The sequence below is a fragment of the Pangasianodon hypophthalmus genome, chromosome 29 (assembly GCF_027358585.1).
Source record: "Pangasianodon hypophthalmus isolate fPanHyp1 chromosome 29, fPanHyp1.pri, whole genome shotgun sequence".
NCBI lineage: Eukaryota > Metazoa > Chordata > Actinopteri > Siluriformes > Pangasiidae > Pangasianodon > Pangasianodon hypophthalmus.
The window spans coordinates 5,129,313-5,268,942 of record NC_069738.1 but is presented as its reverse complement, the minus strand read 5'-3'; the positions used below and the strand labels follow the sequence as shown (position 1 = coordinate 5,268,942).

At 38.3% G+C, this 139,630-nt stretch overlaps 8 protein-coding genes across 16 annotated transcripts; 2 read left to right on the top strand and 6 right to left on the bottom strand.

Moving 5' to 3' along the window:
- Positions 1 to 21,546: 21,546 nt before the first annotated feature.
- Positions 21,547 to 24,261, bottom strand: zgc:64022. The gene is made up of 4 exons (XM_026942113.3): positions 24,120 to 24,261; positions 23,882 to 23,935; positions 23,697 to 23,773; positions 21,547 to 22,984 (listed from the first exon to the last, which is right to left on the bottom strand). The coding sequence occupies exons 1-4, from the start codon at positions 24,232 to 24,234 to the stop codon at positions 22,568 to 22,570; spliced, it is 663 nt and encodes a 220-aa protein (XP_026797914.1). The 5' UTR covers positions 24,235 to 24,261; the 3' UTR covers positions 21,547 to 22,567.
- A 3,608-nt stretch (positions 24,262 to 27,869) lies between these two features.
- LOC113543751 (transcription intermediary factor 1-beta) lies at positions 27,870 to 39,549 on the bottom strand. Of its 3 annotated transcripts, none has more exons than XM_053231215.1 (16): positions 39,434 to 39,549; positions 38,318 to 38,487; positions 38,062 to 38,156; positions 37,620 to 37,746; positions 36,641 to 36,755; positions 36,112 to 36,228; positions 34,965 to 35,079; positions 34,548 to 34,694; positions 34,318 to 34,432; positions 32,297 to 33,516; positions 31,554 to 31,608; positions 30,275 to 30,305; positions 30,024 to 30,159; positions 28,804 to 28,938; positions 27,997 to 28,105; positions 27,870 to 27,901 (listed from the first exon to the last, which is right to left on the bottom strand). In XM_053231215.1, exons 2-15 carry the CDS (start codon positions 38,472 to 38,474, stop codon positions 28,100 to 28,102), a joined length of 2,571 nt encoding a protein of 856 aa, XP_053087190.1. In that variant the 5' UTR covers positions 38,475 to 38,487; positions 39,434 to 39,549; the 3' UTR covers positions 27,870 to 27,901; positions 27,997 to 28,099. The 3 variants fall into 3 exon arrangements, with proteins under 3 accessions (XP_053087190.1, XP_053087189.1, XP_053087191.1); XM_053231214.1 differs by having other exon boundaries at positions 38,318 to 38,585; positions 39,434 to 39,530; XM_053231216.1 differs by having other exon boundaries at positions 31,554 to 31,605; positions 38,318 to 38,585; positions 39,434 to 39,530.
- Positions 39,550 to 40,573: 1,024 nt separating this feature from the next.
- On the bottom strand, positions 40,574 to 47,235 carry thap7 (THAP domain containing 7). The gene is made up of 5 exons (XM_026942365.3): positions 47,177 to 47,235; positions 45,999 to 46,078; positions 44,970 to 45,125; positions 43,953 to 44,069; positions 40,574 to 43,141 (listed from the first exon to the last, which is right to left on the bottom strand). Exons 2-5 carry the CDS (start codon positions 46,076 to 46,078, stop codon positions 41,764 to 41,766), a joined length of 1,731 nt encoding a protein of 576 aa, XP_026798166.3. The 5' UTR covers positions 47,177 to 47,235; the 3' UTR covers positions 40,574 to 41,763.
- Positions 47,236 to 48,210: 975 nt separating this feature from the next.
- On the bottom strand, positions 48,211 to 54,372 carry s100v2 (S100 calcium binding protein V2). Its single transcript, XM_026942366.3, has 3 exons — positions 54,216 to 54,372; positions 51,709 to 51,840; positions 48,211 to 49,400 (listed from the first exon to the last, which is right to left on the bottom strand). Exons 1-3 carry the CDS (start codon positions 54,225 to 54,227, stop codon positions 49,230 to 49,232), a joined length of 315 nt encoding a protein of 104 aa, XP_026798167.1. The 5' UTR covers positions 54,228 to 54,372; the 3' UTR covers positions 48,211 to 49,229.
- An 8,533-nt stretch (positions 54,373 to 62,905) lies between these two features.
- Positions 62,906 to 69,692, bottom strand: LOC113543844 (immunoglobulin lambda-1 light chain). Of its 2 annotated transcripts, none has more exons than XM_053231238.1 (8): positions 69,541 to 69,692; positions 67,832 to 68,143; positions 65,932 to 66,237; positions 64,716 to 64,817; positions 63,668 to 63,695; positions 63,465 to 63,508; positions 63,318 to 63,367; positions 62,906 to 63,226 (listed from the first exon to the last, which is right to left on the bottom strand). In XM_053231238.1, the coding sequence occupies exons 1-8, from the start codon at positions 69,617 to 69,619 to the stop codon at positions 63,152 to 63,154; spliced, it is 996 nt and encodes a 331-aa protein (XP_053087213.1). In that variant the 5' UTR covers positions 69,620 to 69,692; the 3' UTR covers positions 62,906 to 63,151. The 2 variants fall into 2 exon arrangements, with proteins under 2 accessions (XP_053087213.1, XP_053087214.1); XM_053231239.1 differs by having other exon boundaries at positions 62,907 to 63,226; positions 67,832 to 68,117; positions 69,541 to 69,611.
- Positions 69,693 to 73,401: 3,709 nt separating this feature from the next.
- Positions 73,402 to 78,573, bottom strand: LOC113543863 (uncharacterized). Its single transcript, XM_026942367.3, has 8 exons — positions 78,449 to 78,573; positions 77,654 to 77,956; positions 76,598 to 76,894; positions 76,405 to 76,503; positions 76,270 to 76,294; positions 76,121 to 76,152; positions 74,597 to 74,640; positions 73,402 to 74,501 (listed from the first exon to the last, which is right to left on the bottom strand). The coding sequence occupies exons 1-8, from the start codon at positions 78,519 to 78,521 to the stop codon at positions 74,415 to 74,417; spliced, it is 960 nt and encodes a 319-aa protein (XP_026798168.2). The 5' UTR covers positions 78,522 to 78,573; the 3' UTR covers positions 73,402 to 74,414.
- Positions 78,574 to 85,684: 7,111 nt separating this feature from the next.
- On the top strand, positions 85,685 to 125,647 carry sema4ab (sema domain, immunoglobulin domain (Ig), transmembrane domain (TM) and short cytoplasmic domain, (semaphorin) 4Ab). 4 transcript variants are annotated; one of them, XM_034301661.2, is made up of 15 exons: positions 85,685 to 85,947; positions 100,266 to 100,524; positions 117,020 to 117,180; positions 118,020 to 118,079; positions 118,234 to 118,332; positions 118,487 to 118,592; positions 118,916 to 119,038; positions 119,174 to 119,301; positions 119,422 to 119,603; positions 119,753 to 119,897; positions 120,002 to 120,191; positions 120,364 to 120,479; positions 120,770 to 120,933; positions 121,559 to 121,659; positions 121,988 to 125,647. In XM_034301661.2, exons 2-15 carry the CDS (start codon positions 100,419 to 100,421, stop codon positions 122,752 to 122,754), a joined length of 2,448 nt encoding a protein of 815 aa, XP_034157552.2. In that variant the 5' UTR covers positions 85,685 to 85,947; positions 100,266 to 100,418; the 3' UTR covers positions 122,755 to 125,647. The 4 variants fall into 4 exon arrangements, with proteins under 4 accessions (XP_034157552.2, XP_034157553.2, XP_034157555.2 ...); XM_034301662.2 differs by having other exon boundaries at positions 85,685 to 86,017; XM_034301664.2 differs by lacking the exon at positions 85,685 to 85,947 and adding an exon at positions 87,179 to 88,065.
- Positions 125,648 to 126,128: 481 nt separating this feature from the next.
- Positions 126,129 to 139,314, top strand: si:dkey-81h8.1 (uncharacterized protein LOC100034657 homolog). Of its 3 annotated transcripts, XM_026942150.3 has the most exons (9): positions 126,129 to 126,768; positions 128,649 to 128,793; positions 129,355 to 129,471; positions 131,092 to 131,148; positions 131,367 to 131,504; positions 135,499 to 135,549; positions 136,047 to 136,160; positions 136,598 to 136,675; positions 137,829 to 139,314. In XM_026942150.3, the coding sequence occupies exons 2-9, from the start codon at positions 128,698 to 128,700 to the stop codon at positions 137,955 to 137,957; spliced, it is 780 nt and encodes a 259-aa protein (XP_026797951.1). In that variant the 5' UTR covers positions 126,129 to 126,768; positions 128,649 to 128,697; the 3' UTR covers positions 137,958 to 139,314. The 3 variants fall into 3 exon arrangements, with proteins under 3 accessions (XP_026797951.1, XP_026797953.1, XP_026797954.1); XM_026942152.3 differs by lacking the exon at positions 135,499 to 135,549 and having other exon boundaries at positions 126,132 to 126,768; XM_026942153.3 differs by lacking the exons at positions 135,499 to 135,549; positions 136,047 to 136,160 and having other exon boundaries at positions 126,132 to 126,768.
- The last annotated feature ends 316 nt before the right edge of the window (positions 139,315 to 139,630 follow it).

The following is a 139,630-nucleotide window of genomic DNA, read 5'->3' as shown; positions in this document are numbered from 1 at the left end:
CAGAATCCTGAATGTTGTGAATGATCCACCATGTGAGTCATTTACTTATGCTGTGTGTGTGTGTGTGCGTGTGTGTGTGTGTGTGTGTGTGTGTGTGAGAGAGTGTGGGCTTGTTTGTTAACACCTGGAGGGTCTCCCTCATCATTGTTATGCATCAGGAGCTCCTAATTAGTCTCTCTCTCTCTCTCACATATTCATCCCTGTATCAAGTGTGGACAATGTGCCAGATTTCAAGTACATCTGTTTAACCGGAAGATGTTTCCTTTCACACTGCCCACACTCCTCTCTCTCTCTCTCTCTCTCTCTCTCTCTCTCAGTCCTTCACTTAACCTTTCTCTATCTCTCTAACACTTTCTGTCTTTATCTCTCTGTCTCTCTCTCTATCTGTCTCTCTCCCACTTTATCTATCTGATTTTCTCACCCTCTGTTTATCTATCTCCCTCTTTATCTGTCTATCTCCCACTTTATTTCTCTGTCTCTCTTTCTCTTTCTAGTCAGGATAGATCATTGATTGCTGTTCTTCTTTCCTTCCTGTGCTGTGCTTTCTCCTTTCCTGGATATTTGTGATGTTTTAGGTCATTCTGAGAAATGTGCTTGTCAACCAGAAGGACACACACACAGCATGATCTCTCTCTCTCTCTCTCTCTCTCTCTCTCTCTCTCTCTGTGTGTGTGTGTAAGAGACATTAGTATAGTTGACGCTGGGCTTTATTGGCTTTAGTCACTGAATGAAACAGCACCAAATTCGACTGGATCCTCATTCACAAAAATCTATTGTGTGTTTTGAGCTTAAAAACAACATCGATTCCATTTTCTCACATGAGCAGGAAGCCTTCAAATACTCACTCTACTGTACCTTCTTTAAGTTTTGGTTCCTGTCATCAGAAGGTTATGAGTCCCTGAACAAGACCTTTAACCCTTAACCGCTCAGTTCTGTACTTGGATTGGATCTTGGCTCATCTGCAAGTGGCTTTAGATAAATGCATCTGCTAAATGAATACATTTAAATAAAATGTAGCCTGTCTGTTCAGGTCTGTTAGTGGTGTAGATGCCAGTGTCTACAATCTGACTATTGTGCAAAAATAGCTTTCGTATAAAGAAAATAGTGATGATATCAACAACAGCTGCATGTTACCTTTTAAAGTAAAATAAAATCAATGGTCATATCTTAGTTTATTTAGTAAAATTAATCATTTTAAAACCATGATCTATAATGGTACATGTCTGTCCTTTCATTTAAGTGAGTAGTCATTTGTGTGCAGTGCTTACATTTAGGGACAGTAAGACTTAAATAGAATTAGTAAAAAACAACAGGAAATTAGCATATTTTGCCCTTTAAATGAACAGGTCAAATGCTAGCACTTGTTTCCAGTCCATAAACCAGAGAAAGAAAAAATGCTACACTGACTCACAAAAAGCAATTTTTTTGTTGATAATATGTTTAACCATAACATGTTCCAGTTGCCTCATACGTTTCACAGTGGAGAGATACCCCACTAGCGTGCTACACTGCCTGCTGCACTACACACATCATCCAAGCATGCATTCTGCTCATCTGTAGGAACTGTTTTTACTAGTTGTATAAATGAAAACATACCTTTTCAAACAAACCCAAGCAACACACAGAACAGTGCAAAACTGTCATGCAAAACTGTCTGTTAACAGCATGTGAAAATAAAGACACGGCCCTCACAGACATGATCAGGATCGGATGAGGACTACGGCTACACACAATCTTACCCTAACCAGGAATTTGAGGGTTCTCATGTTTTCGTTGCTCTGCATTTATGACAACTAGCTCATTATAGTTTGGGGTTAATTTACGTTAAAGCTTCAGGTTTCTGAGCAATGAAAAAAATGAGGCTGAGCACCACACTGAAGCTTTCACCTGTCTGATGGGCTAGTTAGATTTTTATTTACTCCTTCGGCAGATCTGAAAAGTGGCTGGCACGTGAAGCAGAATCCGATTGAAACACAGAGCTGAGCAGTTGAAGTTTTGCTTTTGTTGAAGAACCTAACCGTGGCTCTCAGGCGCTCTTGTGATTCAACCTCATAACCTTCTGATCACTAACACAGAACCTCAGTCACTCTGGTATGACTGCCTCCGTCACCTAGAGCCACTAAATGAGTCAGTGTATGCAAGTGTGTTCATGTAGGAGTCATCATTTACACCGGAGGGTCTCCTTCATCACTCTTCTGCATCAATACCCCTGATTACTTTGTGACTAACTACTCATTATGAATCATTTTTACACTCCTTTGTGTTTGCGTGAGGTTTACAATATTGAGTAGACAGGATCATGAAATGACAATACATTTGAGAGTGAAACCTCAAAAAAAAAAAAAAAAAAATCACATGCTTTAACACACATTTTAGCAGCAATTGAAGTTTTATAAGCTGTTAAATAGGGCACATGATTGGAGAACGTGTAGCACTTCATATTTAGTTTGCTCATCCTAATCCTCAGGTTGATGCTTTCGCTTATCACCGTGAGATTGATTCCTTACTGCCTGCAGTCTCCATGGTGATACGTTACCAGAAGTATGATCAGGAGAAAGTGTTCAGTAATGACACACCGTGTTAAAGACTCCTTCATTTCATATATATATATATATATGTGTGTGTGTGTGTGTTTGTGTGTGTTTGTGTGTGTGTAAAAACAAGGGTGGGGGTGGGGGAGTGTCAGAGATGGAGGCACTACCATTGCCTTTGTTATACCTTACGGCTGTCCATGTCAAACTGACCTCAACATCATCTCTGTAACATGCATACAAGATTTAAAAATAATGTTTCATTAGAGAAACTGAACCAAGCAGATAAAGTTGCAAGTTGGAGAAATCCTTCACAATGTTGTTCCACTTAAGGCCAAAATTTAATGAGGTCATTGTCTGTGTCTTGACTCCTTCCCGGTTCTTTTGGGTCATATTTGTGGGTGCTAATCATTTTGAAAGCATTACTTTTTCGACTAATCCATTGGTAGATTTTCCACATTTAAGTGCTACTGTGTGTTTATTTCAGTAAACAGAGCCAAATGTTCCCCTCAGGCCGCGAGTCTTATAATACAGCTAGAGTTAAACATTTGCTTCAATGCAGCATTTTATTCTATTGAAATTTTAAAATATATCAAAAACACGTTGTCATACAGTACATTAGAACTTATAAACAAACAAGTACGAACATATTATGAAGATGGAAATCCTTCATCAGGCTTAATATTCAGGTGATTATTAATGGATAAGCCCAGAGAAATTAACAGTAATAGCAGTAATGATTCTTTTTCGAAAGCTAAAAACCTGTAACTATCCAAAGAACCATTAAGGAACCACTTTCTGTAGGAGTGTATGTTCTGTCATTAACATTTTGTAGAAAACTATTGTATGTTCCCAGAGCTCTATGTTCCCTGTTTGGAATATTCTAGAAAAATATGATTTTAATATTAAAATTATTATTTAAATGCTGATTTTTTCTAGTTTTTTTTTTGTTCCTGAACTTTCTTAGTTTTTGAGGTACTGAGGGATTTGGATTAAACCCATTGAATTTAAATGACCGGTCAAATCAGTTAATAACTAAAGGAACTCAGTAATAAATATAACTTTAATAATGGTGGGTTGTGATTTCCACCAATGTAACCAAAAAAACGAAAGAGAGACCACCTTGCTGTTCTTCATGGACCACCCCATGATTTCAGTGAATCCCATTTTCACACAAGAGCTCACATACAAACGTTTCTAATGATATTATACAGTTATAATGGAGAATGGTTTCTAATAAAAGCTAATTTTGTGCCATGGATGGATGATGTGTAATAGCAGCTTTTATTTAAATGTAGATTCCTCACGCCATCCTTTTTTTTCCTCCCTCTTCTTAAATCTGGTGTACTTTGCCAAGCCTGACTCCACTTGATTAAATCAGATATGCAATATCAGCTGACCTAAACCCGGAAAATAAGACCTACAGCAAAGACCATGACCTGCACTGTGCCGTAATTACACAATTACTGCAGCACATTGCACCTCTCCTCCCATCTGAGACTTAAGGTCACGGCTGCCAGGTTCAGGTTTAATAATCATTTTTGATATAGTCCTTTCACAGATCACTTGTGTAAGGTAGAAACTGCAGTGCGCACATATACAGGGGTTATGGTAACCACCAAGCACTTGGGGGGGAAAAGCTGCCACTTGTCAGTTTTAGTTAAGATGTAGACATGTAATCTGGATTTCTAATGATAATGAGACTTGGAACAGTATGTCCATCAGTGGTTTCATTACTATACCATACAACGTGCCAAGAACTGACCACAAGGCGGGTGCTATTTGCAAGAAGGTGCTTGGACCCTGCAGGTATATTACAGTAATCATTTTATATACAGAGTTTTATATATAGCACGTACCTCTGTATTACCACAAACACAACCGACCCTGGGCTGTAAAATAAATAAACTAAATTATTCTTATTGCAGTGTTACTGGATCATTACTCTGTCCTCAAAGAAAACTATCCAAGGATAATTATGTTACAGTTTGATCAGATTGTAGATTAACAAAACAGCAGAATCACATTTACAGATAATATTTAAAAAGAAGCATTACTTTAAGGTCTTCTTGTTTTTTTTTCTAACAATGCTGTTTTTCTCTCAAAAAGACAAAGACATCATCTCCGCAGAGACACAGATGACTCAGATGACTCAGAGGGAGAAACGTGTGTCCTTATTCCAGGGTGAGGTCTGGTTTATAATCAGCAACTAAACTACTACAGCCAGTTCATTTGCACCTCTAGTCTAATGGGTTTGCTGGATTATTGGTGCTGCTCTGTTGGAAAAAAATGAAATGTCATGATAAACTTTTTCTCATTTTAAAGAACCTCGTCACTCCCCAAAGATTGAAATAGCAGACTTGAGACAGCAAAAAATTCAGAAGAATATACATTGAATTCTTGATTCTGGTTGATCAGAAGCTGTTGATTAATTTTCTTTATCAGCAGCTCTGACAGTAGTGCCAGCTGCACGAACAACTTACATAGGGACTTGTATAAAATTGCTGATATAATGAAGTTTTCTATAAAGAGATGGTCTTTTCAACATTTTTGGAAGGAGTCTCTAGTGTTAGTGCTTTGTAACAGTCAGACTTAAACTGTAAGTTTTCCGAGAGTCTTTGGGACTCTTCGCTTCCTGGTTTCTTGGTAACATGGTACATTTACATGTCTTTTTTTGTCTTTGTGTTTTTTGTCCTCTAGAGTGACAAAAGCAAGTGTTTGTAGCTGCTATGACATAAGCGATAAGTACTTGTTTCGCATAAAAATATGTCGTTCCTTAATACATAAACAAATATAATTTTTGGCAATCTGCTGTGGTATAAGAAGAATAAAACTTTCCGAGAGCATGCTGTTATAGGAAAATAATCCACTTTGGTTTGGTAACAGTAACTCTTCTTTGCACTGGGTTGCATCGCATGACCCCCTCATTGATTATTTTCTTATAACAGCATGCCTCAAGTGAACATTCTACCTATTAATAGTAGTAATTAATGATCAAGTAATCAGGTATACATATGAATGAATGAATAAATAGACTGGATTTCATCCTCATGCAGATAAAAAGTATAAAAAGTAAGAAAATGATATGTGAAAAGGATATTCTGCTTTTCACAGAGCTCTTGTCAGCTTCATCAAGAAGCTGAAAAATCGATTTGGATTTGAAAATCAAGTACTTTTTTTTTTTATTAGTTTTTGGTAAAATATAATAATCTGGGGTTCTTAAAAAGTTTCTCCCACTGGACTCTTGAGATATTCACTATAAAACTCTGCTCAAGATGCCAACAAACTTATGTTATGTCGGTAAACATCTGGCTGGTTCTCCATGGTCTTGGGTGGTCCGGTCTATTAAACACGGATCATTCAACAGAGTCCACGACCCTGTTAATCTGACTTAGCACTTAGTGCACGAGGGAGTACTTAATTTATTCCAGATGATGTTCTGAGCAACTCTGCTGCAATATTTATTTAACATCTAATTCTGAGTAAAGGCACTTTTGCGTCTTCAAGGTGTTTCTTCACTCATGCAAGAAGCTTCACCACTTGTACTGAATGATGGTAATTTCAACGTTTATATCTCTGAACGGTTAAGGTCAGATGACAATCTCTGACATCTGGAGGTGGGATTGGGTGTGGACGCCAGGGTATAGAGCCAATCTCCAACCATGGTGGTCCTCAAAACTATACATCCAAAAAAAAAGAGAAAAGCCTTTTCAGAAGCTACTGTGTGAAAAGTCAACTTTTTTTCTCAGATCTTTGGACAGCCATCTTTATTCGTTTAGGAGGTACTACAAACCCAGCTAACAAAATCTGAATGCTCTCTAAAGGTAAAAGGGTGTCATTTTATAGTGTTCAGTAAATGTTGTGAAGGACATCCTTTCTGAAATTGCAAAAATGTCTTCCAGCCAGAGGGCTGGTGATGATGTTAGCAATACATTGTATCACGAGGAAAAAGGGGTTTCCTGTTCAGCAGTGAGGTGGATGGCCTTGAATGAGACTTTCAGATCAGAGTCACATTTTTCTCTCCTTGGCATGCTGAGATTTTTAATGTCTGAAACAGTTAAACACTTAAGCGGATTGATGAAAAAATGCTGGCTTATCCCTTCTTTTTGCTGTTCAAAAAATTACTACTATGGCAGGAATGTTGCTAATCCTGATGTTTCTGATTGCACCTAAAGATTGAGCGTGGCAATAGTAGTCACTTCTGTAAATGGGAATCTCAAGATCTTTCTGTTTTTCAACTGGATTAAAGGCTTTATCCCAAATGCTAGTGTCTTAGATTGCATTCTACCAAGTAATGGTGGTCAAGAAAACTTCAAAGAGCATGGTTTGGGACCAGGTACATACACTATATGACCAAAGGTTTGGACACCTGACCATCACACACATGCTATGTACTTTTTGAAAATCCCATTCCTGATCTACTCCCCCTTTGCTGTTATAATAAGCTCCACTCTTCCACAAAAGGTTTTCCACTAGATTTTGGAGGATTTGGGGATTTGTATTCATTCAGCTACAAGAGCATTAGCGAGATCAGGCGCTGATGTTGGTGAGGAGGTCTGGGGTTCAGTCAGTGTTCCAGTTCATCCCAAAGGTGTTCAGTGGGGTTGAGGTCAGGGCTCTGTGCAGGACACTCGAGTTCTTCCACTCCAACCTTCACACACCATGTCTTCATGGAGCTCGCTTTGTGCACAGGGGCATTGTCATGCTGGAACAGGTTTGAGCCTCTTAGTTCCAGTGAAGGGAAATTGTAATTCTACAGCATACAAAGACATCCTATACAATCGAGTGCTTCTAACTTTGTGGCATCAGTTTTGGGGAAAAATTCATATATGGGTGTGATGGTCAGGTGTCCACATACTTTTGGCTGTATTGTGTAGATCACAGGCACTAAAAAAGAGAATATCATGGTTTTACATTGTTGCTGCATTTTTAGTATTTATCTAAAAGCATAATAGCTAATTGGTATTAGTACAGTGGTTTTAACAATAGACTGATGAATGTTGCACTAGCCATCCACAGCAATTTCATGTTAAAATCATGAACTCTATCTACAGTATGCTTAACACTGACATACTTTCATGGTGCTTTATGGGTAATACCCACAGTGCCTCAGCTGCTGTATTCACCATATGAATACTATAGTTAGGTTTTTCACAAGACATTTAGTAATTTCCAAGCTAGTCAGGCTAACTGAATGAGACAAAGTACTGGATCTTGAGGTATAATTAAATGAACAGTAATATCAAGTTTGTAACTCAGGTTAGTTGAGGTAATGGGATTAGTTACTTAGACTTTCACTAGGCAGACTATTTATGCTTTTGACAGCTCTTGACAGCCCTAGGCAACACCTAGGAGACTTTGCCAGCCCTTGACAGCCCTTATCATCCTTAGGCAGCCCTTGACAGTCTACAACAGACCTTACCAGCTGTAGGCAGTCCTATGTATCCCTGCACAACCCTAGGTATCCATTGACAGCTTTAGACAGCTCTTGAAAGCCAGAGGTAGCCCTTGACAGCTGTAGGCAGCCCCTAACAGCCTTTAAGAGCTCTTGACAGCCCTAAAGAGCCCTTGACCACCCATGACCACCCCTTGACGGCCCTTGACCGATTTTGACAGCCCTATTCAGGCCATGACAGTCCTTGTCCACTTTTTTCCACCTTTGTCTGTCCTTCTCCACCCTTATCCACCTTTGTCCACCCTTGTCTCCCCTTGTCCCCTTTTTTCCTGTTACTTCACCCTTTGTTTACATTTTTCTGCCTTTGTCCACACTTCTCCACCCTTGTCCACCTCTGTCTGCTTTTTTCTGCCCTTGTCTGCAGCTCTTGATAGACCAAGACAGCCCTTGACCACCCTGGACCACTCTTGGATGCCTTATGCTTTTTAATCTTTTCGCCTCTTTGCACCATTTTCTGCCTTTGTATGCTTTTTTCTGCCTTGGTTCATACCTGTCCACCTTTGTCTGCCTTGTCCCCTTATCTTGTCTGTTTTTTCTGACTTTGTCCATTTTTTCCGCCTTTGTTCATTTTTTTTCTGCTTTTGTCCATTTTTTTTTCTGCCTTTTTCTGCCCTTGTCCACTGTCTTCCCCGTTACATTCCCACTTTGTCTGTCCTTATCAGTCCTTGTTCGCCTTTGTGTGCGCTTGTCCACTTTTTTCCACTCTTGTCCCCCATTTTTCCACCTTTGTCAGCACTTGTCCGCCCTTTTCCACCTTTGTCTGCATCTGTCTGCCTTTGTCCGCTTTTGTCCACACTTCTCACCCTTTTCCACTTTTGTTTGCGTTTGTCTGCCTTTGTCTCCTTTTTTCCACCTATGTCCACATTTTTATGCCTTTGTCTGCCTTTGTCCACCTTTGTCCACCATTGTCTGTCCTTATCTGCCATTGTCTTCTCTTCCTCCTTTTTCCACCCTTGTCCGCCCTTGTTCGCATCTTTGCACCCTTTTCCATGTTTGCCGTTTGTCCTGGTTCGTCTGCCATGTTCATGGTTTGCCTGCCCCTTATTCTGTCTTTTGTCTGTTGTATTTGCATCTTTGTCCTCAGTTTCGCTGCATTTGTTGTTTTTCTGCCTTTGTCTGCCACCTTTCTTTGTCCACCACTTTTGTCTGCACTGGTCTCCCTTTTCTGCCTTTTGTCTACCCTTGTCTGATAGTCTGCCTTTGTCCACTTTTCTGCTTTCACCTGCTTTTTTCTACCTGTCTGTTTTATCTAACCTTGTCTGCCTGTGTCTGCTTTGTCTGCCTTTCTCAACCCTTGTCTCCACTTGTCCTCCCTTGTCCCTTTTTTCACCTTTGTCCACTTTTTTCTGCCTTTTTTCTGACAATTCAAGAAGCCCTTGACTGTCCTTGAAAGCCCTGACCATTCAAAGCCCTGACCATCACTCTCATATGTGCTTGTTGAATATCCCATTCCAGATTTATTCCCCCTTTCCTGTTATAATAATCTCCACTCTCCTGGGAAGGCTTTTCACTAGATTTTGGAGCGTGGCTGTGGGGATTTGTGTTCATTCAGCCACAAAAGCATTAGTGAGATCAGGCACTGATGTCTGGAAAGGAAGGCTGGGGTTCAGTCGGTGTTCCAGGTCAGATTGGATAGACAGCTAGTTAAAGTGCAGCCTAGTGCACAATTTTTCCATTAAAACCAGTAGAAGAAATTGTCTGACCAATAAAAACCATGGCACTCAAACATGCAAGATGTTCAACAAGCAGATTTGTTAACAGGGCTACTACAATCTCATGCCCTTAAAGATTGTATGATAAGAATGATGTCTCCTTTCCAGTGCTGTGACTTCAACATCAATGGACAGTACATTAATAACAGATCTGTCAGCATGGCGAGTTGTTGCTATGGCAGCAATGAAGCAAGGAAGCTTAAGGAAAGAACTCATTTCCACTCTGTGAACTTTGTTACCCCAGGGGATGAATCATGTGGGAACTGCTTCGCTAGAACAGCTGATGAAGGAGGTCCGGATTCTCTGAAAAATATGTTTATTACCCTGGAATATTTACAATATATGCAAATAAGTGAATATATAATACACTGAATTTACATTCCATACCACATTCTCATCTGGATTATTAATATAAGGTTAAAAACAACCTGCCAGGTTTGTTATTATATATAGTTTTGCGTGAGCATAAAAATTAGCATAAATAGAAAACATAAAACAAACAAAAAAAAAAAAAACATAGAATTTAAGATATATGTTGTATTATGTTGTATTCTATAGCACTGTTTTGTAATAGACATAGAGTTTTGACAAAAAAACAAACTTATTCGCCATATATCCAGTGGAAATCCTGAAAAGTATTATTTGATCCAGATGTCATAGCTAGATGTATGAGCTATGCATCATCATCAAACCAGAAAAAGTGAAGGTCAACATGTAAGGAATAAAACATGACATGGCATGATGTTATAGAAAAAAATAATCAATGGTGTTGTAATGAGGCCCGGCACAAGGAGTTACTGCTACCACCCTGAAGTTAATTATTTTCCAATTACAGCACATCCCGAAGTTTTTTTTTTTTTTAATCCCTCTTATTCCCCAGCAATCTGCCAACACTAACAATGTTTTATTACTTAATGAAAGTCATACATTTTTTAACCATTTATAGTTACTTTTAACATTGTGGAATGTCCACAAAACTAGTTAGTTCCTGTTATCACTTGTGCTATAGCAGCTATAAATGCTCTCTCTCTTTCTCTCTCTCTCTTGAAGTTAATAAGACAATAAAAAACACATGGCTTGTCATGTTACAGAGAAACCACAAAGCATAATTTCCTCTGTCCTGAAGACATTCCTTACAAAGCTTTAAAAATGGAGATATCCTTACATCGCACATATCCTTACAAACAAGCAAGTTCTTTTAACATTATCACACTGGAACAATAAGTGTGTGTGTCTGTGTTAATGAGGTCCAATGTTAATTACATGTCCCGGGTTCTGGACTTTAGATTATGATGGCAGGTTTGGATCTTTTTGAAAAGGTCTCATTAATGCATTGGTGAACCCAGTAACACTGCGGTTGCCAGGGTCTCCCCTATAATCCCCCTCACACTGATTAGGAAGTCCGAACATTTTTATCACGTCTAACAAGCACAGCGTGTTTGGACACTCAGAACCCCGGAGAGCCATGTCCAGTGATTAAAACATTTTCCTGTGCGCTGTTCTGCAGTGACACGTTAATATTACTCTCATGCTGTGCTCACCGTAGGAGTTTTATCACAGCAGCATCCAGGTTTCTCTGCAGATTTTCTTTTAATATACTTTAAATGTCAAGTATCCTTTTACGGAAAAAAAACCACACAGCAAAGTAAAATCCACAAACAGTTATTATGCAAAATCATTTCTGATTATCAGGCTTCCTACAGCTTTTTTTTTTTTTTTTTTTTTAAGTAAAATGTTACATTTTATTACATTTTTTAGAAGTGGATAATTAGCCTTTTACCAGTGTAATGCAGATGAACTCAATATGCAACTTGGCAATATGCAAAGTAACTAGCTTGGAAAAACAAACAAACAAAAAAACACACCACTACCAGTAACTTTCATTTTCTAGCCAGTTTAGGTTGAGCTGACATGTTAGTAGTGTAATTTTAGCATTTCATACTTACAGAATACACCTGCATCTGTATTTTACACTTAATGCTAACTGTTAATGAATACACATGGAAAACTTCAAGTTACAAATTATTATGAAACTATACTATAAATGCTGTTGTTTCCTACTGGATATTATTTACTCTCCTCGGTGGATTTTCGAAACTTTTTTTTTTTTTTTTTTTTTTTAAATTAAGCACATTGCAAAACTTGAAAGCAGAAATATAAACCAGTGATTATTAGCATAATAACCCAAAGGCAACAAGTTATTCACGAACCAGCTATCTTTATCTTTAAGCCTAAAAAGGCTTTGCAACTGGCTAATGATACAAATTCCACAACAAGGATAACTGATCATTCACTAGTTTCCCAACAAATTAGAGTACAAATAAATGCTTTACTTGTTTAGCAAGATAAAATGTTAAAACTTCATCAGTCCCGAATCCTTTTTCCTTGTGTTGATTATACTGGAATCTCTATCGCTGTCCTGATTGGCTGCTTGCAACCATGTAGTCGAAATTCTTTAAATCTACTGCCACTTTTAACCCAACATCGCTGACTATGACTATTACAGGATTGTCGGTGGGACTCAGAGCACCTCAGGAACATTATATGATAGAAGATGCTTGTTCTTTTCTTTTTTTTTAAAAAATATCCTATGCACTGTATCTTTAAAAAGCGTAATTGTCTGTATCAGTCTCCTGATAATTAAACAGATTTGCTAAATACAATTACCTGACTAATCTTATTTGTACATCAGACAAGCTTTAATGGCTGAATTAAGGCTGTGGCTGAATTGAAAGCTCAGTAAAATAGTGTTTCCTCTAGATGGCACCCTAGGCAACTTGCAATGACGATATCACGTGCAGGCTAGACTTCGGCTCCTTGTTTGCGATGCAGGGGATCTCGCTCTTTTGACTTTGAGATTAATGACCAACCTGAACAGACCTCCAAGTGATTTGCAAAGGAAGTGTACGTTATAGGTACACAGTGAGAGCAAAGTCTAATGCGAGGCTGAACCTCCTCAAAGCCCCCTGCAGAGCTAGAGGAGTGAACATTAACCAAACAACAATGTTAATGAACTTCACAGTGACTCAGCCATTCCACGTCACTTTAGTGCACAACCAGTAAGATGTAAATAAATTGAGAGAGAGTGAAAGACAGGCATTTCTGACATTCCAGTCCCTTACCTTGCAAAATTCCTGGCATGATTTCAGCCATGATGCTATCCCGGACAAGGTTTTTTCCACAGAGGCGTCCTCTCAGTGGCGCTGCACCTGCACCTGCACTGCTTATCAGCATCACACAGATTAGACCCACGTGCGAGGTATCCTGTGCTGAATTTGACAGGTAGTGACCTCTCACTGCTCATTTAAAAGCTCATAATATAGGTGAACGACAAGCTAATCAGAGTGCTAGCCAGAGCTTTAATTCAGGCTGTCACACACCAAACTGGGCCAAAGTTCACACAGACATCAGTGTTTTTCCATTGAAGACTACTATTTCCTCATAAGAAGTAACTCTATTAATGTTATACATGTGACACAATTTTCTCTCTTACCCTTTGTTCAAAATAGCAGTGATTGCACCTTGCTAGTGTGGCATGGCGTCATAAACTACATAGATAGACATAGAATATATGTAGAATCACCTATTTACTCACAAATTGCAAGTCTTCCATTTAAAAAATGACATATCTTGCACATTTTGACCACTAAACAGGTGTCTTCTTGCTAAAAAGAACTGCTAGTTCAACCAACTTTGCTTTGCTAACACTCACTTGCCCTGTGTGACTGGAAATCAAGAGCTCATTGAAGCTTAGTGTGTCATTGCTAGTTTCAAAATGTTCACACTTTTGTATCAGTGTGTTTTTATCTAACTAATACATTATACAGCCATTATGAATGCGCATTAAATCAGCTAATCCTGACTGCTAGCTGCTAATAATATGCTAACAATACTTAAGTGCTGCTAGCTAGCTTCAGTGATTTAGCACTCAGAACAAAATAATCACCTTGTTTTTCTCAATGGCACATTTCTTCTTTCCCTTAATCTAACTCAAACATTACAAACAGTCAGCTCAAGAATTATTGGCACCCTTGGTAAAGATAACGGAAAATTGTCTTTGTGGTTAATTAGTGTAATCTCACACTGTTAGGTTTTAATTAAAACCATTCTCACACTACCAGAAGTTTGGATCTGCCGGTGAGCGTCACATTATGTGTTTGTCATGTCAACTCCAGAATCATCAACAACCTCCAACTCCTGAGTTGCACCATGGCCTACAAACATGGCCACCCAGGACTACAATCTCCAGCACACAGCTTCACCGCCATGTTAAAGGTCACCTGATTTCTGATTATGCACACCTGGACTCAATCACACACACATACACACCCCTATACACATACTAAACACTCACTGCGTGTGAAGTTGAGCTCAGTGTGATGTATTAAGCCTTGTTTCTAGTGCATGTTTGTCTGGATCTTGTCTGGATCTTGTCCTGTTAAGTCTGTTTGCTAATTGACTGACCTTTTGCCTGTTTTTTGTGTTTTTTGGACTTCATCATTGCTGGTCTGCTTTAATAAAAGCATATTACTGCATCTACCATGTGACAACATTCTAAGACTGCTGATCTCACCTCATGGTGAAAAAAAATTGTTTCATGATGCGTGAGACATATTGTCTGAGACTGGACTGAAAATCGCACAGTGTAAAGCCAGGTTAAGAGGTGACACAGTGGCTAATATTACTTTATACTGGACATATTATTTTAGTCATTTATCATATTACTATGCAACAGCAAATTTGGAAAAGTCCTCATTCAGGGAGTCATGCCTGTCATTGGAGTAAGCCATGCTCTCATCGTAATGAGGATTCAAAGCTGTTTCAGTATTCAAACTGGGAATTTTACAAAATGGCTACAGATCTATCAGTGACTTAATTTCTTAATTTGGCCCAAGTATGCTTATGTTAAACTCTTTATTAATATCTACTGTTTAGTAACACATTGTCTTTTTGATTCTATATGTTTGTCATAAAAACAGACAAGTTGTTATTCATTAACTGTATATGGTGATGGAAATATGTAAAAATAAAGAAAAAGGCTTGTGAATGAACAGCTTCGTTAGATAGATTTAAGTTTGATCTGAGTAAACACACACATGAGCCCTCAGGATGTCCACAAGATGCAACGTGTCATAAGTGTCTCTATATTGAGGATGCCATTTTCCCCTCTCAAATATATTTCTTCTTAATATCCTTATGTAATAGCAGTGCGAGTATTTTTTCCTCCTTGATGATGTTGGTTGGTTGCCATAGTTATCAGTTTCTAGTAAATATAAATAGCAAGATGAAATTGAAATTCCTCGTATTTAAGGTTGAAAGGACCATATGAGGACTAAATGAAATAGATTACTGTCTTCGTTTTGTGTCTTCATTTTGTATGCATTTAGTGGCATATTGCTCTATTTCTGAGATAAAAAAAACACTCAATCAACACACAATTATTCTCCTGCGTGCTCTCTTTTTCATTTTATAAATAGCACAGTAAAGTGAGAATCCATATTTACTTTAAACTCAGTGAATTAAAAAAATCCTACAGTATGATTAAGCACAAAATATAAAGCCAAAAATTCAATTTTAAGGATTCACATTTAATTTGTGGGGTAAAAATAAACATACAGGTAAATATAAAAAATAACAGTGTGTGTGTGAGTTTAAACAGCCATTAGTGTTTGTGTATTTAGCTCCAGTGGTAAAACCTGCATTCTTGAGAGTTTACTATTATGTTTGATGATTAAACACACTGCATGGGGTCGTGTACACACTGAAACTGACCCCACATCAACACAGTGAGCTTCAGCTTTACATTTTTTTACACTGAATTCTCGAACCCACACACCTACAGGGAAAACAGACACTACTAATGTAGTAAAAACTCGAGATAGGACAGTTATAACCAGGTTTATGTAGTGGTAAACAGGAGTTGCTTTTATTCCCTTTGAATTATAAAATTGGAATTATAAAGCACTTGTTATTAAATGGCCTGTATTGTGAAAATCATTTTCATGTATGTTGGTTTTTAGGAGCTGAAGTAATACTGCAGAACTGAAAAATCTGTACCTAGTGCTCTTTCAGCTGTAACAAAAAGTCTCCTCATTTTTTACAAGCCATTCAAAATCACTGACTTTATCTATGTCAGGAAAGAGCCATTTAATTACACTCACTGGCCACTTTATTAGGAACACCTGTACACCTGCTCATTCATGCAGTTATCCAATCAGCCAATCATGTGGCAGCAGGGCCATGCAAAAAATCACGCAGATACAGCTATTCCAGAAAGTGCTGATGTCCTGGGATTTTCACACACAACAGACCCTAGAGTTTACAGAGAATGGTGCAAAAAACAAAAAACATCCAGTGAGCAGCAGTTCTACAGGCAGAAGCGCAGTGTTGATGAGACGTCTGTAAGTTGGAGCTGACAGAAAGGCTATGGTAACTCAAATAACCACTCGTTACAACCATGGTGAGCAGAAACGTGCACACACACACACACACACTCACACACACACAAAAGACTAATAAGACTATTAAACCTTGTTCAAAAAAAAAAGTTATCAAAACTTTATTTCGCTTCAGTTAATGTTGCCGTGTGTTTGCATAAGGATATAAACTTGTGTGTGTATGTGTGTGTGTGTATATGCATGTGCATGTGACTGGGCTGATTTAATTTCCTTTAATGTACACACGCCTCCTCTTTCCACCTCCTCTTTACTGCATAATATTTACTGAGTTCTTACTCAGGATAATACTTTGGGTTGTGTTTTTCACTTTTTCCACAAACTTCATAAAATTTGTAAAAAGGTGACATTTTTGTGTTTTAACCCTCTTGCTGTTTGCACGATGCAACAATAACGTTGTTTTAACTGCAAAAATTGTTTTTACTTCTAAACACCTTCTCAGTGATCATTAAAATAAAAAGCAGTATAAACAGTACTGATGAACATGAAGCCGCCAAACCATTCGAGGGAAATTCGGACACCACTAACCTCTTTGGCTCAATTTTTTTTTTTTCATTTTTATTTACTCAAAATGACCTTAACATCATCTCCGTAATGTAAATGTGGTTAAAAAAATTCTTTTCTTGTCCATAAAGGATTTCTTCTTATAAAGGGACGTGCAAATATAATACTAATTACCAGGATCATTATTTCAATTGGATTCAGTTGATTTTTTTTAATGTGCTATGAATGTGTGTGACTTGACTGATAATTTTCTTCTTTTCATGCACGTTTATGTAGCTCAGTCTGGATTGACCTTATATACCCTATATTCAGGATTGCTGTATATCTAATTTGGATTTCCAGTTGTAATAAGAAATGCTATAAATGTAAATGAAATATATATTTACAGAATATATACAGTAAATGTAAAAGTAATATATATTTACAGCATAATGTTGAAGAACAGAAGGGTTATAAATGTTCACTGACTGAATTTAAATCAAGACAAGCAGGAGGAAGTGTAAAATGTTCATTAGTTGATGGAAATTTCCTGTTCCTATGTTTAGCAGTGCAGTAGTGCAGGACGCCCTTCCTTATCTTTGCCCTGATGTTGAGAAATAGTGCGAGACAGGTGAGAGTCGAATGGTTTGTTGTAAGGTGACAGTGGGTCAAGACGTCTCTCTGTTCTCTCTCAGCCGTCTCTTCAGCTCTGATTAGATCTGCTCCTTTAATCCAATTTCCACCTTCCTATCTGTACAATAAGGCCTCATTTCTCCTAATTCGTGTGTGTGTGTGTGTGTGTGTGCCTGTGTGTGTGCGTTATAGATTTTATGCATTTTATACATACATCTTTACCTGTCCAAACTAGAGAATGGTTTTTGTAACCGATTTAATAACCCTTAAATTATTACAAATAATTCATGTTGAATAATAATTTTTAATGCTCAGAGGTATACTAAAAATATCATAGGAACATCTCTACAGCTTTACACAAGGATCGATGAATATGCATGGTATGCAAATTCTGGACCACAAATACTTGTGGCATTTTGAACCCTGCCTCTTTTCCTCATACAATGCTGTTATTGCTATACCAGTATAAATCTGATCATGCATCCCTGAACCTCAGAGTGAGTCCAAAAAGAAGACATTGGTTCAAAATCAGACATTTGTTCTCCGTCTATAGGGTGCCATTAATTTCCTCATTGAATGATTAATCTTACTTGTCTTCATTAATGGATTTGGTTTGGAGCGCTTTCTTTAGTTGTTAATATGAAACAAAACCTGTTTGCGGTGAGCAAGAGGTATTATCAAGGACACCTCTCATCCCCATCATGGACTGTGTGTTCGTCTCCCATCAGGAAAACGTCTGCGTTGTCGCACAAAAAGACTCATGAGCAGCTTTTTCCCTTCAGCTGTACTAATGCTAAAACTCAGCTTCTAAGCGTTAACTGCCAGCCTCTGCCTAATAACTAAACAGTAGCATTACACACCATACTATACTGTATTGTACATTAATGCTATTATCTGCAATTATTTGCAAGTACTTGCACTTTAATGCAATTGTCACAAATGTCATTATTATACCTATTTATATCAGACTGCTATTTGCACATCTTTTATCCGCTGTTTATATCTACTGTATCACAGTGCATACATCATGCTGTTTACCTCTACCTGTATACTATTTAGCTCAACTTATTGCACCATAATTCTTATTTATTTTATTTAACTTAATTGCTATTTGCATTACTGGTATGCATCATACTGTTTACCTTTACCTCTACGCTGTTATCTTAACCTGTTGCACCATAACCTTATTTATTTCATTTAACTTGTTTGCTATTTGCCCTACTGGTTGTCTGCTAACTGCATTTTGTTGTCTCTGTACTTGTACTCTGACAATGACAATAAAGTTGAACCTAACCTAACCTAATAACTGTACTCAATGTAACATTAGCATGGAGCTAACCGGCTAGTTAACTGCTAGTAAACCAGCTCGCATTTAGCACAGGTCGACTCAAGTCTGGATTTACATGGTTATATTCTCAGTAACTTAACAGCAGCTGCACCTATGAATACAAAAATCTAAAAATTATTAATTATTTATTAACTACCAACATTAGCCAAATTATCTAGCTAAAATTAGCTAGCTAGCTTTTTTTGGCCCCCCCAAAAAAAGTGCATCCATGGAGCTGATCTGTGAAGAATAATACAGAGTGTGCATAAAACATGGTGGACACAATGTCTCTCTGTTACAATACCGTGATAAAAAAACCATGATAAAAATTTATATATGTGTGTGTAGACTGTGCCATTTTAGTACACACTCACTATCTCATCATGTGTTTGCTATCTAAGTTTCCTTTATCACGTTTTCTCTTTATCCATACAGCAACTTTATCACCTCAGACAAGATAGCAAGGTATTTAGATGGGTTTTTTAAAGTATTTCTGGCGTCAATTCAGGCTTTTTGTGTTAAATCAGGTGAAAGTGAATGGAAGGCTACAGCAGAGCTTCTGCTCTTCATAATGAAGTGAAGGGCTCTTGACATTCAGCAGATCTTGTACGTGAGAGTTCACACAGGTACACAGGGTGCACTCACTCTGCGTCTCTGTAACATCCTTCTGTTCACTAATCGGATTATTCAGGGACTAATTCATGGGGTCTGCACTACTCTTTCGCTTTCAGCTTCAGCTGCAACCTTTGGGGTTTTTCCAATCACTGACTTTTATGTAAATGTCGCAATTTTGCCATTTTAATGATTGATTTTTAAAAATAAATATTGATCACAAGTGTGTTTCAATCCATCCATAGCCTTATGTATAATAAACCCTATGACTGATGTGCTTTAATATTACCACCCTTCTTGTTTTTGTTTTTTTAAGTTAACAAGACGGAAAAAGGAATCGTGTTGATTCTACCTGAGGGGAGGAGGGTGAACAGTTCATGGGCTGGGTGGGTGGCTGGCGGCCATCATGATGTTCGCTGCTCTGGTTCTACATCTGCTGATATAGATGTCCTCTAAAGAAGCGAGGCTGCTATTGGTCATTTTTTGAGCAGATTTAACCACTCTTTGCAGAGCCTTCTTATCAGCCACAGAGCAGTTGCCGTACCAGACAGTTGTAGAGGATGTCAGGACGCTCTCCACCACACACCGGTAAAAGGAAGTCAGCACAGCAGCACTGAGGCCGGCCTGCTTCAGCCTCCTCATAAAATACAGGCGTTGGTGTATTTTACGCAATGTGCATATTGTGTATTACATATTTACATACTGTGCATATTTTACATATAATACATATTGTGTATCAAGAAAAACATCTTTAACATCACGACAGCAGCATCATGATTTATACATATCGCCCACCTCCAGTTCAAACCATCTGCTGTTAAATTAACAAACAAAACACACACACACACATAACAAAAGTCTCATATTCATTGTCTATCTCTATCTTTGTATTGTTGCTTCTGCAACTGACTTTTGTGTGTGTGTGTGTGTGTGTGTGTGTGTGTGTGTGTGTGTCTAAAAGCACATGTAGGAGGACTGGGGCCGGAATCTGGACGTGAGTGTCCCTGAGGTTTGTGTTTGGATGTAGGCTCCCGTGATGTCAGAAGATGACGAACAGCATTCAGCGACGAGGGTTTCCGTGGCCATCGCCATGCCAACCGTTTCTACTGTGAACGCCTACACAGTGGAGGGTTCTACCCAGAGGACCCTGCTCTTTATCTCTCTTGTTCACGCACAGTGTGTGTGGGTGTAATGTAAGGTTTCGCTCTCGGTTGTTGATTTACAGTGAGGGCATTTATTTTAATAAAAGGCTTATTTATGCACACAAATACAAATATGGGGCTTCTGGAACATTGCACTGCACGTGTGTCCATGCTGCTAGGAAGATTGTTTAAAAATCCTTAGCATTGACAAGATGCTTTGGTATAAGAGGAATAAAACACTTTGAGATATGCTGTTTATAGGAAAATATCAACTTCAACTTCAGCATGGTAACAGTGACTCCACTTCATCACACCTGCGACTGTTGATTATTTTCTATTACAATGTTTTATTGCTCTTATACAATGATTAAAACAGTGCAAAATTTTATAAAATATGTCACGTTTATCACTTGTCAGTCAGTCATTTTCATCCATACCGCAAAACTACCAAAAAGTCATTTGGGCATTTTATTCTGTCATTATAGTCATTATAGTCTTCTTTGTAATCTTTGTTACTTCTATCTCATTTTGTAATAAAAACAAATTCCCACCTTGTTTCTCATTTATTGTGGGGAATTTTTGATATTTCCATCTCTTAGGGCTAAAACAGTGACAAAAATGATCCATGGCAAAAATGAGCTCTTTGTATGTCTGGGTTTAATTGGGATTGTGTGTGAAATAGTGAAGTGTCAGCAAATATGTGGAAAAGAAGTGCAAGGCTTTGTGGAAACTCAACACTGCTCATCACCCAGTGAATACCATCCCACAATGAAGCATGGTGGTGGTAACATCATGCTGTGAGTTATCCTTGGCCTCCTAGATGCTCCTTTGACTTGATTTTTGCTGGACATCTGGGTCTAGACAGAGTCACAGTTGTGTCATTTTCTTTCCATGACACCACATCACCCTTTTTATTTCTAATAGCCTTAATAATATATTCCCTATATTTTCGCTGTTTTTCTTGCTGTTTTTGCAATAATATAAATAGGTCTATAGATTATTAATGCGGGAAAAAAGTGTTTTGCAGAAATTTCCATTCAGGTTTTATTTCACTTCTTTTTAATTATTTGCCTTGAAAAAAGAAGGTCTTCAAATTGCCTTACTAATAATATTGCTTTATTATAGTCTCTGTATTCAAGATATACTTATCCAAGTGTCTGGATTATTTGTGAGAAAAAAAGACTTACACAGATTACTTCAATTCAATTCATGTTTTATTATAAAAAATCTTTAGCATAGACTTCTCTGTACTATTAACAATATATACACACACCACAACACCCTGCGGCTGGCAGCCATAAAAGGAAACATTTGTGCCAGAAAAAAAAAAAAAGGTTCATTTAAGGACGTTATGAATCATCAGGGTGCAAGGTAACGTAACGTTTCTCCAGTCAGTGTGAAACGAGTGCAACAGTTTATCTGAGTCCATCTGACACAAGGCAAGTCCTGAGCTTGTAATAATGACACATTGGTGTGGGCAGATTATGATTCACATTACAACACAATTCGGTCAGTGTATTCCAAGAAAATAAATTGAAATTTGTGTGCGTCTGTGTGTGCCTTTGGAATTGTGGTTTTTGCCTCATGCTGAATATATCTAGTGCTATCAGGGGAGGATTGTCAGCTAAACGATGTGGTTTAACATCTAAGACTCGGTTTGTTCACAGATAAGAAATCTCGTTATGCAGTGACGACACACACAAACACAGGTATCCGTTTTGCATAGAAATAGCCCCCTAATGACTGCATGCGTGTTTCAGATAGATGCTCACAATAAAGGGCTTTCTTATACAATATGTAAGGAATTAACACTTGGTGTGCTGTAATTGGAAACAATGACTGTTACTAACCTGAAGCTGATTCTTTTCCTATAACAGCATGTCCCAAAGAGGTTTATTCCTCTTATACTACAGCAATTTGCCAACTATTACAATTTTTCTTTTATTAATGAACATAGTGTTTCTGTTAATGGTTATATCTAATGTGGAGCGTCTGTGAGACATGTTATAGAAAATGAACACCTTCAGACCAATCAGATTTGAGAATTCAGAAGCACTGTGGTGTAAGACAGTTTTCATCCTTATGACATCTTTAAGACCCCACAAGAGTCTCTGAATTCGAACATTCACAGAGCATTCAAATCCAAATACAATAATCAATGATCGTAGTCCAATGTGGACGCAATATTCCTTCCTCTTCCCGGAGAAACATTTCAGTCTATTCAGTCCTCTTCCTTCCGAAAACTGCAGACATACTCCTGACGATGCCCCTGAAGCCGGCCGGGCCCTTTTTGAGCGCCCTCGCCTCACGGATCAGGTCGAGCAGTTCGTGGAACACCATGAGCACGCCGTGGTAGGCTTCAGCCGCAGAGATCTCGAAGAAGCCGCAGTCGGCTGAGAGCGCCAGGAGCCGTCCTTCCTCGCTGGACACGGCACGCCGGTGCTGCAGGTCTCGTTTATTCCCCACGATGATGAGCGGAGTGGAGCTGGAGAGTTTCTGCTGCGCTTGGCGGATGTGTTGGACCTGCTGTCGCACCACGTTGAAGCTCGCCCGATCGCAGATGCTGTAGACCAGGATGAAGCCATCGGACCACTGCAGCTGCCTTTCGCTGATGTGGCCCATCTCTTCAGCATTCTGGGAAACATGAGAAAGATTTTGAAATTAGATGCTGTGCCTTTAAGACTTGTGACATCACACTGTACTTCACTTTCAACCTCGGACTCTCAAAGGTTTCTACTGAACTCCAATTGATGTCTGAACCAAATTATTACCTTAATCCTCAGACATTTGTTTATTTTTGTCTTTTTTTTTTTTTTTATACCTTGGTTTAAGAGTCAATAAAAATGCCACCATTCTAAACTGATGTGGGGTTTTAGGTAACTCATCACGGGTCTTGTTTGAGAGCCATCAATCTGCTGTTTTTATTGAAAATATTAATATAGAACAAAAGTACTTCAGATACTGCTCATAGGAAAAGGGCATTTTGGCATTACACTCTCCAATAAAGCCCTTTTAGGGTGTTTTGGTTAGTTAAGGTTTGTTTTCTGTCTAAAATGATTCTACTCGTCACCTTTACTAATAGGGAAATACTCTGTCGTATGGGTCTACATTTAATCCTGGGAGAAATTAATTTTGTTATAAACCTGATCCTTGATTTGACCCGCCTTAGGCTCCTCGATCAAGCATTTATAACTGATTAATCTCTAATTCTGAGATGGAATGAACCATCTGCGTCTCAGAAGGGTGACACGGCATCCAAGGAGGCAAAGTTCAGTCTTTTGGCTTTTTAATCCAGTTAGCTAGAACCATATACACAAAACACACCACACAGAATGAGCTTTCTTACCTGTGGACAAAGTGAGTCCCAGATGTTGAAGCAGATATCCCGGCCGTCAATCTTATCATGATGACTGTATATGGATTCTGGAAGAAGGAAATACATTTCTTAGTGAATTAGATTGGGAAAATCTTGAACTTTATTATATCTATAGGAATTTCCAGAAGGATTACATGGTGTTTTATGCTACTTACCTATAGAGCCATATTCTCCAATAAATCTTCTAGTCAGGAAACGCACTATTAGTGCTGAGAAGAGGAAGAGAGGAACAAAATAACATTTAATGACCTGTGCAAAATGCATGTCATGAAATACTTATGCAAATGAATAATTAATAAATTCCATATTACAGACCAATAGGCTAATGTTATTACAGACTAATGTGAATCCCATATTGATAATTATGGGTTGTTATAAAGCACACAAACTCACCAGACTTCCCCACATTTTCAGCTCCAAGCAGTAAAATATTAGCCTCCACTTTGGGCTGATTTGTGTCCATCCTCTTGCTGCTGTAGCGGATACGAGGCTCTACCTGAACCACCATCTGTAAACTGAACCGAGCTCAAAGACAAACAAGCAACGTGTGAGACTTTCTGCGCTGAGAGCCGCTTTATATAAACTGAGTGGGGTGGATGGGCGTGGCCTCACACTCACGCTGACCAATCAGAACGCCGCGCGCGGGCTGGTAGATTTACATATTTATACTGGCGCAAAGACGATTCTTTTCAGCGATTCGAGTCATTTAACTCAGTGATTCAGCAGATAATCAGGGAAAATGATTTAATAGTGTGCAGTGTGGTGAAGGTCTGCATTATATGAGTGTTTTGTGATTAAGTTTGTCTGTAAAACAGTTAAATGCAGCTTAATTATAAGAAACATGCTCACATTTTCACACTGAATTATAAAGGTTTATTTCTCATGTGTGTCCCTTAAAAATCACAATGTTACTCTTACATACATTTCTACATCAATATACATCACACTGTTGGTTGTGGTAACAAATCAGACTTTGGAATTTTTATGTATTTTTTAAAAATAATTATACTTGATTATAGACATACGGTATATATGATGATATATATGATGTATACTGTATATGATGAATGCACACTCATATTGTAATTCTGTATTAAACACCTTTCATTCAGTCTTATTTTTTATTATTTTTTTCATCATTTTGTTCCTGTCTTTTCCCCAAAGCTTGGTGATTTCATCTGGACATTTTAAGTGCTGAAATATGATCCATTTGAGATAAAACAGAATATGAGGGAGAAGTTAATAAACATGAACATTTGCAAAATTAGATGAACAAATCTTTGAGACTCATGATGCAGTAGAGTCAATTTCCAAATCAAATGATTCAAGGAGGTCGACACAAGTACACACAAGTTACACAAAACTACATACAACTGACACACAACTGACACACAACTACACACAACTGACACGTAATTCTCCAAAAGCACTATGCTGTTATATAATGCGCATTATAATTTAACAAAGTATTCCACTATTTATTTCAAAATGGGGCTCTGATGCTCATTCAGAGCAGCCTGTAATGCATAAACCAACTACAATAGGCACTGAATAGAAAATGCACACAAATGAGATAGGGCCTTTAGCGACTCGTTAAAAGCATTGCCACTTTGGACTCACAGCTGCAAACAACTCAGGACAAGTTGGTACTTGAACACTGAGCCCCAGGTCTGAGCTGCACTCCCTCTGTAGCAGGTCTGATCAGGTTATAGAGACTAACTGCTTATTTGTGCAGAACAAATCACCTCTATTCTCTAATCTCTGAAGATGTAGAAGATTTTTAGAGATTTTGCACCCTCTGGTGGTTTGTGCAACTTGCTGGACTGTGGGATTCAGTTGCATACACACTTCATGACCCAAAAAAAAAAAAAAGACAAGGTCATAGAAAAAAAATGTGCTCCTGAAGCATACAAAGAAAATTAATACTTTGTTCTGCTGGAATGTAAGAACCACTGCTGCATTAGCTGCTCCGGATATGAAGTTCAAGGCAAGTTTTATTCTCTCTCTCGCTCACTTTCAGTTTCCAGAAAGTGTGCAATATGTTTGATGTAGATTCCTCTATTTATAGGTCACATCTAATACCAGTCTCTCTCTCTCTCGCTCTCTCACATATACACACACACACACACACACACACACACACACACACTGATTTTACTAATATAAAATGTATTGTAATATTTTGAAGTAACAGTGTATAATATATTTTCATGTCACAAACAGTTTTCCTAAATAGTTTATAGGCCAAATGATTCTGTACTTATAAATACTATGGAGTTTTCCATCCAAGTCTTTTATACACATTTTAAAAATGTGAATTTCAAAAATGAAAGAAAAAAAACACCTAAATATAGCAAAAAAAAAAAAGGAAAAAAAAGAAAACCATCATCATTATTCAATGATCTTCAGTAAGTGCTTAATCCTGGTCAGGGTCACAGCAGGGAGCCCATGAAAAAAACTAAAATAAATTGTACACTTGGCTGGATGTAGCTTGAATGTAGCATGTCTATATTTTGTTATCGTAGAAGTACCTCCTCACTAATCAGCTGTTTAGGACTCATTACTGATTTAGTGTCTGATCAAAATTTATTTCAGGAAATAAAACAAAAACACACACTAATGACACACTGCTCCCGCATGTGAAAAAAGAATAATTAAAATGTACAAAAAAGTGCAAAACATCAGCAAGAGTGATCAGATTTATTTCTTGTGGCTTCGAGCTCTCTCTCTCCGTTGCTCCGTTCTCTCTCCTCTGTAGGGGTCTGTTAGGAGTGACGGGTGTAAATCAGTACCGAACACACTGTGCAGTTGCTTAGACAAGAATCTCTGAAGATGTTCCACATGCAGCGCTTTCTAGTGGCACAGAGGGACCAAAAACAGAAATTTCACTTCATGAATTCATATGTCATTTATGAACATTCCCGTGTATAGATACAAACTTAGCATGTGCCGATATGACATTTTTATAACCTAATATTCTGCTAATCACTTATTTAAATTCTCTGAGGAGAAGCCACAGAGTTCCTTTAAGTTCATTAAAAAGAAGTTTAATAGTGTGCTCTCTTTATGAAGATTTATGATAATAATATTTCACCTATTTGATAGCACAGGTTGACAATCTAAGCGTTTGCACATTTAGCTTGTTTTTAATTCCGTCTTTTTTTCATAAATGATAAAATGGCTTTGCGTCTTATACTGAGATGAGAATCAAAGGCCAAACTGTATGAATTTACCTTTGAGGAATTGCGCAGTGTGTTGAGGACAAGCCACAGATCAGACACGAACTCTGCAGGCGTGCGATATGGAGGTGTGAGCTTCCTCAGCAGACGTCCTCGAACCAGAGTCACGTCAACATAGTGAGGAGATGACGACTGATGGAGAGAAAAACCCCATGACTGTGATTATACGGCGTGGTCCAAAAATCTGAGACCTTGTTAAAAAGCTGGGATTTTTTTTTTTTTTTTTTTTTTTTTTTTTTTTTCAAACCGAACGCTGTAGATGTTTGAAAATTTTCAAACAAAGAAATGAAATTTTCAATATTTTGAATATTCAAATATTCAGGATTCTGCACTATTTCTAGGGCCCCAAAGTGTTTTATCCCTCTTACACCACAGCAATTTGCCACCTTATAAATAAATTTGTTATTTATTAAAGAACGCCACATCATACCTGAAGTTAACAAAACAAACAAAAAAAAAATGCAGCTTATCATTTACACATTTGTTTATGTAAAGCGTCCAGCATACAATAACACAAAGAATACCATATTAGAATAAGAGCATTAATATATACCTATGATTTGTCCTGCAGCTGGAACCTCTATCAGAGCTGCTGTTGTAGAAAACTAATCAACACCTTCTGACCAATCAGAATCAAGAGTTTAACAGAGCCGTGCTATAAACAGGTGTAGATATTCTGAAGGCTAACAGTGAGTCTCATGAAGCGTCTAGAAGTTTCCCTATAAGCATAACATAATCCTCACACTGATGTAGTGTTATCTAGTGTTTGTTCTCTCTGAAAACAGGAAGTAGATACTTTGTGTGTGTGTGTGTGTGTGTGTGTGTGTGAGAATGCGTATGTGATCCTGTGGGACATCTTGGGCTTACCGTAGCTGACCTGTAGAGGGCTGAGCTGTGTTTACGGCAGCTGAGAGACACCAGAAGGTACTCGCATTTCTGTCATCAAGGATACAAAATCAAGGCAGAAAAATCAGAGCTTTAGCTAAGGCCGAGGTGTCGGCGTGCAGGTGAAGATGGAGTGTGACTCTTACCCTCTGCTCATACACACTGAGACACGGAGAAGCAGCAGGTTCTGCATCCACATCATGATCTCCAGTGTGAGAGAAATCTCGGCACAGCACACACTGCCACTGATCAGCCCTGCGGGAACAATCCTTAGAGTAACTGCAGTGTATTTTAGCAAGGAATCTTTCTTACTTACACTAACTGACCGCTTTATTAGGAACACCTGCACATTCATGCAATTATCCAATCAGCCAATCATGTGGCAGCAGCGCAATGCATAAAATCATGCAGAAAGAGCTTCAGGTAATGTTCACGTCAAACATCAGAATGAGGAGAAACTGTGACCTCAGTGACGTGGACCGTCTGAGTATTTCAGAAACTGCTGACTCTAGCGTTTATACAGAATGGTGCGAAAAACAAAAAACATCCAGTGAGCAGCAGTTCTGCGGGTGGAGATGCCTCGTTGATGAGAGAGGTCAGAAGAGAATGCTGAGACTGGTTTGTGCTGAAAGTAAGGCTACGGTAGCACAAATAACCACTCTTTACAACCGTGGTGAACAGAAAAGCATCTCAGAAAGCACAACACATCGAACCTTGAGGCGGATGAGCTACAACAGCAGAAGCCCACATCGGGTTCAACTCCTGTCAGACATGAAGAGGAATCCGATGCTATAGTGTAACAGTATAATCTAAAGAATAGCCTAGAAAATCGACTTAAGCGGGTGCATAGACAAAGTCTGAGGAAGAAGAATTTTCCCTGCATAAATATTGATATATTAAGTGTGCATGTGTGTGTGTGTGTGTGTGTGTGTGTGAGAGAGAGAGAGACCTACTTGGTTAAGGAGATCAGTGGTAAGTGACACCCTCTGTGGAAAGCCCGGCGACACACACAGCACTGGACGAGATTCCCCGAGATCCTGCAGGCAGCGCAGTGCCGCTTTTTGACCAACAGGGGGTGAGACAGACATCTGGGAACAAGAGGAAATTAGGTTAAATAGAAATTAGAATAGATTATGACCTTAATCTAGAATAGATTATGTTTGACAAGCTAGAACAAAATACAGATTACTTTTAGAGAGAGAGCGACGGAGACAGAGAGAGAGAGTGAGAGAGTGAGTGAGAGAGAGAGAGAGAGGCAGACAGACAACTAGACAGACATGATCAAGGTGCAAAAGAGGTAAAGTGAAACAGGTAGTGATAAAAGTGGACAGAGAAAAGGAGAGAAATAGAGAGACGGGCAGACAGTGATACACGTAGACAGAAATACACTAAAATAGGTAGCTAGCATGCTAGCTGTAAAATAAATAAGCATAAAATACAAATATTATTAAAAAAATTACTATAAAAAGATATTAAACTGTAATAAAATGAATGTAGATTATTATCTGATTCCCACCCACTTTCTCAGTTTCTATTTCACCAATCTTTGTGTGAGAGCTAACAGTTGTAAGCTAGCTAGCTAACAAACATGACTACTGGTTTTAACTACACAAAATAATAGCTACTTTTTTAAGGTAACTTGCTAACAAAAGAGTCTATGGTTTTAAATACTTAATGGTTGACCTACTTTTGACTAACAACCTTGACTACTACTTTACATCATATGCTAGTTAGTCTAATGTTAGCTAGATTGCTAGTTCATGGTTTAATTACATGGTTTAATATACACAGTATATTACTTACTTGGACTTTAGCTAGCGTGATGCTAGTTAAGTTAAATACCTACAGGAGAGGCCATATTTGCTAAGCTAACTATTTAGCTGGCAATGTTAGCACAGTCCTGTGTTTATGTAGCTATCTTAGCTAATGATAAATAACATTTTTCTTGTTACACATGTACACTTTGTTGGTTTGTATGTTTTTTCCTTTAAAGGTGGGAATGGCTGTATTGTGTCCAAATGTGGCTTTGGTAAATGGCTTGGTAATGGATTTAAATTTATTTATTTCCTCTGGATTTTAGGGAAGCATGTCTAACTCGTTGTTGTTGATTGTTTCAGAGGACACAGCAGACAGCTTACACTTTTGTTTCAGAGACAGGGACCATGCTGATTACCTGTCCATCCTCCTGGATCACGCCGAAGTGAAATCCATCACTATGTTCTCTCCGAACAACACGGAAAGCAGGAGGACAAAAAGACGGATAATCACGGATGGATAAACGGCAGAGTGAGACATGAGGCAGCCAGTCTCTGCAGGAAATGGTGTCAAATACATTTTTCGCTTCATAAATATGTACAAAGCAAACATGAATAAACACATTGTATCAAACACCAAACCACGGACCATAATCAGATGATCACTCACCTTCCCAGGGACTCCAGGACAACCAGATTTCCTGTATAACGAGTTATGAAAAATGTCACTGATTAAGTGTTTTCTTAGAAATCCACAGAGATGGATTTTTGTTCTATTTATTTATTATTTTACAATAAGGCGTTATCATGAATCGTAATAAGTGTTGCAGTAATGACGAAAGAAACAAAAAGCCTAGCTGGCTTCTTTATGGTATGCTTCTGTTTACATTTTTCTGGCCCTGAAATAAGCTCCGCCCCAAGCCAAAGCAGACCTATTCAGCCCTCTTCTTATCCTTACAAGATATAAGGAAAGACATACAGTGTGTCAGGCGTTGAGAGGTTTCAAATTTGTATAGTCCTAGAATCTGGATTTTTGAAGAGGGTTTTGCGACTTTTTCCTGTCTACATGCATAGAAAAAAATATATTAAAATACATTAATACAATAATCCTAATTTTGAAGACATCTTAAAAATGGCAGTATTGTGAGGCAATGGATCATGCTAGTTTCTTCAAGATCTTAAGATTCTATAGTGCAATTTCTGGCCCTGAAATTAGCTCCGCCTCCAGACAGACCACAGACACTCAGCTTTGCCCCTTTTCCTTAAAAGGAAACTTACAAGTAATAGTTTCAACAGAGAGTATGAGATCAGTTGGGGAAAATGTTAAGGCTTATCATTGCAGACACCAGATTTCTAAAAATAACAAACTGCTCCTTTAAAATAAGTGGCTTTACCATTCTTTTAAATATATTAAATATAGTTTTTATAAAGCACAACACACACATTGATATTGCCTGTGCTAAGTATGACTACACTGCTGGTTAACCCAATGTGGCTCAGTCTTTGAAATATAGTACACTATAAAGTGGGATAAAACCATTAGCTAAAGCCACATACTGTATAGCCCTATGTATGGTGTAGGGACTCATTTCGTATGCAGTCTTTAACCCACACATTTTCTGAAAATATCATGAACGCGTATTTCTTGATTTTAAACCCAAGCCAACGAGCTAATCCGAAGCATGCTAGATGAACAGTCACTGATTAGTATAGCATCCATGATTAAGTCATCTTATATCACACAGGGGTGTAATAATATACCAGAAGCAGAATGAACAGTGATTAAAATAAGATGTGAAAATGAAAAAAACAATAATCTAGCAATTTCCTCCAACAAATAATGAAACACTTGCAATGTCACTGCAATGTAATTGGGTTGTTTGGTCATCTTCATACGGTTTCAATTCTCATCTAAATGCAGACTAAAATGAGCATTTATTCTACATCACCTTTGTCATCTCTGATCTTTGTTACAGGTGTACCATTCTCATCCTCCTTCTCCTGCTGAGAGAAAAGCAGGACAGATATAACTGTATAGCATCCAGAGATCTGACACAGGGCTCATATTATTGCGATCTAAAAGATGGTGGTATAATGTTTTGCATTTTTTTTTCAAAAATCCATTCAAGCTCATCTCTATCTACCTCATCTTTAGTATGTATGATCACCACAGATGACAACTTCAACAGGTTTCCCTGGACTGACGACAAAAAATTAAAACTTTCAGCAAAACTCAAAAAAAAAAAAAAAAAAAAAAAACAACGACTGTTACAAAGCACTAACACTGGAGACTCCTTCCATAAATGTAAAAAAGACTCCATAGCAATGATTACACATGCTCTTTTAATCTTTTTATGTTGAGCATCTGCCATAAAAGTCCCTGTTTAAGTTGTGTATTAACGTATTAGAATGATATGTTAGTAAAAACCTTGTAGCCGAGCTACTGGCAGAGCAGACTAAGATCTTCTGACCAATCAGAATCAAGAAATCAACACTCCATTGTAATAGCTTTTGGAAGACTTTCTCTCATAACTTTATTGATTATTTTAAATAAGTTTAAAACGTTTCCAGGTTTGCCGTTCTTTATGTTCTGTTCTGGTCCAGGAAAACGTATTGAAATTGTTGTCTGTGTTACAAATGCAATAGAGATTAGATTAGTGGAGGTTTTAAAGAATGCACCTCATTGTGTTACCTTTAGAGGACAGCAGTGGCTGTTCAACAGATCTGTGATCTCTACAGCCTCAGGTTGCTCTTTAACCGAGACTCTTTGGGTCGACTTTTGTGCAGGCTCGATCTGCAAGCCATTCAACTGAACACTGTTACTTAGTGTGATGATGTCTGTTTTTTCTTTCTCACACTCAGGTGGACACTGCGGCGAATTCTCAGACACGGCAATGTTTAAAGCCTCTTCTAGAGATTTCACTTCCTGTAATGTGGTGTTGTCTTTATTTACACTCATTAGTACAGTGGACAGGTTTTGAGGAGTTGATGAGTTTGCTTCATTGGCTATCAGATCACTTCCTGATTGTGAAGGTTTCGAGTTCTCCACATGAAACCGTGCCATATTTGCAGAAATGGGGCTGATATTTTTCACAATCGTGTATAGATTGAGCAAGTCTGCTGATTTTTCTGACTCGTAAAACAAGTTTCCTTTGAGATTTAGCTGTTTAGATGTCTGAAGTCCTGACTGATCTGGATTCAAGTTCAGGGGTTGGACAGAGGGATCAGAAAGCTTCACTTCCTGTTTGTTTCCGTCGCTTCCACTAGGTGGTGCATTGAGACATGAGTCAACTCTTTGGATATAAGAGGTAACAGGTTCAGGAGAAGGATTGAGAGTCTGCACTGACTGATGCCCAACTAAGCCGCCATCTTTATGTAATCTTGTGGAAGGAATGTCGGATGCCACCTTTTCAAACGTAGGAATCACCTGCACTGGGGTTTCATCTGGCCACGTGGCACTAGAACCAGGTTCTGCTTGGCTTGTACCAGTTCCAGATGGTCCACATGGTGAGGTGTGAGCCATGATAACCTGCGATGGCACAACAAGTGACCCTTTATCTGAAAGTGAGATGGGTTTACGGGACGACTGCAGAAGCTGAGGACTGTCTCTACGCTGGTAAGGGTGATAAGACCATGACCGCTTTGATCCAGGCCAGTCAGAGTATTTGTTCTCTTGTGAAGATGACAATGAGAGACGAGCACGGATGGATGATTTTGGAGAAAAAGCCAGGCCTTTAGGATTGCCTTTACTACATTTCGTCGAGCCGATCTGCGGCAGAGCGACAGACGGAGTTGAATCCTGACCTGTAGTAGACGGAGGAGAGATTTTCTGGAAGTTTGGTGTGAGGGTTTGGTTGGGAACATTCCCAATTTCAGAGCAAGCGAATGGAACTTCTCTGGCCTCAATGCACCCTGGGAAAAAATGTAACCAACACATACAGGAAGTGCTATAAGCTCTAAAAAAAAAAAAACATAGCCCAATACAGTGAAGTGACGTTATGATTCAAGAATTCACCTAATTTACACTCTAACCATCCATGAAGTGAAAATATGTCATAAAATTTCACAAAGCCATGAGCAGACATAAACAAATTCTAAAAAAACGAAAATCTTTTCACATATTTTGAACTTTTTCCTTTCCACCAACCAGCAGACCATGTGATAGTAACACAGACGTAACAACAGGTATAAAGCAAATTCAAAGCATCCTGTGTCATGCAAATTGAATGCCTTTTATATAAATAGAGTGAATTTGCTCTTATTGTGTTAGACGGATTTATATATTTAATATACTGTGCATGCTTTTTATGTCTGTGCTTCTGTTTTGCATGTTTCAGTTAGTGTTTTGAATGATGTTCTTTTTTTTTTTTTTTTTTTTTTTGCATGTTTATAATATAATTTAAAAAATTTCAATATTTCAATTGTATATGTTGTTTTTAGGGTGACTCTGTAACATTCTGTCCAGGGACTACAGATGAAAGCCTTTGGCTAACTCTGGTGCATTTACAGTAATGTTTATTAATGTGCACTGTCCCTGTTAAATAAACCAATAAACCAATAAATAAAAAAGCTTTAAAACCACAAACAGGAAATATCTTTATAAGCTAAAACCAAGCAGCTTTTAACTCAAAGCCTTCATTCTACCAGAGTGTGAAATTGCAAAAATTGTAAGTAATTAGATTTTTTTTGTTCAACAGAACACAGAGGTCTTACCAAAGGCTTTGAGAACTTTCTTTACATTGAGCTCATTGCTGTGGAAGTACAGCTCCATCATGGTGGTCATGGGAAATGCTGTTTGCTCCAACAGGGACTGAAGCTGATGGTGAATCTGAGTGGAAGCATATTTATCACTCGTTTATCATTCAGGATCACATTACTAAATGATATCTTTGCCTGCTATAATTTTGTCTTGAAAAGGCATGAGCTGTGTTTTTTTTATCCACCTGTTTCTTGCAGGACAGAAGGACAGTGTGGTCCTGCGAGTCCAGAACTTTCTCTGTGAAGGTCAGCACATGGTCCTGCTTCCCCTTCAGTCTCTGGAGGATCGTCCTTCTCTCTTCGATCTTCTCTTTCTCGCTCCTGCACACGTCCTGCATCAAAGCCAAAATGACTTGAAACTGAGTTTAAGATTATTTTAAAAAAATCACAAGGAACCTATTGGTGTAAACCTCAGCATCTGGATCTCATCACATCTGGATACTTTTATACCTGGATCCTGTGTTGTGTGTGAATAACTGTGCCTGAGAATACAAACAGTTATTAAAAGGTACCTGAGACAGCAAATGATCCAGAAGGCATGCTGGAATGCGAATCTGCATTATGATTAAAAGTGTGTGTGTGTGTGTGTGTGTGTGTTATACCTCTATCTCTTTGAGGAGTTTGCTTGCTTTCTTGAGTACCATGTTGCAGAGTCTGCCTACAGTATTCTTCACGTCCAGACGCAATCGAGCTTGCAGCTCCTCCAGGTCAGACAGTCTGAGAGAGACGAGAAGGAAAAGACTTTATTACTTCTGTTTGCGGGAATTCTCAGGATGCTGAAACACGCAAACTGCATGTGTGCTTATACGCCGGAAAACGTGACATATTGAGAGAGATATTGTCCCCGATATGCTACAGAACACAGACATCTCATAAAGCATCACCTCCAGATGTGGCACATCACTTTCAATCTGCTATGAAACCTTTAAATAGTCATCTCATTTTTAAGGAGGTGAAAATGTATAGTATACATTTTTATCTAGTAATTATTTAAATTTCCTAATATTACTAATAGGCTTGTTTTTTTGGTATAAGGTTGAATTTTTGCCATCCACATCAGCTTATGTGCTGTTAACACGCCACGCTTTGTAAGAAATAAAACACCTCACAGGGGTGTGCTGTTATAGGAAAATAATCAACACTGCGGTAGTGTGATGCGACCTGACGCAAAGCAGAGTTCCTATTACCACCCCAAAGTTGATTATTTTTCCATAACAGCATGTCCTGAAGTGTTTTATTCCTTTTCCACCACAGCAATTTACATTTTTTAGTTATGAAAGAATGATGTCACACTTTTTATCCGTTTATAATTACATTTAATGTTGTAGAACTTTCAGGAAACAAGTTCTCACTTACGTTACAGCAGCTATAAAAAGCCGTTCCATCACCAGCCTGTCTTTTTTTTTTCTCTCTTGAAGTTAATAAGGTGAAAAAAACGGACAAACTTCAAGGCCCTCCATCTTGAAGACTTTTCAGTGTCGTTTAACTTTAAGTTACAGCTTTACCTTCCAAAAATGTTAAATAAACCTCTCCTTAGAGAAAACTTCACCACATCAGCAATTACACACGTATTTTAATCTGTTCATGTGGACCGTCCCTGTGTACGTTGTTACCATAGAAACGATAGCGCATTAGAATGAGCGCATTAATATAAGCCTGTGAGCTGCTGTTAGAGAAAATTATTTAATAGTGCTGTGGTTTAAAATAAAAATGCAGTTAACAGAAATGAAGATTTTCATAGCCACTGACCTTCCCTGCAGGTTATTTAGACTCTTCTGGACACTCGGGCTTTTCTGCTGCACCTTCTGGACCATCTGGCGGATTTGCTTCCTCTGCTTATCCACCTCCTCGTGACTCAGCTGCAGTCTGAAGGAGACAAAGTCAAGTTTAGCAGCAAACTTGAAATCCTATCTGGAATGCACTTTACCAGGCACACCTACAGACTGATGACAAACACTACAATAAATCGTACAGTGTCCTTCCTGACATCCTCAAAATGTCTACCTGCTATTATAGAGATGTTTACAGTCTGTCTGTTCTGTTAAAAACATGTATGGGACCTGTAACTTTCATAAAGTTACCTTAAAATTCAGAGTAATGCTATCCAACATCTCTAACAGTAATGGATAATCATCATCCATCAATATATATATATATATATATATATATATATATATATATATATATATATATATATTAATAATAATAATAATATACACCCTACACAAGCACAATGAGAAAAATAAACCACTATACGTATGCAATAAAAGGTTCCTACAGGTGATTAGGATGAAGCGGTGGACATTTTCTGCAGGTCAGTTGGTCACACGTCAGGCAGAAACTGCTGAGCACTTCCTGCTTATGGATCAGACACATGACCGGCCTCGGACACTCTATAGACAAACACACACACAGTAACATTTATTATAACGCATTACACCACTGCGCTTTCGAATTCTTGATTCTGATTGGTTGGAAGCTGTCGATTCATTTTCTATAACAGCAGCCCAAAGGTTTATATTAATGCGCTCGTATTCGCCTTGTATGGTGGATACACGCATAATCTAAGCTTGATAAATATACAGATTTCAAAAGCATATCATTATTTAAACAAAAACATATAATCATATAACCATTGATATGGTGAAGTATTCTGTAAGGAGACGTTTATTTAGGATTTATGGAGGGCGTCGCCGGGGTCAGCAGTTTCTAATGGTCAGAAGTAAAGTTATATGATTTCAGACATAAGACAGAACATAACAAGCTGCGTGTTTTTTCTTATTAACTTCAAGAGAGTGTAAAACAGAGTCTGGTGAGAGCATGACCATTTACAGCTGCTATAACGCAAGTGATTACAGGAACTAACGTTTCACAGACGTTCCACAATCATAAATGTAGCTTTAATTAGATAATAATTATGATGTGTCATTCTTTAATAACAAAAACTATATAACTGTTGGAAAATTGCTGTGGTGTAAGAGAAATAAAACACATTAGGACATGCTGTTATGGGAAAATAATCAACTTCAGGGTGGAAACGGTAAATCCGCTTCGCACAACCCCATCACTGATTATTTTTCCTTAAAAGGAAAACTTTTTTTCCTTACATATCTATATTAAATGTGTATAAATGTTTCTTAAACAATCTTAAAGATATCTCAAAGATAATACACTGAACTCCATAGAGAATAATACAAGTGAAAACATGAACAGTATCAGCATGTGTGAGTGTGTTATGATGGAGTGTGTGAGCTGACCTGGAGTACGGACATAATGCCCACGTGTGTCTTCAGCTCTCTTATGAGCTGCCACACACATGGCACACAAATTCTCCTGACACTCAACACACCAACCGGATATGGATGGGTCATCACAGCTACTGCACTGTGAGAGAGAGACAGAGAGAGAGAGAGAGAGAAAATGTGAGTGAGACAGACAGAGAATGAGAAAGACAGAGTGAGAGAGACAGTGTGTGAGTGAGAAAGACAGAGAGTGAGAAAGATAGAGAATGAGAGAGAGAGTGAGAGTGTGTGAGTGAGAAAGACAGAGAGTGACAGAGAGTGAGAGAGAGAAAGACAGAGAGAGAGAGAAAATGTGAGTAAGAAAGACAGTGAGAGAGAGAGAGACTGATGGCAAACAGAACTTATTTATGGGTCTCACAGCAATGGGGGTGAATACTTATGCAAAGCTCACACTCACCTTATTACTTTCACAGAGATTTACGTGGTGTTTAGCCAACACAAGGTTACTAATGACCTCATTTGGTTCATATTTCTCCTGACAAACAGGACATTCTGCAAAAGCATGAACAGATATTTTAAAAGATGCGTATAGTTTAACGCACAGTTGCATGGTGTAAGAACATGTGCATGATTACTGAGCCTGTAATGAGAAATGCAGCACGTGTACACCATATACATTCATCTTTAATCCAGCAATCAGATCAGTGACGTACCTGCGATTTTCTCTGACGCAGCGAAGCAGCGGATGCACAGAGTGTGCAGGCAGGGTAACAGCTGGAGACCTGTTTCAGGACTAACCATCGAACTGCACGAAGCGCAGCAGGAGAAATCCTGTGAGTCCATCTGATGAGGAGAAATTGCTTCATTCATCCCTCTATCTGCTCTGCAAAGCACATAACAAGTGGGGCCTCATTCTTCAGGGTGGATTGTGGTTTCTTGGTAACATGACATGCATGAGGTGCATCTATTTTGTCTTCTTAACTTTGAGAAAGAGAAAATAGAGAAGCTGTTGAGGGAAGGACTGTTTATAGCTGCTAAAACGTAAATGATAACAGGAATGAACTTTTCTTGTGGACGTTCCGCAAAAATCAAATGTAACTATAAATGGATAGAAAGTACGACATGCTGTTTGTGAATAAAATAAAATTTGTCACAAATGACTGTGGTGTAAGAAAAGAATAAAAGTATTTCTGCATCATGCCCAGTGTTCCCAAGATAAGCTTCAGCTCCACCATGACCAGGTGGATTTACTGAAGATGAATGAATGAATGAATGAACGAATGAACGAATGGATGAATGGATGAATGAACGAATGAATGGATGGATGAATGAACAAATGAATGAATGAACATTCTGACTTTATCCTTTCCATGTATAAAATGCTGTGATGTAAGAAAACATCTCCATAACTAAAGACATACTGTATGTTTAACTGAAAAGATCATAAATAACACTTTCTGCTCAACTGTAGCAAATCTAGGATCTTTTACTGGTGAATGAACTTGTACAGATAACAGACTAATTATTATTTTTTTTAAACAAAACTCTCATGCAACTCTGCATGTGGGATGAAAATAAAACCATAATGAGCTGAAGATGAAGAATGTGGCTACACAAATCCTTCTCTGCCAGGAATCACTACTCACTGACATGCATTAGTCTGCATTAGTGCATTTAACTAGATAACTAACTCATCCTGGTTTGGGGTTTCATTCGAAAAAATGCTATTTTCCGACATGCATGTTAGATGGAAAGTTAATATGACGTAACAATGAGAAATCTGGGATTTTTTCCCACTTTTTTCTTTGGAATAATATTAAGAAACTTACAGATGTCAGACTCAGGCAATAAGACCCCAGTAAAGCATGGCATTGGGCAGTTTACCTCGACAGCCAATCACAGGCCTTGTTAAGCCCCACGTGATCCACGTGGAAGGGGGGGGGGGGGTGGGGAGAGAAATAGTTCTTCTTCTTCTAAGATTTATTGGCTGTTGGCCAACCAGCTGTGGTGCATTACCGCCACCAACTGGATAGGAGTGTGGTATAAATCCTGTTACACAAGTCTGTTCCATCCATCAATCCATCCATTTTCTGTACTGCTTATCCTACTCCAGAGCCTGGAGCCTATCCCAGAGGACTCGGGGCCCAAGGCAGGGGACACCCTGTGGACACCCTGGACAATCTGGAAATGCTCTTTTGCTGTTGTAAGAATGAAATGTTTATCTCATGGTGAAGTCAATCTCAAGTATAAAAGACAGAAAAATTTGTTGGAAAATCATTTCTTTATTATTCATTCATCATCATCATTCATTCCTCTTCATCTTTACTCTGGGTTCTCTGGTTTCCTCCCACCTCCCAAAAACATGTCACTAAGTGGAATGCTGACTCTAAAGGTGTGAATGTCTGTGTGAATGTGTGTGTGAATGTGTGTGTCCTTGGTGCCCTGCGATGGACCAGAGATCCATCCAGTGTGAATTCTCCTGCCTCATGCCCAGTGTTGCAGGGAAGGACTCCGGATCCACCGCGACCATGAGCAGGATAAAGATCTTACTGAAGATGAATAAATAAATAGGCATAAATCCTTCTTTAAATAGCTATTTGATTAACTGCAGAATTTTTTTACAAATAATTATCTGTAATATTTATTTATACAATAATACTTGTATAAAATAAGAAAACTAGATTTTACAATTAATCTACAAATGAAATACAGAAAATTTCCAAATGAAATGTGGATGTATTCTATGACGCTAATAAAAATCGAAACCTAAAGCAAAATTGGCAGAAAAAAAGAGTTTGAAAAGCTCCTAATGTGTGTGATTTTGGTGTGTAAAGATAAATTACATCTGAATGTTATTTCTTTGGTGAATTGAGAACTGAACAAAAGTGAAAACTTTGCTCATAAAGAATGAATCAAAACTTTTCTTTGTAAAAAAAAAGTTTATTTATGAATGAAACCAAGTGCTTGAAGAGGGAAATTAAATAATTTCTTTAATCCAAAGTCATCAGCAACACACATTTGATCCACATTGACAGAAATTTTTGAGGTGAATCTATGATCTATAATTACACCTTGACTTTAGGTCAAATTACAAAAATAAGTAATAAAAAAAAAAAAAAAACTTGTGTGCAATTAGTAAACTTATATCATTTGAATAAACTAATCAACAGAATCGACAGAACTGGGCTTTGAAACATCTTAAAATACTGCGTTATGAGTATTCTGTCATATTGACAAAAAATAACACCTTGTTCCGATTTAACAAGTTCACGCTACATATTTTTCACTTGTGTTTTTTTTTTTTTTTTTACCACAGCTAAGCTACATAAACTATCAGTTTACTGTTAACGTAACACTGTCAATTTTTTAGGTAATCATCAGTAAACAATGCTTGTGATCTAGTTGCTAGCTTAGATGTTATATACTATGAAGTATTACATAAATTAAGGAGCCAAATATACATGAGATAATAATAATATTAGACTGAGAGGTTATTATTATTGCAATAGCTAAGCATTGTGTTTTCATCCTAGCTAGCTGGCGACAGGTTTCTCAGAGGTGCAAGAGGAGCCGCGTTTTAAACGCGACACAGCCTTTACATTTTGTAAAACACACAGTGAAGGGATGTACACTCACTGGCCACTTTATTAGGAACACCTATAAACCTGCTCATTATGCATTTACTGAAACTTTTTCCAGTTTCAGTTCGAGTGATCCTGTGCCCACTGTAGCCTCGGATTCTTGTTCTTGTCTGACACGAGTGGAACCTGATGTGGTCTTCTGCTGTTGTAGCTCATCCGCCTCAATGTTCAATGTGTTGGAGGTGCTTTTCTGTGCACCACGGTTGTAAAGAGTGCTTATTTGAGTTACTGTAGCCTTCCTGTCAGCTCGAACCAGTCTGGTCATTCTGCTCTGACCTCTCTCATCAACGAGGTGTTTCCTCCGGGAGAACTGCCGCTCACTGGAGGTGAACGTTAAGCTGTGTATCTGCATGATTTTATGCGCTGCTGATTAGATAATTGCACTGAGCAGGTGGACAGGTGGCCCTAATAAAGTATGCAGTAAGTGTATGTAGTAAATATTTCTCCATGGGGACTGAGTAAGTTATAGTACAGGAAGTATTGTAAGTTAATCAATTGGTATAGATAGACATTATTAACTAATCAATAAATTCACTGCTGAGCTGCAGCTGAAAACCTTCCAGATGTTCCTTCAGTCTCTGTGTCACGTCTCCACCCACCAACGTGGCTCTGACATTTGTCTGCTGCTCATTTTGATTATCTCTCAGTCCACTATGACTCAACTCCATGTCGTCACTCTGAATGTTTAGCCCGTCTCCTGGTTCGCTAACCACATGCTGGAAGGTTTCTTCTGCCACCAGTATCGACTGGGTTTTCTGAATCGAGCCTTCTACACCACTCCCGCTCTTCTCTTTGGTTGAAGATGACATAGGAACCAGAAACACATGACACATCCCACCTCCTCCGTCCTCGCTCTGGGAAACGCTAATGTCCGTGGTTGATGCATCCGGATGGAGAAGGCCCAGATCGGGTTGCAGGAGGTGGAGCTGTTGTAGCTGAGGTGAAGAAGTGACTTCCTGGAACGTTGCTGTGGATTGTGTAGGTCCAGAAAGTGCATGCATCTGCAGGAGCATTTCAGGCTCAGAGTGAAGAAGGGTAAGCTGGTCAGGACTGATGGTCTGACGCACGGGAGGTTTCGATTGGCCCTTTGATTCATCCGTGTTCCGCATTGTATCTCTGAACACGTTGTTCCTTCCTCTTCCTCTTCTGCTTTGGAGCGCTGTGCTTCTGTGAGATCCCACTTGATCCCTGCCTTCTTTGGTTTCCTCGTCCTCTCTTCCTCGTCCACAATAAAAACAGCACCCTTCCTCGTCTTCCACGCCATCCCTCAGCTTAGCAGCTCGTTCCTTCCTCCAACTTTCGTCTGTAAGAAGCTCCATTTCTTCACCTGTGCCCTCCATCTCATTCTCTTCCATCCCTTCCAGACCCCTGTCCTGTCCTGATCTGGCCAGCTTCCCAGTCTGACGACCATGACTCGACCTACCTTGGCTTTCGTGACTCTCCTTCCTTCGATCTTGGATTTGAGATAAAGTCTGCTTGAGTCTGCTCTCTTGGAGGCGCAGCAGGGTGAGTCGGAGACGGTTTTCCCGGCGACGGGCAGCCCTGAGCAAACGCAGCGCCTTTTCCAGATTGTCCGTGGCTTTCTCGTAGCGTTTCCGCCACTCCAGCGGGCAGAGCTGAGCGTAGCTGTGCTCTTTGGCAAGGTAAAAGCCGGGAGGTGGAGGGAGGCGCCTCATGTAGCGGGATGGAGAAGGTGGAGTAGAGGGGATTTCTGTGGGTTGATCAGGTGCAGCTTCTTGTAAGGGTAAAGATAATGGAGGAGTCTTTTCATTTTTATGTTCTTCTTTGGCTATCTTGATGGTCTCAGCTTCTTCATCTCCCACAATGTGTACCAGAGCCACTTTAATCTGGGCCTCCTTACTGTCTGAGCTCTCTTTACCAGTTCTGGTTGTGGTGCTGAAGAGAAATTCATATCAAACAATCATGTTCAGACAAAGCAATTCTGTTAGAGATAATGTTTCTTATATATACAGTATATATCAGCAACAGGAACTAACTTATAGAACTGATCCATTGCTACACATACACACAGTCATATGTAAAGATTTCCATTAAATATTAGCAGCTCAACAGGTGATCAACGAGCTGATGCGGGACAAATACATGTAAAAAGCCAATGATTGAATATAATAATGATTCATTGAGATGTTTCACTGAGATATGATGCAACATGATTCAATATTGTGCAAACATTTCGATTCATACGTAAAAAATATTTTGGGTTGTGGGAGAACACGCCTCCTTCACTGAGACTGACAGGCACAGAGGCCACACCTCCTTCACTGAGGCTGACACAGAGGCCACACCTCCTTCACTAAGGCTGACACAGAGGCCACACCTCCTTCACTGGGGATGACACAGAGGCCACACCTCCTTCACTGAGACTGACAGGCACAGAGGCCACACCTCCTTCACTGGGGCTGACACAGAGGCCACACCTCCTTCGCTGGGGCTGACACAGATGCCATGCCTCCTTCACTGGGGCTGACACAGAGGCCACACCTCCTTCACTGGGGCTGACACAGAGGCCATGCCTCCTTCACTGGGGCTGACACAGATGCCATGCCTCCTTCACTGGGGCTGACACAGAGGCCACACCTCCTTCGCTGGGGCTGACACAGAGGCCATGCCTCCTTCACTGAGGCTGACACAGAGGCCACGCCTTGTGCTAAACAGTTTATGTGTGTGTGCGGTAGGTGAGACATACCTCAACTGTCTGTCCTCATTCTGTGTTTTGCCTCTTCCTCTAGAGGATTTGCCTTTTTGCCCAGAAGGGATTTCAACCAGCATGGGCACGGCATCATCTTTCAGTCTGCGATATCCACTGTAAGGAAAAAAAGTCAGATAAAACAATATCAACACCTTCATGCTGAGTATTTTGAATTCATAAGTTCAGCTGCAATAACCTTTTCAGGAGCCTCATGTGCGTTTCTTCAAGAGGAACTTGGATGGAATTTAGTTCCTGATCACCTTTTCGATCTTGCTCTGGCAAAGCTACTGCACATCACTGATCAGTCAAACTGACTAGAATGACTAGCGCTCCTACATGATACTCTTATTAGCACATCACTCAAAACCAACCAGCATTTATAAAGCAACATTAATGTTAACATCATATTTGAGAAACAAAGCAGCACAGTCTCATCCTCCTCACTGATTGATGTAAATTTATCATGCAGTGAAATGATGTGGTTTGTGTCTCTTGTTATTTTCCGTAGTGGCAACAGTCCGAGTTGCTGAGTGTGATGGAAACACTGCACAGGAACTGGGTGGTTCTAGTTCAGGAGATGACCTACCTAAAACTAAACGAGACCTTTGGAACTTTGGAGAAGATGTGTCCTATTTATGATGTTCACTTTTAGATGAAAATCAACCGCATGGAAATGACTCGCTCACTCTCACACTCCCCTTTCCCCTTTCTCCTCTCTCTCTCTCACTCACTGAGCAAACTGATCCTCGCATGAATATTTGGCACCTTTTTATTTCAGCTATTAAAAGCAAAACAACCATCATGTTTGAAAGGTGTAAACATCTACAAATAATTCATTCAGCCTCTTCAGAATTAAACCTAAATCCCAGAACTCAGCTCTGTTTCTGGTTTGGATTCTGCTTCACTTGTAAGCGATGTTTGATCAAACTTTCTGCTAACTAAATGAATGTAAATGTGAATGTACTCAACTGCTACAAGACCTTGTGTCAGTGAAATGGCAGCTGAAATACACACCTGACCCCAGAGAGTTCGAAGCTGTCAGGGGTGAAATGTTTGGAGCAAAAATAGATGTAGTCGCTCTGAGGCTCCCAAAGCCCTTTTCCTCCAGGACCTTTGCGCCGAGCATTGACAATCCAGGTAGTACGGCGAGGGTTTCCCTTCTTTGGCAACCTAAACATCATCAAAAACAAACGAAAAGAAAAAAAAATATTGTTGAAACACATTGGATTATGAATCACCTGTTCAACTTTAAAGGGAAACTGCACCCTGAAGCACATTAAATATGTTTATATTGAAATATTTTCGATGTGTTCAGTGATTCTGGTGCTTATATGCTGGCTGGTGCTGTATTTTTGTTATTTCTGTGAGAAGTTAGCAGTTATGTGCTGCTCTGATGTCACATGGAGACGTTCGTATTGCTAACTCAGGCACAGTGGTGTTTAAAAGGAGAAATCTTTTTTTAACTCATCATCTCAAACAAGGGATAATGGTCAGTTTTTGCTATTAGCTCCTAAACACTCACCATTTCCAGTGATGTTTAATGTCATATTAATGAGAAATCCAAAGCAGAAGTAGTGGAGGCGTTGGTGAAAATGCTGGACTCAAAGTCCCAGAATGCAGTGCACTTGTATGATGAAGTTGTGATGAATTATGGCTCGGTTAGTTGGCGATCTACGAGATGATGAGCACGATGCAACTGACGGTGGTATTAGCATGAAAGTTAAAGCTTTGGAAGCTGATCTGTTTGAGCAGCGCGTGAGAGAGCTGGACAGACTGAAGGACTAAAGCGCCGCTGCATCGCTGTCTTTAGGTGGAGATGAAGCGAGGGCTAAATACCTCTATAAACTCTATAACCAAACTGAAAATAGACCAACATTTCGATGAAAGAAGATTCTATAAACTCGATTCACATGATCACACTTTAATTACAAAAGATCAATATGCACTGGAGTTTTCAGGCTGGGTTTTTTCCTTACAAGAACTAGCACGAATTCCATATCGATTCAGAAATATTGTATAAGTAAAGTAATGGCTCTCACTCACCTGTGAAAGGTGACTCCAGCTAACCGAGCCTCTTTGTTGTCACGTGACTTGCAGCCAGTGGCAGAGCAATGTCTGGGCATCTAGAGAGAACACACTATGACTAAATCTAGTTTAACAGAACAAATACTGAATACTGACACTTTTAGTCACAGTTAAGACACAACAGACAGATATATCAAAATAAATTATAAACATTCATTCATTTGGTATATTCTTTTACACCATGACTGGTATGCTTGTGCTATGGGTGTAATAATCTGCTGATGTAGATCAATGCATCAATGCAGTTTTTTTTTTTCAAAGGAATGAAATGAATTGATGCAACCATCATAAATCAACTATTCTTGATTGCAGTTGATTATAAATCGATTATTATTGGAAAAGGACAAAAACGATTCATATTTTTTTCAACCGATATATAAATTATTTAATAGGTTAACAAGATGATTTGCCTGTAACTGATAGTTTTAAAATAGTCCTTTATGAATTGTGAGTGGTAGGCCACGTATCGATCTGAGGCTACCAAATCATATCATATCGTAGCAGATTCAGTAGTATCGTCAAATATCGAATCGTTTCCCTAAGAATCGAAATTGTGTAGTACCATATGGAAGCCTCATAAATATATTTTGATATGATATTTTAAAATATCGTTTTTAAAATCTCTGGCACATGATTGTGTGTGTGTGTGTTTTAAAATTGGCATAATACCTGATATTTGGCACTTCGCCCTTAAATATCAACTAATTTTTTTTTTTATCTCTACGCATGCGTAGTAACACATGTTGCGCACTACTTGCGCAATTCTTGCGCATTGTTGATGCTCAACAAGGCAGTGTGTAATATTTTCCTCCACGTTTTCCACCAGTTTTTAATCGGTCCCTGGTGTAGGGTGGTAATATGTATTTGCTCATTTCCATGTCACAATGTTTGATACGATCTGTAGCTCTAAATGCTTTCCAAAATAGCTGTGATTATTTTGAAACATAGTGTCATTCGCTGTATATAATCGTGCTAGCTACGCTGCACCAGTGTTGTGCATCTCTGTACACACTTTCATTTTTTCTACTTTCATTTTTTTCTTTGCTTTAATGTCCCGTTACTGCAATATGAGTCTGTGAACCGCAACTGAAATATAAGACTCGCCATTTTGTCTGTAGAAACATATAAAGACTTACCTTTCGACCTCACGAAGATGGCTGTCTTCTTCTTCCTAATACAACCCCTATGCACGCCAGCCAATCACAGAACGAGCTGGGTGTGACGTCACGGGCTGTGTCGCTTTCCCACGCCCCCTGTAGTTATTCGGATTTGTACAACTGTTGAGTTCTGGATTCTGATTGGTCAGAAGGTGTTTATTAATTTTCTATAACAGCAGCTCTGATAATACTGCAGCTGCAAATCACAGGTTTATATTAATGCACTAATATGTTATTGTTTCTATAGTAACAGCTCATTTAAAGAGCATGGCAGACTCTCCATGTAATCAAAGAATAATATAATAAATGGATTGATTAACCAAGAAAACGTGTATTGTGAAGATATAATGAAACTTTCTGTAATTAGATGTTTATTAACACTTCTGGAAGGAGTCTCCAGTGTCAGTAAGTATTCAGAACAGAAGAGTTTATGCTTTGTGGTTTCTCGGAAACATGAAAAACTGAGTTATTATTTCTTATTAACTTCAAGAGAGTGGAAAAAGAGAGACTGAGGCGAATAAACGAGTGTTTATAGCTGCTATAGTGTAAGCGATAACAGGGCCTAGCTCGTCTCGCAGACGTTCCACAACATTAAATGTAACTGTAAATGGTTAAAAAGCATGATGTGTCAATTGTTAATAATAATAATGATAAAAATTGTAATCATTGGCAAATTGCCGTTATAAGAAAATAGTCCACTTTACTGTGGTAACAGTAACTCCGCTTCATAACACCATCACCTTGTTGATTATTTTCCTATAACTACAAGCCCCCAGATGTTTTATTCTTCACGTGTTTAACCTTTGTGTGTGTGTAGTGTAGCGAGAAGTTATTTTCCTCGACCAGCAAGCTTCAGATTGGTGCCTCTGTCGGATGCTGCGTTGATGTGAACAACTTTATTTTCTTTCTTGTTTTAGATTTTTGCGCTGATTTATGTGGGAATATTCCAGTAGAATTTAAACTAAAATGAGGAACATGTTATCATCACAATATTGAAGACAGAAACAAGAAGATAATGATGGTTTCACTTTAATTATAACAGATGTTTCAGGATGCAATTTGAGAATATGAGAGGAGAATTTCAAAATATAAATACGAGAACGTCAGGACAACACGTCTGAGATTTTTAGGGCACTGATATACACTAGTGGTCAAAAGTATGGACTGGAATGAGTAAATATCTTGTATGGCTTTAAAGACATTTTGATAAAGATGGGTAGAATGTGTTGTGAAGTCAATGCCCTAGGATCAATTTATTTCTGAAGCAAAATGTTTTCATGTAAAAGAGAAAATTGTTTCCCCAAACAACACGTTCTTGTTTCCTGGTTATTTGGGAACTTGAAGAAAAGTCTCTTGGCTGAAGCTCCCTCATGATGCCTTTAAAATATAAAATATTTTGGATTTATAACACTTTTCTTGTTTGCTTCATAATTCCATATGTGTTATTTCATAGTGTTAATGTATTCATTATTATTCTAAAAAAAAAAAAAAAAAAAAAAAGTCAAAACCCTTCTATGAGCAGGGGTGCACAAACTTTTGACTGGTAGTGTATTGTAAAAACAGGAAGGTGAGAAGACTTAACAGTGCCATTACACAAACACACTTAACACGACACGATACATTACTAGTGTTACATGTAGAAAAGCATTCAGTATTAATGTACCGATTTCAGTTACAAATATTTTAGAAAACAATAGACAGTTTTTTTTATTTATTTATTTTTTACAAAACTCCAGTTTATGATGATTTAAAATGATTGTACAGTTTTACATTTGTGGTCCCTTTAGACGGAATCTACTTTTGGTAACAGTTGGATGAAATGATTTGAAATTATGTTGCACAGGATCAACAAAAATCATCAGGCAGACTTTTTCACTGGAATAACGCATGATTAGTGTTGAGAGAGAAAAAGCGACTGCTTAAATGAAGAGCAATTAAGAGAGAGAGAGAGAGAGAGAGAGAAAGAGTATGTTTTGATGGCTAGAAAATGTGAAAATCATCCCTCCATCTTGAGCTAACTGAAGAGCGGCGCTCACAGTAGAAGGCAGGTGCATTTGGACACTTTCTCGTGGCTGAGCAGGCCGAATTGGGACGTAGCCAAGCTTTGGATCAGGGTCCAGAAGTGTTTGAAGGTTATTCCCTCTCCATCCTTCACCCCCATCTGCTTCAGCACCTCCCCGAACCCTGCGTCCGACCCTCCAGTCTGAAACAGGAAGACATAAAGTCATGACACGGTTTTACTACAAGGTTACACCCTGTTAGACACAACACGTTTTCGTTTCTATAGTAACAGCTTGCACGGGGACGTGTATGGTGGATTCTGCACATCAAAAAAAAAAAAAACTCAGATTATTGATATGGGATTCTGTTTCCTGTAAGGAGATGTTTAATGAACATTTATGGAAGGAGTCTCCAGTGTCAGCGCTGTGTAACAGTCAGAGATAAAGCTGTAACTTTAAGATTTCTGACACGGAAAAGTCTTAGGAATGTGGTGTTTTCCGGTTTCTTGGTAATTTGCATTATTGTCCTATGCAAGAGAGAGAAAAAATAGAGAGGAACTAACTGTTTATGCGGCTGTTCCACGACATTACATGTAACTATAAACAGAGGAAAGTTATGGCGTGACTTTCTTTAATAAATAAAAAAAAACTCATTGTTGGCAAGTTGCGGATCAGATTTATGTATGTAAATACTAACAGCAGTCAGTTTGTATAACCTGTACTACACACACACACACACACACACACACACACACACACCACACACATTCTGTCCACCACATGCTTTAAATTCAGTGGGTTCATTCCACACAACAGAAATGTTGCACCACTTTACATTTCAGATTTGCATGTGTCGGCTGTTCAGAGACTTTACACTCACAGGACACAATGTAATCAGATAGAATCATTCCGAACAGAAATCTGATACGAAATTTAATATAAAGACATGAATTAGAAGATTTCTCACACTGTAGTGTCTGCGTTTTAAAAAAACGTCTTCATGTAACAGAACTTTCAGTAAAGAAATCCTCAAAAAAGTGCCTGTTTTTTTAGTTTCTTTGCTTTCTTGCTGTCTTGCTTTGTTTAGTTCTTTCTTTCTTTCTTTCTTTCTTTCTTTCTTTACCTTTGTTTGTTTGTTTCTTTCTTTCTTTCTTTCTGTGTTTTTGTTGTTTCCTTTCTTTCTTTCCTTCTTGCTTTCTTTACTTTTGTTTGTTTCTTTCTTTCTTTCTTTCTGTGTTTTTGTTGTTTCCTTTCTTTCTTTCTTTCCTTCTTGCTTTCTTTACTTTTGTTTTTTCTTTTTGTTCCTTTATTTCATTCTTTCCTTCTTTACTGTTTTGTTTGTTCTTCATTCTGCTTCTTTTCCTCAGTTGCTCTGGGTTAATTTTTTTTTTTTACAATCAATTTTTATTTCCGTAAATTCTACAAACTTTAGAAGCCTAAGTGAACTTGTATAGCCACATAGAATGAAATTACACTACATCCCACTAACTTTGTTAAAATAAACATGAAATTTTTTCCTCCAAGAGATGACAGACAGACAGTAAGATTTTTATTAACATACAAAAATGGTTTGACTAAATATCTGAAACAATAGTGTAGCCGTTACTTCAGTTGTTTTTGCATTTTGCATTGTAGATCTAGAGTTTAATAGCAGCCCTGATTATATACATTATTATATAGACATGATTATATACTGATTCTCACATAATCAAGCCTTTAGATTTTCCTAAAGGCTCGATTCTCTGAATTAGGTGTGCCAATTAAGAGTTAATAATGATCAATAATGTGCCAATTAAGAGTTAATAATGATTAATAATCATTAAAAACTAGTTAACGTAAAAGAAAGTTAAAATAATAGTAAACAGTAAAAGTGTTTCACATGTAATACATTAAAGTAAGAGTGTGTCAAAGCAAACTAATGAACATTGTGGAAAACATCTTTAGTAAAGCTAAATGTCAATGAATGTGCTTTTTAAGGTTGACAAAAATCTCGTGCTTGCTTCTTGACTTTGTCTCTGCAGTGCGTCTCCTGATATTAAGCCTGTTTTTCTGTAAGGTTTCCTGTTTCCTGCCTCTGACTATTAACACTCAGTAGTCATTATTAACACTGGTGTATGAAATTGTTGTCTTCTTCTGTTGTTTTATAAACCTGTTGCAAAACTGTACTTTTATTTCAAGCTGTCATCAATTATCATTCAACTTGCTTTGTTTTTTTCCTTTTTTCCCTTTCCAGAAATTCCACGTTAGGCCCGAGGCGGCCTGCCACAACACGAACCGAAATGACAGGCTCTGACTAAAGCACTTTCTCCTCCTAAAGCACCCTGAACGAATTCCTCTCTCGGTTCGAGCCGTCTCCAGTGCCACTCTCTGACAAAGCTTTAACTCACCCGAACCGAAAAAAATATCCTCATAACAAAATGACAGCCAGGCTGGGGTGGTTTAGAGTTTCCTACCAGGGATCTGCGGCCACACCCTGCGAGTGTGTGGCAAGAATCTGGGCGTGTTCTTTACCTTGACGAGGTTGGGCAGCTGCGAGGAAAGGAGGCTCTTGAATTCATCTGCCTTGAGCGTGGAGCCTTTATCAGCCGAAGCAGAGTGGAAGTTTGTGACCAGAGTGTTGATGGCCTTCTCAAGGTCTGAAAACTGAATGAGAGAGAGAGAGAGAATTTAGCTTCGAAGCTGTCATGAAGAAAGCCACAATCTCAAAAAACAAACAAACAAACAAACAGTAGTTGTTTAATAGAAGAGGAGGAAACTTTTCAACCGAGGAAACACAAAGCCACACACATAATACTCTGACTTATCCTCATAGATTAAATACAATCTTAAAACAGTTGACATTCAAAGTCTGGCGCATCATCTACGCAGCCATACCTGTAATACCTGCAAGTCGAGCCGCGACAGCCCTGCCCCCTATACACTATTTACCCACGGACACACCCGAGCCTGAAAACATCTCATCCTGATCTCTCTAGGCCATGGAGGGAAACGACGGCAGTGTTTAAACTAGTCGAGCCTGGTCTCTGAGCCTCCCACACACCAAGGGGTCGAGTCAGTTTAAGACCCACTAAAGCTCATTGTAAGCACAAAACCAGCTCTTTAGGTAAATGGTCGCATTGTTGTGTCTAATGTCAAAGCCCTGGGTTCTAATTACTGACGTGAACACAGCTACTGGGTTTTCCATTCAGCGTGTGGTTTAGAAAAGCTGCAGCTCTGCCATTTGCACCATCATTGTATCCACACACAGGGCACAGAAGTTGCTGTGAGATGCTTATTTTCAGCTCATGCTAAACCTAGTGTGTTAGCACAAAAAAAAATCAAAGGGAAAACAGACTAAACTGGATGTTTAATCATTTATAGTTTGCTGCAAAAACAAAGAAGCCATATTGATCCATAATCTAATGCTTGCCACGCAGCATTTTGCTGGAATATACAACAATCCTACAATTCATCTCAACAAATTACAAACGAGGGCTTTAAAGTTAAAATTAAATTTTTTTGGTATGAAAGGTTGAGATAGTTAAAGTTATAGCGATATTCGTAGGAAATCTAGAACATGGTCTCATAGTTGTAACTAATTTTGTATGACTTGATTAAAGTTAAAGCTTGAGGTTAACAGCTGAAGATTAAAAAACGTCGCCTGGTCTTTTTCCAGTCTTGTCCAGTTTGAGTGAGTCTGTGCCCACTATAGCCTCAGATTCCTGTTCTTGGCTCGCAGGAGTGGAACCCGATGTGGTCTTCTGCTGTTGTAGCCTGTCTGCTTCAAGATTTGATGTTTCGTCCTGTTCTGAGATGCTTTTCTGCTCACCACGGTTGTAAAGAGTGATTATTTGAGTTACTGTAGCCTTCCTGTCAGCTTGAACCAGTCTGGCGATTCTCCTCTGACCTCTCTTATCAACGAGGCATTTATTCCTGCAGAACTGGCTGTTTTTTGCACCATTGTGCAAACTCTAGAGATTGTTGTGTGTGAAAATCCCAGAAGAACAGCAGTTTCTGAAATATTCACAGTCAAAGTCACAGACATCACATCCTTTTTTTTTTTTTTTTTCCTCATTCTCAAGTTTGATGTAAACATTAACTGAAGACCCGTGTTTGATCTGCATGATTTTATGCACGTTGGATAATTGAATGAATAATCAGGTGTACAGGTGTTCCTAATAAAGTGGACGGTGTGTGCACTTATTTCTTACTCAGATTTGACGCGAAATCACATTGGTCCTGTTTGTTCTTTATGAAAACTGACTGAAACACCCCATATTCTCTGTGTTCTATAAAGGAATGCAGATGAACTGATTGATTCCTCATGCTTTCCGTTTCCACAAACACACACACACACACACACACACACACAATGGAGAGACGCCCAGTGGAGCATATGGCCTCAATTAACATGATTGGTATGAATTCAGGAAATGCAGAGGGTCAGATCCACTAAAAGGCTCTGAGACTGTTTCACTGACACTCCTTATAAAACTTCACCTCATCTCACTCCATCTGATCAGCACTTTATTAGACTAAAGCTGCTTTAAAAAAGAGATCAAGACTCGACTGAACTGAACTGGAATGTTGGAATGTTGGAAACAAAAATTGTAGGAACTTTAAAAACATTTCACAACACGCGCTCACAAAGCAGTTACGCAGATGAGAATCCAGACAACACTGTGTGTGTGCAAAGTAACACTGAACACTGAGGTTTTATCTGGTCCAGAGAGAATTCCTGACATGCCTACAGTAGTTGACACGTAGCTATGTTGACGGAAAATGATTTTCTTTCAGGATCTATGGGGTACTTCGTAGTTTTCCGAAGAAGATCCTCATAAATAAAGTGTATAATAGTTCTAGAAAGCTTGAGCTGGCATTAATGTCCGAAAAAAAAATCTGACATGACAACTGTGTCTTGTTTCTCTGATCTCTTAAACAACTTTCATTTTAGCAAAGCAAGTTGAAGACTTGTTTATCTCTAGGTAGACTCTCATGGTTTTCCTCTAAATGTACGGAAAAAAAGTAAAAGCCATTACCTGTTCCGCCATTTCAGCCGCTCCTTTCTCCTTCTCTTCAGCAATTTGGTGCTCGACCTTCCTCCGTTGCTGTCACATCTTGGCTGAGATCCTGAATCCTCCCACTCAAAGTGAAAAAAAAGTACAACCCACCACCTACAGTGTCAGTATGCTATGGAGGAGGGAAAAAAACACACTCCTGTAATTCGATGCTTTGGGACTCTGAAGTGGACAGGGCGGAGATGAGAGCATAGCCTACTATTTTCCCTTCACTATAGTGTTCCAGAGCAGAGCAGAGGATACACACACACACACACACACACACACACATGCACACACGCATACAGAGTTCCTCACATCTGGAAACTCTCAGCACAAAGTTGGAACACATCTCTCTCTTTTTTTTTTTTTTCTTCCTGCAGCAACAGAAGCTTGCATGACAAGTACAGACTGACTGGAGCTGTGAATCTTTTGTGTGCTTTCACATCAAGATGCAGAAAATGACTGCCAATTTGAGTTGATGCAAACATTGTTTATTAGATTGCACAAGTTAATTAGATAAAAGTGTTATTAATGATGATAAATGAGACTCCATTTCCGTAGGCCACACTGTATCTGTATATCTGTTTTAACTGAAACAGGAAAGACGCAGGCTGACCACATGAATGAAATAAACTACAAACAGTTCTGAGCAAACTCATCAAGAGGATTGTCAGTGTTGAATTTACACAAATTAGGCGTGGTGGAAAGGAGAATGGTGTCCAAACTGATGACAACGTTCTCACACCCACTCCATCGCATTCTTGATAATCCGAGGAGATCCTTTAGCAATATGAAAAAACAACCACCACTGTACGCTGTCAGAGAAAAGGCTGAACATTTTTAGTTAAAGTTCAAGAAATTGACTCACGTTAAATCCTCAAGAATTAGAAAATATAAGTAAGAAATAACAAATCAGAGCCGAGCAGATTGTTTGCTATGTTAGTTTTTGATTCGTAATTGCCCGGACAAGTGCATTTAGTTATTTATTTGGCATGTGATTTTATCCAAAGTGAATTACAACTGAGCTGAATAGATCTAAGGGTTTTGCTCAAAGACACAACATTCAAAACCACAACCTTCTGACCATAGTCTAGAGCCAGCTAGATGCTAGTCTACATCTGCTGAGTCACCACTGCTTAACGTAGGATTAGTAAGTGTAACTAATAGTTAGTCTTCCAAGAGAAGAAAAAAAGAGAAAGAAAAAATATCCTACTGACTTTCAAAGAGCAGGTTGTACCTTCATGCAGTGTGTATGTTTAAACGTAACACTTTCCACTTGCTTCAAATGTCTAATGGCACAGTGACACACTACTAGCGCATGCTACACCGCCTGCTGCGCTACACACATCAACCAAGGATGCATTTTGTTGACCGGTAGGAACTCTAGTTAAATAAATTAACTTTTACACACAGGGGCTTTGGATATGGTGACAAACCCAAACATAATACAGTGCAAATCTGTCATAAACCTCTGCTAATAGCATGTCAAGTGAAAATAAAGCAGCAGTCATCAAAAACACCTCGGAAATGAAGAGGACAAGGCTACACACAATCTTCCCCTGTCAGTTTCAGCATTGACTGACTCTCATTCTTGTCATTAATGAATTGATGTAGGTAACTAGCTCGGGTTAAATTACGTTAGCTTGTGCACTTTCCAACATGGGCTCATGAAAACAGGGCAGTTTCTGAACGTTTGGTGGCTCTAAGCGACAATTTACTCAGGGGTCACACCAATCATATTATTTCTATGTAAAAATTAAAGAAAATGATTGGTGTGACCCCTGAGTAAACTGTCGAGTAAGGCCATACCAATCATTTTATTTAATATGTAAAAATGAACCAAATTAATACTTCATTATCTTTAACAAGCTAGAAGGTTAATATGTATATATAGTGTAGCACTTCTTACTCTAGATACCAGCTAGCTAGCTAGCTAGTTAGCCACTAACTTTATTTTGTTTCAATTACATGAACAAGTGGACACAAGAAAGCAGAAAAAAATGGTTAAATACCAATAAATCAGCATTAATTTCTTGCCCGTATCATGTGTCCATTTTTTCCTCATCTGCTTTTTTTCTTTCTTCCATTTTTCCACCCTAGTTGGTTTTGGCTAGTCGGTGGAACATTGCTAGTCATGGCAGTTAAACGAGATTTTGGTGTCTTTTTCTAGTGACTATTTGTTTTTCAGGTCGCACATAAAGCTTAAAAAAACAGTTAGGGTTTGTTTTTTCCATCTTGTGGATTTTAGATCATAGTTCCTGCATGACTACTGGAGTAAACAAATTGAAAATGGCGCCATCACCTAATTAGCATTGTTAGCACATCATGTTTTATCATTTCTAGTGTGGCAAGTCATACGGTATTTGCGAATAAGCAACTTGAATTACAATACCTCTACGAATGTAAGATGTCATTGCTCACTTCGTCATGGTCAGTGATCCAGTAAGCAAATCCCATTTAATAAATAAAGGCTAATGCTTACAACTCTCCAGTTCTTATTACACATCCATGGTGTGGCTCTGGAGGAGTCGTAAAGTGTTTTGAGTCATAAAACAGCTAGCTTTAACGAAGGTCCACCAAAATCACAGACAATACTTTTAACATCTGTCACAAATACTAGAATTTATTAACTGCAAGTTTAAAAACTTTACTGCTCATGTTTAATATGAATAAATGTTTTCTGGTCTTTCAGAACAACATATTGTACTTTTTAACCATTTCTAGTTGCATTTAATGTTATGGAATGTCCACTTTAAGGTTTAACAGGCCATGTCACACCACCCTATCATTGATTATTTTCCTATAACAGCACACCCCAAGGTGTTTTATTTCTTACTCCACCTCTTGTTATAAATATGAAAAACAAAGTTCTCGTCATGTTTAATTAGAATGGAAGTGTAAAATTGGGGAGAGTTCAACATAATTATGCAAGTAACATTGCAAATGAAGAAACAATAGAATGAGCCAGGTGGCATTAGTGGCATTAGTTTAAACAACCAGCATATGGGATCAGAATATGAAGAAATAATCTTGTAACAACAAGGTGTGTGTGCTTTCATCATTGAGGTTTTGTGTAAGTGAACTTAAAATTTTGGAATTGTCAGAAATTCTTCATATAAATGTAGTAAAGTGATTATGACTGAAGGGTGTGTGTGTGTGTATGTACATGATGCACTTTGGCTAGTTTGTGTCTTTTTTATGACTCTCCAGTTGTTCAGGGTGTCTCTCTCTCTCTCTCTCTCACACACACACACACACACACACATACAGGGAGTAATCCTAAAATCCTACGCAATTTGACTGAAACTTCTGCCGAGCCCAAAAGTCTGACACACTCACCCTCGCACGTTTAAACACACTATCTTGTGCAATGGCGTGTAAATTACATACAAAAGCTACCTCGTTCTACAACTTCTGTGCAGTTATTTTCACACAGACTGCATTCATGCTATGACAGGTTTGTGGCACACACACATAGTGGGGTGCAGAGAAATACGTTTCAGTTACACCCCCAGGCAGTCGCCTTGCTCATGATCAGGTATGAAGTGTAAACAGAAATGTTGAGTAGATCTAGTACAAAGGGATTTACTGCATTTAAGCGTAACAATTTTCCAAATCCAGAAAGCTGTGATGGCGTATCTGGGAGCAAATCGCTCTCATCAAAATCTACTAAATATTTTCTCCGAATATTTTGAATCTGAAGCAGTGTAAGTCCAAGGAGATTTCATTTACAAGGAATCTGGCATGGTGGAATATTATACTGACTGAGACGTTGTGGTGGCCTGGTGAACTCTTCTGTGAAGTATAATGTCCCTTTTGCATGTATCTAAATCACATGTAAAGCTCTAGTATTTTACATTCTGGTTAAAGTAAAAATATACCAAAAAATGTATTGTAAAATTTTGATTCTACTCAGAGACACCACTATGGTCATTATCTAAAAGCAGCAACTGTTTAACTTGCATCTACCTTAACATGTAATAAATGAAATTATAAAAATGATTTAAAAAAAGGACCACTCATTTTATCAAAAATTAATGAGCAACAAATTCTCACTTTGATTATCAGCTTCATCCACATCAGTCTCTGTCTCATCACCTGAGGTAAAAGTCACTCGCGTAGTTTAAAATGTGCGTCATCGTCATCTCTTCAATCACAATCACCGATTGATTCTGCTCTGTTGGCTATATTTGCTTGGATTAGCATTCAAACATTATGACTTTGTCCTCTTTTGTCTCTACGTTTTAAATAAAAGTGTATAATTTGGCATTTGTCTGTTCTGCAATAGCACATATCCAAACAATATCAAAACAACATCCACTGCATAAGGAAAGCTAACGTTTAGCTAACAAACTATCTATTAAAACACCTTTAAGCAGAATAACTGTTTTTACTGCTTTCTTTTTTTAACTGGCTCCTTGTTTACTTAATATGATATTTGCAATAAGCCTAGGCAAGTTTAGAAAGTTAATTTAAAAAAAAAACATTCTAATTTGTTTTGGGACCCTACATTGTTTTTTTGAGCAAAACTGGCATTTTCTCATTTCGTTTTTCCCAATTTTCTCCCAATTTGCCAAATCCCATTCACCAGCCAGCTTTACAACAGCTACCACATGGGGAAGGTGAAGGCAAACACGTGGTTCATCCAAGACACGTGAAGCCAGCTAACCACATCTTATCGAGCTGCTGCTCATACTGCGTCACAGGGCAGCGTAAGAAACTCAGAGCAGACCTCTATCTGCCCTCTTCTGCATACATGAGCTCACACAAGTCCACAATTGGCTAGAATTGAATGCTGTTCTGTTGCGCACTCAGGTGCCCCAAAATTTCACAGTAAGCGCTTCATTCTAGTCAGGATTCGGGTGGATCCATCTATCATGGGAGCACTGAGTCTGCATTGGAAATACACCCTGGATAGGACACCAGTCGATTGCAGGGCACCATGCACGCACACACACGTTCACACCCAGAGGCAATTTAGAGTCGCCAATCCACCGAATGGCATGCCGTTGGGAGGTGTGAGGAAACTGGAGAACCCAGAGGAAACACCCTGGAAACAGGGAGAACATGCACAGGAACTCCACACATATTTGTTTTCTCAAAGTAGAGGTGGTGAAGTACAGACAGACAAACCCACTTTTGCTCAAAGCCCAATTTGTTTTGGTCATTTTTGGCTGGTTGCCAGAATTCAGCTGCAGTGACATCCACTAGGTTTTCTCAACACAAGTTAAATAACTGAATAATGGCAGTATTAAAGGTCAGAATATCTCCTGGTTTTACAGTATCTAGAGTGCAGTACATATTGTACATACTGGATAATAAGTATTGTAATTAGCTTATGTGCATATTTTACAGCATGCACAGGAGTCAGGTCTCAGCATATTAAAACATGGGGAAAATTCACTTACTACCACAATGATGACTCACTCATTCATTATAATACGTTATTGTTGCTAAAACTCTGTCTCTGTCTCTGTCTCTTGCTCTCTGTCTCTATGCCATTCCTAGGCATGCTCACACACAAACACAGAAATGCTCATTGTGTGAAAATGTCTTGTGCAGGATATGAGTCAGTGATTCTGGCTTCTGATTCAGGCTGTTGTTAAGATGTTTGATGTGTTTGGTTGTCTCTGCCATTTTAAGGGAAATTCCACCCATTAACACATTTTTATCTCTACCATGAGGCGTGACAATGTATTGGTGTGACCATGATGGCATCAATATACTGATGATATACATTATGCATATTTTCATCCTCATACCCAGTCCATTTTAAAGAACATTTCTGTGATCAGTTTCTGTGAATGGTTGAGCCCAAACAATACCATCTGGGTAAGTTCATACCATTCAAAACATCCATCACGGACATCCTTCCTCCAAGCCACCAGAGGGCACCCTCCCCTTAGATTTGAATCACTTCCTTGGTTATCCTGCTCATTTCCTTTCCCCACACTATATAAGCACATGGACCCTTAGTCACTTTGTGAAACCTTGCAGTTTGCCTGTGTTTGTGTGAGGGCTGAGCTGTGTTTCCTGGCCACCCTTTGTGTATGCTCATGCCTTGCCTCATTTTTGACCCCGTCAATGTCCAAATCAGATTTGAAGAAGGAAGTAAATGAAATGTGGACGAGTCAAGGGACGATCAAACGATGTTCAGTTTTTAAAATGATTGAAGCCATTACATCAACAAAGGAAGATGCAAAAAGATGAGACTCTGAAAGATGATTTGAAACGCAAATCAGTGGCTCAGCAAAAATATCCCAAAAATATCAAAATAAATAACATGAATCTGTCTATATACAACATTATATATATCATAATTAATGTGAGTTTTCACTACATGGTATTAGCTATCACTATGTTTCAGCTTAACAAAGTTGAGTAATGTGTAAAGGACTCATGTACAGAATATGTGAAGAATAACATAAGAGAAAATGTGGCACAACACCAGTGACTCCAGTGTGTCTTTACGCGTCATTCCAAAATTGAAGTAAAGTGTTATATTCATCATCTACATGCTTATGTTCCTGTGGCCACAATGAGCTAAATCAATCAATTTGTCTGCACTTCCCTTGTTTTAGAATAGAAGTTCTTCGTGACCACAAAGTAGATCTCCAGAAACGTAACTTGTGTGTTAATAAATTAATTCTTGGCCACATCTTATTAGAAAATAACCACCATGTCATCTCAGCAGCTCTGTACTCTTCTTCCTTACCGAGTTACACAAGTTCCAGCTTTAATTCAGCGCAGTTCATCAAGACAGAGTGTTTGTTTTTCCCATCCATATTTTTTTCCCTCTGTCAGTTCTGCAGCTTGTTGAAACTTGTATTGAAAGCAATGCCTCATGGCAAATTTCGCACATTACACACAGTCATTCGGCATGGTGCTGGAACTAGGAACGCCCTCACTCACTCACTCACTCATTCACTCACTCACTCACTCATTCACTCACTCACTCACTCATTCACTCACTCACTCACTCACTCATTCACTCACTCACTCACTTGGTGCACTGTTCTCAATCAGGTCAGATTTATCAAACACGACTGAATCAATCCGGGTGTCAGTCCACATTTTGACTTACTTTGACATCTTTCAGTAAATCTTCACCAAGCCATCATTAACACTGAACACCAGGTTCAGACGTACTTGTAGCTGGGAGAGAGAAAAAATGTGTATGGTCTCATCACAGTTTGGAAAATTCTCTACATCACTAGATGTATTGTGATCATTGACTTAACTAGCTATGAGGACACAGAGGTCTAGACCTTAAAAGTTTCAGAAGGTTTTAATTATTTTTTTTAATATACACGTATATACGAGGTCTTCACAGTCACTACCAGGCCCCTGGGGTGTGTGTGTGTGTGTCTGGTTAAAATATAGTTAATCATTTTATTTAAAATGTAGACATTAGAAATGTCTACATGAACACTTTCTTATGTAACATGTTTTTCCTAGAACCAAATGTTTTTGTTGTATAAATCTTAATCCTGGTTACGGCCTTAATGACCATAACTACATCCCAAAACACAAACTAGCACACTAATTAGCACTCTATCTACCTTAACGAGCTGAACTGAGATGATCCTGCACATTTTCCAGCCTGTAGGTGTCAGTCTTTATCTAGACCTCAGCACTGCTGCTCCATTTTTTCCCTCACATTTATTACCTTCTATTGATTTGTTGTACTTTTATTTATTTGATTTGCATTTTTTTTTTTAAAAATATGTGTAAACAAACCATTCTTTATCGTAAAGTATGTAATGTTCATGTGAAAAAGCATGCAGCCTGTAAAAAGGAAGTCAGTAAGGTGGGTTAGAAATGACAACAATACAGATACACATGAGTCATGTAAAGAGTCATAACTCCTAAACCTGGAGAAAACCTTCTTTGTCACACAAGCTTCCTGGTGTCTTCCTGTTTCCTGCTTCCTGGTTTTCCTCACTGCTGCCCTGCTATGCTCTGACCAAAACTCCATGGTCATTATTATCACCGGATTCTTCCTATTTTTTTGTCTCGCTAGTGCTCAGTATTAATGTGTTAATTCATTTTCTGTAATGTCACGCACTTACACAGGGACTTTTTGTGTATTGTGGACACTCTGATTTTATGTTCGTTTTTTGGAAGGAGTCTCCAGTTTCACCATCAGAAACACTCACCATCTGTCTTCAGGACAGACGAGTTTATGCTTTGTGATTACTTGGTAGCATGCCAAGCTGCAATTTTTAGTTATTTTTGTTTGTTTGTTTCTTTGTTCAGTTTTTTATTGTTATTTTTTAAATGTTTTGCAGCAGTCAGCAGTAAAGCTAAAAAAAAACTGCTATAATGTAACTGATAACAGAAACTAACTTTCACAATATTAACTGTAACTATAAACTGATAAAAAAAAGTATAATTGTAATTGCTGACCAATTGCTGTGCACAGAAATCTGGATTATTATTTTTTTTCTAAAACAATTAAAATAACCACATACACCTATAATCAATACTGGTGCTAACTCTTTGTGTTCTGTATTAGCACATGCTCAGAAAAATACAATGTTTAAAGTCAAAGTAGTGTTTGCTATAGGAATTCAAATGCCACCCCTCAGCCCCCTCTCACAAACTCTCCAACAAATGAATTCATGTCAAAGAGAAAAAGCAGATGTTTTTATGTCATTTCATTTTATTTCAAGTGACTTAATTAAAACCATAATTTACACATTACAGTGCCAAAAAAAAGTGAATGTCTAAAACCTATATACATGAAACAAAAACTAAGCAAAGATTTAAATACATCAAATTAATTACAATTCAATAAATACATTTAAAATGATTTTAAAAACCCAGACATGCTCTGTTTGTTGCTATAGTCTGGTTATTGGTACTAGTTTTTCTTTATTGCTGTTAAGTTTTCTATTATTAAGAAACTTTTGTTAATGTAATTCTAACGTTGGAGTATTTGTCTGCAGTTTGAGGAACTCAGGGTTCAAACAGGAATATTCAACTTCCTGCAAGGAAAACATGAGAAGCAACCATTAGTACGTAAGTGTAAAAGTGTGTGACGTGAGTGTGGTGCGTGTACATGGTTTGATACTGTACCGATGCTGTAGAAGGCTTCTCTAGATGTGTTCTGAGTGTGTCCTGTTTTCCTGTGGAGTGGACATTGACTTTGTAGACTTTTCAGCACAGTCATGTAAGCACAGAATTAATACAAATATTCAAAATATCAGTGTGAGTTATTATTACCCTGGGTCTGTTTTTTACGCTGAGTATCGACGTCTGCACAATGCCTGAAAACACAGTCAGAAAGACACTTTAGCTTCTCACTTGCTAAGTTTTATTCCTTACACAATATATCATCTGTAATGTTTTAAACAGATTATTATACTTTTCCCAAATCCTACTGTATTCAGTAGATATTTCAGCTATAAAGTGAATGAGAGACAAACCTTTTAACTGGAAAAGTCGCTCGCTTCTCTGAGAACAAATAGGAAAATAACTATTAAATAACTGTGATTAAATCAACAGAAGTTAGCCTACATTACATTTTTTTTTAAACCAGTACACTATTAATAAGACAATAAATCACAGAAAGCTGTGACACCATACATACAGGTTGTTATAAGCTAAACTTAGCACATACAGGCACAGAGCCGTATTGAAGTTAAGTTGTTATTTAAGCTAAGCAAATACAAGTCGAGACCCAAAGTTTAGTTGCTATTTAAGCTAAGCAAAAGATCTATTTTGAAGCTAAGTTGTTGTTAGCTAAGCACATACAATTACAGACCTGTTTTAAAGTTGTTATTAGCTAAGCTAACTAGACCAGTTATTAAGCTGCATTGTTGTTAGCTAAGTGAAGTATGTACAGGTCCAGACCTATTTTGAAGTTTAGTTGTTAGTTAAGTTAAGCACATACAGGTCCAGATATGTTTGAATTTAAGTCATTGTTAGCTAAGTATTTTGAAAATGTTGTTAGCTAAGCTAAGCAAATGCAGGAAGGGTGATGGAATTAAGCAGCATACAGTGATGTGCACTGTTTATTTATCTATATTATCAGAAATGATATTTATTTATTTATTTATTTACAAATCCAGCTCTAGTTGCAATTGAATGAATTTCAGCACCCCCACTAGTCATTAAGTTCTTATTAGCTAAGCTAAGCATATGCAGGTCCAGACTTATTATGAAGTTAAATTGCTGTTAGCTGTGTACAAGTCCAGACATGTTTGAAGCTAAGTTGTTGTTAGCTATGCACATACAGGTCCAGACTGTCACTGCTAGTTAAGCTAAGGTCCAGAGACGTTCGGAAACTAGGTGGTTGCTAGCTAAGCTAACCTCAATACAATTTCAGACCTATTTTAAAGTTAAGTTGTTGTTGTTAGCTAAACTAACTAAGCAACCACATTACTGAGTGTTTTAGAGTAGCTACATTGAAGGTGTGTTAGAGCAGGACCACTAAGTGGTCAAATCATTCAATCATGTGTGATTTTTATTCACCTTTACGTAAACACATAACCACGGCGAGCGCCACGGCGATGGTGAAGACGGCGACACTGCAGCCTCCATACAGCAGCCACGTGCATGTAGAGTCTGAATGACCTGCTTGTGACATCAATGACTTAATAACATTGTACTTATTCTATAATAATGTTTCTGTAAAAATAGATTTTCTAAAGAGTGTACTAGTGCACACACACAAACACATATATATAGTACTGTGCAAAAGACTTAGGCACATGCAAAGAAATGCTGTAGAACAAAGATGCCTTCAAAAATAATGAAATTAAATGTTTCCACATAATAATGAAATTAAATGTTTCCAAAATATTATAAAAAGCAGTAAACAGTAATAAATAAATAAAAAAAACAAAGTCAATATTTGGCGAGACGACCCTTTGCAGCCTTCATTATGTTTTTGTCTGAAAAGTGTCTCTTACGTAATCTGCTGCTTTCTTTACTGACATACAAATATTTTTCTGTAACATTTAATTTTGCACTGGAAAACTAATGTTTGGAAATCTAAAATGTTTTTTTTACTGACTTGATAATGTAAAATCTCTCTTCTTCTCTCTCTCTCTCCCTATATATATATATATATATATATATATATATATATATATATAGAGAGAGAGAGAGAGAGAGAGAGAGATGCATAGATGCACATGTATGTCTTTCAGAAATCGCAGCTTATTAATGCGGACGTTTCACAACATTAAATGTAACTATAAATGGATAAAAGTGCGTTGTGTTATTCTTTAAAAAATAAAATACATTTTTATTTGCATTTTATGTGGCAAAAGAGAAATAAAACACTCTGGGGTGTGCTATTATATCGGAAAAAAGTCCACTTTGGGGTGGTAACAGTAACTCTGCTTTGTTGATTCATTTTCTATAACAGTATGCCCCGAAATATTTTGCTTCTTAATTATCATAAGTTTTAGTTATATTCTGGACTATTCTGACAACATATTCACAATATATTCAATTTCAGTATGGGCATTTTACATGCAGTGTATTGGATTTTTAATTTTTTTTTTTTTACAAAGTACACAAATGGCTAATTATTTCCATCAGATTAATATAACAGTTAAAGTATAGAAATGTAATTAAACACATTTTTAAAAGAGTACTCAATTAACATGCTAGCTATAATATTTTATTCTCCATTCAGTTTTAATCAGGTTTATAATTAAACTCATTAAAGTTTGCTTACTTTGGCGTTGCAGAGTTTGGGACATGGTCTGGTTTTCATACATCACGACACACTCGATGATGTGAGCCGCTTCCTTCCATTCGTCTGCAGGAATCGTGATTTGAGCTCGAGTGAATTCTGAGGCTGAATCGTCGTGTCCTGTCCAGCCTGATTCTGTCCATCCTGTGCGCTCGTCTCCATCAATTAACCACAAAACTCTGATCTGAGAGGGAACGACATCCATCACCACACACTGCAGGAGAACAGAGGGAGTGTCCACCTCCATCGGTGTGTACAGAACGATAGAAGGCTTTAACGGACGAGTATCTACAATACACCACACACACACACTCAAATCACACGCGTCACAGTACACATTCAACATACACTCTTCTGTTATCTATAAAGTTCATAAAGATAATCTTTACAGGAAATTTGTTTGCATATACTTATAACAGAGCACTGCTGAATTCTCCACTCTGATTGGCCAGAAGGTGATGATTAATTAATTTTCTATAACAGCAGCTCTGATAGTAGCAAATCGTGTTCATATGATATTTATATTAATGCGCTTGTTTCTACAGTAACTTCATTCACAGGAACTTGTACAGTGGATGCACCACATAAACAGATTTAAAAAAAATCTATAATCATTGATGTGAAGTTTTTTTAAGGAGATGTTTATTTAACATTTTTAGAAGGAGTCTCCAGTATCAGTGCTTTGTAACATTCAGTAGGTTTTCCACCACAGGAAAGTCTTCAGGATGGAGAGCTGTTGACTTTTCATGACAATGCATTTTTTTATTTCATTAACTTCAAGAGAGAGAAAAAGAGAGGCTGGTGGGGGAACGACTGGTTATAGCTGTAAAGGTTAAGAGAAACTAACTTGTTTCTCATAACATTGAATGTAACTATAAATGGATAGAAATACAAAATTATAATGATATTGATTTCTTTTTGCAATCCATCATTTTAAAAGTCATTAGAAGGTTCTTACTGAAATCAATCTAAACTTTATTGCCGTTGATATTTTTTTTAAGTTGCATTGTGAGAAACTCTGCTGTACTTTTTATGCTATTAAACATTAATTTCAATAGAAAATTTTCAGATGGTGTGTATTGCAAAGCAAAAAAAGGTTAAAACATAAAATGAATACTGCACAAAAGATATACTATATGGCCAAAAATATGTGGACACCTGACCATCACACCCATATGTGGTTCTTCACCAATTTTTTAACACAAAGTTTGAAGCACACAATCGTATAGAATGTCTTTGTATGCTGTAGAATTACAATTTCTCTTTACTGTAGCTAAGAGGCTCAAACCTGTTCCAGCATGACAATGCCCCTGTGCACAAAGCGAGCTCCATGAAGACATGATGTGTGAAGGTTGGAGTGGAAGAACTCGAGTGTCCTGCACAGAGCCCTGACCTCAACCCCACTGAACACCTTTGGGATGAACTGGAACACCGACTGAACCCCAGACCTCCTCACCAACATCAGCGCCTGATCTCACTAATGCTCTTGTAGCTGAATGAACACAAATCCCCACAGCCACGCTCCAACATCTAGTGGAAAGCTTCCCAGAAGAGTGGAGCTTATTGTAACAGCAAACACAGGGGGAATAAATCTGGAATGGGATGTTCTGAATGTGATGGTCAGGTGTCCACATAGTTTTGGCCATATAGTGTATATGACTTTTTTGATATCGTAAATTTTACTCTCATCAAGTGAACTTTCACTAATGTTATTAAAGATAACACATCATGCTCTATATTTTTCTATTGGGTAAACTTGCTTTCTTGTAAATATGATCCAAGAAGTTGAAGTTATTCATCTGTTCTAGACTGATTGAGATTTTTTTTTAGTCTGGGAAATGATAATGATAAAAGTTCTAGTTTGACATTAAATTAAACTCACCTGAAATGACGACTCTGGTGCCAGTTCCAATAAAAACCATTTTATCATGTAAAGATGTGCAGTAGTAAATGCCTGAGTCTTGAACTTGAGCATTAACGATTGTCCTGGTACACGTTTGTTTATCATCTTCCAGCTTGTCCTCGCCTTTTCTGACTTCACCCAGTTTTCCAGTTCTAGGGTTCACTTTATACCAGGATATTGAGCTGTAGCAATATGCAGTCGGCAGGTCACGAGTGCATTTTAATGTAAAAGAGTCACCGATGGATGCATTAATGAACTCAGGGGACTGAAACACCACAGACGAGAGAGATGCTACAAGAAAAGAAAGAGGTTTTTAAAGAATTTTACCACAAAACATTAACATCAGTACTTAAAAATGAGCAGTAGTGTTGTTCTTTAGGTTCTCATTCTGTTTCTTAATATCTGAAAGGATCAGGTTTAGGAACGTAAGAATATAATGTTATGTGTCACAACAACACAACACTGTAAAAAAAAGACAATCGATGTTAACTGTGTATTATATTTTTAATATATTACAGTTTAAAGAAAAGAAATGCTGCAAGAAACTGTAATAACTGTTCTATGTTTTTGTAACTAAAGAGAGAGAGAGAGAGATCATTAAAAGAAATGCCAGTTTTTAACGTGACACTGATTTCAGATAGATATTAAGATAAAAATATTAGTAAAGAGTTTTAATAAAGAGAAGTGTTGAGTTTATAATCTTAAGATTTTACATTAATGAACCTTTTTCTTGTACATTTTAAATTACTAGCACAGTAATTACCTGAACAAAATGAGTAATTTGTTTATTTAAATAAAAGTAGTTATGATTTTACATTGCATAATTACATTGCCTATAAGGCAGGCATTTAATTTGTAGCCCAAATTTTAAAAATTAACTGATCGCAACCTGCATGAAAACTATTGAGCAATTATAAATTAATGATATATTTATTCAGTAAAAAAAAAAAAAAGAAAGAAAAAAAAAGAAACTTTTATCTGAAAACTGCTTTTCACTTAAACAAAATCAGCATAAAAAACAACTTTTTTGGGGGGGTTTTAATTAAATTATTTATTAATTAATTTTAAAAATAATTTTAAAAAATAATGTTTGAGACCCTAATTGACCCTAATCTACTGACACAGTAATTAAAAAAAAAAAACATAAAATAAAAATCAAGGCAAAATCTGTATAAAGATATTAGGCTGCCTATAATTTTTCACAGTAATATGTGTACACTAATGTAATATAATATAATATATATGATATAGACTAATATAATGTAATGACAATTGAATATAAAATAAAGGGAATTTATTTTATATAAATCTTTTACTGAATGTCTGATTAATTATATCTGCATTACTGTGCTTACATTTTTTTTTTATTGTGCTTAATAAAAATAGCAATTTTGTAATAATGCATTAGAATGTGTATGATTAAATAGCGTATTTATCAACATAAGTTAATATGTTCTTTTAATTATTATGATAGTGAATAAAAATGTAATTTAACTTGTGGCATGTAATTATGTCTATTTTATATTTCATGTCATGTTATAGTTGCCAGGCTTTAAACCCTGTGATGTCCTGATTATAGCTGGTGAATAATGTCTGTATCTTACCATATTAATCGTGGTGGATTTCTAAAGCCCTGATGCAGGTCACGGTGTTTGAAATGGAGGGAACAGAAAAGACGTAACACTTACTTCTCAGAGTGCAAACACAGCAGAGGAGCAGCAGTCGAGCCGCCATGCTGAAGCGTTCAGTCTCTCTTATCTCAAACATCTCGAGATGAAAAGGGAAGCGTCAGGCGCTTTTGCAGCGAGAGCTACAGGAGACGTCCTGCCCCTTACACACAGCCAAAAAGAACAAAAGACTTTTTCCATTCAGCAAGAATAAGAAAACTTTGATCAGCGATAGACAGACAATAGATAGTCCTATACGCATTAAATAAAAGACATTACACAAACCATATGAGTTCAAATAAAAAGAGGTGTAACTTTTCTGTCGATACATACAACTAACTATAAAGTGTGTAATGCAGGGGTTCTCCAACTTGTTGCAGACTTGGACCCTTTTAACTGTAAAAAAAATCATAATAATTTTAAAAAATAAATAAAATCACAGATCATTTCAGTACAGATTTATTTTACAAAGTATAAAAGAAATTATAGAAATTTTATTCATTAAAAATATATTTGAACCAGAATGTTTTTTTTTTTTAATTTCTGAAAATCCACCCAATATTAAAACTGTCACTAAATTCCTGTTGCTGTTATTTATAAGTATAATAACTTTGTTGTGATTTCCACCACTGTAATAAGATTAAATAAAAAAATTACAGACCCCATGGCTATGACTCACAGACCCCTGGGGATCTCCAGACCCCACTTTGAGATCTATGAGTTAAGTGTATGTTGTTCTGCTACAGTGATAATCCATTTTACTTGTGTCATATGCATTACTTCTCCCAAAGTCAGTTTTCAGCCCTCATAAAAGAATTATGGAGTATTTTTTAGTAAATCAAGTACAAGTCCCTCTGCTGTTAGTGTAAAATCATTAAATCAGTTTCTATCAGCTCTATAAATATTCAAAAAGTAGCAAAAAAAATCTAACAAACACCAAAATTCATTTAAAAAAAGTAATAATTCTGATTCAAATCATTGCAAATTATTCAGGTTTTACATTACGCATCCTGCTCATCTTTAAATTCACTTTAATCACTTGATGAATGAAATAAAAATTCTACCAAATGCAGGACAGTGTACTACACAATTATTGGCAATATATTAATATAAATAAACATTACAGATAATAAGACTTCAGAATAATTCACATTTTTCCACTCAGAGTACAAGAGAACTACTTTTAAAAATATTTTATATACTGTATATATAGTAGTTATGTTCAAATCAAACATAAGAATGAGGAAACAAAGTGATCTCAGTGACTTTGTGGCATGGTTTAGAAGCTGCTGAACAGAACAATCTCTAGAGTTTACACGGAGTGGTGTGAAAAAAAACATCCACAGCTCTGCAGGCGGAAACACCTTGTTGATGAGAGAGTTCAGAGGACATTGGTCAGACTGGTTCGAGCTAACAGGAAGGCTATAGCAACTCACATAACCACCTTTTACAACCGTGGTGAGCAGAAAAGCATCTCAGAATACATTGAGCCTTGAGGCAGATGAGCTACAACAGCCAAAGATCACACCAGGTTCCACTCCTGTTGGCCAAGAACAGCAATCTGAAGCTACAGTGGACGCAGATATTTAAAGATCGAAAAAAGTCCATGCAACGTTTATTAAATCTTCAACTCTCCGGTTTCTGTAACATTTTTATATTATGTTAATATTTTTATATTATATTATATCTGTAATATATTTAACTATAAATATATTTATATATATTTATAGAATAAAATATAAAATATATTTAACGGTATTTATAAGTATATATGCCAAAGAATATTTTAAATAAAAGCAAACAAGTTTGCTTGAAAAATCTATAAATATGAGGCTGCACACACACATAAAACGTATCCTAATATTAAGGAACTTCAGTCAATAAAACTGTACAGTAGATTGTGAAATGATGAAAGTATCAGACAACGTGTGGTTTGGTCTAACAGGTAAAGAGGTGTTGTGTTTAGCCGCTAAATCACATTAGAGTGACTCACCACCCGCAGTGACCAAAGTGTGTGTTCAGTGCACAGTGTGTGTTCAGGTGGTCTAACAGCACGGCTAATATCAGCGCTGAGATCTGAAATTCAGACCAGGTGCATACTGTTGTCCGTTGAGAGGACCTTCTCCACCTGACATCCTGCTTTGATGCTATGTGTTACAGCGCGCTTTGTTCTAACCACACAGGACTCGGGCAAGCGTAGCTGGAGTGTACAGGGGCCATCACACCCTCGCTTCAGCTACTGTGGTTTCATGACCCCCCGCTGAAATCCGCATTGTAATTCTCCAGCATGCAAATGTAGCACAAACAGTGACATTTTGAGTTTTTTTTTGTTGTTGTCGTTGTTGCAAGGAAGCCAGTGGCCATGTCTGCGCTCTGCGTCTTAACATGCATGAGCTTGGTGTAAAAAAAAAAAGAAACTGAGTAACCGAAAACAGAGTTTGAGACATATACAGTATACAGTTCATGGGCAAAATAATTAATGCTCAAGAAAAGCACAATAAAGTTGTTCATACTCCATATAAAGATAGAATTTTATAGAGAATATCATATTACTAAACATAATCTATTATATACTATATACTTCAGCAGCAACCCTATATAAGCTCGTGTAAGACAAATGATGATATATATGATACAAAGATATATGCATATAAATTTACATACATTGAAGGGAAGTAGAGCTGTATGCAAAAATTTGGGCACCCCGTCCAAATGACACATTTTGCTCATTTTTGAAGTGAATAGAAGTAAACACAACCTCAGCAGCAAACTATGAAAAATAGAAAATAACATTTTCCTGCAACTATTTGCACAGTTACTTTATATTTGACTAATTAATTTAAAAATATATATATATCCCTCTTTGACAGATATCACAGAAATGCTAGAAAACGCTTTTTTTTTAGCCAGCTAGACTTTTTATTCTTGTTTTATGAATTTTCACCCACTCTTCCTTGCAGAACGTTTCTAGTTCTGAGGCTGTATTGCATGCATGCAGCATGTTGTGCAGCAGGTTTAAGATCTACACAGATCTTAAACACCAGAGGACTGTGAAGGCTATTCCAAAAGCTTCCTTCTTGAAGTAGTTCATGGTGGATTTTGAGGTATGTTTTGGATCAACCTGCTGTAGAAATCAATCTCTTTTCACCTTCAGCTTCACTGAATGTGTCATAGTTGCTTCTAGTTTGCTGATTTATACTGGAATCCATTCTTCCATCTTCCACTTATGCAGTGTTCCCTGTGACACTAACTGCCACACAAGCCCAAAGCATAATAGATCCACACCCATGCTTATCAGTTAGAAAGATGTTTTTTTTAATCATATGGTGCTCCTTTTTTCTCCAAGAATACCTTGGGGGATCATGGCCAAAGAATTAAATTTTTTACTTCATCAGTACAAAGCACTTTTTTTCAAAATGATTCTGGTTTATCTACTGTAGATGAGGTCACATGTAAGGTTTCCTGCTGATGACTCTTCCATGCAGGAAGAGTGCATACATTTTGCTCACTGTACAAAATGTAAATAATGTATTTTTGTGTGTATTGCTTGTAATGTTGTTGCAGGAGAACACATGAGTGAGAATTTCATGTACACTTTACTTGTGGTCATGACAATGAACTTTATACACTTCTCTGTTTATTACCAGATGCAAATATTAGTGTACTAATATAATTAGAATGTGATATATTTTATTAATTTATATTTGATTAATGTTTATATTGTATTATTGTAATAAGTGATTGCCAATGGTTTATTATTCAGTATGACATATACTAAGAATATCTTATACAACTATTACTACTACTACTACTACTTAATAATAATAATAATAATAATAATAATAATAATACATTATAATAGTTGATCAGGTGGTAGGTTTTATTGGACATTTTAGGACATCATAATGCTTTTCTTCACTCCTCACTCAGTCAGTCACTCACTAACTCACTCACTAACACACTCACTCAATCATTAACTCACTCATTAAGTCACTCCCTCACTCATTAACTCCCTCACTCAATCTCCCTCATTCACTCACTCATTAACTCTCACTCACTCATTCACTCATTAACTCACTCACTCATTCACTCATTAACTCACTCGTATGTGATATGTGATTGCCAGTGGTTTATTATTCAGTATGATATATATTAAGAAGAGCTTATACAACTTTTACTACTACTTAATAATAATACCCTCACTCACTCATTAACTCACCCAATCACACACTCACTCACTCATTAACTTACCCAATCACACACTCACTCACTCATTAACTCACCCAATCACTCAATCATTAACTCACTCACTCATTCACTCACTCAATCACTCATTAACTCACTCAATCACACACTCACTCACTCATTAACTTACCCAATCACACACTCACTCACTCATTAACTCACCCAATCACTCAATCATTAACTCACTCACTCATTCACTCACTCAATCACTCATTAACTCACTCAATCACACACTCACTCACTCATTAACTCACCCAATCACTCAATCATTAACTCACTCCCTCCCTCACTCACTCACTCACTCAATCACTCATTAACTCACTCAATCACACACTCGCTCATTAACTCACCCAATCACACACTCACTCACTCATTAACTTACCCAATCACACACTCACTCACTCATTAACTCACCCAATCACTCAATCATTAACTCACTCACTCACTCACTCACTCACTCAATCACTCATTAACTCACTCAATCACACACTCACTCATTAACTCACTCACTCAATCAATCAATCACTCATTAACTCACTCAATCACACAGTCACTCATTAACTCACTCATTCACTCATTAACTCACCCAATCACTCAATCATTAACTCACTCACTCAATCACTCATTAACTCACTCATTCACTCACTCACTCATTCATTAAGAAGAACATTCCTGTTTAAAGTGGTGCTTCCTTGTTGTCCGTTACTGATCAGGTCCAAACTTGCGTACTGCACATCCTATAAACACACAGAGAATTATTCAAACCCTGCAGCTTTTATGGCCATGCTTTGTCTCTGTAGATGTCCCTGATGTGTAGGCAATCTCATCATACCGGTATGGAGAATCTCTTTGCTCTGTCTGTCCTCTTTTTGCCTCCTGAGAGTGTAAACATAAAATAATCAGTTTATTAAACTACACAGTAGCTGTGTTTAGCTGTGTTTTATTCCACTTACATACTCCAAACAGTGACACAGACGCACAGCACAAAACAACACATCTAAAGGGCTTATTTGTGTCTTACCTTCCGTCCTCCATTTGGGCTCTGTAACCCCAGTATGTGTGTTTACACCTCATTTTTATGAGAGAAATTAATACTTTGTAGAAATGTGAAGTTGTCATTTAAAACAGGGGTTCACAAACTTTTTGTAGACCCCTTTAACTGTAGAAAAAAAGCCTATCCCAGGGAACTTGGGGCACAAGGCGGGGGACACCCTGGATGGGGTGCCAACCCATTGCAGGACACATTCGCTCACACACACACACACACACACACTCACACACTATGCACAATTTAGAGGTGCCAGTCAGCCTATAATGCATGTCTTTGGACTGTGGGAGGAAACCAGAGTACCCGGAGGAAACCCGCAAAGCGCGGGGAGAACATGCAAACTCCACACACACAGCATAATAAATAAGTAAGTAAGTAAGTAAGTAAATAAATAAATAAATAAATAAATAGATAGATAGATAGATAGATAGATAGATAGATAAATAAATAAATAAGTAAATTCAACACACCTTATCAGTACAAATGTATTTGTCGATTATTATTTGTGTGTAAAAATAAAGTGTAAAATGATATGTTGGCTATATATTAGAGCCAAAGTATTACTATTACTATCACTATTAGTAGTGTTCCTCAATATACAAAAATATAACAACTCTCACCCCAGGGAGGCCCTTTGTGCTAATACTTTGTGGACCATTGATTTAAAATATCTTGTTATAATTTTAAATAATGCTTAGATTAGAAAAAAAAAGGTTTTTTGCCTGTGATTTTGCTGTATTAATATGTAGAGCATGTTGAACTACTTTGACTATTATCTGCTGAAAACTCCAGATGTTAAATATCTTACAGTGTTAAATATTTTCTCCTTTAATCAGGGGAATTAAATGATCTATTTAAAGGTACAATCGGGAATGTAGTTTGATGGACGTCCTACAGCATATATTCACCAAGTGTATATATTTTCACATATACACCACCACTATCTGCCAAAATGTGTATACAAAAACACAGATTCTATTTTTATGAACATATTACAAATAATTAGTGTTTTGTTTTAAAATCATTCAAAGGCAACAGTAGTTCTTGTAAATAAGGCTAAAATACAAATTCAGTGCTATGGAATAGGGTTTATATAGGGTTTGAATGAATTTTTTTCATTTTCATTAATATATTTTTAGGTAGATATTTTATTTTTGCATTCGCTGTTGCATTTTTTTTCAAGATTTATTGTAAGCAATATTTTTAAATAACCTTTTTTTTGTCTACAGAAAGGTTCAGTACCACATTTTTGTATATCTTCCTAGTGAGCATATGTAGTATGAAAGGTTTTAAAAAATTTTGAATTACCATTTCGTCGATTGAAGTGATATTCAGTTGATCTGAAATGAAAATTAGCCTTTTGTTAGTCTCTCTCTCTCACACGCACACACACACACACACTCCTGAGTAAGATTCCCATTTTAATATTTGGTGTTATTGTGGAGTGTGAGACGCACCTCGCAGGCACACAACTCTGTCCTGCTGAAAAGTTACAAATTACAAATCGTATAAGAGCAAATCTGATTAGAACATTGTATTTATGTATTTTACAGGATTATAATTATGAGTGGCTGAATTTGTAGTTCTCTTACCTGGCTGTAATGAAACAAGAGTAATGAGAAACACAATAACAATGACGAGGGCAACACTGGAGCACAAATACATCAACCATGAACACAACTGACTGGAGCCTGTGCACAGAAATAAACAAATATAATAAATAAATATGTTCTACTAAATCACTATGTTTACAAGTTAACAGGATGAAAGATGATTTGTAATCACCTTGTTTAAGAGATTTAGAGACACGTCTGCCGTCCACCTCGACCACACACTCCACATTCTGAGCCTCCATCCAGTTCTCTGAGGGAATGCTGATATGAGCGCGTGTGTATTCTACAGCCGAGTCGTTGGTGTGTGTCCAGCCCGACTCCGTCCACCCGGTCATCTCTGATTCACCTATGACCCAGGAAACACTCACTTCAGATGGGACGACCCCCATCACCACACACTGCAGAGAGACGGAGGGTCCGACACTCACATCCGGGACGTAGGGAGTTATGATGGGACGAGGTTGGCGCTCTGCAAAAGACTTTTTCCTGTTAGGTGATAGCCGCTAAGTAAGGAATAAAACATTCAGGGACATGCTGTTTTCACTTACACTCACTGTCCACTTTATTAGGAACACCTGTACGGCTCATTCATGTAATTATCCAATCAGACAATCATGTGGCTGCAGTAGAACGCATAAAAATCATGCAGATACAGGACAAGAGCTTCAGTTAATGTTCATCAAACATCAGAATGGGGAAAAATGTGATCTCAGTGACTTTGAACATGACATGGCTGTAGGTGCTGGGTTTGAGTATTTCAGAAACTGCTGATCTCCCTGGATTTTTTAGACATCCAGCGAGCGGCAGTTCTGAGGACGGAAATGCCTTGTTGATGAGAGAAGTCTGGTTTGAGCTGACAGCAAGGCTACAGTAACTCAAATAATCACTGTTTACAAACATGGTGAGCAGAAAAGCATCTCAGAACAGAACAAAATGTCGAGTCTTAGGCAGAAGAGCTACAACAGCAGAAGATCACATCAGGTTCCACTCCTGTCAGCTAAGAACAGGAATATGGACAGTTAAAGATGGGAAAACCAGACCAAATATCCAGATGTTTGCTGTGAACATTAACAGAAGCTCTTAAGCTGCATGATCTGCATGGTTTTACACATGGTTTTACACTGCCACGTGATTGAGCAGGTGTCCAGGTGATCCTAAAAAATCCTCAAAACTGATTTATGCAATGTAAAACACATATTATTTGCACTTTATCACACACTCATCCTACCTGTAATGATGACGGTGGAGCCGTTGCCCATGTAGGAGATCACACTGTGTTTTACAGAGCAGTAGTAAATCCCCGAATCAGCCGTGCTCGTGTTATAGATGAATCCTGTACACGGTCTCTGTCCCAGATCAGTGTGAACGGCGGTGGTCACGTTCATCTCTCTGGTTCTCAGCTGCACTTTAAACCAGGAGATTGAATCACATTTGGAGAGGAGTTCCACTGTATCACATGTCATTGAGACCGTTTCACCAAGAAACACCTTCACTACTGCAGGATACTGAATGATGCTCGAGAAAGAAACAGCTGGAAAATATACAACAAAACTGATTAAATTAGAAAGAAAGAACTGAAAAAGTCAAAATAAATCAAACAAAAAAGTAAGACGTAAGAAAGAAACAAAGAAAGAAAGAAAGAAAGAAGGAAGGAAGGAAATCATTGAATTGAAAAAAGAAAGCTAAAGGGAAAAAAGATACAGATTATACATGAATTCTAAATTAAACATTAAACAAAAAGTAAGAAGGAAATAAGTAAGAAAGTTAGAAAGCAAGATAGATAAGAAAGAAAGAAAGAAAGAAAGAAAGCCATGGAACTGAAAAAAGAAAGATAAAGGAAAAAAGATACAGATTATACATGAATTATATATTATGTATTTGAAATGTCCTTAACTGTTATGTGTACGATATAAAACTGTACACAATAGAACTATATACAATAGAAATAGATTATTTTTTATTTTTTAGAAGTATCGAGTATACACACACACACACACACACACACACACACGCTCATACTTACAGTGAAAAACAAACAGGCAGAAGACAAAGAAAAGTTTGTGTGCCATGTTAAAAGTGTTCAGGAGCGTTAACATCCACTTTCATCCTGTCTTTTACCTCTGGTGTGTGTGTGTCTGTGTCAAAACACACCTCTGTACGAACTCACACATCAGCCTGCACACGCACGCATGCACGCACGCACGCACACACACACACACACACACACACCATTTTAAAATGATGCCTTCGTCAGAACAGAAAACTGAGGATGATCTCAAGAGACCTAAGAAAAGAACATGAACAATATTTTATTATACCACAGTGTGGTTATATCTATCTATCTATCTATCTATCTATATGTATAAAATTATACCACAGAGCATCTGGTTGAGACTAGCAGTGTACATCAGGACACTGTGGTCCCGTGGGATGTAACAAATTCAGTCATCTTTAGTAACTGCCTGGTCAGGGTCACTGTGCTTTATGCTACTAGTTTGCTCATATTTTGGGAAAGAGAACCAACTAAATTTAGGCAGCTACACACAAAGACTAATACCTGTATGAGCGGGATTAGTCATCTCTAGTTGAGACAAATTATGAACTGAGGTTGAGGAACTGTCATTCACACAACTGTCATTCACAAACGCTGCTGCCATTTCTACCTCAGGGTTTACGAGTGTTTCTGGGGGAGCAACGATAGGGTACTTATGAAAAAAATAAAGCAAAACAACAACAACAACAACAACAAAAACCCTGTCTGGTTTAGGCCACACCCAATTTTAAATCCAAATCCAGATACAGATACATAGTGGCCTTGCATATATACTGTATACACACTTAAAATCGTTTCGATTATATTAAATCATCAATTAAATCAAATTATTATGTAAATGTTTTGGATATCATACGACTGGATTCTCAGGAGTTGCTGAGATGGCAGTTATATAGAGTTAAGCTAGGATTTTCATTAGATAAAGTCACACTGGGTTAATTGTTTTTATTTTCCTTTTATCCTGCACAAAAAAGTGGTTATTAGCATCAGATTTATTATTCTACTAATGTACATATGAAACATTTTGCAGATGCCACAGCTTCCTATAATGCTTTTATGTCTTGCATTATAAAGTAAAAGTAGTACTTTAGCAGCTTTATGGTGCTTAAATTAGTTTTACTATAGTTGTGTAATGATTAAATGAATGACAGTTCTGAATAATAAAGTTTTTGTTTACCTTGAAGTGTTTTTAACCATGTGTTTATTAGCTGTATGTTACCTAATCATAATTGTATTATATAGTTGTATATAAGTGTTAAGCTACATATACTGTAAATATTATTTATTATTATTATTACTTGTATTAAAAATATATTTTACAGAGATAAAAATAACACACATATATTAGGTAAATTTCACACAGCATTCTGGTATATATAAAATTTGAGTTAAAATAATTTGGGTTAAAATGTAGCTACTCAACCCAATTTGTTTTTAGAGTAGATATTTTATGTGTGAATAAAATATAACATTTTTACCTTACATTGGAAATTATTAACAGAAACAGCAGCTGATGTTAATACATCATGCTTGTAAAAGTATTTTTTTAAACACCGGTGTTAATTAAAATGATGCTTAAAATAGATTTCTATACTTGTGTACTGATTAAATGAATGAATGACAATTCTTTTGTCTTGAAATATGTTTAATGTGTTTATTAGATTAATGTGTTAATTGTATTTAGGTGTACAGTATAGAAGTTTATCAAGCTACATACTGTATATTTTGGTTACTTGTATTAAAAATGTTTTACAGAGATCAAAATAACTCATATATTAGGGAAATTTCACACAGCATTCTGGTACATATAAAATTTGGGTTAAAAATTTTGGATTAAAATATTAGCTTCTCAACCCAATTTGTTTTTAGAGTAGATATTTTATGTGTGAATCAAATATAACCTTTTTACCTTACTTTGGAAATTATTAACAGAAACACCAGCTGATGTTAATATATCATGCTTGTAAAAGTATTTTTAAATGCATTTTTTACAAACAGTATTTTTTATCATACTGCATGTCACAAATGTTCCCCCTCGGTGTTTAAATCCGTGTTAGTGGCTGCAGAGAATCAGCTCTGAGTCTCAGTGTTTGGTCTAAACCACACGCAGGCCGTAAACACCAACGCAGACAAGGCTGTGAACGAGAGCGGAGCGGAATGACCTACAATACACGACGCCTACACTGTGTACTTTTCCTGCATATCGTCCCTTTATGATAACATCAGTGTGACCTTTATGAGCCGAAATGAGGAGGTGTGTGTAGTCGACACTTCAGCCTGTGCTGAATAACTGCACCACTTCAGTGTTGAATTAACATTTAACACTTCTGAATGAAAGAAAAAGAGCAGTGCTAAATTTAATCCCACGGCCCTGATACAAATCTCAGTGCTAAATTAACACCTATAGTGTTGCATTGAAGTTAAAATAGCATGAACTCCGGTTTTCACATTTGTGTTAAAACTGTTAAGCTTTACACTGGTAATGATGTCTAACATGTAATGATGTCTATCTCACCCAAAATCTTTTCTGTACATACACACACACACACACACACATGCACAAAGTAAATATCTGTCTCAAATATCACACAGTTCATCACGGCATGACGATGATGTCACGCAAATTTTCCTGTAGTCTATAAACATGAAGAAAACACAATGTGGCTAAAAGCGTTATCAGGGCGGCCATTTTGGACAGCAGGAATTACTTTTCCTCACTGCACTTTGCTAACTTTTAGGTCCACTAGGGTATGTGTCCTAATGTTTGGAGACAAGTTATCACCAGAAGGTTCCACTTTAAACTTGTAAATACAAACTATTTACAGTGGACATGTGTAAGCAAGCGCATGAAGATTTGGGTGTGTATTTACAGAAAAGATTTGGGTTGACTTTTAGCTAATTTAGCCTCGTCACTCCGGTGCAAAATTAAACAGGCAAAGGGGAGTCCTATCTAGCATTATCATAATGTCATCTTGTGTATTTTTAAACTTCTGTATTTCTGCATGTTTAATCTTTGCTGGGTTGGAGACATGTTTCGAGGTCAGTGTTAAGCCTCAAATCCTCTTTTCTCCTCTTGTGGATCCTCTTACTGCAGCCACTTTGTCCTAAGCAACCTGCAGCTCGGGAGAAAGACAACTAGATTCTATCATTATAATAAATCAGACTAGAAGCTGTATGCATGCAGCTTTATTATTACTACCATTATCATTAGTTGTTTTTTTAATTATTTTTAATATGGATGGACTTTGAAGAAGCTGATAAGATCAACTGTATACGGCTTTATCCTAGCAGAAGTCGAGAGCTGGATGAATGAGGACATTATTCTTTAAACCTACTGACTGAGAGAAATAGGTAAGTTACCATTATAATGAATTTTAATACAGTAATCATACACTATTTATAAATTGATCTACATGTTTAGTAATGTTAGCTATGGTGACCGGGTTTGTGTGTGTGCATGTGTGTGTGTGTGTTACTAATTAGACTTTGTCACTAATTAGATTTTTGTTAGGCGGCACAGTTACGATCTTGAGCTCAGGTTCTCCCCGTGTCCATGTGGGTTTCCTCCGGGTTCTCCGGTTTCCTCACACCTCCCAAAAACATGCCAGTAGGAGGATTAGCTACAATACATTGCCCCTAGGAGTGAATGACTGTGTGTGTGTGTGTGTGTGTGGTGTCCTGGGATGGACTGGTTTCTCATCCGGGGTGTATTCCCGGGATAGACTTCGGATCCACAGCAACTTTGAATGAATGAATAATTAGACTGTAAACCACTCACTACACTATACACTTAATTTTGTGTCATTTTTGGTGCAGAATATCAAAAAATATGACTTCATTAGGGAATAAAACATGCTGCTAGATACAAATAATCAACAATGTGATAGTCTGATGAAGCCGAGTTATTGTTAACACCTAGAAGTTGATTATTTTTACTTAACAGCATGTCTTGAAGTGTTTTATTCCTCTTACACCACAAGAATTTGCCATTGAATAAAATTTTTATTTATTGATGAATGACATTTTTGCTTTTTAACTCTTAATAGTCACATTTAATGTTGTCTCCTTACAGAAAACATCATCATATCAATGATTACACAGTGTTCTTTGTTAAATTGCAACACCTTAACACTTAATTTGTTAATTATTAGACTTAGATTATGAGGAGCCTCCACTATACAGTAATAATAATATTAAAATACGGATTAATATAATCCTATGATTTGCAGCTGCATGACTGTCAGAGCTGCTGTTATAGAAAATTAATCAACGCCTTCTGACCAGTAGAAATTGAGAATTCAGCAGTGTTGAATCAAAACAGGTATAAAACAGATAAATTATATTTCAGATTGCTTCCTAGGCCTGCTAGTGGCCTGTGTGTGCAATATGGCACTGTTTAGGTGACTCAGCCATATTTAAACTCATCCATAACTACCACTAGATGTCAGAAGCGCAGAGGATATAAATATTCACCGGCGGCGCTCTTGTTCACAGCACATTCACACAACAATCTACACTTGTGTACACATACTGTATAGTATACAGTTATAGAAGGGAAATTATTTATAATCGCACTATGCGGTGTCACCCAGATGACGATAGGTTCCCTTCTGAGTCTGGTTCCTCTCAAGGTTTCTCCTCATGTCCTCTCAGGGAGTTTTTCCTTGCCACTGCCGCCTCGTTGCTCATTGGGGATAAATTCATAACGTTAAAATTTATATCCTGAATTTATATATTTCTGTAAAGCTGCTTTGTGACAATATCCATTGTTAAAACTGCTATACAGATAAAATTGAATTGAACTTGTGTACACCAGTAGCAGCTTACTGTGTGTGAGGAAGTCTGTTAATTGCAGCTTGTTAATCATTAGCTAGCCAGTATAGCCTAAATGAAGTGTTAAATGAAGTGTAAACATCACACACAACACATAGGATAGTCTTTTTTTTAAAAAAAAACAAAACATTTCACTGTAATTCAGCTTAATTCCAAAAAGTCTTTGATATAAGTCAATGTTTTGTAGTTTTAGATTTTTGCCTCAGTATACAGTTGCTAATGTGTTCAAAAACATTAGCATACCAGAGTCCAGTACGTCACAACGTTTGTACGGAACAAAGGTCTTAAACTGTAATGTTTTACACTACTGTGCTAAATTACACCACAGTATCTCACACCAGATAGAAACGGCTCATCTTAAAACCTGAAATGTACACAATGAAAAATTATTTGCTCCTAATTTTGATTAGCGGGGAAGAAATTTCTCAGTGTGTCTGCAATTTTGAAAATTTCACTCTCTGCGGTACTAAGCATTTGAGTATTCATAGTATATTACTATATCATACTATATATATATATATATATATATATATATATATATATATATATATATATATATATATATATATATATATATATATATATATACTATAACTTCTAGTGTAGACTATGTGCACTACATTATATCTATTATATCTTTAAACTATCTTTTGGAAGACCGGTGTTCATCCCGATCCAGTTCCAGAGACGTGTAGAATCAGTGAGTAGTTGCACCATGGCACCTCATAAAATTGGGAACGGTTAATAAAAACGAGACACACCTATGTTTTTTTATATATCTGTATTTTCTAGTTCACCTTTCATCTACAGACTGTTAATTTTACTTTACAGACAGAGAGCTGTAGTGTGACCCAATGAACTGTCATATCCGTGTCTGCAATATAATCACACACCTCTATAGACTTTTTATTCCCAGAAATCCATTTATTGTTAGTTAGACCTCCGAGGAAGACAAACCCGTGTTTGTCAAGACATGTTATGTTATGTTACAAAATATCCTCCCGTTGCTATGAACTTTCAGGGTGTTCAAAATACATTAGCATTGTATAGGCTTATAGGCTTATCTCCTGGGTAATGTAAATATCAATTTTCATCATGTTAATATCAGCTAAATGGCTACATTAATTCCCTAGCTGGCTGCAGTTGAAGTTAAAGTACACCTAAACTCAAGACTGTGATTTTCTTTTTTTTTAAATGATCATTCGGATGACATAGATTGTCACTGGGGTCTCATTTGGCACCACAGACACAATGGCTTTGAGATTATGAGGTGATGAGGATGAGATGGTCTAGAGGAACGCTTCCCTGTAGAACCTGTGTCCTTAAGCTAGTTAATTTAGCTGATGTTAGGTGATGAAGGAAATGTTGGTTGTTATGTTGTACTTGGAGAGGTTTGGTTGCAATGACAATGCAAACCATGTTGCAATCTGCTGTACTCGAGTTCCGATCTAAACGTGTCCCGGCGCTTCGGCTCAGAAAAACACGGATGTTCGAAGCGAGGTCATATTTCTACAGCTCATATCAGAATTTCATAAACACATAATATAAGTAATTCTACATGCATAATTTCTTCATGATTAGTGTGAAGGATGAGAAAGGATGTATTATTGGATAAGTCAGCTGTCTTGTTTATCTTTGCTTGTAAAAATGATCTTATTATTATTATTATTATTATTATTATTATATTCAGTAAGTTGTTAAAACGCCTTTTCACAACTCAAAAGTTTTATGAAGTAGAACGGAATCACATCTTTTACAGTGGACGTGCGCCGCCATATTGTTGTGACGTCAGGTGCGTTTACGCCAAAGAACTCGGGCAAGATGGATGTGACTAGGAATTCTGATTTGAATGATTATATGATTCGACTTTTCCATATCGGAGACCATTTTTTCCCCCATTTGTGCCAATTTATTTATTACAGTTATTACATCTGACAGGAGGATATGAGGCCATTAAATAAAATTGTTGTCACGCATCAATGATGGTCTAGTGCATAATAACTGAAATATAAGTAAATAAATGTAACACACACACACACACACACATATCTATCTATCTATCTATCTATCTATCTATCTATCTATCTGTCTATGTAAACCATAAACCATAAGGTTGTAATTTCTGGAAAAAAAAAAAAATCCAACAATCACATTGCAAAAAACTTTACACATATGCTTTAAAAAATATTTAAAAAAAAAATAAAATCAAAATATTGTGATTGTAAAATTGGACACTAGAAAAATGAGTCAAATTAAACATGTTTAAAACAGATTCTCTGTATTGATCAGTGCAAAGAAGATGGGCGATGACGTAACTGTAGTGCACTACTTAGTGTTCTCACTAGCTAGGGCTCGCGGATTGGAACACGCCCCTCCTCCCTGTGTATCCATAACAGCGTGGGCGCGCGAGGCAGCATGACCGTGTTACGACTAGGAGAAAGCACTGAAAGCCCTAGAAAATGGCGCGGATTGGACATCTTGGCTGTGCATAGGTGCAGGTAGAGGCAGGGTGTTGCACATTTCTGTCGTTTCTTTAAAGTGAGCGCGAGATACAGCAGTCAGATCGGGCCACGGAGGAGCAGTGTTATAAAACCTGGATGAGAAAAACACCACGGCGTGGAGCAACGCATGGACGTGTGAGTGCAGAACTACAGCGTGATTAAAGAACGGCTCATAATGCACGAAAAACCCCCACAAGGCTGTGAGGTGGGATTTAAACGCAGCGCATGTGTGCACTTATGTGTTGACACTGCAGCGCGTGCGCGAGCGCGTGCACAGGGTTCCGTTCCAGTTAAACTAGTTAACAGTTAAACACCTGATTAACTCATTAACTAGCTAACTAACTTCTGTTTTTATGTGGTTGTAAGGATAAATAACAGCCTGGTTGTGAGTTTTGCAGGAGTTTCTGTGCCCAAATGTGGTTGTTGTTGTTATTATTATTGTTTTGTTATTCTAGGTTTAACTTTATGGTTCATTAGAGCAGTTTTGTAACTGAATTGGATTCTCGACTCTGATTGGTCAGAAAGTGTTAATTAATATTCTATAATGAAAGTAGTTCCGGCTGCAAGGCGAATCACAGGTTTATATTAGTGCGCTTATATTAGTACCAACAGCTTGGTGGTACCTGGAGGACTAGTGGTTAGGCTCGATGCTCTGACCGCCACGGCTCAGGTTCGATTCCCGGACCAGGGAACCAACCCCAGACAGGGCGCTTCCAGTGCCGGTCCCAAGCCCGGATAAAACTGAGGAGGGTTGCGTAAGGAAGGGCGTCCGGCGTAAAAAAAACAAAAAACTGTGCCAAATCAAACATCATACGGACCAGCGATCTGCTGTGGCGACCCCTAACAGGAGCCGAAAGAACAACAACAGCAACTATAGTAACAGCTTGCACAGGGACGTGTACGGCTGACGCACAACATAAACGGATTAAAAAACGTGAAATTGTTGATGTGAATTTTTCCGTGAGGAGGCGTTTATTTAGCATGTTTGGAAGGAGTCTCCAGTATCAGTGCTTTGTAACCGTCTGAGGGAAAGCTGTAACTTTAGGTAACAGGAAAGTTTTCAGGAAGGAGGAGTTTTGCTCTTTACAGTGTTTTATCTGATTAACTTCAAGAGAGAAAAAAAGAGATTGGTGACAGAACGAGAGAAGGAGTCTTCAGTGTCAGGAAGTTTTCTGACATGGGAAAAGTCTTCAGGACAGCGAAGTTTACGCTTTCCAGTTTCACAGTAACATAATAACAAGCAGCTTTTTTTTCAATGTGATTAACTTTGAAAGAGATAGAGGGAAAAAAAAAGAGAATCTAGTGTCGAAAGAGTTATATGTTTATATCTGTTATAACTGATAACAGGAACTTGTTTCGCGGCGTGTTCTGTTTGTAATCATAGTGTTTGGGTTATATTTGTTTACACAGTGCGAAGGTCACATTTTTTCCATTTACACAGAGACTTTCTCAGTATTTCTTAAAGTGATTCAGGAAGTGTTGTGTATAAGCTCCATTTGTGGTGTCACTGAATACAATCAGTGACATTGAACCAATTATGGTCTATATAATTAGACACTATACTACATAATAAGTTACACCACAGCATTGTTGAATTCTTAAATCCGATTGGTCAGAAAGTCTGCATGGGAGTTTTATTTTATTTTATTTTTTTTAATGGAGAAAAAGAGAGGCGGGTAAAAAATGACTGTTGTGATACATTCTATAACATTAAATGTACCAATATAATGCCCCCAAGAGTTTTATTCCTTATTAACAGTTGCACATGGAAGAACTTTGCATATTCACAGATCTTTGTATGGATATTACTTGACCATCTTCCTGCTCTAACACATGTGATTCAGCTCGTTGCGTCATGCCCGGGTTCCTAAATGTGTTGGCACAGGAATTTACCTAACTACTGTTTTTTCCCTTCAGTTTTGTACTCCGTGTCACGACACCCACTTGTCTACATGTTTACTGATTACTAATAAGGAGCGCAGACAAGGTGGAGCTGGACGTGTGTGTGTGTGTGTGTGTGGGTGTGGGTGTGGGTGTGTGTGTGTCATGGAGTGTAAGAATTTGTCAGCACCTACTCAAGTGGAAAGCAGTAAAAGCTTATTTTCTGGTGAAATACTTCAGAGCAGGTTGTGGAGTTAGGATTTGTAGTGCAGCCACTGGCCGGATAAACCTTTGGTGAAGAGGAAATACGTTGGTGAAAAGAGCGTCTGATTGAGTCTTTGAGTAAATTGAGCTCAGGGAAGTGACACAGAGGTAAGTCGTGCTGTTCACACCCCTTTATTAGAAAAGACACAGTGTTGCCTGAAAAGGAGAAGGAGAGGTTTAAACCTTTTTCGTTTTGCCTTTTGTTTAAGTAGGTCAGTCTCATTGAGGTAGAAATCTCTTTTTCAGGACAGACCTGCTTGACACCAGCTTACAGACATAACCATGACATCAAAACAACAATCAGCATCCACTAAAGCTGGCAGCTTTTATAACCATATTCACGTTCAGTGCATTTTAAATATCAGTCTATAGATTTGCATTGGCACAGGCGCTGAACATAATCAGTAATGCTACAGGATGTACCGGTGTAGGAAAACAATCAATGACAGAGTGGTGTGATGAAGCAGGGTTACGGTTACCACCACGAAGTTGATTATTTTCCTAAAACAGCACGTTCCAAAGTGATTTATTACTCATCTATCACACGGATTTGCAAATGAATTTTATTTAATAAAGAATGACACTATACAGTATATGGCTAAAAGTTTGTGGACACCTGACCGTCACACTCATATGTGGTTCTTCCCCAAACTGTTACCACAAAGTAGGAGGCACATGATTGTCTAGAATGTCTTTGTATGCTGTAGAATTACAGTTTCCCTTCACTGGAACTAAGAGGCTCAAACCTGTTCCAGCATGACAATGCCCCTGTACACAAAGCGAGCTCCATGAAGACATGGTGTGTGAAGGTTGGAGTGGAAGAACTCGAGTGTCCTGCACAGAGTCCTGACCTCAACCTGGAACACCGACTGCACCCCAGACCTCCTCACCAACATCAGTGCCTGATCTCACTAATGCTCCTGTAGCTGAATGAACACAAATCCTCACAGCCACGCTCCAACATCTAGTGGAAAGCTTCCCAGAAGAGTGGAGCTTATTATAACAGCAAACACGGGGGAATAAATCTGGAATGAGATGTTCAACAAGCACATATGGATGTGATGGTCAGGGGTGCACAAACTTTTGGCCATATAGTATATAGTATAGTTGTTTAAATTTGGCAGATCACTAAATGGTGTGATTGAGCAGCAAGACCAGAAAAATGAAAAATAGACAATCACTTTTTGGCCCTTTAGTTGCAACCGTTGTTCAGGAATGTTCAAGTAAAAATGGAACGTTTTATCCTTTTACCTTTAAACATGTAAATATTTGAACTTTGGATAGTACTTAAACAGTGATATTTGTTCTGTCTGACTTTGTGTGAACTCAGAAGCGTCTGCAGTGTTTGTTGGTTAGTTAAACTGGATTTAAATTAACACGTGATCCTTGATGTGTGTGTATACATCGCTGTCTTTCCTTCACCATGTTGCGATTTGTTAGCTACGGTATTAAGACTATGCATCAGTGGGTCATAAATGAGAAGCATATTATTGAGTGAAACTAATAGGAAGTGTGTGTGTGTGTGTGTGTGTTATGAGGAGTGTGAGGAGCCTGGATCTGCTGATGGATCCTGGAGGTTTAACAGGTTATACTCATGATGTTTTAGTAGTACACTGGTATAAAAGTGTAGTAGGTGATGTAAAGGAAAAGATGAGCTGTACTGAGTGTGTTGAACAGGATGTTGTGTGAAAACATTATGAGTAAGACTCAATATGACCTGGTTGTGATCATCGTTCTTGCGTACATCTTCCCTCTTCCTGTCTGCCAGTCATGACTGAGAATCAGGGCACGACATTTCCTCAGTATTTCTCATTTCATGTACTGGCAGAATCTCCATACTATTTTGTTTGCACGCATTTTCTTTGGACCTTGTTCCACATGTAATTTATCACATAACACGCCTGTCTTCTTGCTTTGATTTTGGAGTCATTTAAAGTGCAGTTGAAGTTGGGACACGTCCCAAAACCTCAGGACCCTGCCCTCTTCCCCCTCCCCTTTTTTCATTACTCACGCTGAAACGCCCAGTGGTAGTGAAGCCTTGCATGCTAGTGTGAAATGGAGAGATATTTTTCAGTGGACAGAATATTTTTCTTGCAGCCCCTCCCTTCCCGAGGCATTTTCTTTCCTCTCTCGACCATCAAACCTCTCTCTCTCTCTCTCTCTCTCTCGTAGTTGACCTGTGAAATCTCATCAGAGACTTTTGTAAAGGAAAAACACTCCATATGGAGTATAGCCCTGTTAGTATGTTTATGGCATCTTCACATTTCCTTTGCCTGAAATCTTGGCTGTGTTCCAAACCGATCACACAAAGCAATGCATTAGGCATTAGTCAAAAATGTCAGTAGACATTTTTCAAAATCCAAAAAAAAAAAAAACGTATATTTATGAAGGGAAAAAACACAAACTAGTCTATATACTGTATATAGTGTACTGTTTACAACTACATTTCATTACATCTCTTCATTTTCAATGAGGACCTCATTAAATACCATGTAACACAATGAGGATTTGGCCAGTGTGTGGGGTTTTGGCCAGTGTGTGGGTTTTGGGGTTTTGGTCAGTGTGTGGGTTTTGGACAGTGTGTGGGTTTTGGACAGTGTGAGGGATTAGTTTTTAAATTTGGTCTGTGTGAAGGTTTACTCAGTGTGAGGGTTTGATCTGTATGTAAGGGTTTAGTTATTTGGTTGGCATTAGGGTTTGATCGACATGAGAGATTTTTTTTATTGATGTGAGAGTTTGGTCAGTGTGTGGGTTTAGTCAATGCGAGGGTTTGGTCAGTGTGTGGGTTAAGTCAATGCGAGGGTTTGGTCAGTGTGTGGGTTAAGTCAATGTGAGGGTTTGGTCAGTGTGAGAGTTTAGTCAGTGTGAGAGTCGGTCAGCATGAAGGGTCTAATTATTAAGGGAAAAGGTGGAATGTTAAGACATTGTTTTTTTTTCTCTTATTTTCATCTTTTTAAAAGAGAACACATGACGCCTATAAACTGTGTGTACCAGTGTGTGTGTGTAACTGTTACAGATTTGCACTATATTAATGTGCTACTATTCACTTTGTAAATGTGTCATGCACACTGAAAGAGTGCTGGAGGACAAGAGCTGCGCCTCAGAGTGAAAACGCCCGTCACACCCGATTTTACTAACGGCTCTTTCTTCCCTGAGGTTTCTCACTCATTAAAGTGTCAAACAGAAAGTTTTTCTCTGACTGGTCTTTCCCTGACCTGGACCCTGTTGCTCTGACCTTTTAGTGAACTCAGTTTACACCATGCTGGCTGCTTTAACAGCAGGGTGCAAACGTCTGTGTCCACTCCAAACGTTCGCTCCCTCAGTTATGTCAAATCAATACAACTTTGTGTAATTCTGTTTATTCAGAATTCCCTCACTTTGCACTAGTGTAGAACAGTGTGTTGTTCTTGTCCACATACAGACCACAAAGAGGAGTGAACCAAGTCAGTATCATGGGTTAGCTGTAAGGAGACGACGGTTAACACTGCGTGTGTTGCGTGTGTTGGGTGTACACGTGTGACTGGCTGTTTGCCTGGAGCTGTGTGTCGGAGCAAAACGATCAACAAGACAAGACGAACAGGCCTGCTATCATGAAATCCTTCCCATCTCTCAGAGCTGATTGAAAGTTTAGATCAGGGGTGTTCAGGTGAAATTTATGATGGTCCAGCTGCATGAAATTTCTTGCTCACAAAACGATCATGATAAGCAACTAACCCGACAGAATGGAGACGACAGTTAACGCTTAACCAGTATTTATTATTTGATGTGTATAAATAAGACAATTTGAAGACTTGAAGGTGAGAATAAATGCATACTTTTCTGTCCATAAATACTGTCTTTAAACATTATTTCATAGTTGACTCCTGTGTCTGAAGAAGCCATGATGTCACTTGACTAATCAGACTAGATAGGGTGTGAAAGAATCTGTGATATTCTGTGAAAACTCTTCTTTTCTTGATGACCTGTCTTCTGAACTAGAGCCATTACTTTCATACGTTTATCAGTTCTGCTACAGGATTTTTCAGTATTTCACTCTCCTGGGTCGGATCTGGACCATGGTCCATCAGTCGATGAGCCTGGTTTAGACCTTTACCCTACGGTCCTTTCTATGTCTGTGCACGACATGGAGCCACGATCTCAGCAGCGCGCATCAAAACAACATCTGAATTGCGATTTTCTCAATTCTATGCAAATTAGATATGAAATGCTGGCCAGTGCGTGCCTACAAGAGACGAACGACGAGCGACTTCTCGTCTCCTGCTACTGTGAACATAAAGTAAGAAATGACAGTCGCTCACTTCTCCAAATATATTTCAGATCTTTTCAACACGCTGAGAATGAATGTTTTTTTTTTTTTTTGCAATTTGTAAAACATTTCTTTGAGAAGGAGTGGCTGCAGAGTGCATTTTCAGGTGCACATCTCTTTCTTTAAAGGAAATGATACCAGGATGTGAAGAAGACAGGAGAAGTGAGAGTCTCTTACAGCTCCTTATTCTAGAAAGCCATTGTCTCTAAGTCGTGGATGCAGGCTCTGTGTAAATATTTCGACTTACATTAATGTGACCGCGCAGGTCGTTTTTTTAAGAATGTGGTGACTTCGTACGGAAAATAAGTCCACATAAGTCCTTGTAGGTGTGTGTTCATTGTAAACACTGAGTGTGCATGGATGAAAGTGTGTTTATAGTTCAGCACCCGTCACTGTATGACCGTAACCCATATTAACTGCCCTGACTCGACATTTTTCATTCACATGCAACGTCATATTAGTGTGAAATCCAGCGTAGAAGTAGTCGAGACGTTGGAGCAGATGATGGACTCAAAGTCCCAGAATGCAATGCAGCTATACGATGCAATCGTACTGAGAAGCTTGGCTCGGCTGGTTAGCGATCTACGAGATGACGAGCTCGTAGTGGAAGCTTCGGAAGGTGATCCGTTTGAGCAGACTGTACAGATGTGGAGGTGTGTGAGAGTGAGAGAGCTGGACAGATTAAAGGAATAAAGCTCTGCTGCATCAACAATACAAGCAATTTAAAGCAGAATTATAATTTATTATAAAACAAAATTTGACAATAGATATACACAGATATAAAATTTGTTATACTTTCTGATGTTATTCAGTATTGCTGATGAAATGAAGAAATATTAGCTTCAGCTGTCCAAAAGATAAGTGAATAGAGAACCATGTCTTTTAAATTTAATTAATAAATTTGTGGCAATTTTTAAAAAAAAATATTTTTTATTTTTAAGCCTTCCAAAGCTAAGTGTTAAGACTAACGTGGTACAAAAGGTAGCAGAAGCTACTGATGACCCTCCAGCCTGACAGCAGCGTTTTCCTCTGATCGCTATCAAGAAACGGTTCACGACTCAAAACTTCAGCATGATGTCTCGGGACCGAAACAACAAACAGCTGTAAATCCTCTTTGTCCCGAAATGCCTAATGATCTAATGTGTCCTAAGGCGAGTGAAACGCAGCATTCAGGAGGAGTTTGTCGACGCAGGCCACTTTTTTTTTTTTTTTTTGGCCGCATTTGTGCTGCTGAGAAAGTCCAGAGGCGAACAGATGTTGAAGAGTTGCATGATCTTCTCAACATCCCATAATGCTCAGAGTTCCAAGAAACGCAGCGGACTGAAGTGTCCCTCTGGCTTTTAAAAATGACGGCCTTCAGAGCTTCATGCTCTCATTCTTTCACAGGAGGACACGTGACCTCGTTATTAAGACTAACTTCAGACAGAATGCTTCTGTCTGTTTTGTTATAAAACCCTTCAGCTGTGTTTAATCTCTACTGTCATAGCACATTACACTGCTACCTGTGCTGTCACTCTGGGCACATCTGTAACTTTATCATACACAGCGACTGTGAAACACACAGAAGGACACAGCACTGCTGACTAGAACTAAACCAAACAACATCCATTTTTTTGGTTAAGCATCGCTGCACACTTCATTTCTTTATGCTCCCTTTTTCACAGCCATGCTCTCTTTCAGCTTATAACAACAACATGATAAATACTGACAGTGAACGAGATTTCTGAGAACAACTTTTCATTAAAATCTCTTTCACTGTCAGTGTATGGATTTGAAATTTTTCATGATATAACCTAGTCTAAAATTAGGTCATGAAAATTTCAAATCCATGCGCTCCTAGTCTGCGTTACGGGTGAGCATTTTGCCAAGCGTATCACATCACGTTCGGCCCTTGTCAAAGTCGCTCACGTCCTTACACTTGCCCATTTTTCCTGCGTCCAACACATCAACTTCGAGAACTGACTGTTCAGTTGCTGCCTAATACTGTATATCCCAGCCCTTAACAGGTGCTATTGTAACGAGATAATCAACATTATTCACTTCCTGTCAGTGGGTTTAATGTTATGACTGATCAGTGTGTAGTGTTGTGTATAATATTGTTCAGCTCTAATCTGTACACTCAGGATCGATCATCCTTAATAAAAAGGTGTCCATTAATACAGGTAAACTTATTGTACTGGTATTTTATATTTAATGCAATATTGTGATATGATAATAAACCACAATCCAAAGTGGTTTTACATTATGGCGATGTAAAATGGAATTATGGCACAACTTGCGTCTGTGTCTGTTTATTGTCAGAGAGCTTTATATAGTACACGTGGATGAGACAATGCAGAGTAATAAAGGCTTTATGAAGTCACGTAACAGTGTTAGAGTTGTTAGTCTGATCAGAAATCAACACAAAGAGCTGTCAGAGCTGAAGAATAAACAGCTTTTAGTCCTAGTCAGTCCTGATCGGAGTGATTTTCCTGTTCCTTGTAAACACACCTAAAACCTGTATATGTGTGTGTGTGTGTGTGTGTGTGTGCGCAAGGATATCTGGATGCTCTGGTACTTTATAGTCAGACACACACACGGAGCTGAGTGAGCTATGAGCGCAGAGAGATGTTTCCACAGGTTTTTTTTTTCCCCCCGAAATCATTCTCCCTGGACGTAATCCTCACGCAGGTAGGGTTTAGTCTGTGTGTTATGACTGATGACTCGAGTGATGTACAGCTGTTATTACTGGATGGAGCTGGTTTGTGCATGTTTGTTAAACGTACAGTCTGCTTGTAGCGCCTTGTTCTCTACCACGGGGCAGATTACAGCTCAGCGGCAAATAACAGCATCGGGGTGTTGTGCAGGACAGACGTGCACAGGCTTGTGCGCTGGCTAATAGACGTCAGGTGTTTCTCCATAGAGAGCTGCAATCACAGTTTGTCCTGTCAAGTGATCATGGTGTGGAATCGTGGCTTCCTGGAAAAAGACTGGCGCAATCTCATCATCCAAAAGACCTAAAATCTTTTTAACATAGCAAAATGAAGTAAAAGAGGTTCGTAGAATGGTGAAAAGTGACTTGAAAAGCGGCTTGAAAATGTTTTCTTGCACTGTGTCCATTAGGACTATATAAGTTTCTCAACAAAATTTGACCATTTTGACTGTGGAAAAAGTGTTGTTTACTTTAAGTACAGTAACAGCAAAACAACTTAAGCAAGAATGCACTTTCACTTGTGGCTACGACAAAAATTACGCTAAATCGCGTCAAATTTGTAAGAAATATTTACAGGAAGAATATTTATAGTAAAACTATTAACGAAGCTAATTAAATTCCTATGACTGTACTTCCTGAAGAGTATTATTCCTCTTATACCACAGCAATTTGTCACCGTTACCATTACAAGTTCTTTTTGTAAGCATAGTAAGGCTTTTTATCCGTTTATAGTTACATTTCATGTTGTGGAACATGATCACTTATGTTATAGCAGCTGTAGGATGAAGAATGAAATGTAGCTCTATGAGATGACTCATACACACTGGTATGCTAATGGGAATATTCCACTTTTGCGGTGAGCTCGTGCTGTCACCGGCTTCACTAACGTAAGTCTTGTGATTGAAGTGACTCATGTATCAGATTCATGAAGTGATTCATGAGTCACTTGATGTGACGGCTGTCAATCTGGACAAACTCTGGGATTTTTGTTGATCCAACAGTCGTGTGTGATTGAGCAAATAGCGTAATGCTAATAAGAGAACAGATTTATTTACAATTAATCATGTCAGATTGCCTTTATACGACATACCATAATAATATTATCACACAAAACACTGTCACACACTCTGTATCTAGTCTTTTGGGATACAGCTAACCCACCTACCAGTGTGTTTCTGAGACAGAGAACCCAGAGGAAACCCATGTAAACAAGTCCAAACAGAACGTAATCTCAGGATTCTCGATTCTGATTGGTCAGAAGATGTCGATTAACTTTCTTTAACAGCAGCTACAAGGCAAATCACAGGTTTATGTTAAAGCACTCATTCTAATACGTTATCGTTTGTATAGTAACGGCTCGGAGAGGAGCTTGCATGCCAGATGCTCATGGATTTTTTTTTTTTTTTTAAAAAATGTAATTGTTGCTATGGTAACGTTCTATGTGTGGAGGCGTTTGTTTAACATTTATGGAAGAAGTCTCCAGTGTCAGCGCTTTGTAACGGTACATTTGAACAAGAAGTTTATCTCCATGGGAAAGTCTTCAGGAGTTCACGCTCTGTAGTTTCTCAGTAACATGAAAGATATGTTTTTTTTGTTTTTTTTTTTTTGTTTTTTTAAATGAGTGAAAACGGGAGCGAACTCATTTTGCAGATGTTTCACAACATTAAATGTGACTACAAATGGATGAAAAGCATACCAACTAAATTAAAAACATATTCACTGTGTTGTAAAAGGAATAAAACACTTCTGGACATGCTATAATAGGAAAATAATCCATTTTTTTTTGGTGTGTTAACAGTTACTCTGCTTCATCAGTGATTACTTTTCTATAACTGCACAACATCGAGTGTTTTATTCTTTACTTATTGACCAAAATCTCCGTGTTTATACAGAGTGAGACTTGGTGTAAAGCACACTGATGGACAGTGAGGTAGGTGTGTGTGTGTGTGTGTGAGAGGGAGAAAGAGAGTGAGTGTGTGTGTTTGCATTCTGAGATGCTTGCAGTGATGAATGAGGATACAATAATATATAATTAGGTGCTAACGTTATTGTTTGCTAATACTAGACCTTTCAAGTTTTGCCACTAACTGAATCAGTAATGTTGATGTGTGATATCAGTCACAGTGTAGATATATGTGTGTGTGTGTGTGTGTGTGTGTGTGTGTAAGAATAGTTTCATTTTTTATTTTAAATCCAGTTCAGCTGTTTAAACTGCTGGGAAGTGACTGCGTAGGTAAATCTCTCGAACCTGACAGATGGAATTTGTGGATATTTTTGCCTCTTCTTTTTGGCTGCAGAAGTCAGGAGCCATAAACCACAACCACAGAGCTGCACCAATCCCGAGAGGCGTTGATACTGTGTGGAAAATTGTCAGTGAAGTATCTAGTGAGGGATGAGGTAGAAATGTTCAGCAGAATTCTTAGAAAACACACACACACACACACACACACTTTTTCATTTATAACAATGTTTTTTTGTACTGTGTCAGGCAGTCAGGCAGTCGCAGCTGTGAAAGCACACTCGGTGCTGAGTCAAAAGAACCAGACACTGTATAACCCTCGAGTCACAGACCCACAGCACACGAAAAGAAGGAGAAAGGTGTATGCATTTGCCAATTTCTTTTTCTTTTTATACCACGTCGCTGCTGAGTTTGCGATTCAGACAGCGTTGATTCGTTTTCTAGAACAGTAGCTGTAAATGTAGAGTAGAAGCTCCACATAACCAGATTGAACAAACCATATGTAATTATTCATGTGGTGAAGTTTTCTGTAAGGAGATGTTTATTCAGCATTTATGGAAGGAGCCTCCAGTGTCAGAGATAAAGCTGTAGGTTTTCCTCCATGGGTAAGTCTTCAGGACAGAGCAGTATGTACTTTGTTGTGTCTCGGTAATATGACCAGCTGCATTTCTTTTTGTTTGTTTGTTTGCGTTTTTTTTTTTTTTTTTGTCTTATTAACTTCAAGAAGGAAAACAAACAAACAAACAAAAAAAAACTGTTTATAGCTGCTATAGTATAAGTGATAACAGGGACTAACTTGTTTCACAGACATTCCACAACAACAGATAAGTATAAACAGATAAAAAGTATATGTCGCTCTTTAATAAACAAAAAAAAATGTAATCCCTGGCGAATGCCTGTGGAATAAAGGACTTCAGGATGCGCTGTTATTAGAGAATGTTTAAATTCACGGTGGTAACAGTGACTCCACTTCATCACACCATCCTGTTGTGGATTATTTTCCCATAACACCACATTCGATCATGTGTTATTCCTTACGTAGTATGTTCGTATGCATTCAGAATGAGTGACTCGTTGGCTTCTTTTATATTTATCTTATTTCTTCATTTGTTAATTAATGCTGTAGATGTATGCTGAATTAGTTTTGGATGAAATAACAGCTGGACATAATTTTGTCTTAAACGTTGTCCAGGTATCAGTGATTTTCATATCAGAGGGCACTGTATTGTCAACCCCATTTCTTTCTTTCTTTCTTTCTTTCTTGTATATCTGTGAATTTGACAGCTGCCCAGTCTGGATCCTGACTGTAAATAATAATGACAGACTAAGTGTGAATGAGTTGTGTAGATATTTCACAACATTGTGCACTCTTCAGACTGTGAGCTGCTCTATACTCAGACACTGATACAGCATGACATCGGTTGCCTAATAGCTGTGTTTCCTTTAACTCTTGTGCTGTGGCTCTGACTCATTTTGCTTTAAGGTGTTTCCTCCTCACGGAATAACCAGAAGGAACAGTTAAGCTCGTTGGCCTGAAGGTTTTAGAAATCCTGGTATTTTGGACTAAAGTCCTTCATTTGTTGTGTGAGCTCAGCTTCCGTGCCTTGGTTTTCCTGAAGGACTTGTGTTGGAAACACCCAGTTTCTCTCATTAATACACTAGGGTGTTGCAGTTTCAGGAATGAAACACTTTGAGCTAGGGATGGGCCATGTGATGATGCAATATCGATATTGTGATGTCATGATACACTTTTCTGAGATATCCTGATATATGTTTTGTGTGTGTGTGTGTGTGTTTTTTTTTATATATATAATTATAAGAAAGCAGCTGATTTGATGTTACAATTTTTGTACTTATTATTTCAAATTCTAAGATATAAACACTTTTACAGATACATTTATTTTCCTCCTATTTTTATGAATGTTATTTTTCAGTATTTAAAAAAAGTACTTTCATAGACATTAAATAGTCTGTTTAATGCAACGCTACTGTATTTGCTGGCAGTTTGTTAGCAAACTTGCGTTTCGTCAAGAATCGTGATATGATATTTTGGTCATATCACACACCCCTACATAAGGGAGTGCTGTTGTAGCAAAATAATCCAAGCCGAAGTGTTTTATTCCTCTTATACCACAGCAATTTGCCAACGATTACAATTTGTAATTTATTAAAGAAGTACGCGTTAATGTTATAGAACGTCCACGAGACAAGTTCTCTCTTATGTTACAGCAGCTGTATACAGTCGCTTAGCCTCTCTGTATTCTTTCTCTTGACGTTAATAAGACTAAAAACTGCAGCTTGTCATGTTATCGAATCATCTTGAAGACCTTCCCGTGACGGAAAAGTTACGTTTACAAAGCACTGACACTGGAGACTCCTTCCATAAATGATAAGTAAACACCTCCTAACCGAAAACGACACCAAATCGTTTTCTATTAGAAATGATCATATGAATGAGCTGTTACTATAGAAACGAAACGCATTAATATAAACCTATCGTTTGTGTTACAGTCGGAACAACCGTCAGAGCTGCTGTTATAGAAAAATCAAAATACAGATTGATTGAAAAGTCGTCTTTATTTTGGAATCACAGTGACGACAAAGCTGTGAGCTATAAAACACGTGGAGTCTTGCAGCATGCGAGCAGTTTTAAACACATTTTGTATATTTTTTGGATTCTTCACACTAACCTTGTTGACTGATTTAGTACACAATGCTTTTTCAACACTCATGCACATACCGAGATATCTTGTATCTCGTAAACTTGTCTTATATCTCGTCTTGTATCATATGCTTTTAAATCAGTAGATCTTGTACGTAACCCTATTCAGAATTTATGTAAAATTATGTAAATGTGTTTAATGAGGATCTGAAAAAAGTTTTCTGGTGCATTATCGATATGAACAGATCGGACTCTGTGATATCAGTGCAGCAGGCTGAAGATTTGAGCTTTTTTTTTTTTTGGTTCACGCTCCACTCCGAAAGAGGAAGTGAGCTTCAGACAGAAGGAAATGTGGACTGCCTTGTGCCCCTTTCTGTAATTAATGGTGCCTCTCGTCTTCCTGTAACAGATGACATGACGATGCTGAGTTCCTGTGGGCCGTGGAAACGGCGTGCGAGCTCGTATTGGACAGTTGCAGAACGAAAAGGCAGCACGAAGCCGAACGCTCTCAGATAGTGTGTCTGTTCGTCCTCGTCCTCGTCCTCGTCCACCTCCAGTCAGAATGGCATCTCTACAGCCACGGTTCCTCACTCTTCCCCTCATCTTCATCATCATCATCATCAGCAGCGGTCACGCTAACGCCGTCCCCCGTGTCACATTTCCTCTCGGTAAGAGTGTTTCTGGTTTTTTTTGTCATCTTAATTAATCAGTCCTGAAGTGCTATATGCATTTATAGTTCATCACAATGTAGCCATGTGATGTATCCTGACATATTAAACATGTCATCATCATCATCATCCTCATTAATATCGCCCTATTTGGAAGGCAGAAGTAGGACAGCTGCCTTATTTTGGACCAATTTAAAGACATTTGTGTCAAAATTTGTATTTACTGAACAGAACCTTCAGTTTAATTAAAGAATAAGTAATTTTACTCAAAAGTAATTTTTTTTAAATATATGCATTATGATAATACCATAAGTGTTAAAACTGTCTGCCTACTCTCATGATCAGATAATGTGAGAACCATACACTCCCCTTCTTATGATCTACTACATATCTGCTGTAAGATGATGATGATGAGATAAGATGGTTGTCAGTGGTAATAAATAATATCTTTTCTCCATTTTCTCCGCCTTTCTATAGTTTTAACTAAATCTAGTGCTAATGAAAGTGAATTCAGAAACTGATCCAGCATGGATAGGTTTCAGAACCTTCCAGAACATGTTTAACTCTAAGGAGAATTCTGGTTAATGCACAATAATGAAATCCTTCTCCATGCAGTGTGTTTAGCTTGAATTGGCATTAACATGGAAGTTTAATTTCATAATTCAGTTGGTGTATAAAGCAGCTGTATAAAGTACAAGCATATCTTCATAACTGACAAAGCTCACATACACAAGGTCAGTGTTTGTTTTCTAGATGATTGCACAATTCTGTGTAATGTTTAGCAAATCTGTCACATGATGAACAAAAACTGGTGTGTGTGTGTGTGTGTGTGTGTGGTTTATAATCTCAGCTATGTTTTATATTCCTTTTATATCCACTGCACTGTTGAATTCAAATCACAGGTTTATATTAATGCACTCATTCCAATACGTTTCTATAGTAACAACTTATGCATGGTCTTGTATAGCAGACGTTAACATAAATGGTTTTTATAAAAGAAAAATGCGTAATTGTTGATTTTTATGAGGTTTTTTTAAAAAAACATTTATGGAAGGAGTGTCCAGTGTCAGAACTTTGAAATGGCCAGAGGTAAAGCTGTAAGTTTTCCGACGTCTTCGGGACAAAAGAGTTTATGCGTTGCAGATTCTTGCTAACATGACGAGAGAGAGAGAGAGAGAGAGAGAGAGAGAGCAATTAATGTAATTATGAGCTTAAATGTAAGTAAAAATGGATAAAAAGTAGTTCTTCGGTAAAACAAATACTAGTCTCAGGTACAATTTGTGCAGTTTTATAAGGAAATGAGCATCTTGCAGAAGCAGCCACAGTTCTTCTGGAGACTTTGACTGTCGACTCTCTTCTTATTTCTGCAGCGAAACCCAGCAGCCTTCATTATGTTTTTATCTGGAAAGTGTCTCTTAGGGAATCTGCTGCTTTCTTTACTGACATACAAACATTTTTTCTGTAACATTTCATTTTGTCCTGGAAAACTAATGTTTGGAATCTGAAATGTTTTTGTACTGAATCAATAATGTAGAAGCCATTAAAATAAAAATCTATAAAAAAGTTTATACTAAAAGTAATAGGGTGCCTATGACTTCTGCACTGTACTGTGTGTTAGCAAACTGCTGTGATATGAGAGGAATGAAACACTTCAGGATGTGCTGTTAAAGGAAAAATAACTGACTTCAGGGTGGTGACTTGTTACAGTCACTGATTCCTGTATGTTCCTATAACAGCACGCCCCCAGCTTTCTTTTCTCTGCATGAAATGATGTCTGATGGCTACACCAGAGATGGCACGATGTCACTTTTTCTTCTCCGATACAGAAACCTTGACTGTCAGCCGATACTGAAACCCATCTCATATTTTTATAAGATTTTTTTTAAAATAATGTTTTTTCTAACTGAAGCACTTCACACGTAAACTCGCACAAAAATCACTTACATTGTAAAAATAATAAATATAGTCAATTAGAAATATAATAAAATCATTCCAAGTCTCTGTATGGGTACACATTTCTTTTCCAAATCTGATTCCAGACTTTTGTCATTTGTTACAGGATCCGATATCAGATATGTTTTCTCCAATATCCGATCCACCAGTTTTTTATTTTTATCTATCTATCTATCTATCTATCTATCTATCTGTCTATCTATCTATCTATCTGTCTGTCTTGTGCTGGTATTGGCCCGATAGCGATGCTGGCTCACGTCTGTTCCGTCTCTTCCAAACCCAGTTATGTCGCATTAATATTTAACTCTCAGTGATTTCACCCATGTAGGAACAAACTAGTTTTATAGCACGATGCGATTTCTGTGTTTTAAATCCGAACACACATTTTTGCACTTTGTACACAGTGTCTTCGTAATGAGGACTGGAACAGGCAGATGTTGAGTGTGAGTGTTGAGTTATTTCTCTGCGCAATAAGACTTGTCCTGGTCAAACTGAGAATACGAAGTGAGAAGCCCTTTAGCTGAACTTCTCATTTATAAGAAATGTTTTGTGTGCATTTCTAAATATTATGTCCAGGATCAGGTTTTATCCTGTTTTATTCATAGTTTAGGTTAAACAAGTCATAATTTTGTTCGTTTTCGCTCAGTCCAGGACTCAATTTGATAGCCGATGGTTTTATTATTATTATTATTATTATTATTATTATTATTATTATTTTTTTTTTTTTTAGAGAAAGCCTTTAAACTGATATGACAAAAATATTATATCATGATTCTTAAAGGCATTTCTACCTAGGTTTGTTCACAAACTGCCAACAATTTGTTGTGGGGATTAAAAAAGTAATTAATAAGTAATTAAAAAAATTAGAAATAATACATTTTAAATGTATAATAAATGTACTTTTTATATTAAAAAATAAGTATTTATAAAACAATTAGGTTTAAATATTTAACTGTGTGTGTGTGTGTGTGTGTGTGTGTGTGTGTGTGTGTGTGTGTGTGTGTGTATATATATATTTATATAATCACTTCTGCTTTTTTCCAGTCAGCTTGCAATTATTTTTCACAACTTTTAAAAATATGATTGTGATATTAACAGCTCAGATTGCATGACATAATTTTACAACAGATATTGTGACATAATTTATCCCAATATCAGTATTGTTGTTATGTAGCTCAGCCCTGGACTGATCTGCTCTTCAGATCTTCTTTCAGTTTTTGTACTCAGTGCTCAGGAAGTTGAACAGATGCCACAGATGGTCTAGTTGCGTTTAATGTAACTCTGGTCAGAATGAAACATGATTTCCAGCACTAGTTCTCCCAAAGCGTGTAGTTTTCAGTCATTACTTTCCGTCATGACTTGCAAGACTAGCAGCATGCAGCGTTCTCAGCATTAAGCTTGGGTCTGATTGTGATTATTGAGTCTGTTCATGCTGTGAATAAGTGTAGAATTTCATAATGTCCTATAGTTCATGCACTACATTAGAATCATTTTCGAACAATGCTGTAGCTTGCACAGTTTTGCAGTGATTTTGTTTCATACGCTCGAATTGAACGACTCAGCACTGATCATCAACACTGCAGGAATAGGAGCATTTCTGGCTTGATGATGCTAATGTAGCTAACATTACATTAGGTTATCATGACACAAATCTTGTCGAGTTCTCACACTTGCCGATGTGGTTTCTGATCCTGCAGAACACACTGTTCTCTGTAAAATAGACGTCTCAGAGCTCCATATTAAAGCCAGAATCGCCAGCACATGGTTCTTGGGAAAGCTGTATTTAAGATGTAAATGATATTTATTGATACAGCGAAGGACTTTGATGCTGCGAGGGAATGAACGGCGCTTTTGTGCAGCATCAGAGATCTGTCAGATCACATTACAGCGGTTCTAATCTGCCTTACAAATCACATTTCCTGTTTTTTTTAATTTTTTTTTTTTACTGACTTGAAACAATGACCTTCTTTCAAGCACAAGAGGAATAATGAGCTGGAGTTTAGCAAGATGTTGAATTTATTTCCCTGTTTTTATTTCATTTGTAGCTTCCTTTTCTAAGCACATAAAGTATTTTATAAAACATAACACTTGCAGGAGTGCTGCTATAGGAAAATAATCAACAGTAGGGAGGTATAATGAGGCCCAATGCGTAACGGAGTTACTGTTACCACCCTAAAGGTGATTATTTTCCAATAACAGCATGTGCTGGAGTGTTTTATTCCTCTTATACCACAGCCAACAATTACGATTTTGTTATTAATTAAAGAACAACACACTATGCTTTTGATCAGTTTGTAGTTAGACTTAATGTCGGGAAAAACAAGTTCGTTAGTGTTGTTGCTTACGTTATATCAGCTATAAACAGTCGTTCCTTCACCAGCCTGTCATTTTGAAGTTAGACAAAAAAAAAAGCAGTTTGTCACATTACTAAGAAAATGCAAAACGTAAACTCCTCTCTCCTCTGGAGGAAAACTTACTAACACTGGAGACTCCTTCAAAAATGCTCCATACAGGAAACAATTACGCACGTTTCTAAAATGGCATGTCCACTGTACAGATCCCTGTGGACAGTTATTACTATAGAAACGATAACGTATCAGAACGACTCACTCTTTAAAGCGCCCTAAGATCAGATATCGTCCCATCCTCAGAGCTCTCAGAACAGTATCGTAAACGTGACATGACATCACAGCGTAAAGTGGACATGTTCAGAGGATCGCTGTACTGCACAGAACTATCTATCTATCTATCTATCTATCTATCTTTTTAGATTCACAGTGTTATGGATTTCTGAACAGTGGTGCTGTGTGTATTATGTTTGGGGATAAAAAACCTCACTGATTGATTTAGGGGTCAAAAATTGGTGTACACGGAGGAGGAAATGTAAGTGACCTGGTTCCGATTATTTGGGTGAAAAAAGATGAGGATGCAGAGCCATGAAACCGCTGACTCGGGTGAAACAGTTGTTTTGTTTCTTTATTGTGGCTTTTTTTTAATGAATAGAGAGTTTGTTCTGTAGAAGCAGATGGTTACGACTATTCTGTGTGTGTGTGTGTGTGTGTGTGTGTGTGTGTGTGTGTGTGTGTGTGTGTGTGTGTGTGTGTTATTCAGCGGTTGGCGTGTTCTGCAAAATAATCACGTTTCAGTGTTTTCTAAACTTTGTCCATGTTCTCTCTCTCTTTCTTTCTCTTGTTTTAACCCTTCACAGGATGTAATTCTTAACAAAAGACATTTAGCTCCATGATGTTTTTTTTTTGTTTTTAATCAGTTCAGCCCGACAGTACAGCTGTTCCTCCATGTTGACTGCAAGTGCGCTATTGTGTCCTTGATTGGCTTGTAGCAGAAAACTTGACAACTTTAAATTTGAGGCACACTTAATTTTCCTCAACAGCTGCTCGACGACGAAAAGCGTCTAATCCCTGATACGGTGATCTGTAAGGAGAAGTTTATTTAACGCTTATGGAAGGAGTCTCCAGTGTCGGTGCTTTGTAACAGTCAGTAACTCCTCCAGAGGAGTTTTTACGCTTTCTGGTTTCTCAGTAACACGACAAGCTGCATTATTTTTGTTCCGTTAACTTCAAGAGAGAGAAAAAAAGAGAGAGACTGATGAGAATGCGACTGTGTATAGCTGCTATAATATAAGGGATTACAGGAACTAACTTGTTTTGTGGACATTCCACAACATTAAATGTAACTGTAAATGGATAAAACATATTACGGTCATTCTTTAATTTAAAAAATGAATAGTTGGATAGTTGGTGTGGTATAATGAGGGGAGAAAACGCTTCCAGGCATGCTGTAATCAGCTTTGCATTAATAATTGATTATATTCCTATAACAGCACACCCCCATGGGTTTTATTCCTTACATAGCACACTTATTCATTTGGTACTGCTGAAGTGTAAAACCAAAAAAAGTTTCCACTCTCTAAAACTCAGACATCAGTGGAACGTAATTATTTCCAGCTCTGTTTTTATCACACAGCTGTGAGGAAACAAGTTTACGAATTTTCACCAGGAACAAAGGTGAAAGCTCACATTATATGCTCATAAATTTGTGTTTTATACAGAATCTATTTGTAAATACAATTGTTTTGGCCGTTTGCGCGCAAGTGTGAGGTTGGTAATTTCCACTTTTCAACACCACTGAAATTCACAATTGCTCAACATGACCTCATCCACTGGAAATCACAGAGAAGTTCTGCTGAAATTCAAGCAGATATTGAAAACTTGCCAATTAACCAGATTTTATATTGTGTATTGCAGCCACAAGACCAACCACAACTAACTTTGTTATATTTGAAGCTGCTCTATGAAATTTCCGCAGTCTGACTCTCGTTACAGACTCTCATCACGCCTGCTTATTGCACCTGCTTATTTTTTTTAAATAATCTCTATGCCGATTGTGTTACGGCTTCATTTTACACAATGAGAACCGTCACGGTGAAGCCTGAATGCTCACAGCTGTTTCACACTGATTGGTTTGAGATGCTGTTTTCCTGTGGGGTTAACAAGACCTGACAAAACCCAAGGTTAAAATTACACTTTGCTAGCAGCTTTAATTAAAGCCGACACCACAATAACACACCTTCTGCCAAATAATGACAGATTGAGGTGGCTTTGATTTTAGTTATTTCCGGTCAAATTTAGAGTGAATAAACATTCTATTGTCTGGCAAAATCATCTCATGTCAGTATGGATTATGTAAGGATTTAAAAAAAAAAAAAAAAAAAACAACCTGGGGGTGTGCTGTTATAGGAAAATAATCAGTGATGGGGTGGTGTGAGTCACTGTTACTGCCCCAAAGTAGTTTTTTCCCCTATAACAGCACTCTGATTTAGTCTAAATTTCTATTTCTACACAACATATTTTCAGTTTGTAGATACTTTAAATATTGTGGAACATCCGTTAAACAAGTTAGTTCCTGTTCTCACTTATGTTATAGCAGCTCTAAGCAGTCATTCTCTCACCATCTGTTTTTCTCTCTCTTGGTGTTAGCTTGCATTTTTACTGAGAAACCGTCAGGAAGACTTTCATGTGGTGGAAAACTAACTGACTCTTACAAACTGGAGACTCCTTCCATAAATATTAAATAAACATTTCTTTGAAGAAAGCTTCACCATATCAATGATTATATGTATTTTCTTGTTAAATAACATGTTTCTAAATCCATTTGTTAATAAGTGAAGTATCTGCTGTACCAGTCCGTGTGTTAGTTGTTACTGTAGTAAAGATAAAGTATTACGAGTGTCTAATAATTAACCCTGCGCTATGGTCAGAGCTGCTGTTATAGAAAATTATTCAACACCTTCTGACCAATCAGAGTCGAGAATTCAACAGATTAAGATTAAGATGATTTTGTTTAAGGTTAGATAGAATGTGATCATTTGTTTATCAGGATTTGAATAGACAGTCGTATTCATCATAAGCTTCTGGTCACTAGAGCAGAAACTCAGCTGCTGATGCTTGTTATAGAAGTCATTTACATGAACTTCCAAAATAGGCCACGCTTCACCACTCAGTTCAGGGAAAGTAACTGAGGAAGTAACACATGATATTACTAGTCTGCTAGTGCTAGTCTGATGCTTGTTTCATGTGTTTCTGTTGCATTACAAACACCTTCATCTAATAGATAAACTAAAGTGCTGATTCTGCTTCAGGTAAAAGAGCGAATGAACATGTGAATGTGATACACCTGGATACTGTAATGATTTATAACCGCACTATCCGGCGTCACCCAGAAGAAGATGGGTTCCCTTTTGAGTCTGGTTCCTCTTAAGATTTCTTCCTCACGTCGTCTCGGGGAGTATTTCCTCGCAGCCGTCGCCTCTGGGTCTAAATCTCGATTTCTGCGAAGCTGCTTTGTGATGATGTCTATTTTTAAAAGTGCGATGCAGTTTAAATGAATTGAATGGATTCCACTGAGTCAAAAGTTGACCACAGATGAAATCTGTGCTTTTTTTTTTTTCAAAATGCGAACATTTATGTCTAGTTAGCGTTTTTGCTAGATCAGCCATTTTAGGAAACATCCCAAACTCTAATCCGTCCCAACAAGACTACTTGGTGCCTCAGAGATGTTCACGTATGTGTTGGTTGGCTACAAATGTCACTTAAATATGACTGTGGAATTACATGGAGAGTAAAGTTGTGTTATTATATAACTAAATGTTGTGAGTTTAGTGTCCCTCAGGCATTAGATAAGCGTGTTGATTGCGATCTGTTGTTTTGTGGCTGGAGCAGTGCACACACTACGCGAGTAATCACAGATGAGGCGCACACACTACACCATTTTTCGCCGGGAGAGATACCAGGAAAAACGTGCCTGATCCCCAAACCTCGTTTTCTCTTGAAAATAAATGTGAAAACTGCCAGTGATGTGGCTTTATGACTTTAGCTGTGGTGGTTTTTTCTGCATTAATTTGTATGGAAATAAGAAACAAGAGAACTAAGAGAAAATTGTGGAGGAAGGGTTTGTTGGGAAGACGCAGGCAGTGACGATTGTCTGTTCTGCAAAGAGAACTGGAGGTACAGTGCAAATAAATTTTTATACTGTTTGTCACCAGGAACAATGTCATGTTTTGTTTTTTTGTTTGTTTGTTTGTTTTGCTGTTCCTCTTCCTTTGCTGTTTTTTCCCTTGCTGTCCCACACAAATAGATGGATCATGAACTGGATTCAGGGATCTGCTGCGCGTGACAGCACATTAAATTTGATCTCCTTTTGGACTCTCATTGGCTGTTTCTCAGTGCTGGTCTTGCTGCTTTTTGTAGAGGGGTTCATTCTACGTGATTCATCACAGAAAACGTTGAACATTATGACACTGAAGTGTTCACACTACATGAACGTTCGCCAAGCAGCAAAAAAAAGTCTGCGAAAGGGAAATCGCATATAAACTCTTGTAATATGCACTAGGCTTTAGCTTATTATTTGGCGGGCTATTAGCTACTGAATAGTATATCTGTGTACATCATTATCATCGGGCATTACTTGTCAGGATGGACTCTTCATTTGAGCACTGGCGTTTGACATACACTCTTAGTCTTTTTGTGTATAGTACAAAATAATACATTTGAAATACCTCTTTTCTCACATTTAGTCTTCTTAGCGTATGAGTCAGTCCTGAGGGATGTGACAACGGATGGCCTTTTCTGACAGAATCAGCAAATCTATGACTACTGTTACTGTAACTGCAGAATCAGACTACATCTCACTCCAACTCATTCAGCCAAGATAAAGGTGTAGGATGCTGTTTTTTTTTTTCTCTTTCTGTGCCGCTCTGTTGCATCAGTTCCTCATTAATGTGTCGAGTTTCACATCTTCATTCTAAAAAAATTGCCTCACTGCACACACCAGTCGCTCAGGATGGTGCAAACACTCCGAAGCAGGCCCAGACGTTTTCTGGCCTTGGCCTTGAAATGGTTCTGCGAGGAAATGCTTTCGAAATGTTTACATCTAAAATAGTCTCTGCTGATTTAGTGGAGGATAATGAATTCTCCTGAAGTCTAATGAAAGTCCAAAATGCTCTTCTGTTATTAGCTGAGAGGAGTAGAGGAGTGTACTGAGTAAATCTGAGGTGTTAGCGGTGTTGTTTTGCGTTTTAACGACCTTGCTAGGAGCGTACACGTGTTCGTATTTGAATGGAAAATTTGGCAGCAAGTTTATAAATAAAGCAAACAGGTTATACAGATAGACTTGAAATTTATGAGGCTTTCCAAAGAAATGGATTCGTCTCAGGTTTAACTCTTAAACTAATAAGGATCCTGTGTATTAACTAGTGAACTGAGTAACTTAATTACACATTGACTAATGAAATTACAACGAGGCTAGTGCTAATAGTGTCAGCATTATTTCTGTTTGTTCCATGTAGCTCGATTTATTTCCTTTTTTTTCAGATTTCACATCCGTCATGAAGCTGTAAAGAAAAGTAAAAGTGAGTGCATGCTATCGTGAAGAAAAGAGGGAAAGTTTCTGGTTTTATTGTGACCGAATACCTCCCGCACACTCACACACACACACTCTCACACGCAGTTTGCCCTTTGATACACAGAGGTGTGTGTGTGTGTGTGTGTGTGTGTGTGTGTGTGTGTGTGTGAGTTGTTCGGGATGTGTATGTGCAGGTTCTAGCAGGAATTTACTCAGCCCTCATGTGCGAAGTTGCGCAACATATTTGTTTCTTGAACAACACCATACCAAGAGAAGTGGCTCAGTTTGTGTTTCACTTCACATCTTTTTCTTTCAACTGCAAAGCCATAGAGAGTTTCAGTCCACTAATGTACCGAATTCAAGCAGTGCGGCTTCTTTTGTGTGGTTGTTTAGGCAGGTGAGAACACTGCAGTCACACTCGGACACGGAGCGAGGTTGGTTCGATCCGCTTCCATGTAAACTCTTCTGAGAAATCATGTAGTGAACTCAGAGTTGCATCTACACACACACACACACACACACACACACACACACACACACACACACACACACACTGACATTACACAGGTCATTGTGCGGAAAATGGGTTTAGTTGCACTGCATGTTAAAATTCCCAGATTGGTCAAGGAACCAGTTTAACAGAAAGGCATACATTCACTTTATATTAAATTGACTTGAAATTATTATGTGCTTATTACTGAAATTAGAAGCCAAGAATAAAAAAAAAATACAGTAAAGCTGGATAAATCGAGTAAAGTGAATAGACACGGGTAGTTTTCACACGTCTGCTTTTCTTGTTGCGGATTAGTTAGAACATGCAAAGAGTGAGCGCCACACAACCACAAACACCTCAAAAAAAAACCTTGACTGCTTTCAGCCCTCAATTTGTAAATGTTTCCTTTACATAGCTCTACACTTCCTGTTCAAAATTGCACTGCAGCGAAAGTCCAACTCTCACCTTTACTCTTTATTTAACTTCTAACACAGTGAGGAGGATCACAGGGGAGGCAAAGTTCGCAATTCTGTCATTAAGTTTCCAAATGGACGACACCTCCTACACAGCATGTCTGTCAGCTGCTGTGGCTTTTTTTTTGTTTGTTTTTTGCTAATGCAGCACCTGAACTTTACCAAGTCGTTGGATGTGCAATTTTATTCTCAAACTAAATCCAAAATTCAATAATTTGACTCTGAGCATGATTCGGAGAAACGTAGCATTGATGCTTTTTGGACTGTTTCATAGCAGCAATCTCAGTCTCCAGATTAATCCTGACTTTTCCACATGCTTATATATATATATATATATATATATATATATATATATATATATATATATATATATTATATTATAATGTAATATATTACAAAACCTTATTATTATTAAGCCAGTTTCAGCCACACGGGATGTGTATGAGATCCCAGTATAATCTTGGCCGAATTCTATAACGGAGTGTGTGATAGAGTGTGTCCTCCATATCAGACTATACACAGCAGAAAGATCCTCTAATGATAGATCTGCGATTAAAGAAAATGACTACGTTCTGCGTCATCAATCAACGTGATCAAACGTTCTTGAAGATAATTTTACTCTCCATTAGCATGTTTCATTTGCCAGCACTTTGTCATTGACTGTCTCTGGTTGCAGTGGCACTGGTTCTGAGACCGCCGATCTCAACCAAAGACCCATTTTACCGAAAAATCGAGCTGAAAATCATACAGCGTGAACATGGCTGAAGACTTTACAGTTAGATGCCTAGTGCTGTTGTTTTTTTTTTCCCAGGAGAGACTTCACCAAACATTAATTGTGGAAGAGCTGATGACTTTGAACAATGTTGCATTAATTAAAATACCAGACACTTTAAACACACTTCTATGTTTAAAGTCAAAATATAACGGATTCTTACTTTTGCTCCTTTCCTTAAAGGGTGCCAATAATTCTGTAGTTGAGTATTTCATGAATTCCTCAGAGATATTTCTTAATAAGCTCTGAATCTGTATAATTTATGTGCTTTTTATACAATATGATTATCCGAGGTATAAATACTTAGTCACCGTAACACGTTTGTAGCTAACGGTTGGTTTGAGTTATATATTCAGCTGTTTTAAATGTTCACTGAATAAATTCAACAGCTGCCCTTAGATTTCCATTATACCTTAGTTTGGAGTAAGTTTTTTATACTCTCAGCATTCTCTCAGAATTTCTCTGGGTATATCAGTGTTGAGATTGTCGTCTACGGTATTCACACGTACGGTACACTGCTGATGTGGTTGAAAAAAACGCTGAGGAATTCTTTTAAAGTTTCAGCAAAATGTGTGGCGTAAACAGTCCTGAACCAGTGCGTGACTGCGGCGGTGTCGAAGCGCATGTCCTGCATTTTAGACAGTTTTGCATGTGAGATGAGGTGTCATTTTTTTTTTTTTCCTTTTTTTTTTTGCTTCCTCTTTTTTTTTAAGATTTGAATTTTTGGCATTGAGAAATGTGAATGAGACAAAGCTGGACTGATCAGTGAGATCGTTGAGATTGTTTCGTCCTTATGTAAACTACCTTTGCAGAAACAACATTAGTGACCTGAAGAAAAAGAGTAATCGCTTTGCTCGTGCACATCCTCAGTCCCTCTAGTCACAGCACCTGAGGTAAATATCAGTCACGAATCTCTTGACTCGACAGCTAAGCGTCATCCATGATGTGATTTTAGTGCGGCGTTTCACAGCTGAAGAAATGCTAACAATAACCCTGTTACTTTAAAAATACTTTGATACCACAGTGCTGTTGAATTCTCAGATCAGAAGGTGTTGATGAATTTTCTGTAACAGCGGCCCTGACAGGAGTTCCAGCTGTAACATAAATGACGCGTTTATATCAGTGAGCTCATTCGAACACATAATCGTTTCTATAGTAACACACTTAATGGTGTTGCTAGCTTCCATTACGTAAGTGATAACAGGAAAGAAGCTAACTTGTCTTGCAGACGTTCCACAACTTTTAGTGTAACTATAAACGGATAAAAAGCATGATGTGTTGCTCATTAAAAAATTAAATATTGTAATTTGCTGAGAAATTGTTGTGGTATGAGATTAATCAAACACTTCAGGACATGCTGTTATAGGACAGTAATCAACAGTAACGCAGCTTTACGTCTAGTCACATTATTTTTGTATTACACGCAGACATGCGTGCACACACACACACACACACACACACACACACATACATTCATATTGCTGTATTTTACAGGACTGGATGTTCTCATAAGTTTTGTCACATGTACTTGAGGTCCTCATGTATTTCATATCCACATTTTACTATATTTGGAGAAAAGTTACACTTGTGCGCGCACACACACACACACACACACACACCTCCATATTACTGTAGTTTATGCAACCAAATGTTCTTATAATGTGACAAAATGACTTGATGTCCTCGAGTTTACATACATGTGTCATTGGCACATTTTTCTATATTAGACACAATCACACACACAATCACACACACAATCACACACACAATCACACACACAATCTCGCACACAATCTCACACACTTGCACTGCTGTACTTGAAGTGACCGAATGTTCTTATAAATACTTAATGTGACAAAATAACTTCCTCAAAGTCCTCATGAGGTCCCCAAGATTACGTTTATTTATTTTACTCTGATATTTTACTATCACATTTGTGCACACACACACACACACACACACACACACACGCACACACGCACGCACTGCTGTACTTCAGGGGACTGAATTTCGCGAACATCTCATAAGTACATAGTGTTACAAAATCGACTTGAGGTTTACATGCATTTATTCCATTGGCACATTTTAGTGTATGTGGAGACTATACAAACACACACACACACACACACCTACTACCAATTATACTACTACCAATGTTGGTTAAACCTGTGCTCTATAATCACTCAGCAGCATATATTTCTTTTTTTGTTATTTAGGTTTCACGCTTTCTTCTGTAGCTCATTGGAGACATGTTGCTGCTGTGTGTTTGCGCAGTCATCACAGAGGCCAACAAAACCACATCACGTCTGTCTTTACACAGCACTGCTCATGTGATACGTCTGTGTGGTCACTGGAAGTGTGTAGAAGGCCATGTTTAATGTCTGAGTGTGAGAAAGACTAAAGTAAATAAGAAACCTGTTCTCACAACCCTCTCACACTGTGCCCTATTAATAGAGCTGCTTGGTTTAAAAAAAAAAAAAGGCTGAATGTACATCAGCAAAGATGCACGGCGCTGCAAGGCTAATGTCGTGAAGCTTATAGCGTTCAGTTTAGCATGGTTTAATTATTGCACAGGCAAAATAATCACGCTAGGCTAAACCGGTATCTATAAGCTTCCGTTACTTGTCAGCTATATTAGCGTGTGCAGAGCTAAAAGCCAGTGTCAGTGTGTGTGTGTTGGAGATCTATGAACCCGCTGGGCTCATTTTACCAGGAGACGAAATTCGACAGTATTGCTTCCGGTATCAGGTAACTATAGCAACCGTGATGGATCAGGATGCTCCAAGGCGTCGGACGAGGTCCAGTTTATCAGTAGCCACTGCAGCTGTGTGTTTTTGGAGCTTGTATGCGTTCTCCATTTTTCCTCCCATTCACATATGACTTAAGAACAGAAATCGTTTGAATTCTGTTTGTGTAACAAGGGTTTGTTATCATCAGAGCAGATCTTTCTTCCTCATTCCCTCAACCCTAAAATATGGACCAACATGTGAGTTTAATATATGCAAAACACATCATTAAAAATAGTATGAAGTAGGAGAAAAGTCTGGCCTAGAAACATTTGCGTAGCTTTTCCCAGATATCGAATACGTCTGTGCATGAGAATGGAGTGTGGATACGCTCTTTATGTCCTCCCGCTATTCCACAAAGCTAGCTGATGAGTAGACGAGCGTACGTCTGTCTCAGCTTTCGTTATCTGAGGCTGAATTTGCATCATCGTATTCTCAGTAATTTAACAGCAGTCAGACCTGTTGTTTAAAAAAAACCGTAATCATGATTTTGTTTATCACTCACATTAACTCTCTAGCTACTGCGTACTCTGAGGTTAAAAGTTTCCAGGTATGTCGACATCCTGCTTAAATTTGCATATTGCCCACGATTGGTTCAAGCTGTAGCACCTGTTTTGTGACATCACAAGCTCGTACAAAACACTCATGGAAGAAGTATTGAGAAAATCTCTCTTTACGTTAAAAAATGTATCTTTAGCACATTAACCCGCTTATTCCGAACACTAAGCTAAACAATGTTAATGAGGCATCTGATAAGAGGTGCTGATTGGTCAGAATGTGCTGATGAATTTTCTATAACGGTAGCTCGCACTGTAGTAGCGTGTAGCAGCTCATTCACAGGGATGTTTTCAGTGAACGCAACATTATAAGGCTAATAATAAACAGATTTCTGAAAAGTGTTGCTATTCAGTAAAGAATAACATCTAACCATTGACATGGTGGAGGTTTTTTTTGTTGTTTGGAGCTGTTTATTTTTGGAAGGAGTCTCCAGTGTCAGTGCTTTGTAACCGTCAGTAGGTTTTCAGGACGGAGTTGTTTACATTTTGCGGTTTCTCAGTAACCTGACAAGCTGCGTTTGTCATTCATTAATAATCTAAAAACTTATCGGACGTCGCTAAATTCAAAATTGTAATTGTAATTCGTTCGATCAATTGGGGCGCCTTTATTATTTTGCTAAACATTCCTGGAGCACAGAGCTGATGTGGATCACGTGCCCCCCCTGCTGTGTTACCCAGCATGCATTTTACACAAGGCATCAGGATCGGTTCTTTTAGACCCTTTTAGCTCAGGAGTTTGAGGTTTTTATGTACAATGCATAAATCTATGCTCAGCGTCCTAAAAGGACCTGTGGCTTTAACACGGGTGACACCTGTTACACTGATGATCAGTTTGTGGTAATAGCTGTCATACACACCTCTCTCTCTCTCTCTGTGCATGTGTGTGTGTCCTTTTTGTCTGCTGTTACTCGTTTTATAATTCCCAGCATGTTGTCACAGTGTTAGTTTTACACATAAAGCAACTTTACACATACCGTATAATACGATGAACATTTAGCAGGATTTTTTTGTGCAGCTCGTTTTTATCCACTTGGAAAAAAGGCTTTTGTATTGATTATAATCTCCAAAGTTCTTGTTTATCCTACATTGTGTGCCTGTTTACTCTTGCTTGGCTTCTCCACCTCCTCCCTTTTCCATTAACCAGGGCAGAGCTGAAAGGGCTGATAGAGCTGACAGGCTGCTGGTGTGTTTTGTTGTTTTGTAAAACACCCACAGGAGGAAAATGCCTGTAAGGTTGTCATTACTGTATTGTTCCTTTAAAAAAAAAAAAAGTTTCCACTATCGTTTCTGCTGTGTTTAAAGTGTTGATGGATAATTTGTGTCAGTCAGATAATTAAATATTATTACTGATAAGAGACTGACAGATCAGAGACTGACAGATCAGAGACCACGCCTCCTTTACTGAGACTGACAGATCAGAGACCACACCTCCTTTACTGAGACTGACAGATCAGAGACTACGCATCAAAAAAAATGTGTTAAAGTGCATGGATTTTAATATGTGTGTGTGTGTGTGTGTGCGTGTGTGTGTCTCATTGCAGAGAGCCCTGGTCGACCTTTTACGCTCTTCACTCTTCCTGATGTTTATAACACCACCACACTCCTGCTGAGCGACGATGAGGAGACACTGTTCGTGGGAGCGAGAGACGCCGTTCTCTCCCTCAATATTAGCAAGGCAGGAAGCCTGCAGCTCAGCAAGAAGGTGTGTGTGTATGTGTGTGCGTGCATGTGTGTGTGTGTGTACTAACGGGTCATCAGGTCATGCAGGTAGTCAGGTACTCAACAAGCTCAGTATTGTTATCTGAGCCACTTGACCATATGATCACTGCTGTGTGTAAAGGCAGCACAGGGACAGCTGCTTTCTAACGCCTCTTATTTTGGACAAATTTGAAAGCGGCGTGTTTTTTAGAGACAGCAATCCTGTAATTTCACTCGCCGCTGAACTGACGGGAGACTTTTATGCACAGCAGCAAACATACTAAATACTGAACTGTAAAATACCTGTGATTCTGAATAATACGAATATTAGCGTTTTTCAATATTTTGTTCTTATACTTCCAGCACTATAATTAATATTTGCTCAATTTCTCTAATTTTTCTTTCTTTCTTTGTAAACACACAGCTCCATCCTCTGCTTGTGCTTGAAATTTATGCTGAGTATTAATGTTTGTGGTTAAAGGTGTTTATTCAAATAGGGGGATGGTGATACAACAAAAAATATCGTGATACTTTTTTAACAATATCACAATATTTAAGTTTGCAAATAAACTGCCAGCAAAACTAAATGGTAGCTCTGCATTTAAAAAAAAAACAAAAAACTGTGCGATGATCCATTTATTAAATGTGTATAAAAATAAATGAGCACTGAGCAGTAAGAAAAAACTGCAGCCTGAAAGATTCAGTGTAAAAGTTTACCATCAGAGTTTGTAATTGTTAATCAAAGATTATAAAAACATATTCTGTAATGTCTGCGATCAGAATCACGAAAACAATTCGGAAATAAATATTTGTGCCACAATAAATAATTGTGTCCTCTTTTAGATCGACTGGTCACCCACGGAGAACGATCTGAGAGACTGCACCATGAAGGGCACGACTGAGGTAAGAGGAAAAAGAGGAGTTTTGGAATTTACATTGAAACTTGTGTTGCTGTATAAGCACGTGCTAGAGAGAGAGAGAAAAAACAGTATGATTAAAGGATCACATGGACATTACAGTTACCGTGTGTGTCTCTGGTGTCTCTCTCACCCTCCAGACGGACTGTCCAAACTTTGTGCGAGTGCTGCAGGTTCTGAACTCCACACACATGTTCGCGTGTGGAACGTTTGCCTTCAGTCCTCGCTGCAGCTACATCGTAAGAGCTCGGTTTAACACACTCTTTCTCTGATCTGCGGCTCTCTTAAGGCTTGTGTATACAAGGACAATTAACAAGCTGATGTTGTGTTTACATTGTTGTGCAGCATTTTCAGTATTTAATAATGATTCACGTTGTCGTGATGTTGTGTCAGAGCTCTGAGCAGTTCTCTCTGGCCGCGAGTCCCAGCGGTAAAACCGAGGAGGGCCGAGGTCGCTGCCCTTACAACCCCTACCACAAAAACACAGCCATTACTGTGGGTAAGTGTCCTCTCTCTCTCTCTCTCTCTCTCTCACTCTCTCTCTCTCTCTGTCTGCTTTGCACACACACGAAAAAAGACATAAGATCATTTGGGAAAGGAGAACAAGAGGAAGAAAGACGTGAGCAAAAGCTTGCAGTTGTGTTGCTCTTATGCACCCGAGGTTTGCATGCACCATGTGACTTTGTGTTGACTTCCTTTAGTGCTTCAGGAAGTTATCTCTATCCATCTCGTTATCTCGTGATGGTTTTGTGAGTTCGAATGTGAAACTGCCTCATGCACAGACCTGTGTGCGCGTGCGTGTGTGCGCGTGCGTGTGTTTAGGTGGAGAACTGTACACCGCCACAGTAGCAGACTACAGAGGGAATCGTCCCGTCATCTCTCGTCACCTGAGTGAAGGTGACCATGTGGATATGAAGCTGGACGATACCGCGGGCTGGCTAGAAGGTTAAAGAAGAATAATATATATTCCAAAAATAATGAATGTTTACTTTTTATATATGTAACCTGTATAGGATGTTTAAGAGAGATGCTTAATTTGTGTTATTGTTTATCTTTTGTTTTTTTTTTGTTTTTTTCTAGATCCCACCTTCATCAGCTCCACGTACATCCCGAGTGAGGAAAAGGTTTATTTCTTCTTCAGCGAGATGGGTCGAGAGTACGACTTCATCGACAAGTTCACCGTGTCTCGCGTCGCTCAGGTTTGCACGGTGAGGCATCTCCTGTGTGCGTTAGCATGGAGTAGTTATACAATATATGTTTTTGGTTATGATGTGTATTAATAATGGAACTGTGTGTGTGTGTGTGTGTGTGTGTGGGTGTGTGTCCAGAGCGATGTAGGGGGACAGCGGACTCTGCAGCGACGATGGACCACCTTCACTAAAGCGCAGCTTCTGTGTCAGGCCAGAGATGAACTGCCCTATAACGTCCTGCAGGACATCACCACGCTGCGGCCATCAGAGGGCGCCAGCGAGGACGACACGCTCTTCTACGGCATCTTCAGCTCGCAGTGGTGAATAAAGCGCTAAACTCACACTGTACTAATAAGATTATAAATCAGATAATATGAGGAATGGAGTGTTAGTGTTAAACTGGACATTTTCAGCTATGGTAAAGTGAGAAGAGCTGAATTTCTCTGCGTGCTTTGTGTTTTCACTGCAGGTCCGTCAACTCCGGTCGCTCAGCGGTGTGTGTGTTCAGCCTCAGAGCCATTAAAGCCGTGTTTGCCGGAAACTACAAAGTGCTGAACAGGGACACGCTGAAATGGAGCTCACGCATGCAGGAGAAGATCGCTAATCCTGGAGAGGCAAGGCCACTCGATAAAATAACAACAGTATCTGATATAGTACACACTGATATACACAATAACATATATGTGTGTGTGTGTGTGTGTGTTTTCTCTCCATGCAGTGTGGTCTTCATAACGCCTCAGATAACGCGCTCCGCTTCGTCAAGGAGAACTTCCTGGCTGATAAGAGCGTGTCTCCAGCCAATCAAGGGCTGACGTTAGTGTCACCTGACCAGCGCTACAGCAACATCGCGGCTCAGAGAGTGAAGGGAGCTCATGGGAGAGAATACACCGTCCTGTACCTGCTCACAGGTAACACACACACATACACACACACACACACACACACATTGTCTAGATACACAGCTCTTCATAGATGAATACTGCTGGAACTGCAGACCAGATGGCAGAACACAGGCTTCACACACACACACACACACACACACACACACACACATCATGCTGATATGTCTGCTCTCTGTAGAAAGCGGCTACCTGCACAAAGCCGTGCTGTTGGAGGGCAGAGCTCACATCATCGAGGAGATCCAGGTGTTGAGGCAGCCTCAGCGCGTCAAGAACCTCCTGCTCTCCGTCTCAAAGGTACCACTGGGTTCTGATGAGCGGGTTCTGATGAGCGGGTTCAGGGTCAGAGGTCAAACACAGCGTCTCTTATTACTGCTCATTAAACACTCACTATAGAGAACCTCACGATACACACATGCGCGTTACACAATATCTGTACAGAGCAACACAACACAATAAACACACAGGTTGTGGTTAGGAGGAGATCGTCTAGGAAAGGGTGTGTGTGTGTGTGTGTGTGTGTGTGTGTGTGTGTGTGTGTGTGTGTGTGTGTGTCCGTGTTTGACTGTGTTTCGTGTCCTGTGTAGGGCGCAGTGTTAGTTGGCTCCTCAGAGGGAGTCGCCTCTGTTCCTGTCTCGAACTGCTCACACTACTGGAGCTGTGGTGAGTGTGTGTTAGCCAGAGATCCTTTCTGTGCCTGGGACCCAACACGGCGAGTGTGTGCTCGCGTCTCCTCTATCAAAGACCAGGCGTAAGTACTCGCGCTACTCTAAAACAAACACAAACACGCACAGAAGCAGACAAACAAACTGAATCATTCACACAAATAAACACAAATGAATGAACACACAAACACACAGAAGCTACAAACAGACAAACATACAGACAAAAGGTACCTAAAAACCCAACACACAGACACTCAAGCAAAAGAGCACCCAAACACAAATGAACACACAAACGCAGACATAAACACACACAAGGACAAACACACAACCACACACATATACACAAATGAGATCAAACAAACACAGATGAACACACATACACACACATCAACACACATAAGGACAAATACACACATACACACACACAAACGGACATAAAGAGAAAAAAATACAAACATATAAATATGCGTAAGAACATACAGACACACACACAAATGACAGAAACAAAACACAAACACACAAAGCCATACAGACAAATGCAGAAAAACACAAAGGAGCACACACAAAACATACAAAGTTCCTGTCCATAGCCAGCATGGCAGATGTTTTCATGGCATTGTGAACGTTTCCGTTTTTTCTGTACACTGTAACGAGCTGTTCGTTAGAGATGTTCAGTGTGTGCGTTGTGTTTCTCCTCGCCGCTCTCCTCAGTGGTCAGGATGTAGATGGAGGAAACGTGTCGAAAGTGTGTAACACCTTCACCACGCTGGTTCCCAGAGGACGTGGTTCCATCGTGACCGGTGCTCCCCCCAGTGAGTAGGACTTACACACACTACACACACTACACACACGCTTACACACTGTCAGGAGCTCACACAAGAACAATTTAAAGCTGTACAGTAAGAATGGAATACAACACAGCTCAAGATGTTTTATAGCATGTGCTTAAAAAAATATCTGACCACCCTGAGGAACAATAACAACTCAAATATTGAAATAAATCTGTATAATCTGAGATAATTAACTTTATGTGATAAAAGTAAAGGTACATATAGAATGCTACAGTAATTATACAAAAACAAGCGCAGTAATTTAAATGCTACAGTAAAACTGTGTGTCCTGACACTCTGACCTGTGCAGGGGTGCTGGTTTCGGTGTTTCTGAAAGAGGTGGTGCGTCTTCGGTGCGTTCTGTCGTCACAGCTGGCGCAGCTGCGCTGGGAGCGACCCGGAGGTGAGCTCTCACCAGACATCTACATGCAGGAGGATCGCGGCAACCTCAGCTTCCTGGCCACGCCCACAACGCTGGGCACCTACACGTGTCAGGCCGTAGAGAACGGCTTCACCCAGACGCTTGTCGTTTACGAGGTCCGACAGAAGGATGACTTCACCCTTCGGCCCACCTCCAAGTCCCCCACCCGCATCCCTGAGCCTGGAAGAGAGACCACGACTCGGCCGAAGATCGAGACGACGCCTAACGCTATAGAGAAGAAACCCACAATGGAGAAAACGCAGAAGCCAACTCTGAGCGCTACCGTGAGCCCCGTCAGCCCGAACGCCACTCACGCTCCTGCTGATGGCTCGACCAACATGCCGCAGCTGGAGACCAGGACGAGCTACCTGAAGGAGCTGGTGGCTGTCTCGGTGCTGTTAGTGATTTGTATTTGTGCGTTGCTCTTGGTGGCGGCGTACAGTCTGAGGAAGAGCTATCGCAGCAGGACGGTGCCGCGTTTACCCTCGTTACACAGAGACCCAGGAACGACAGAGGGAGGTACACATCAGGAGAGGGAGGCACTAAGGGGGAATTCACCTCAACTGGATAAACACAACGGCCAGAAATCTCCAAACACGCCAAGCAACGGCGTATCAAACGGCTCCAACGGCCACCTACCCAACATTCCTATCTGAGCACCAAACGCAGAACTTTTACTGCCTTTACTGACAAATCAGAGCTATAGCCTTTTATGTCACCTGCTTCTGAGCCGGTACAGAGCTACTCCAGTCTGCTTCTGTCATGTTTCTTAACAGCGTAATGATTCTCTCATCAGCTCAAGAGCGAAATGTAGTTCAGACTAGAGGTGGAATACTATGAAAAATTTAGGGATTCAAGGGTTTCATCAGAAGAACGAAACAAAACGTAAGCTGGAAGCGAATGATATCTGAAGATCGCGAGTTCGAATCCTGACCATGCCACAGCCATCCCTGGTTCATATTAATGCTCTCGTTCCAACACGTTAACGTTTCTATAGTAACAACTTACACAACGCCTTGTACGGCTGATGCTCCACATAATCTAATACTAACAAAGGGTTTTGTTTTTTCTTCAAATTGGCGTTATTTAATAACGAAAGCATATAAACGTCGCTCTGGTGAAGCTTTCTGTAAGGAGATGTTTATTTAACGTTTATGAAAGAAGACTTGAGTCGGTGTCAGTGCTTTAAGATAAATCTGGAATTTTACATTTTTCACCGTGAGGGAAGTCTTCAGGACGGACGAGTTTGAGCTTTGCAGTTTCTCAGTAATGTTTTTAGCTTTAAGAGTGAGAAATGTGAGCCTGGTGAAGGAACGAGTCTTTATAGCTGCTATAATGTAATTGATAACAGGAACTAACTTTTTGCGGACATTCCACAACGTCAAACATAACTATAAACGGATAAAAAAAAGTGTGTTGAGCCGCATCACAGCAGCAGTAGTTGTTTTTTTCCTATAACGGTACATCCTGTGGTGTTGATTCCTATTTTTTCTTATCAGTTCAGGAATATTATGTTTGGAAACTTTTGCTCAGAACAAACTGTTTTTGTTTGTTTAAAGTTTCTTCTCATTTTTAATGGCTGGTTTTTGGTACGTCGCAGCTTGACTGTTGTCTGGTTGTGATGTAGCTACTCTGCTAGTCTCTGCTCCTTTCAGCACCTTTAGGGGAAAAAAAATGTACAAGCAATACTGCTCTGAAAACATGAACGAGGATGTAAAATGCCTCCAAATGCAGTTTCTATCCCAGTCGCACAGGATGAGCGAGCAGGCAAGAGAAAGGATTCAGAAAAATCCATGAAAAATGCCAATTTTAAGTATTTAAGTAAATTATTTAGTGGAGGTTTAAAAGTGGACTTGTTAAGAGGATTGCGCTGAGCTTTCACTATTTCACCCAAATGATCTACATTTTCTTAGAAAGTGGCCTGCTCTGTTTTTTAACGCTCTTGTAGCATGTTTCAGGAGAATTGTTCGTTGTCATCGTCGTCTTTAGTAGCACAGCGAATTTATAACGCTGAAACTATTCCTATTTCAGCTATTACGTTGCTAATTAACGCTGATTGATCTCATTTGTACTTAAGTTAATCTGCACTTTCTTATACTACGGTAAAGTTATAGTAGTAGCTAGGTGAAAAGGACGGTCATGTGGTACATACTGAAGACGAGGAGCTCATTATTAAGCACGCAACCTCACGACTCGTAAGGATCCGCACTTTTTCCTGTGAATATTTCTCTGCTCTGTACAAACATGGCACATAGTTCGAGTGAATGTTTTACCGTGAAATGCCGATTTGCAAACACGAGACATTGTGAATATTTCTCAAGGTACGCTTCTTTCGTACAAAGCCACTTCAGCTCGTAAAAAGCTCAAACACGCAAACTGACGATCAGCTGATTTTCAGTCTCACTTCCAGGATTCAAGTGGAGTTGAAAATGAAATCTGATATTATAGTTACTGCAGTATTTTTTTTAATAATAAGTTGATAATAAACCTGTAGCTTATAGACAAAGTGCTTTATTTTTATGTAAAGTGACTGCAGGTTCCTGTGCTGGATTTAGATTTCGCAGTATTGGTTTTTAATTATTATTATTATTAAATTTTTTATTTTTTTGTCAGTTTAACTAACATCTATCTGTATAAAGTAATGTATCATTAATATTGTGATAAAAGCTCAGTACATACAACACAATCAGCAGATTTAAATCCTTTTTATTTGCTTTTTTCTTTCTGGTCTGTGTTAAATAGCTAATAAATATGCTGCTGTTGGCACTTTGGTAGCAAACCTACAAGTAAATATTGTACACTGCCTCTCAGTGGTGTGACTGTCTCAACATCGGGAGATCGCGGAGAGTGTGATTAAAGGTTTATATATGTGGACTTAAGTTAATCTGCACCTTTTTTTTAAATACTTGAGCTGTAAATGAATCAATACAGTGACAGATTCTGGGCTGTGCGATCCTTTTGGCGTGTAAGGGAATATGAACGTGTTTGAAATAAGGGTACTGTTGAATGTTTTTACGGCTAATTCACCTTCTTCTAGTTAAACAGAATGATAACTGCCAGACCTTTTTATCCTGGTTTATGATGCTATCACATTATTTTACTGGTAAAGACTGATATGTTTACCTTGAGCTGTTTTTATTGTGCAGCATCTCATGTGATCACAAGTACGGATGTGTGTTTATACATGACGAGATGATGATGATGATGATGATGATGCCTTCAGATTTGTCCACTGTAAGGAGCTTTAAAGGACAAACCGTCATTCTGAACGAGACAGACTTTATCTCCGGAGCACCAGCACTGCCCTAACACACCGTCTCCCTGTGCAGCGTGGAATATGAAATGTCCATGGTGACAGTGTGCGATTATTTTTGTGGAATATTTTATAACTGAGTATTGGCACATGCTTAGTTCTGTTAGTCTGATCTGGATCCTCACATGTGGACTGTGATTTGCCAAACTTTGTACTCATGTGAAACTGGAGGCATTTTAACATATATATATATATATATATATATACACACACACACACACACACACACACACACACACGCACACACACAAAAACTTGGTACGTGTTGTTGGACACTTTTCTTTTTTTTTTTTTTTTCCCAGTTAGGGTTGGGGGAGGGAGGGGGAAAATCAACTCACCACTGTTTAAAAATAATGATCTATTTTTATACAAATGTCTGTTATGTAAAAATATATTTTAAATAAATGCTTAAAAATTACAGGTGTGTCACTCCTTTAAAGAAAAGTGATCAGTCCATATTGCTGTAATTGACAGATTTATGAAACCTACATTTAATGCAGGCAAAGTTCATGCTGAAGTGTAATCCAGTATTGTGCCACGTAGTGTTATTTTTTTTATTTATTTATTTTTTTGTGTGTGTTGCTGTGAGTATGAGTAAGCCTCTTTTTTTTTTTTTTCCTGGGACTGACACACACAAAGGCCACACCTACTTTTCTGGGACTGACACACGCAAAGGCCACGCCTCCTTCTTTTTTCTGGGAGTGATGGACACAGACCATGCCTCCCCCTTTTTTCTGGGACTGACACACACACAGGCCATGCCTCCTTTTCAGGGACTGCCCCACACACACAGGACACACCCACTTTTCTGGGACAGACAGACAGACAGACACAAAGACCACACCTCCTTTTTTTTCCTGGGACTGCCACACACACAGGCCACACCCACTTTTCTGAGACAGACAGACAGACACAAAGACCACACCTCCTCCTTTCCAGGGCCTGATGGACACCAAGACCTTGTTTTTCCTGGAACTGTCACACAAAGGCCACACCTCCTTCACTGAGTCTGAAGCATAAAGAGGATGCAGAGAGGAAGAACCCAATGTGAACACATCCACAAAGCTGGGCTTTTTATAGCCACTAGGTGGCACTAAGATGCGCTTTATCCAGCTGAATAACCGGAGCTCTGATTGACGCACACTGTTCTTCACTCTCCTATACACCATACAGTAGTGTTATTAAGGTCTTTATGAAGTTTTGCATGCCTGTGTGGCTGTACATGTGACTGCTGGATACCAGAGCTGCTGTTGTGCAGGGGACAGGATCCTGAGTGCGGGTTGTCCTCTCTCTCTCTCTCTCCCTCTCTCTCTCTCTCCCTCTCTCTCCTGCATCATCCTGCACCAGCTTTCTGCAGGTAGGCTGCTCAATTTAGTCATCACGTCATCCTAGACAACTCCGTTTTCCTGCTTTTAACGCATTTGTGTGTCATTTTACACATTTTAAACGCAGTGCATGGTGATGGACTCGTGTTAGGATGTGAAAAATAATTATTCCAAGGCTCGGGCGCGCGCGCACACACACACACACACACACACACACACACACACACACACACACAGAGGTATGTGCTGGGACAGAAGCTTGCATTACCAGAACTGTCTCTGTGTTTATTCTCTTTATGTGAAGTCTTTTAGATGGCCAGTGATGTAGTTGCCTTTGCGTTTAAAGCGGGAGAGAAATCATATTTTTCCACATCTAGTGATAATGCTGTACCTTATCACGCATTGATTTATTTATGCATGCATTAATTTCACTTTATTTAAGTTTCTAATCTGTATTTACTGATTGTCGGGTTTCCATCTCTGCACTGAAGGCGCACATCTGTAGCGCGCGCGTTAGAAATACTGCACTGCTCAGTCCTTCTGTTAAAAAAAAGAAAAAAGAAAAAAGCCTTGAGTCATGGAAGTTATCCGGGTGCCGCAGTGTCTCTCCCAGCATCCTCCACCTCCTCCTCCTCTTCATCCTCCTCCTCTTCATCCTCAATGCGGGACTGAACAGGACGCCATCACAGCACGCTCTGGATCAGAAACATCATGCATCTTTACTTTACTCCACCCAGAGATGAAGCAGAGATGAAGTGAGAGATGAAGTGAGAGATGAGAGAGAGCTCAGGACCTCCCGCTCATGTCATGACGCGTTATAACGTCCTGTCTGCATTTTCCTTTCAAATGATTCCCTTTTGGCTATTATTTATAAATAAAAAACAAGACAGACAGACAGACAAACAAATAAATAAGCAGACAGACAGACAAACAAACAAACAAATAAATAGACAGATAAATAGATAAACAAATAAATAAATAAACAGACAGACAAACAAACAAATAAATAGATAGATAAATAATAGACAGACAGATAAATAAATAAATAAATAAATAGACAGGCAAACAAACAAATAAACAGACAAATAAATAAATACATACATACATAAATAGCACCATGATCCTAAACATGGAGTATGTGATGACAGTATAATTGCCAGTTAGACAAATAACAAACGCTTCAAGTTTCAAAAGTATAAATCATTGTAGAGGGTTTTTTTTTTTTTTTTCTGAGCGACTTCATATCTTTTGTCCTTGAGCGTATAAGTGGCTTGGAGTGGGCGTGTCCTTAAGTTCATATGTGAAAATGAGATTGGGTGTGTCGTTGAACCTATGTAGAGATGACTGTCTCTGAGTGGGCGTGTCTTCAAGGCCATATTTGGGAATGAGAGCAGGTCTGAGTGGGCGTGTCTTCAAGGCCATATTTGGGAATGAGAGCAGCTCTGAGTGGGCGTGTCTTCAAGGCCATATTTGGGAATGAGAGCAGCTCTGAGTGGGCGTGTCTTCAAGGCCATATTTGGAAATGAGATCCACTTGGATTTGAGCCTGTCCTTCAGCCTGTCTATGGAAATGAGTGTGTCTGAGTAGGAGTATCCTTGAGGCCATATATGGAAATGAGAGCGGCTCTGAGTGGGTGTGTACTTGAGGCTGTATATGGAAATGAGAACAGCTCAGCGAAGGTATAAATGGGTATAAAACATGGCAATGTCTTTGTGTTCATGTATTTTGTATAAAATAAATTAGCAATAAGAAAAATTCTGTCAAATATTATAATAATTTCGGAACTGTAAAACATTCCTAATTATACATGTTGTCAGTTTTTGGCATACAGTTCCTTCTCTGTAGCTACCTTTACCTCCTTCCATCTCTCTCCTTCTCGACTTTTTCTTCTCCTTTCTTTTCTTTTTTTCAGGCCCTGAAAGTGCCGCTCTGAGATTTTTTGCATAATAACCAGTAACAGCATGGGGATTGAGAGTCAAGCCCCGGCCCAGCCTGCAGTCAACCTGACCCCCAGACAGGTGAAGACTTTCCAGAAGGTGGAACCAAAAGCTTTAGGGGTGAGTGCCTCCACTCCGTGTCTCATAAATGTAAGCGCTAGATCACACACCACGACCACAGAATGTCAGGGGTTCAAGGCCCAGCACCTTGACCTTGAGCAAGGCCTTTAACGCTATCGTTTCCAGGAGCGCTGTATCATGACTCTGACCCTAACAAGCTGGGATATGCGAAAAAAAGAATTTCACTGTGCTGTGATGGTCATGTGACAAATAAAGGCTTCGTCTTCTTCAAAATTAGTTCCTGTGCCTAATTTTTTATTTTACTGCAGTAATGTTACAATGCCAAAATTATACTGAACTTTTTTGCTTATAATGTTTCTTCCCTCTTTGTGTCGGCCATTTTGAGCTGTAGTATTAGAGTATTAGTATTAGAGTATTGATGATAATTGTTAGGGTAGCATGTGATTTGGAACATGACCAAGAAGGTCAATGCCTTAAGGTACACGTGGTTGAGTCTTACTTCTTTAGCTTAACTGTTATAAATAGCTTTTTTGTGGCTCTGTTTAGTGTTGAGTGAATGACGAGTCTTTCACAATCTAAATGTTCTTTTCTGTATTTCAGTCGATCCAGATCGTCATCGCTGTTTTGTGTCTGTGCCTGAGTGTCTCCGTGCTTCAGATCTACTACGAAGTTCACTTCACCCCCGACCTCATCGTAGTGGTCGTGATCGTCGTGCAGGTGAATCCCAAGACTAAATGTCAATGGTTTGTGCACATCTGAAAGAAAGTAATAGCATCAAAGCTGATGGTCAGTTCGTTTTCCAGTTTGTGACACTCTCACGTTCCAGGATGGAACTTGTTTAAAAAGCATAAACACACTGGGACTCTTTGACTTGCCTTAGCAAGAAAATCACCCAGGTCCATGAAATGCAGGTTAAACAACAAAATAGGCCACAAACTCAGAATCAGAATCCGAATAGTGCATTATTTATTGCTTTATTTGGAGAATAGAGACTTTGACTCAGTTGTTGAGCTCTGGTTGTGCGTATAGACATTAAACATTACAATAAGAGTACAAAGACAAGGACATAGACTGCACACTTGCTATGAATATAAGAGGACAATATATACAAGTTGGTAATAAAACACGGCATAAATTACCAACTGGAAGAATCTTCTTCTGGTGGAATCTGGACACTCTTTAAGTGCTGCACTAGTTATTGCATCTTGAACATAAAACACAACGCTGTCAGTGACACAGTCATCACGTTTGCGAGGCAATTAAGTGTAAGTATAAGTCTGAATGGATGTAGAAACAAGCTTTTCCAGTGTCAAGTGGTTTTGTGGAGAAATTGCACCCAGTCAGTGGAAACGTGGACTAAAATTGACAGGAAGTGTCTCGAGACGCTGTTGAAATCCTTGAGTAACAGGAGTGGAGCTGTTATTAAGGCAGGGGAAGGCATAATCAAGTATTAGGAGAAAAATTACACAAGCGAATCATTTTTAATCACGATATGTCATAGTGTGGTATCAGACACACAGATCTGGCTGTCATGTTTCAGAAACTTCAAGAACTCTCAACCATTGAATAGATTTATAGGATACATGCAATGCTGCTTTCAGATTTCATAGCAGAGGTAGTAACGCAACCCTGAGCGGCACAATGGAGAACAAGACATCCAAATTGGCTGTGATCTCTGAGTAGGAGGGACATGCTCTCTCTCCCCTGTCACTGTCCAATCATAGGCTTTGGTGAGCTCATGTATGTGGAAGAGGGCAGACAACGCTTTCCTCAGTGTGTAATGCAGTTTAAAAAGATGAAGTTGGCAGGTTTCATGTGTCTCTGAGGAAGCAGGTGTTAGTCTTCACTCTCCCCGGGTTGGTAGGTAGCTGACGTATGATAGAAGAGAGCTGGCTCTTGGGTGCGGATTGGCAAAAAAATACCTCTAATGTAGATAATGAATTGATCAACGTTCTAAATCAGTGCTTCAGTAGCCTTAATTACAGACATAAATAACAGACATAAATAAACTTTTTTTCTTCCAGCATGAAGTTGTTATCACACCAAACTAGTTAATTTTCCTATGATATCACATAAATTAGTATTTTATTCTACTTATACTACAGCAAGCAGCCAAAAATTACACAGTTTAGCTGTTAAAGAAGAACCCCTCAGAATTTGTATACTAAAATAAAGCCCAATGAGCAGTTTTAATAACAGAAGATAACATATTTGGTGTATTAGATTACTAGCTGATATCTGAAGTTAATGCTGGGTGTTACTACATATATTCTATTCACATAGATTTAATGTAGAGTTTTGTTTCTGTAATAAAACTCGAAAACTCTGTTTCTATAGATTCTTGCCTCCGGTTCAATCCTGATCCATGCTGGGAGGTTCCCTTCTCTTTTCTGGGTGAGTCAGTGTGAAAATATAACAAATAATAAAAAAAAAAGATTGGAAAGAAATTCCTTTTGTATGGGAGAATGTGTTGTGAGGAAGACAAAAAAATTGATCGCGGTCCATGTTTCCGGTCAAAACATTTTATTGCACTTGAATACTGGCATGTTTGGTGCCATGTTAAATCCTTCTCCTTTATGTGTGTGTGTGTGTGTGTGTGTGTGTGTGTGCAGGTAAAGGCAACTCTGGCCATTCATCTTGTGAGTGCTGCATTCACCACAGCCGCTCTGGGCCTCCTGTCTCGCCACCTTCCCTACAGACAGGACTCGTATCACTGCGAGCACTGCAGGAGACTGGAGATCTATGCTGTGGTAACACACACAAACACACAAACACAAACACACACGATTCCTAGCCACTGACTAACAAGCCTGGGATGCATTTCTATCCGCATGAGCAAATAATACAGCTAACTGTTTCCTTGTAACATTAATATCGCCATAGTAACATCTTCATCAAGGCATCTGCATGCATTTAGTTTGATTATTAATAATCAAAAAACACTTAGGACATATTTGCATATCAGATTCATGAGCATCCCATTTATTGCACATAGTCTCGATTTCAATATGCTGTTAGCTACATCCATTGTATAAAAGCTGAAGCTGGACATAACATTTCTTGGTTGACGGGCTACACTGCATTATATCTTTTAGTTAAATTGTACGAGATCCAGACATTTTTGCAGAGCTTGTGATGGTTGGAATCAAGACTGTTGTGCATGCTCGTAATAAAAAAAAAAAAAAGATAATAGGTATTTAATCAGAATGAGGAATAAAATTGATATCAGTATAGAAAAGTGACCTCTGTGTTCTGTTACAGTTTTTCATTTTAAAAAAATTGTATGGCTGATTTTTCAAAGGACTGTACCAAAGTGCAAAAAAGAAATTTGGCAATAAGACATGCACCAAGCTGACGCATTCAGGCAAAAGAGTGAGTTTCTATTAATAATTTTTACATGACCATTTACGCACTCTCTAATAAAGCTCTGTGAGAGAGCAGTGAGGTCAGGAACCTTGTATTTCTAGTCGTAATAAATTGGTAGTAAGAATTAGTGATATAGTCAGTGTTCATGACTGGGGTCAGGACACAGGCAGTTAAGACAAAAACACCAAGCTAAGAAAATTAACGCTGTATAATTGTAGCATAAAAACATACATTTCTAAGTTGTTGTTCTTTCGGCTGCTCCTGTTAGGGGTCGCCACAGCGGATCACCTTCCACTGTCGGCATATTGATTGGGCATAGTTTTTACGCCAGATGCCCTTCCTGACGAAACCCTCCCCATTTATCCGGGCTTGGGACTGGCACTGAGAGTGCACTTGCATGTGCATACATCCTCTCTAAGATGCCTGATAAACAGAGATATATTGTATATACACAGTATATCCCAAGACCTGACAATACTGATGATTGATAGACTGGTGTGTTCATTCTGTTATATGATTCATTGGCTGCTTTGTTCAGTTACATGGTTTGCCCAAAAGTGCAGTCTGATCATGCAGACGTCTAAACCCTATTCAAATGAAATTAGTTTTACATGGGGATGTGGGATTATGTAATTGAATGGAGTGGAATGTATGTGGACACCTGACCATCACAACCAAATGTGTTTCTTCTCCAAACTGTTGCCACAAAGTTAGAAACACACAATTGTATAGACTGTCTTTGTATGCTGTAGCATTACAGTTTCCCTTCACTGGAACTAAGAGGCCCAAACCTGTTCCAGCATGACAATGCCCCTGTGTACAAAGCGAGCTCCATGGTGTGTGAAGGTTGGAGTGGAAGAACTCGAGTGTCCTGCACAGAGCCCTGACCTCAACCCCACTGAACACCTTTGGGATGAACTGGAACACTGACTGCACCCCAGACCTCCTCACCAACATCAGTGCCTGATCTCGCTAATGCTCTTGTAGCTGAATGAACACAAATCCCCACAGCCACGCTCCAACATCTAGTGGAAAGCCTTCCCAGAAGAGTGGAGCTTATTATAACAGTAAAGGGGGAATAAATCTGGAATGGGATGTTCAACAAGCACATATGGGTGTGATGGTCAGGGGTGCACAAACTTTTGGGCATATAGCAAATCTCTGGTAATTGAAGTCTGGGAAAGTGAAAGTTTCTGTGCACACGCAATTTTAAATATGACTTACACAATCCACAGATGTTTAAAAAAGCACTGACAGTATAAACTCTCTGTTTGATAATCATGAAAGTGTTATAGACATGTGTGGAATTGTATTGTTTTAGCTTCCACGTTTGTGTTTTGCAGTTTGCAGTTGTTAAGTCCGTCAGCAGCAAATGAACAAAATAAATGACTCTTGACCGTCTTGCTTGACAGTGACCGATATCGAATCGTTCACCTTAGTGACTGAATCGTTTGTGAATGAAGCATGTGCATGTGTGACAGTGGAGAGATGTGAGCTGTAACCCAAACACTGGGCTTTGATGGATACGATCTTCTATCAGAATTTATCCTAACAAGTAACATTAGTTGAGGAAACTTGAGAGAAGTATGTATTGGTAATGCCTTATATTAAAGTACACTAAAATAACAAAATAAGCCAAATAATCAACATATGAATCAGCTGATTTTTTTTTCTGAAAATCTAAATGAAACAGCGCCTTCCTTAATAAGTTTGTGGTGGTTAATTTGCCGAATTAACGTCAGTCTAACTTGTAGGTGGTCAGCATTCAGACCCAGTGACCAGATTATCAATATTCATCATGGTGCTTTACTGTTTGCTAATTTGTATGGACCTATTTTTAGTCATGTTAAAATAAACCATTAGTCAGTGAAGGTGCATTTATGAATCAATTGCACAAATATTAATTAATACAGGTGTTACCTTGCTCTGTTACCTTATTAACATGCTTCTGCTTGTGCTTTACTAATTTTAAGTAATGCAGTAAATAATGCTAGTTTAATATAAAGTGTTAAATGTAAGCGCCTCCCATAATCCCCACAGCTACTGAAATCATTTGTCCTTTCAGATGACTTGAATCTGATACTTTGCTTCTGTTAAATTATTCACTCAGTAGGATTTCTGATGTGCATCCTGAATAGGCTTAAGGTGATTATAAGCATAACAAGAAAAAGCATACACTAATGTTACTATTATGTGTAATGCTATAACATTATTGTTGTCTTACAGATAATATTTTTCAAATTCTTTATAGTTCTGATTTTAATATTATTTTCCATTTTCACTTCAGTTTTCTGAATCAAAGGCAAATCAAGGCATGCAAGTGTGCTTTGAAATACAAACTGATAGACAGAGTAGAGGTGCGTAAACACATCCTACAAGAGCTCCAGTCAGCAATTATAGACCTACCCATGGGAGTTTTTACTTATTTCAGTGTATTCTCACAGCAGAAATGGATTACTCCAAACCTGAGCGAACCAATCAGGATCATTTTTGCTCTGAGAAAATATTTCTGCACCTGGCTGTATGTATACCTAATAAAGTGGCCACAGTGTGCATACGGATAGTTTGAAGTTTTAAGTAAAGTAAGCTATATTTTGTTCTTTTACTTCTTTTACAGTGTCAGTATTTAAAGAAATTCATTTTTTAAATGTTCTTTATGACGGTGTTACGTGCTGTCATTTGGCCACTTGTCATTTGGTCACTACCTTTGGTTGTGCATACATGTGTTTTATGCTTGTTTATGTTTTTAAAGGTCATTTTCCATTCTCTTTCTTTCGCAACAGTTCACATTCGCATTTGTAAGTGATCTGTGTCGGACGTTAATGTGAACAGAGGTGTAAAAATGACCTATGTGTGACACGTTCACCTTTTCCAAATGAATAATGTCATGTGCATGATTCATTGCAAGATTTTCTGTTCTTGTATTAGTGACAAATGGAGTGAACTGAGAGCACAAGCTTTCATCGCAAAGACGAATCGATTCGACTGCTGAGATTACTAACACTTCTGTTACGTGTATGCAAAGTGAAAAACATATACGTAAATTCCTCACGTGCCCATATATCGGACTTACACCTAGTGCTTACGTATGAATGCTGATTAGATCTGAATTCAATCTGTTGTTGATGTGTTCGTTTAAAAATTAAATCTGTATCACATTTAGGCCAAAAAAAGAACAGAAAAGACTAATTGTTTGCACTTGGTACAGATTTTTTTGGACAGAGCAGTTTGACAAGCGATTAAAAAAAAAAACTGTAACAGTTTCTATTGAATACTGAGCTTTTGGACACAGCTAGAGGTTAGAGTTTAAAGTTAAATGTTTTTTGGTCTTTTGCTAAATTGAACCCAGCTTTGTCTCTTGTGTCTGCTTTCTCAAAGCAACAACATTGTTTCAAGAAATGCACTTATACGATCGAAAGAACCTGTAAAGTAAGTAACATTCGCTCTTGTGCTTGAGGTTCTGTAATGCATGGAGCTGCTTCAATAGGAAAGTTAAGCGAATGTGCACTTAATTCACATGATTCTGTTATTCAGTGTCAATTTTTTTAAGCAGAGTTTATTGCTGAGTTGCTTCAGTGCTTCTACTGCACCTTTGGCACGTCAGTGTATCATGCTTCTTTTGCTTCCCCAGTCTCTTAATTGGAATTATAATTTTCTGTTCATTTTGCACTTTGGACAGTGTTTTGAATTATATTGTATTGTACTGCTATGTGAAATTAAAACAAAACAAAACAAAACAGAAAAACCCAAACCTGATGCTGATGTAAAATCTTTTGTACTTGTGATTAGGACATCATGAATTAAAAAAATATTTTTTGTGCATATTTTTTATACGCAGTGATATGTTTGTGTAGTTACTGAGCATTCTGACTGAGTACTTACACCTGATCCTTGCTCTGTTGTCTCTGATTGTGGGTGGAGTTTAGCTCTTGATTGACGGCTTGTTGGCTACGTTGGTGCTGTTCCTGGTGGTGGAACTGATCGTCTGCATCGTCACCATTTTGTTTGGACTCAGCGTTCTGGCTAAAGGAGGCCTGCATGTTAGTGTGGTTTATAAATGAAACACAGTGCACATCACAGCCTGAACAACAACAACAACAACAACAACACAATCTATATCAGGATTTCTGTAACAGTGTTCGTTGTCTACACTAATACTGCTAGTATCACTTCTACTACTACTAATACTATCAATACTACTACAAATACTGCTACTATTACTACTACTATTACTACTACTACTACTATTACTATTACTACTACTATTAACAATAATAGTAAGTTTTATTTATAGAGCACTTTTCATACACAGTGCTATACAATCAAACTGAAGGAAATAAAATAAAAGGATAAAAGATAAAATAAAAGATGAAGTGCAAGTATAAGTACAAAAACCATTAAATGATTTGTATCTGATGTTTAAAATCCATATTTGTGTTCTTTATGAGCTAAAGTTTAATGTTCTTTCGCTCTCCAGCTGCCCGGTGTGGTTCAGCGTATTGAACGTCCTCCAGCACGTCCAGCTCCACCTCAGCCAGAGATCGCACCTCCTCAGGTACAGAAACCCAACGGCTCGTTTCAGAGCGAGTACCTCAGAAATAACAATGTCAAGCTCAGAATCTCATCCGTAAACTCCCAAGATTATAATCTAGAAACTCACAAGATTGAAGCCATTATGTCATGCTGAACTTCATACAAATGTGGTGTTAGATCTCTTTTATAGCTAATGTTACTGTTCTGACTGGTCAAAAAAAAAATCACTGCAGTGGTTTGGCCACTTTTTAAAAAACAGAGAGCAAAACATTTCACTGGAAAATCTACAAATTAAGGAGCTTACTGCCGAGTGCTAACATGATGCATTTTATATATATATATATATATATATATATATATATATATATATATATATATATACGACATTAGTTTATGAGGAGACGTGTTCTGACCTGGATTTCTTGATGAGACTGAAAATACTTTTTAAACAATTTATTACTCAATACAGAAGAAAAAGCTGTTTTTCAAACAGTTTTTATGCCTCTGCAACATTAATACTCAATAAAGCATCTTTGAATGGCACAAAAAAGAAGCAGATTAGCATATTAAGTCCATGATTAGCAAATTAAGACAAAGATTAGCCCTTTCAGGGTAATATTAGCTAATATTAGTTCCATAAAGCTAATATTTAAAAATGTTTGTCCAAAGATTAGTACATTATGACAAAGATTACCATATTATGATCAAAAATAAAATTTATTAGCATATTATGACTAAGATTAGCATTCTAGGACTGATAACAGCATACATGAGTGAAATTAGCCAGCTAGGATTAAGATTAGCATATTAGGATTCATTTTAGTACTTTACGGATAAGGTTAGCATGAATATTAGCATGTTAGGACCATAGATAGTACATTACAACCAAGATGACAATATTATGACTATACTATGCATATAAGGTCTATGCTAGGACCAAAGATTAGCACATTAGGACAACAATTATGACACTGGAACTAATAATATCACATATGGACAAAATTAGCAGGCTAAGATTAAGATTAGCACATTAGGATTCATTTTAGATAATATTCGGATAATGTTAGCATGAAGATTAAGATATTAGGACTAGTTTAAGGTCCAGACTCATTTTTGTTTATTGTTGCTCTTATTGTCACGTATTTATCTTAATCTTAATAATGTTTTTAATGCAGGTGGAGGTGGTGGAGGAGGTGATGGTGCCCGAGGCTGCACGTGAACCTTTTCCTCAGCCGGTAGAGGAAGCTTCTACTCCTCCCACTGAACCTCAGGTCGAGCCCATTGACTCTATAGCGGAGGTCTGAGCCAGGGTCATGTGACCACTTTCCCACCGCAAATAGGAGCTTTATTCATTCAGATGGTTTCTCCGAGCAGAAAGTATCGTGATTGGTTTAGTTCGGCGGCTAGTCAGTTTCTGCTCTCAGAACATATTTCAATAACTAAAACTCCTATATGCTTTTCCACCAATCAGAGACGAGAGCAAATATCCGAGGCCAAAAATGAAATGTATACAATTTACATTAGCCTCATAGCTCTGTTTTTAGCCAAACTGATCATTATGAAAGTCATGTTAAGTGAATAATGATATTAGAGCCAGTTTTCCCCAAAGCATCTAGACTTTTAGAAGACATTAAATAGAGTTTATACCACAGTGCCGTTTAATTCTCGAAACTGATTGGTCAGAAGGTGCTGATTAATTTTCTGTGACAGCAGTTCAGACAGTAGTTCCCACTGCAAGGTAAATCGCAAGTTTATATCAATTCACTTCTTCCAAAATGTTATTGTTTCTATAGTAACAACTATTTATGGAAGGAGTCTCCAGTGTTAGCCCTTTGTAAAGCAGCAACATTATGTTTTACCAATTTCTCGGTAATGTGACAAGCTGCATTTCCTGTCTTATTAACTTCAGGAGAGTGAAAAAAGCTGGTGAGGGAACTGTTTATAGCTGCTTAAGTGGTAACAGGAACTAACTCGTTTCTTGTTTCATGGACATTCCACATAACAAAAAATGGATAAAAAGTACTTTGTGTCATTTTTAAGTAATAATGCTGTGGTATAAGAGGAATAAAACATTTCAGGCATGCTGTTACAGGAAAATAATCAAATTCAGGGTAGCAACAGTGACTCCTCTTCATCACATTACCCCGTCGTTGATTATTTTCCTATAACAGTACACCCCCGAGTGTTTTATTCCTTACTTACATGACATTTCATAATGTGTTTCAGTACTTTTTGGAGGCTGTATCCTGAACTACAAACAGAAATCTGTACACTAATGTCAGTATATACCAGTACATATTGTAAGATATACAAAGTTTGTTTGTTTTTTTATTTTGCCTAAAATGTCATTTTGTTATAATACATGTAGGTTTTTGACTTTGTTCCACGTTAACACTTGCACTATAGAGCGGATGAATGTGATTAGCTGTGATTAGCTGTTAACCGATATAACCGTGTCACACTAACACTTTGGACCTTGTGTTCTCTGCCTGGAGAAGATTCCTCTATACACCTTTAGTACACTACATGGACAGCACTTTCTAGTGCACTTCTTTTAAACAGGGATCTCCATGAACAAAGACTTGAAAATCTGGGAAAGACCTGATTTTGGTCATGATGTAACTGAAGCATCTCCTTCACTAAACATGAGCTTGATGAACACTTATGGCTGGGGTTGATTTTTTTTATTGTTTGCTGGAATGCTTTGAAAAGAATATTTTGAAAAATATTAGATCTCCAAGATTGGATTGTTGTATTTGTATTCAAGATATTAGATTTTTATTTGCCTGGCAGACAAGTAGTTTTAGCGAGCGGAACACGTAATTTTCTCATAATCGACTTTCTCAAAACAAAAAGTTTACATTTAGTGTGTATGTAGAAACTTCATGGTGGTGTGATGTAACTCGATGTTATAACTATAGCACATACTGTGCTACTCGTTCCGAATCCCACCACCTGCTGCACTACACACATCGGC

Bases quoted from the DNA above. Each gene is read 5' to 3' on its own strand.
- zgc:64022 (XM_026942113.3), bottom strand. From the start codon at position 24,234: ATGGTGGTTCAGGTAGAGCCTCGTATCCGCTACAGCAGCAAGAGGATG. The intron at 23,936-24,119 runs GTGAGTTTGTGT...TCCTCTTCTCAG, and splicing joins TGAAAATGTGGGGAAGTCTG to CACTAATAGTGCGTTTCCTG. The intron at 22,985-23,696 runs GTAAGAAAGCTC...CATGTTTCCCAG, and splicing joins GGGACTCACTTTGTCCACAG to AATGCTGAAGAGATGGGCCA.
- LOC113543751 (XM_053231215.1), bottom strand. From the start codon at position 38,474: ATGAATGAAGCAATTTCTCCTCATCAGATGGACTCACAGGATTTCTCC. The intron at 35,080-36,111 runs GTCAGTGGCTAT...CGTCTCTCTCAG, and splicing joins CTAAATAACCTGCAGGGAAG to ACTGTCTGACCTGGAGGAGC. The intron at 34,695-34,964 runs GTATAACACACA...GCTTTGATGCAG, and splicing joins AACTCCTCAAAGAGATAGAG to GACGTGTGCAGGAGCGAGAA.
- thap7 (XM_026942365.3), bottom strand. From the start codon at position 46,078: ATGCCCAGACATTGCTCTGCCACTGGCTGCAAGTCACGTGACAACAAA. The intron at 45,126-45,998 runs GTGAGTGAGAGC...GATGATGTTTAG, and splicing joins GCTGGAGTCACCTTTCACAG to GTTGCCAAAGAAGGGAAACC. The intron at 43,142-43,952 runs GTATGTCTCACC...ATTTCTCTTCAG, and splicing joins AATGAGGACAGACAGTTGAG to CACCACAACCAGAACTGGTA.
- s100v2 (XM_026942366.3), bottom strand. The intron at 49,401-51,708 runs GTAAAGAACACG...TTCCTGTTTCAG, and splicing joins AGCTGCCCAACCTCGTCAAG to ACTGGAGGGTCGGACGCAGG.
- LOC113543844 (XM_053231238.1), bottom strand. From the start codon at position 69,619: ATGTTTGAGATAAGAGAGACTGAACGCTTCAGCATGGCGGCTCGACTG. The intron at 66,238-67,831 runs GTGAGTTTAATT...GGTGTATTGTAG, and splicing joins CACCAGAGTCGTCATTTCAG to ATACTCGTCCGTTAAAGCCT. The intron at 64,818-65,931 runs GTAAGCAAACTT...TGTCACAAGCAG, and splicing joins CCAAACTCTGCAACGCCAAA to GTCATTCAGACTCTACATGC.
- LOC113543863 (XM_026942367.3), bottom strand. From the start codon at position 78,521: ATGTTAACGCTCCTGAACACTTTTAACATGGCACACAAACTTTTCTTT. The intron at 76,153-76,269 runs GTGCGTCTCACA...TTTTCATTTCAG, and splicing joins CAGAGTTGTGTGCCTGCGAG to ATCAACTGAATATCACTTCA. The intron at 74,641-76,120 runs GTAATTCAAAAT...TTACACTCTCAG, and splicing joins TCACTTCAATCGACGAAATG to GAGGCAAAAAGAGGACAGAC.
- sema4ab (XM_034301661.2), top strand. From the start codon at position 100,419: ATGGCATCTCTACAGCCACGGTTCCTCACTCTTCCCCTCATCTTCATC. The intron at 118,333-118,486 runs GTAAGAGCTCGG...ATGTTGTGTCAG, and splicing joins GTCCTCGCTGCAGCTACATC to AGCTCTGAGCAGTTCTCTCT. The intron at 118,593-118,915 runs GTAAGTGTCCTC...GCGTGTGTTTAG, and splicing joins AAACACAGCCATTACTGTGG to GTGGAGAACTGTACACCGCC.
- si:dkey-81h8.1 (XM_026942150.3), top strand. From the start codon at position 128,698: ATGGGGATTGAGAGTCAAGCCCCGGCCCAGCCTGCAGTCAACCTGACC. The intron at 129,472-131,091 runs GTGAATCCCAAG...CTGTTTCTATAG, and splicing joins TGGTCGTGATCGTCGTGCAG to ATTCTTGCCTCCGGTTCAAT. The intron at 136,676-137,828 runs GTACAGAAACCC...TTTTTAATGCAG, and splicing joins CAGAGATCGCACCTCCTCAG to GTGGAGGTGGTGGAGGAGGT.